This window comes from Bombyx mori, chromosome 7, assembly GCF_030269925.1.
Source record: "Bombyx mori chromosome 7, ASM3026992v2".
NCBI lineage: Eukaryota > Metazoa > Arthropoda > Insecta > Lepidoptera > Bombycidae > Bombyx > Bombyx mori.
Genome location: NC_085113.1, coordinates 9,546,621 through 9,664,062, shown reverse-complemented (window position 1 = coordinate 9,664,062; position 117,442 = coordinate 9,546,621). Strand labels below are relative to the sequence as shown.

The window sequence follows — 117,442 nt, the reverse complement described above, 5'->3', positions numbered from 1 at the left end:
CACAAATATAATATGATGCAACTTTACCAAAAATTACGAGTATAGTCTTTTATACATTGAACAGCTTATGGTATTTTCTGACATTACTGCGATAATATAGACATTTTAAATACTATAGACGAGTAGTTTAGTCTCCGATCTACCTTAACAATTTATCAGTTTATGATTACAGTTACTTACGCTAATACGTCAGTTGGTAGTATCAATTGAATTAGACTATTTCACCCTTTAAGCTGAATTGCAGTTAGGAAGGCGGTTCCTAACCGTGCAGCCTCACACACCTTACAGTGATTGCATAAAATCGTAAATTTGAAGACGTCGTGGCCTAAAGGATAAGGAAGGACGGTGCCTTTGTATCGAGCGATGCGATTGTGTTGGTGTTCGAATCCCGCAGGCCGGTACTTACCAATTTTTCTAATGAAATACATACATATCGAATATTCACGATTGGCTACCACGGTGAATGAAGGAACAACATCATGTAATAAAAATAAAACCCGCTTTTTTTTATAATTTGCGTAATTACTGGTGGTAGGGCGTCTTGTGAGGCCGCACGGGTACCACGACTCTGCCTATTTCTACTGGGAAGCAGTGAAGCGTTTCAGTTTGAAAGGCGGGGCAGTCGTTGTAGTATATACACTGAGACTTCGAATTCTTGTCTGAAGGTGGGTGGCGGCATTTACGTTGCAAACATCAACTAAGACTTGAGCAAGACCACCCAGCTAAAAACAAAATTTTATACGTACTTATTAGATTCGTTTTATTTCTCCTATCTGAACTGGTAACTTTAGAGGGTTATGCCAGCATCACCGAGCAAGTAGTTGAGCTCACGGTGCTCTAACCTGAGGACGTTGCTAACAGTAGCCCTAGCAAGAGCAGTGCTTCGCAGAATCTACCACTGGGTCGAAAACGCGACCCACTGAGAAGATCCGGCGAGAAACTCAGGGGATTGTGTCTGTGGGTTAATTTACTCGATACGATTTAAAGCATAAATTATTCTCTACTAGCGGACCCGGCAAACTTTGTTCCGCCACACGGTTTGTTTCAAACACATCAACCGGTCAACTTCAAAATTCTACTATAATTAACCATAGAATATATTACGTTTAGCTGTCAGTTGCGTTTTGTTATTCCATATCAGTTGCGTTTTGTTATACCACGTTTTATGACACGTCCCACGGGAATGTGATAAAAAGTATCATATGTCCTTCTCCTGGTTCTAAACTACCTCCTCACCAATTTTCAGTCAAATCAGCTCAGCCGTTCTTGAGTTATAAATATATATATATATATATATATTATTTAAACACACAAACATAAATACACATTAATTTCTGTGTACTATAACTATAGAGATAAATCCGAATCAAATATCTTATCGATTCGTTGTCAAGTGTAAACTAAATATAGTAACAAGTGACAGATAGCATTTTTATTCAATGTGGAAGTTTTGCATAATATAGATTAGATGATGCTCGTTGATACTGAACTCGCATACTAATTGAGTTCAGCAGCCATTATTATTATATATGAAGTTGATACGTCGAAGACACTAAGATAGGGTGCAACGTTCAGCCTTTCCTTTTTTTATGATTGAAGGATTACTGGTGGCCCAGAGGCCTTTCCAGTTTCACCAGGGCAGGTGGACGAGCAAAGTCTCAGCCAGGAGGGGTGTAACAGCTGTCCGAGCGCCTCCGAAGGAGACCTAACAACTCAAGAGCAACTGGTTCGCGAATAAATCTACTACCGGATCGGAATCGCGACCCGCTGAGAAGATCCGGCGAGAAACTCAGCGGACTGATGCGTGGGTTAGGTTGCACGTCGACCTGTTTTTCGAGTTCGACGAGTACGGTTACCAAAGTTCCTAAGCCTGCTCCTAGTGTTAGAGCTGAAGGCGTCTAATGCAAAGGTTATTGGATCTGATGGATCCGTAAGGAGTAAGGACTACCTGGCTATTGAATAAGGTTCCCGTCACGTTTGAAAAGAGCCTAAACGACAGTAAACTGTTCAGTTATGCACCTGGCATTACTGATCTTCATACGAAGATATGCTCCCCTAGATCCAAATATAATAAAGTACCTATTCAGTTTCAGCAACTTAGTTTTCGGTGTTCATCAATAGATGGCTGTTGATTTTGACAGATATAAAACTTGGCGAACGAAGCTGAGTCGTATCACCGGTCACTGGCCGGTTTCGACGAGTAAACTAACCCATAGACACAGCCCACTGAGTTTCTCGCCGGGTCTTCTCAGCGGGTCAAGTTTCTGATCCGGTGGTAGATTCTGCGAATTCTGAGATTCCGCTCCTACTAGGGCCAGTGTTAGCAACACCTCCAGGTTTGAGCCCCGAGAGCTCACCTACACGCTAGGGTAACGCTGATATAGCTATCAGCATAGGCTCAAGGCTATCAGCATAGGTAGGGCTAATTGCATTGGTCTTGAAAATCCTTCTTATTATTCCATCCAGGTGGGAGGCTATTATTGGTCAAGCATGAACAAAATAACGTGGTCCAATAACGTATCGACTATGGAAATTTATCGCGAGCAGTATTCAAGTATCAAAATACGTACATCCTTCTGAAAACGCATACATAATATTCAAAATACGCGATACATAATGCGTTAATATAAACCAATGCGAGCTTGTATTAAGTAGCTTAGAAAGTTATATATAAAAACGCGCTTAATTAACAAACCAAAGCAACAACTAATTTCATGTTTTTTTTTATCCTGTTGATACTGGTCAGAATATTAATGCGAAAATATAAAATTAATAATCTATATATAAAACAAAATCGGGTTTGTTCGAACGCTTGTAACTCGAGAACGGCTGGACCGATTTTCATAGTTTTTTTTTTTTTTTTTTTGTATTTGTCTCCGTCCCATTTAATTTCCCGTTTAAGAGCATTGAAAGTTTTACGAAAAAAATAAAATAAAATAAAAGGAAAAAAGGAATATTACTTGATTTTAAGCGTTTACATTTTTCCGTGTCACTGACCTAAATAAATAGCAAGACCAGTCGTTGGAAGTTTGCGGAATCAACTTGGAGTTTCCCTATTTCTCCGTTAGCGAGTCGATAAACCATCATCTTTATATATAAAATCTAAAATTATACTATATCAGTAAACTTTAAATTGCATTTAATAATGTAGATTAAAAAAAATTACATGTGTGCAATTCACACGTGGTAGAAGTGAAACCTTCCAAAATTAAAATACAATTATCCTAAACGTCTTAAGTATATGTAAAATTTTGTCATTAGTAAATAATTGTAAGGTAGCGCCCTCTGTGAATTGATATTTTAATTTCACGTATAATCCTAAATATATTTTATGGTGAACACTCATTTAAAGGATTTTCTACCGCAGACTCGAAATGATCGGTTCGTCACATTGAAGATCTTCCGTGCTACCCTGCACCATCCACCCTTCTTTCCGGCCCGCATCAACATAAACTCACTCCAGGTCATCCAATCTCGTTTCTAAATTCTACAGGATAATCGTCGGAGCAGCGTGGTACGTGAGGAATGTTGACGTTTACGAGGATCTAAATTTAGAACCGATACGTAAATATATTAAGGTAGTGTCAGAACACTACTTCCACAAAGCGGCGCGACACGATAATTGTGGCCGTTGCTAATTACCTAGCTGAGTTCGACTAGTGAACTAATCCAAAGACACAGCCCACTGAGTTTGTCGCCGAATCTTCTCAATGGGTCGCAATTCCAATCCGATGGTAGATTCTGCGAAGCATTGCTCTTGCTCTAGTGTTAGCAAATTCTCTCAGGTTGAGCACGTGAGCTCACTTACCCGTCTGGGCGTAGCTGCAATAGCCCCGCTACGCTACCAGCGATTACATAGGGGAAAACCACCACTCATAAACATCAGAAACAGCACTGGAGAACCCACCAGCCAAAGGACTCCTTACAAACTTATACCTGGATATGTCATAGCGCTCTGAGAACCACAATGGTCTATTCAGAGCCGACGAAAACGAGCTAATAGAACATGGATGTGTCATTGACGTATAAATAAATACTCCAACAGAAACTGTTGCTGATCAGATGTACGAATGTTACAAGCATGAAATCATACAGCTAACTAATTGTCTATGCGGATAGGACGCAAAATAAATTAATTCGTCAAGCTTATCGGTCAATAAAAAGTAGACACTTCATAATAATATAATCCCAATTATCAATCTCATAATAAAAATTATAAGCGCGTGCAAAACTTCATAACCGAAATGCCCATTTGAATGAAATATCCTATATTCTTAATTATGTTTTATCTAAAGTGGAAATGAGATACGTTTTCTGATGGGGCTTAATTAAATCATGCCGGCTCCCCACCTATATAAATAGTAGGAAGGATTCGATCGAGATCCATTCATTGAGTCAACATTCGCAATTGAACTAAATCAATCGTTCATAAAACGAAATGAAATATTTCATTGTCATTTTCTGTCTCGTCTCTTTGGTTTGTTCAAAGAGCTTTGGCCATCACCCCGCTACTTATGGTGAGTATAAAATTTTGATCGACTTTAGTACGTAGCGGCTTGGCTCTGCACTTGGTATTGACAGTGACCAAAAGCTGCGGCAACCATTTGCCAGGTGGGCCTCTACTCGTTTGATTATGAAAGCAATCTAAAATAAAAAGTTGGCCTAAGATTTTCAGTTTAAGGTCACATAACATCGAAGTTTATATACCATCGTATAGCAAGGATAAGACGTCCGGTGCATTCGTGTTGAGCGATGCACCGGCGTTCGAATCTCAGGCGGGTACCAATTTTTCTAATGAAATACGTACTCAAAAAATGTTCAGGATTGACTTCCACGGTGAAGGAATAACATCGTGTAATAAAAACCAACCCCACAAAATTATATATTTTCGTAATTACTGGTGGTAGGACCTCTTGTGAGTCCGCGCGGGTAGGTACCACCACCCTGCCTATTTCTGCCGTGAAGCAGTAATGCGTTTCGGTTTGAAGGGTGGGGCAGCCGTTGTAACTATACTTGAGAGCTTAAAACTTATATCTCAAGGTGGGTGGCGCATTTACGTTATAGATGTCTATGGGCTCCAGCAACCACTTAATACCAGGTGGTCTGTGAGCTAGTCCACCCATGTAAGCAATAAATAAAAATAGCACTTGTCCCATTTCTATTAACCGAAATACATTCCTGGGGCGAAATAAGTAAGACAGTGGTATCTGACTGCGGAGGCCCAAAATACACCCAGCCACTAGCCATGTTTAGCATATTAGCTACCAGATTGTATGTTTAGGGCATGCTGAGCCCACCTTACCTAGTCTAGTGAAATAGAACAGTGTGCTTAGTCCTAGTTTTGGAGAACGTTCTCCATAGCGTAAAAGTTAACTAAAAATTGTATGTAGTTGGCACAGCGCCCCTAGCGGTAAATATCGGCAAACATCGCACAAAAATTTGTGTGATATCTCAAATTTTAGTTTTGCCTAAACCCACTAATTGAACTTTTTTTTATTACCCTTGTAGGCAGACGAGCATACGACCCACCTGATGGTGAGTGGTTACCGTCGCCCATGGACCTCAGCAAGGCCAGGGGCAAAGCCACGCCGCTGCCTACCGCTTAATACTCTCCACAAAGCTAATCCTTTAATCCTCCTAAGAAAAAGTATTAATTTAATGTAATTTTTAAATTAAATTAAATGAATCCTTTTTCTTCTCTGTAACATTCCCTATCATAATTTTCCTTAAACAACAAAGACGCTACTACATATTTAAATCAGTTGCTTAGGTCATTTTACAAATGTCTGTCGGTAATATCGTACTAAGTTTATCCTGAACGACTGTAGGCATGTGTTCGTTACTATTTATTTATTACGTGGCTATGATTAGACTATCTATTTATGAAGTGGCTATGATGAGACTATCTATTTATTAAGTGGCTATGACGAGAATATCTATTTATTAAGTGGCTATGATAGACTATCTGTTTATTAAGTGGCTTTGATGAAAGACATTACAAGTTCCTGGGCTACAGAAAAGTTCAAGAAGAGCATGCCTTAATGCTCGAACACCGTGGAGAAGAGAGCCTTGACTGAAATGAACTATAAACGCAGCATTTTTTTTTAAAGAGATTTTATGACCTGATAACTAAGACCTTTAGGTCATGTCTTATTTTAATTTATATTCTTATTTTTATGAAAAATTATAATATGGAGTGAAATGAAATGAAGATGATCAATTTGAGACATTAATCAACTGGAATGAAAATAAATGAAATGAGATGAGATGATATGGTATGAAATATAATATAATATAATCACAGTAAAATTGTGGTCATTTACTGAGATTTTTTCAGTGGACTTTTTGGAGGATCCCGAGAAGTTACATCCAGCGGCTTTGTTTCATTTTGTCACATTTGTGCACTTTCACAGATATTAAACAGTTAATAAACCCCCGTTATTACACAGTTAAACCTGTAGAAACACTAAATAGATAAAATAAAACAAATCACACAACTTCACTCCTCGTGTTCCCCCGCCAAAAAGTCTGTAAACGCAGAGGTTCTAGGTAGTAGGGATGTACTCTGCTCTTATGATAAATTGCGAGCAGAAATGAATAAGATGACGGGAAGATCCCAATTAATTCTTAAATACACAAAAATTCTAATTGTAATTTTTAAATCAGGAGATCGCCGCTGTGTCAACATGTGGGATGAGGGCTGTATCAATGGACAGCTTCCAGGATCGGGTATGCTAATTCTATTAATACATATTATTATCGCTGTCAAAAAGGAAGGAAATATTTATCTAGTTTAAGACATTGAGTAGATGATATTGTTTTAAAGGATTTTCTTGAAAATATCGAATCAGCGCGATTCAGACTTGTGACTGATTTCGTCTATTCAGCTATAAAATTTACATATATGAAAATTTCTATATATTTTTGAAGTGAAACTTCTTTAGGCGCGTTGAGAGTAATATTTAACGCACGACAGATTCGTTACGGTAAGAGAGAAAAGATACAATTTAGGAAGAGCGAGACTGAGAAAATAGACATAGCGTCTCGCGAATCACTCGACTGTGAAGAGGGGGAAAGGAAAAAGCGAGCTAGGTCATTTCTCTTATACACAGAGAGATTCCCTATTACAAGAGAAATTAGAGTTAAAGATGAAAAATGAAGAAAACCACAATACCACACACTGCAAAAGAAGTTTCACTTCTTTCACGTGCACCAAGTTGCACGCGCACCATTCTTTTGTGGTCTAGTTGAGCAGACAAAGTCACGGCATAAATGAGTTGATTTGATTATTACGCATATACAAAAAAAATAATAATGCCACCCAACTTGAAACATGAGGTCGAAGCGTCCAATATAATTGTTTCTTAAAACCGTAGTAGCATCCTTCAAATTAGAAAACAACAGAGGTTCCATAAATAATTTAGGTTGAATATAAATTACAGCTCCGACGCTAAGGTTAACAACACTAAGGTTTAACGCTAAGGTTAACGCTGGCAGTGGATACAGACGAAGTTTTATTGAAGCTTTTATTACCTACATGCTCGTGTATAAACTGCCCCTTAAAATCGGAATAAGTATTACTGGAATAGAAAGCATTTAATCAAAAATACGCCAAGACAAAAAACCACTTGATTTTATTAAATTTTTATCTCGTTTTCAAATTATCTCGAACGTAATGTCTAACAAAATCAACGAATTTTGTGTCAATATCGAATCCAAGATTGAGTGCACGAGTTGTATCAAATCTGCTGGGGAACGAAGCTACCACTTGGCTTATTACGTCATCCTTTTCAAACCTAACCAGATCGGCCACTTTCTTTCCTGCCACAGTGTACAAAGCATCCACCATCTCCTTCACGGATACGCAAATTCCTGGCAAAGTAACGCATCTCCAAAGACCCAACAATGCTTTGGGCAATGTTGCCGCGTGCACAATATTCTTCACCACCACTCGAGGACTGGATAACCACAACTCTTGCTCGGGAGGCACAGGGCACACGGCCGGGACTCCATTTAGAGGCTCCCTGATGATGCCACTAGCAAATGATGTCATAGCTCTGTTCGGTGCACCAGGTCTCACGCTTATCGTCGGCACTCTGAGTATCCGACCATCAACGAAACCCCGTCTGGAATAATCATTGACCAGAAGCTCGCTCATGGCTTTGGCTGTTCCATATGTGTTTTGAGGCATGACGGCAGTTATGTCGTCAACGACTGGAGGTAGATCTCCGCCGAAAACAGCAACAGCGCTGGTGAAGACAAAACGGAGGCTTGGCACTCGATGTCTTGCTGCTTCTAGAAGGGCTTTCGTTGCTTCAAAGTTCACCTTAAGTCCATAGTCGAATTCGGCTTCGGCATGACCACTGACCACGGCCGCCATATGGAAGAACACATCAGTGTCGTGCTGCACGAGTCGATCTGCAGCATCTGGTGATGTTAAATCAACAGCTAAAAGCTTAACACGCGGGTCATCTCTTGGAGATGGTAACTGAGAGCCGGTGATGAGCAACTCTGTAACCTTGATGGGGGACTCTTCACTTAGGAGGTAATCTACTACGCGAGACCCTAAGAATCCTCTAGCACCAGTTACGACAACTTTCATGTTTATTTTTCCGTGCAATTGGCTAGGAAGACAACGATCGACTAGTTTCGATATATTTTTCTCACAGCCAAGCTTGGTACATTTTATGTAACAGAGCAAAGGTTTCGATGATAAGAATTAAAAACGAAACAAACAAGAGAAGGTCAAGAGGTTATCGGGATATTAATTTCACAAATATCAATTTTAATACGCTTTTATTAGCTTCAGACGTATTGTATGTTAGTATGTCACGGAATCATTGAACATGATTTTGACCCCCTACAAAACATCGAATTAACTCGAAATTTGGTATACTTATTAAGGACCGATGACAATTCAATATTTAAAAAAAAAATGAAAAAATTTAAATTCAACTAAAAAATGAAAAATAAATAATAGTTTAAAAAAACAAAAAAAATACGCTTTTATAGAAAAAGCGTGGGGTGAATGATATCAGTAGTTATAAATATTTTATGAACAGATATGAGTAGAAGGGTTATTTTAATAATATCCTGAAAAGCACCGCAAGCTTTTTTTACAATAAAATCATTTTTCTGACAGTATTTTTAATTCATTTTTTTTAAAATCTATTTACTATTTTTTAGTTGGATTTTCTATTAAAACGTATTCTTTTAGTTTTTTTAAACTATTATTTATTATATATGAAGCAAATATTAAGATATATTAAAAGATAGCTTTTAATTTAAAGGACATAGAGCTCACCGGAGTTCATGGTGATGAAAATTATTCCAACTTAAGGCTTGAGGTTCTCGATACAGGTAACAATAACATTATAACATATTAATAAAGTACCTAAATATTTATTCCAGGTTGGGATGACTATTATTTGAATGGTAACTTTAATCCCGGCAAGCGGTGCCTTAATATGTGGGATGACGGCTGTGCCAATGGACAACTACCCGGAGCAGGTACACAGATTTATCTCAGTCCAAAATAGGAGGCAGTTGTTAGTTTTCTAAACCGACCCGTAGACTTGTTAAAACTGCTACCCAACCTAAACATCAGCCCGCTGAGTTTTTCGCCGGAACTTCTCAGCGGGTCGGGATTCCGATCCGGTAGTAGATTTATTTTGGGCTATGTCGGTAACCATGGTAACCGACATAGCCCAAAGGATTGCGACGCTGAAGTGGCAGTGGGCACACATTGCTCGTAGAACGGATGGCCGTTGGGGTCAGAAAGTTCTTGAGTGGCGACCGCGTACCGGAAGACGTAGCGTGGGTAGGCCTCCCACAAGATGGACCGACGATCTATTGAGGTTCGCGAGGATTCGCTGGATGCAGGCAGCGCAGGGCCGGTCTTTGTGGACAGCAGTGGACGTCTGTGGGCTGATAAGAAATAGATTTATTCGCGAAACACTTGTCCTGGTGAAACTGGAAAGTACTAGTAATTGTTTCTTGATAATAAAAAAAAGTGTGATAACGAGAATCGTAATAAAACTGCAGGCAACGATGACTATTACCTCGGCGGTGGATTCAATCCAGGCAAGCGTTGTGTCAACATGTGGGACGAAGGCTGCATCAATGATCAAATCAATGGAGCCGGTATGTTCATTTGAATGATTTGTTGTTGCTGTCATAATACAATAAACATTATCTGTATCATTATAAAATTGTAACGTAATTGTTTACATAGGTATACATTATGATACGTATCTACAATGAAAGATAACAATATTATCTACTACTTATTACATTATCAAAATATCTCGATTACGGTTTAGTATGAAAAATGAAACTCTTCGAAAATACATAAATTGAATTTTTATAAATATGTTTATTTATTCGTGTTCAAAGCGCAAGTCTACTTTTCGATCGAACTTATGGTTTCTAACTATGATTGATTTAGGAAATATTTTACTTGTTTTTTTTTATTACGTCTTAGTCTATTGCCGCGAATAAATCATGCGTTATGGGTTAAAAGATGGGACAACCGTTATAAAATACAATTTAGACTTAGAACACGTGTCTCTGGGTAGATCGCGACATTCACGCAATGAAGCTTAGGCTTAGAATAACTACTAAAAGCCCTCCTATCGTGGCCGCCTCTAATTACATACTCGACCCAGACGACCGGGCAACACACAGTCACCCTAAACGCATCATTTTGGATCCTGCTGATAACTGGTGATAGGACCTCTTGTGAGTCCGCACAGGTAGGTACCAACACCCTGCCTATTTCTAGAGTGAAGCAGTAATGCGTTTCGGTTTGAAGGGCGTAGCAGTCTTGTAACTATACTGAGATCTTAGAACTCATCTCAAGGTGGGTGGCGGCATTTACGTTGTGGATGTCTATGGGCTCCGGAAACCCCTTAACATCAGTTAGGTCGTGATCTCGTCCACCCATCTAAGGAATAAAAAATAAAAATAAAAAACACGCTCGCTCTATTCGAAGGGTTCGATGTGTGAACCGCTCACAACCGAATGATTTTCTCATCGGATCTTCTCAGTCCGTCGCGATTCCGATCCAGTGGTAGATTCAATGAAGCACTGCTCCTAATCGGTATGGCAGATGTTAACAGTCTCTCAGGCTGGCCCAATGAGCTCGCCTTCCGGCCCGTCGAGTAGAACAACAAACTACTCAATACCAAGCGGACTGTGTGCTAGTCTGTCTATCGATAGCGATAAAACAGTTTTCAACAAGATCAAAAGTGGGTGTATTGTGTTATCCTTTTTTATTGCTTATACGGGTGAATGAGGCCACCGATGTATTAACTGATATCGGAGCTCATAGGCATCAAGAATAACCGACACACACTTTGAGATATTAGTTCTAAATCCCAGTTCTATATACGCCTGACCCACCCTTCAAGTTGCAACGTATTACTGGGTGCTAGTACCTGTGTGTGCTCCAAAACACCCTATCACCAATAAGATAATAACAACTATGTAATTTTATTGTATTTATCGTTATTTGCAGAGCTGAGCGTGTCTTGTACCAATTTAAATATAATTTATGTATCATTTTATTTGTTTATTAGCTAATGTGTAATCTCTACAACCTTGGCTTCTATGTCACGGCAGCATGCACTTCGAGATATTGGTTTAGATTTAATTACTTTTTTAACATTTGTGTTTATTAATTATGGCGACAAAATGCTTTCTGTCACTTCATTTGATTTGTTTTCTCGTTAAGCAAAAAACGTCTAATAAGCAAAATCGACAATTATAAACTTAACGTCGTTGTCAAACCAAAATCTGCTATGTGCACTTTTTGAGTTTTTTACTTTCTGACCTTTTCGTAGAGTTCACAGCCCTATCTACCGTATAAAAAAAAACTGTTGTGTCTATAGCTTTAATATTTATCTATAGCTTTAATTTTATATAGTTCTTAAAAATTCACCTTCATATAAAATTTTATACGAAAATGTTTTTACTCGTTAATTCAAAATAGAGTTTTTGCACGTAGCAGATTTTGGTTTGACAGCGACGATATAAGGAACATTGTAATAATTTCTCCAACAAATATTTTTTTCAGGTAACGATGACTATTATTTGAACAACGGCTTCAATCCAGGCAAACGTTCCGTGATTGAATTGTTCAAGAAACTGCATAAAACGAAACCTAAATTGTAAAAACTTTGTCGATTTAAAGAAAACATCCGTCCATTTAATTTTTTATCTACACTGTTTTTTGTGACTTTTATTAGCAATTTTAATGCATAATAAACATTTAAAATATTTACGTTCATTATTTTTTAATGATTAGATAATCTATCAGAATCTAAGTACTGTTATCTATATTGACATGACTCAAATTAATTGAGATGCGAGGTATAGATACAATATCACCCGTCCGGGCGTAGCTGGAATAGCCCCTTAGGCTGCCAGCAAATACTGAATAGATAGGGGCAGGGGGGAGGGGAGGGGGGGGGCAATATTATAACTATGTCACAGCAAACTGCAGGTTAACCGTCGGAGCATCATTGTTCCTGAGGAACGTGGATCTCCACGATGACCTGAAGCTCGACTCGCCAAAGCACGTCATTACGGATCCTCCTGATCCATTAACGGTGCTTCTAGGCACGACAAGCACCGGTCACCGTCTTCGTCGAACCCGTCGCTTGCGACGAAGGGCTCGACGAGCGAATTAACCCATGGACACAGCCCACTGAGTTTCTCGCCGGATCTTCTCAGTGGGTCGCGTTTCCGGTCCGGTAGTAGATTCTACGAAGCACTGCTCTTGCTTGGGTCAGTGTTAGCAACTCTCCGGTTTGAGCCCCGTGAGCTCACCTACAAACGGTAGGGTGAAGCTGAAATAGACCCTCAAGGCTATCAGCATAGGTAGAAAAAAAATATATGAGGCACTCGGTAGATCGCGTCTCTACTTCTTCTGCTAGGGTGTAGGGCTCGAATCAAATTTTTCCATTTGCATCGGTCTTGGGCAGTGTTATACCTCCTTCCACGTCATGCCCAAGACGCCAAGTTCCTGCTCTACTGAGCGACACCAAGTTGGTCTAGGACAACCTCTCTTCCTTTTGCCAAACACTTTCCAGGTCAGTGCTCTCTTGGATAGGTGGGTATTGGACTTTCTTAATGTGTGACCAATCCAATGCCACTTTCGGGTGAGGATCTCCTAACTGTTTATCATTTTGAAATTATTTGGCCCCCAGGTGTCCGGTTTTTCGGCCTCGAATCTTAAAAATGAAATCACAAACACTGAGTTTATAACAATTGGCGTTATAATCACTAATAAACCTATGATAGTATACGAATTTCTGTAAAACAACAAGGAAGCAGTAAAACTTTATTAGACTCGCATAAAAATTCCATTGGCTAATTGTACGTAAACATCATAAAAAATAATCACTTTTAAATACTAACATTAGAATCTAAAAATACACTCAAAGATATGCACATAGTTTTTTGAACAATATTTGTTGTACTAAAACTATTCTATACAAAATTCTCATTTAATTGGACGTACACATAAGGCGATTGGCTAATGTAATTTTAATTACAATTGCATTGCTTGGCAAGTTCATAAGTCTTTGCGGTTTCATTACAATTTATACCGGACAACGCATTCAATAAATCATTATAATAATATAATATGAATCACTATATTAATGTGACCTTAAGGCAAATTAATTAAAATAAGGCTTAATGCAGGGTGCAATGGAAACATTTACAAAACTTAGTATTGCCTGGTTCCTTACACGATAACGCCATCAATCGTTCGATAGAAACCATATTACTTTTTAACCGACTTCAAAAAAGGAGGAGGTTCTCAATTCGACTGTATTTTTTTATGTTTGTTACCTCATAAATCATAACTTTTGGCTGGGTGAATCGATTTCTATGATTCTTTTTTTATTAGAAAGCGGACGCTTCCCGTGTGGTCCCATTTCAATTTAGTCCAGTTCTGATAATGGTGTCCATGAGAAAACCATGTAAGTCTTATATTTGCATTAAGCACGTGCGTGACAAATAGATGAATAACTCAATATCACACCAACCGATTTTGATGATTTGTTTTGGAATATCTTTTTTTTTTTCTATTTGAAGTCGGTTTTTGTTAAAGCATTTCTATTTACAATTATGTTGATAGCTAACTTCTAGGTACGTAATATTTTTTGCAAATGGCGCATTTTTCAGTCAGCTGATTGGCAAGTTTGGCGGTTCTTCAACCAGCTGCGTTCGCCTGACATTGCAAATTCACAAAACATGTACTTACTAAAAGGACAAATATTTATATCTAATAAATGAATATTGTTTTAATATCGAGTAACATATTTTGTTATTGCTTTGGAAACGGTCCACTCGCACCCTACATAAACTAACTTATACAATATAAAACCATATATACTTTCTAAGAATTCAAATTATTGTGCACAAAAGAAAATAAGTCTTTTTCAGATAAGATACCTATAGAATACAGAATAGCTTTTTTTTCTTGATTTCATTAAAATAATGATGTGCATTTATCTTCTGTAAACATTAAGACATCTACAATATATTATTATTGTATTATTAAGTTATATACAAAAAAAATAGTAATAGGTGTAGAGAAAAATTTTTATAAGACATCTTTAAAATTCCAAATTCAGTCAGATTAAAATGAATATTATCACAGTGTAACTTTCAAAGCTATAGTAAAACATGTTAACGCTAAACGAAATGTAATGTTACATCGGGATGGGATCGAGAAGGCAATATTTTTTATCACAAATGCCAAGTCGGGTGAATAAATTCACTGTTGTGGCATAATAAAAACGGTGGGCAAAGCATTTTTGAACCTATTCTAATACAATAATTAATGGGCAATAAAGAAAAATACAAAACCAAATGAAAAACCTTACAAAAATAAGATCGAATCGAAATTTAGATAAAAGTCTACATACATACCAAAATATTGTTTATAATCTAATATCTATAATCTAAAATACTTATAAACAATTTGTTTGCACAATTATTTAAGGTATCCCATTTATAATTTACCAATTTAAAATGTTGGGTACCAACAAACTGTTTCAGAATAATATTATCACAGATCAATTAAAATCATGTTTAGTCTAAGACATCATAAAGGCATTTTATCAATAGAAATGTTATAATTAAATTTTAATATAACATATGACATGCAAATAAGTGTTTTATGTAAAAAAAAATTTTTTCTTGATTTTTACATGTGACCAAAAACTCAACATTTATGTAAATAATACATTACGTGAGTAAACAATGTTACACTGTTGAATTATTTATGTATAAATGCAATATAGCATTAAAATATGTACAAACAAAATGTATATTCAACTTTTAAAAATAGTTTTATGACAAAAGTTTATTTAGTACACAATCCCTAAACTTGTACCACTTAGAATGTCTACACATGCATAATTTCTCTGCAATCGTCTTGGCACAAAGAATTATTTATAATTAGAGATCAAAATGTATAAATATGTTAAGTACAAACTATGAGCTATTTATTTAATTCAATTGTTAAAGAAATTAAATTAGAGTTTATCAAAATTTTACCAATTCAAACTTTAATAAATAATTAAAATAACATATTAGTCTAGTGGACACTAAATCTCATTTGATAGCAAGGAAATTAAGATGCTAAATATATAAAAAAAAAGGTATTAATTTTTCAGTTCATTTGTCCATGCCAATGTTCAGGTACATATTGAACTGGTTTATTAGTCAAATTTACACTAGCACTTTGGGTCACTGTCTTCTGTGTATTCCCTTGTCTAAACTTAGTCGAATACTTATAAAAATCTGACATTTCAAACGGCTTAGTTTCTTCTCTGTACGGTATGACTTTTCCCTGTTCGATTATAGTCAAATTTTTCGGTGATTCCAAGGATATCCCACTTGGAGATAAAACTGGAGGACTTTGAGACACATGATTAGGACTTTGCATTGCTGAATGACGACCAGTCGAAATCATAACTTCATATGCTTGAGAATTCCCAATACTGGATGTTCTCTTCAAACTAGAACTCTTTTTAAGTAAAGGCGCTTCAGGCTTTGTGGGGGAATCTAATGATGTTTCGTACCACTGTTTTTCTTTCACTTTTAAATCAGACTGCGAAAGTGGAGAAAACTTATTCATGCTCACCGAATCAAAGTTTGAGTAGCCTGATTTTATGCTAACAGGACTCATGGCATCTGGGTATATCCTTCTATTATCTCTACCATAATCATCTGTAGACACTTGTAACTGGAGATGTAAAGGATTTCTAATGGCATTATGTTCTCTTAATGGTAATGTGTTGGGTACAGGAACTACTCTTCCAATTGGCACATGAGTTTCTTGTATATCAGGTTGTGAACGATGTTGGTATATAGGAAGCGGGGGTCTGTAATTATCTCCCATGTTTTCTAAATGTTGGTTGTAGTCACTATGTGATGTAAGATGATAAGTTTGGGTTCTCTGTAAAGTGTTGCGTCTCACTGTTTCTGGACGCCTTTTAGACTGTCCCTGCATTTGGTGGTGGTGCACACCTCCCAAGTGTTGGCTTTGAGCCTTTAACTGAGAAGCATACTGATATAATAACGGTGTGTTTTTGGAGCCATTTTGAACCTGGTGAGGTATAACATTTCCATGAGTATAATGAGTTGTTATGTCAGGATGACTTGAACTAAAATGTGTTTCCCGCAACCTTGACACATTATGAGCTTCAGGAGCACCGTTATAATAAATTTTATTCATGTATTCTGTTGTCAGTGTGTGATGGCGATAGAAAGCGCCGTCATTGTGAACATTCTCATTGATTGGTTCCTGTCGGTTGGATAAAGAAGGATACGTATGAGAAGGATGCATCGAGAATGTATCCGTGGTTCGTTCTTGGGGTGGAGAGGGAAAGAAGTTAGAACAACTTGTCTCCGGACGTCTAATGTGTCTAGGGTGACTTTTGGTCGACATACCAGATATAGAAGGTGTAGAGAGTCTGTGAGCATAATTTTTACGGTCAACATCTTGGAATCGCTCCGCAGAAGTAAGTCTCATACGTCTTGAGGAGTTATCAGACCCGTCGTGTACATCATTGCCGTCTGTAGAACGGTCGACGCTTTTCATGCTGCCGAGTCTCTCTCGCTGAGGTACTTCGGGGCTCAACGGTGCTTCCGGAGGCATAATCCCAGTCAACTGAACTTCCTGAACACATAATTTATACAATTCCTCATTTTTGGCAGCAAGCATCTGCTCTAGTTCCTTCTTCCGTGCTTGCAACTTCACTAATTTGTCCTGTTTATCGCCATGCAAATCACTACCCATTGTGCTGGTACCCATTATAAAATCAAATTGCCACAAAACCCAATAGAGATGATTTAATATTCCCGCAAATATAAATCAGCCCGTCATTAAAATTAACGAAGTAAACAAAGGTTAAAAATTCGTAAACGTTGATGACACATTTTAGACATTTTTAGAGTTCAATTAACTGACAGGTAAGGAGAAGACACGCAGCCATGTTAGTTCGTGTAAAATTTGTACACAGTGACATAGACCAAAGTATCTGATACAAAACGTACTTCATCATCATATTTAAAACAAGAAGTCAAATCTTTAGCATGACGTATAACTTTGTAATTCATATTTATTCGTTTAAGTAATTGACCTTCGATTCTACCAAATGATTTTTTCTACTAAAATTCTAAATAAAATTTAGAACTCTGCGTTTTAATTATGATTAATCGCTCCAACAGCGTGTTCGCGTGCAAACAAGTTTGAAGAATCTTTTGACCATTTAAAATTTAATACTGTACTGGATACTGGACTTTTTCCGGAAAGTGCGCAAATGTGGTTAAACGAAACAAAGCCTTATAAAGTCAAAATTTTCATAAAACTGAACGTTAATACAAAATATTAGGCTGCATGATGTTACCTTCGCTTTCCAGTTGGAAAAATGGAACACTATTACTATTGTTGACATTTATCATCACAAATACGGATATGTCTATGTCAACAAAATACAAATGTCACATCATGTGCTCCAAAAGTTATCAAATTTATCAACAATTCAAGGTCTTAGCACGGCCAATCTGAAAAGGTCATGTAATTGAACATTATTTAGCAAATCCCACCGATCCTTCCTTATCCAATTCCCCAGGTAGTGCAAAATTACACACTAAAATGTCCCGTATATACAGAGTTTTGGTCACATCAGCAGACAAATTTGTCCCATCGAAACTCCGCCCGCTATGGGAACACGAAGCTGGTATGTGCACATTATTTTGCGTGTTAGATTTAGAACATTATTTCTTCTCCCTTTTAATGTGTAAATCATATTTTTAGGACCTAAAACGATATTCTTTTGGGCTCCTGCTTTCAAATGGGTAAGTGCGATATGAATTCAAGGTCATAACAATATATTTAAACTTACACGAGCGCGAACGAACGTTATGCAAAATAGTACAATTGAATGTCGTAAGACCTTCATTATTATTATATATTTATAAATAATATGTATAGAGGAAAGTTACATTTTTATCAAAGATAGAGACCCGCCCTGACTAGAGACGCCCGGGTCTTTAACAAAAATTTCAGTGACGTTGTTTTATTTTTTAAAATAAACGAACACTTATTACGGCATAACTATAATAGTTAGACATATGCTGTCGTGACACTTTTTGTAAATAATAATGTGTTCTACAAAGTCATAGTACATTATTTTATTCTATCATCAATAGTTTTCGCAGGGCACGCGGTGTAAAGAATATTTTAGATAATTTTTTGACACCTTGGGTTACATTATTGGAGTTTTAGTATGAATTATTATAGCCTGTCACTCTGGAATAGTTTAGCTTCCAAACAGTGAAAGCATTTTTCAAATCGGTTCAGTAGTTTCAGAGCCTATTCAATACAAACAAACAAATCTTTCGTCTTTATAATATTAGTATAGATATAGATGGTCTCTATCCTATGAAGGAAATAAATGCTAATTTAGCTTCATGAGCACTTGAAGAGACCCAATTCTTGATTAATAGTGGATTAGAGGCCTGCTACCGGTGCTTGGGCACTTATGATATCAGATCAATTGCTAGGTACCTTACTGTACAATAGTAACAAATTAAATTCTGTAATGTTCATTTTACTCTTTCATCATCATTTGGTTGCTGGGATACTGTTGAGAACAAAAATAGATTTTTTTGGAGTTTAATCAATCAATATCTACTTATCTTGATTGATTAGACTTAATCAACATATCTGTCAAAGACAATAAAAATTGTGTTTAATGTAATTAATTATTCATTTTTGTTCACAACAAATCACATTAACTGTTTGTTTGAATGTTCATTCACACTTTCAGGGCTTGGTGATAGCAGGTTTGGGTGACTTGAATCGGCCTGTTGAGACCCTCTCTATACCTCAGTCCGCATCATTGGCTGCAACTGGCATTATCTGGTCTCGGTACTCTCTTGTCATTATACCGAAAAACTATAGTTTGTTTGCCGTTAATGTTTTTGTAGCTCTAACTAGTTTATACCAAATTGGCAGGGCTTTCAAATATCAACAAGCCCTTAAAAACAAAGAAGAGAAGAAATAACATTTTGATATAATCTTATTAGACAATTTACATATTTATTTTAGAAAAATACATTTATCAGAATCAACACAGCACAGCACAGTGAATCAGAACAGCACTAAAATAATAAGACAGTTAAATATTGCATTTAGAATCACAGAGGTGCAATAGCATTAACCTATTGAAAAACACAAATATTTAATAGTTAAAATTATCATTTATGTATATTGTATATAAACAGGAATAATAAATTGTTACGCACTGGGGTTGGGGATAAATAAAATTCTACCGAATTACAAGTTAAACACCTAAAACACTTCATAAGCACTTTAAAATTCTCAATCCACTTCCGGTTCGCTTCGGGTGATCCGTTCGCTGTTTCGCTTCGAGTAGTTCATATTACTAACTGACTGCGTGCCACCTCTGCAACGCTTTTATAGTCGAGACGAAATCCCTAGAATCGTCGAGAAAATTCCACACAAGTCGAGTAAATTCGATGTGTGTTTCCGCTATCAATAGATGGCGTTGTACTTCTCGAGCGTTCTACTAGATTCTTCGATATTCGTTCGGCTATTCGGCGATAGATGGCGTTACTGTTACCGCCGTAACAATATAATTACTCTGTTAACTTAAAGTTGCAATAAGTATGTTTAATTCAAAAATTCGTTTAAAAGGGAACGCTAATTTTCTATTTGAAATGGATAAAATGTTGATTTGTTGTCAACAACAGTAATTTAAACATCGCATTTCAAATTTAAATTGAGTCTTGGTGGTTTATAAGAAATACTGGATTTAGTTGCACAAAAATTATAAAAAAATATGCTAGAAAAAATTTAATGTAAGCGTTGTGCTGAATTTATTAGAATAAGAGAATATTTATATTAGCTTTTTAAATTAGAATTTTGGTGACGTTATCTACAATAAAATAATAGTTGAGTCAAAATTGTGTAAGTACGTAGTATAAGTATACGTAATTATTTCATTACCACGGTATTTGTGGCTAAAAATTTCTAAAATATTTGCTATTAGCTATTATTGTTTAAATATTAGCTAAATTAAAAACTGTTTGTGGTTGGCCAAAAGAATTTAAATTGTGTATTAAACAGATTGCCATTAGGCTAACACTATATACAATACTTCAGGTATAGATTTCATTGACTATAGATTTCAGTCAAATAAACCATCTTCTGTAAGTATAATGCAATAAAAAGGTTAATATTAGATTACACATACAGTATAATTCTTATAACTGTTAAATCCCAAATGATAAACAAAACTGCATTTTATTGCCCCTTCCACTTTTTCATAAACTTTATGGGTACCTTATGAAGCTGTGATAACTTGCAGCACACTGATTCGAAAGTGTCCCTAGAAATATAATATCATTCTGATAGTCAACAATATCTCGTAAACTTACCAAGAAATTATCATTAAGGCAATAACTTATATGATTCAAATTAGGTTAAATAACCATGAGGTTATTCTAAAATCGCACCCGAAAATTTTACAAACGTACGTAAATTGAAGGTTGTATTTAATATAAAAAAATATATATATATATATATTGAAATTGCCACAGTGACTTTCATAAATAATCGCTACTATTTTATACATTCAAAATGTAAAAACGGTTATATATAAATTAAATTAAATGTTATTTTATATAAAAATGTGTCTATTTTTGTAAAGCCTTCTATTTGAGAAATATATTTATTTATTTTAAATAAACTCTATTTATTTTCTACTTTTGCATGTGTGCATGTGTTGGGTTTTTCGGATTAATTTGATGAAGAAGCTTCTTCTAAGTGTACCCTTTCTACATCAAGACGGAATACTTCTTAACTGAGGCCACCTTCAAATCTACAGACTAGAGTGCTGCCTTGTAAATCAATAATAAATTAGGGGTGTGGTCCAGTGACAAATTAAATCATCCGCATGCTCTCAACGAATACTACTAACTAATTTGTGGGTGCCCTCTGACATTTTACCAGTTTAGGATATATTATTATAACACAAAAGAATCATGACTGACAACCATACAGAAAGAGTCCAGAGCATTAGAAAACAACATTGGTGTGATAAGATTATTTAGATAATATACTTATTACATTATTAACAAATTTAATATTACCAAATTTAATCGGTGGGTACAAGTTCATTTCAATAATATTAATGAAACAAGAAAATAATTCCAATTTTTTTTTATTGCTTAGATGGGTGGACGAGCTCACAACCCACCTGGTGTTAAGTGGTTACTGGAGCCTATAGACATCCACAACGTAAAATACCCACATACTTGGGTGTAACTTTTTTATTAGGTAACATGACTTTTTTAATGCATTTTTTTTTTTTAATTATATTCTTTTATAAACTTATTTTACTGAGCACCAGTTTTATGTGTGTGATTAACAAATACTAATATGATATTTCAGGCGTTAGTGATGGCATCCATTGACGACTTCCGACGCCCTTTAGATAAAGTGTCTACCACACAATCCGCTACGTTAGCGGCAACTGGCTTCGTTTGGACGCGATACTGCCTAGTTATCAGACCTATTAACTATGCGCTGTCGTTTTGCAATTTCACGCTGGGTGTAGCGAACGGTGTACAGTGCTACCGCGCTTACACTTATCAGAAGAGAATGGAAAAGATTCGATAGTTTGGAGAATTTTTTAATGTCCAGTCACAAGTTTTTTTTAATTTCCTTTTATTGCTTAGATAGATGGACGACCTCACAGCCCACCTGGTGTTAAGTGACATCTACAACGTAAATACCCCACCCACCTTGAGATATAAGTTCTAAGATCTCAGTATACAACGACTGCCCCACCCTTCATACCGAAACTGCTTCGCGGCAGAAATAGGCAGGGTGGTGGTACCTACCCGCGCGGACTCACAAGAGGTTCTACCACCAGTATAAGTATAAGTTTTAAATAAACAAATAATAATAATAATCTTTTGCAATAGATTGGTTAAGTTAATGTTAGGGGTTTGGTCGGTCAAAGCCGCGCCATGATGAGTAAATTTACAACTATAAGTCGTGCCGATTCGCGCAATGTTCTGACTGTCAATTTAGAAATTGTACTGAGGTAACTATACTGAGACTAGAACTTATATCTCAAGGGCATTTACGTTGTAGATGTCTATGGGCTCCGGTAACCACTTAACACCAGGTGGGCCGTGAGCTCATCCACCCACCTACGCAATAATAAAAAAAGAACGTAAAGTGAAAATTGAAATGTGACGGAAACTTTCGAATCAAGATTATCATTATTTAATTTAGGTGACGGGATGAGCCATTCTATAATTTCTATATGTGAACAAAAAAATCGATTAAGTTAAAATTTAGTAAATCGATTTAAATGTATGTAGAGATCCGTTTCGGAACTAGTCAATGTAAATCTTAATCTGGTCATGATACCCAAAAAATTCGAATACGTACAATAAATACATAAACACAAAAACAAAAAATACTTTTATAGCTTCACAAAATATATAAATTTATTTTTTACAACTGTCTTTCATTTCCTTGTTATTTTACGAAACTGTTTTTTCGCAAAACCTATATAACAATACGAAAAAAAAAAACAACAGTATTTGATCGGCTTGCAATTAAATCTTGTATTAAATCACCGATCGACAATGACAATAACTTGGGCCGTTCGCTTAAAACGTGCAAGGTAGGTCTTTCGATCAGAACTTCCGAGGAAACTGTGTGCTTAGTGCGAGTTTTTAACGTTCTCGATAGCGTTTAAGTAAATAGACATGCTTTAACAAAAACCGACTTCAAATAGAAAAAAAATAGATATTCCAAAACAAATTAATATACACTAAAAACAATAATCATCGAAATCGGTTGGCGTGATATTGAGTTATTCATCTATTTGTCGTCTCATGGATACCATTATCAGAACTGGACTAAATTGGATAAAAATGGGACCACAAGGTAAGCGTCAGCTTTCTAATAAAAAAAGAATCATCAAAATCGATTCACCCAGTCAAAAGTTATGAGGTAACAAACATAAAGAAAATACAGACGAATTGAGAACCTCCTCTTTTTTTGAAGTCGGCTAAAAAGTTAACTCAAATTTGTATGGAGTTGTAACAGCGCCCCTAGCGGCAAACGTAAGCAAACGTTCCGACTCCATACAAATTTGCGTTAACTTTTACGCTATCGAGAACGTTAAAAAACTCTCATTAAACACAGAAAAGTCTTGATATTGATAAATCGAAATAACTAATCCTCGACCAATTTGAGCAACTTATCGATGGCGATTGGCGCAAAATTCCTTCCGTTATCGTCGGAATACATTATCACGTTCCTTATAACGTAGCACTGTAGCGCACCTATTTTATATAGGGGGCGACCTTCCCTCGTTTTCCCTGCAATCGGTACAAAAGTTATACCGTTTTCAATGCACCTGGTCTCCAACAACTCGGAGAAACTCTTCTGTTGCGTTGCCGAAGCTAATACATCGACAATTCTAGGCGTTTCTTTGGTCTCCGTGATGACGGTGAACCTTGGCGGAGGAGGCGGATCTATGGTGTCGATATCGGCGCTACGGTTCATCATGTCGAGGGCTTTCCGGAAAGCGTCGCGGACCGCCGGCTCCTTGAGTATGTCTTCGGGAAACATTTTCTGTAAACGTTTTGGTTCATACAATGTCGAGAATGTAAAATAAATTTTAATAAATTTGAATTAAAAATAATGTAAGAAAAAATGATTTTATTGTAAAAAAGCGTGGGGTGCTTTTTTTTATTGCCTAGATGTGTGGACGAGTTCACAGCCCACCTGGTGTTAAGTGGTTACTGGAACCCATAGATATCTACAACGTAAATGCGCCACCCATCTTGAGATATAAGTTCTAAGGTCTCAGTATAGTTACAACGGCTGCCCCACCCTTCAAACCGAAACGCATTACTGCTTCACGGCAGAAACCCGCGCGGACAAGAGGTCCTGCCACCAGTAATTACGCAAATTATAATATTGCGGGTTTGATTTTTATTCCACGATGTTATTCCTTCGTCGTGGAAGTCAATCGTGAACATTTGTCGAGTACGTATTTCATTACAAAAATTGGTACCCGCCTGAGATTCGAACACCGATGCATCACTCAACACGAATGCACCGGACTTCTCATCCGTTAGACCACGACGACTTCAAAGACCGCATGATGTGTCCGAAAAAGCTCATAACACGTTCCCGGCAGATAGAAGAAAGCCTTTTTCGGACATTTAGCTGCCTTAGAATGGACTCGTTAGTTTTCATCGCAGTCCACGGTATTCGTAGCATCCTCCAGAAACAATTACCTACCTTGAATTCGGTGTAGGAGTTGATGACGGTCGCGTGCGGCGGGTTGGTGTTGAGCCAGGCCGCCAGCGCCGCCAGCCAGCGCGCCAGCAGCGTGCGCCCCGCCAGCGCGCCCAGCGCCGCCGCGCCCGCCACCTCGCGCCACTCCACGCACCACTGCCACGCCGCTGTAACGCCACAATACGAGCATTGGTACCGGTGGTAGGACCTCTTGTGAGTCCGCGCGGGTAGGTACCACCACTCTGCCTATTTCTGCCATGAAGCATTAATTCGGTTCGAAGGGATTGTAAATGTCTATGGGCTCCAATAACCACTTAACACCAGGTGGGCTGTGAGCTCGTCCACACATCTAAGCAATAAAAATAAATAAAATAAAAAACATTAAGTATCGTTGATGAGCAGCCCAAAAGACGTCATTTCGGATCCTGCCGATCCACTAACGGTGCTTTTAGGTACCTCAAGCACCGGTCACCAAACCGACCTCTTACCAAATATCCAAGTGTCGCCGCAAAAGACAATTACATTTGAACGTAAATTAATCAAATACACTACTAATATTAAATATAACTCGCCGGTTGTATTATTTACCTCCACACTCAAAACGCTCTATAATCCATTCCACTTGAGTTTACGACAATAACGCTCACAAACAAGTGAAACGGGAAAAATTGCGGTCGTGTTGTGAACGCTTAGTGGAACGCACCCATAAGAATCAAGCTAATAAAATCAAGTAAGACGGTAAGCACCCGCCATCTGGCGGCCACTACGCATTTCTACATTCGAAAATTGCAAAACAAAACCTTACACGTACTATTCTCTCCGCCGACAAGATCGAGCGGCGCGTGCATGAGACAGTGCTCCAGTTTCGGGAGCACGTGCCGATGCAACAGGGCGACCAGGGCTCCGCCCCAGGCCTCCTTCCACGGGCGCAGGACTCCGCGAGCCGAGCCGTCCGCGGGGTGCCACGCGGACAGCGCCGACGACAGACGAGACCGGATCAGGGGGTAGACCGCCTGCGATAGACTCTCACCTGCAGACAAACACATCATTCTTCTTCTATTCTTTATTGAAAGACGAGTTCATATTTCGTCTTCTCGGATTAAAACTGTATAATCTCAAAACTTACTAATTTTACAGGAGAGTGTTTTAAAAAGGTTTAGCATGTGGTATTTTTAATATTAATCATCTTTGCAAACATTTTATTTTTTACTAGCGACTAAGACTTGACCTAAAGGTCTCAGATACCAGGTCACAAAATCCCTTAAAAAAAAAAACATCATAACGCGACTTCCGAGCCTTCGCCGGAACGCGTGGGTGCCTTGTCCTGCCACCAGTCGAGGATAGTTACCGGCCAGTTCGTGCCACGGCAGCACCCACTGGTGCACGGGCTGGGTGTCCCTGGTGGGGTCCCACACCCTGACGGCAGCCAGCACGCGGGACACCACGTACCGGCTGGCGCAAGAGCTCAGCAGCCAGGCCGGGCACACGGCGCGCCACGACGTTAGAGCCTGGACCATTGGCTCCGGCGTGCGAGGATTCCATGACCTACAAATTGATATAAGATTTCAATGTATCATGTAGACCTCCATTTAGAGGCAGAGGGAGACAGTTTTGCCTTCAACTGAACCAGCGTAATATCTATATACGGTTTAAATACAACTTTTGGCAAGGCAATGAAAATAATCGAAAACTGATAAGATCATTGACCTTATAAAAATTAACACTGAAAATTTTATCGACAAAAATATTATTGTTTACGAGAAACGATCAAAATTGTGTTTTTGTTTTATTTTGGCGCTTTTAAAGCTCCGTTACTATCATAATAGCAACGATCGTGACTTACTTGAGCATGCTATCTCTGTCGCACTTTTGTTACATCACATCAGATGTAATCTGCGATCACAGGTCACAGATTACACCAAATTTAACTTAAACACACAAACTTGTTTACTGGTGGTAGGACTTCTTGTGAGTCCGCGCGGGAAGGTACCACCGCCCTGCCTATTTCTGCCGTGAAGCAGTAATGCGTTTCGGTTTGAAGGGTGGGGCAGCCGTTATAACTATACTTGAGATCTAAGAACTTATATCTCAAGGCGGGTGGCGCATTTACGTTGTAGATGTCTATGGGCTCCAGTAACCACTTAACACCAGGTGGACTGTGAGCTCGTCAACCCATCTAAGTAATAAAAAAATAATTAAAAAAAAACTAACTCAACGGCATTGCTGATGTGCGGCACGTAGTGTTGCCACAACAAACTGTTGAACGCCTCTTCGGTGAGGACCTGCTTCCACTTGACGAACACCGGCAAAGGCTCCTCGGGGTTCTCCAGAGGACTCCAGGTGGCCAAAAGCGCGCTCAGCAGAGGACTCACGATGTTGCCGGCTATCGTGCCGAGACCGAGCATCTCGTATTCCGCTGGGTACGTTTCCTGGTTACATCATGCAATCCAAAATGAGATTTTTTTATTGCTTAGATAGGTGGATGAGCTCACAGCCCACCTGGTGTTAAGTGGTTACTGGAGCCCATAGACATCTACAACGTAAATGCGCCACCCACCTCGAGATATAAGTTCTAAGATCTCAGTATAGTTACAACGGCTGCCCCACCTGTCAAACCGAAACGCATTACTGCTTCACGGCAGAAACAGGCAGGGCGGTGGTGCCCACCCGCGCGGACTCACAAGAGGTCCTAACACCAGTGAGAGTGAGATGATGCCATCATCACACACGTACGTACTAACATTCTTACAGATCTTCGTGGTTAACTTACTTTACCTTGTGACCTAGCACTGACTTTTATAACACAGGTTCTCCTAGCATAAAAGTCAGGGAATATTGTTATTGTGTACCTCATAAAAAAACATGTATTCTATTATAGTAGTGTTGTGAATTCTTGTACGTGTTTCTATTTTAACAAGCTCGAATAAATAATATAATGTATTATGGTTATTATTATTACCAACGCACCGCCCGCCACCGGAGTAGAATTCATCTATACTACCTGGAGCCACTGCGTTCATCCACAATGCGTTTCCAGAAGTCTTTTTTGCCACGTACCATCCGGCTTTAGAATGAGCTCCCCTCCACGGTGTTTCCCAAGCGCTATGGCATGTCCTTCTTCAAACGAGGCTTGTGGAGAGTACTTAATGGTACGCAGCGACTCGGTTCTGCCCCTTAAATTACTGAAGTCCATGGCGACGGTCACCACACACCATTAGGTGAGCCGTATGCTCGACTACCAGCAAGAGAAATAAATAAAAAATAATAATAACATGAGAAACAATTTTCTTTTAGACAAGTACTATTATAATTTGACTGGCTCGGTGGTACAGTAATTAGCAGCCCTGACTGTGGTGCTGGGGGTCGTGGGTTCGATCCCCACATCGGGCGAACATTCGTGTGACGAACAGTTTTGTTTGTTCTTTATTAACAAATATATATGTATACTTATTAAATACTTTTCAATAATCCAGTATAACAGTACGATATGAGACCATGTAATGTGGTCAAAAACCTGATTGGCTCGTTAGGTAAGGTGATCCATTAGGCATCACTAAAACTACACTTAAATGCCCCCATGAGGCGAAACCCTGCCTGCTATCCTTCGAACTGTAACAGATGACTGTTTCGCGGTGGAATAGGGCATGATTGTGGTAACCACCCAATGGGTTCGCTATACCTAACACCAGTAGATGGTGATCGTAGTGCGCTAATATCATATTTTAAGAACTCTGCTTTAGATAGAGACCTATTCGCTGGTAGCCCAAGGGCTTATTCTATCTACGCCCGGACGGGTAAGTGACGGGTAAGGCACGGGTTCAACCTGAGAGAATTTGCTAACACTAGCCCTAGCAAGAGCAGTGCTTCGCAAAATCTACCACCGGTTCGGAAACGTGACCCACTAAGAAGATCCGGCGAGAAACTCAGTGGGCAACACCGATGTTCGTTCTCTGTTGAATGCCCCGTAGTCTATATTAGGGGGGTACCAAAAATTTTGTATACAGAAAAATAATACTATTAAGAAACATTAGGACAGATGATATTATCGTCATTACAGAAATAATAACAGGCCGATGGATTTTCTTTCGGCAACCCTTTCCAGAATTGTAATGTATTTTGACAGTTACCAAAAATAATTATTCTCATGACGTTTATATTGAAATCTAGATATTAATACGTGAGGCAAAAACTTTGTACCCCTTTTTTACGAAAATTGCGTGGACGGAGGAGTATGAAATTTCCCACACTTATAGAGAATATAGAGAAGGAGTGCAGAATGCTAATATTTTTTAAAAAGAATTTATAAAAGATACATTAAATCAATAAAGAAAACATTACACACACTGCCATGTATTTGACACACACACACATGTTTCTATATACTCTTTGTTTATTGTCAAACATTAGTTTGTCAAAAACTGTGGAGAAATTGAAAATAGGTTAATATCGTTTATCTTTAATATTGTCTATAGTGTAGTCTTTGCGAAATCTGTGATTGTAGAAGTTTAACAGTCTGACAATATAACCATAATAATGTTCAAACTTATAATTTCAATTAAATAAAGTCGAATTTCGACTACTGCGGGACCACTAGTATAATAAAAAATCTATAGCTAACCTTCAAGCTGGCCAGCACCTGATGGGCCTTCTCGAGTGAGACGTCCGGCTTGTTGAGTTCCTCAACCTTCTCGAGGATCGCCTGGACCTTGCCTATCACCTCGTCGTGCTCCTTCAGCTGCTGGTCGCATTCGTCGATGTCCCTCTCGAGGACCACTATCTCGTCTTCAGCTTGTTGCAGTTCACGGGCGTTTTGGATGATATCCTGAAATTTTTAGGTAAGTACAGTGGATTTCATTAATACTGTACTAATTTTTACTGGTGGTAGGACCTCTTGTGAGTCCGCACGGGTAGGTACCACCGCACCGCCTATTTCTGCCATGAAGCAGTAATACATTTCGGTTTGAAAGGTCGGGTAGCCGTTGTAACTATACTGAGACCTTAGAACTTATATCTCAAGCTGTGTGGCGCATTTACGTTGTAGATGTCTATGGGCTCCACTAACCACTTAGCACCAGGTGGGCTGTGAGCTCGTCAACATATCTAAGCATAAAAAAAAATAACGACCTCGGTTATAAAGACTTTTTGGTTATAGCGACGTCAAACTTACGTCCCTTGAATTTAAAGCATACTTTCCTAAGAAATTCATTCGGTAATAGCGACTTTGGATATAACGTCGATTTCGGGTATAGCGACTTGTTTTTATAAACCATTTATGACAGATTCCCAGAAAAAACTTACGGATATTGCTATTGAGTCGGCAAAGGCACAAAGACTCATTCATAAAACTATTAAGCTTTCTTATCCTTTGTTTACATTCACGGATAATTAAACAAATGCTTTGTTTGTATGTAGGCACATACAAACAAAGCATTTGCTTGACCATCTGTGCTAAGTAGTCCTCTACTCAGCACGGGAAACTTATGTGAATATTGACGATCAAGTTATCACTACTGATAACTTGACTGATAATGAAATTATTGAGTCTGTGCTTCAAACACAAGAAAAGGAGGATGAAGAAGAGGAAGATTGCAATCTAAATGAAATTCCAACAACTAGAGATGCATTATGTGCTATAATAACGCTCAAACAGTACTGTTTATTTGGCGAAGGTCAAAATAATTTAGATGTAAAAGGAATTATGAAATATGAATCACAACACTACAAAATAAAATTCGTTCGTTGTCCTAACGTTTATACAAGGTTTTTCCGGTTAATTATTCACAAAACCTAAAATAAAATACCTTTTTTTGGTATAAAGTTTGCTTTTGTGATAGTTATAGTAATAATACTCATTTTTCATTTTTTTTATAAATTTTAATAAATTTTAATACTTTCAAAAAAACCGCGCTATGAGAGTGGGGTGTTTACGTTTCCACAGTGCCACTAGATAGCACTCGAGTCATAAACAACGATCAGGTGTTTTGTACAAGCCCAGAAAAACTTAAAATGTCATGAAAGTGTAGTGATCTAAAATATCTAAATTTTATGCTTTGCAATCAAAGTCAAATTTGGTGTTGACCCGTGTTATGTATTTAAAGTCTCATGTAATAGACAGATCAATTTACAGCTCGTTCCGAGTCTGCATTTATGGCTGACCCAGTCTACTATTCTCCAGATTCCTGGTACCTTTACTGGTAGTAGGTCGTCTCGTGAACCCGCATGGATTGGTACTACCACCCTGCCTATTTCTGCCGTGAAGCATGACTCAAGCATATCTCATGTCTCAAAGTGGGCGGCGGCGCTTACGTTGATGTCTATGGGGTCTGGTAGCCACTTAACACTATGTGGGCTGTGGGCTTCGAAGTCGTCGACGTCCGGTGCATACGTATCTAGCGATGCAACGGTGTTCAAATTCCGCAGGCGGGTACCGATTTTTCTAATGAAATACATACTTAACAAATGTTCACGATTGACTTCCACGGTGAAGGAATAACATCGTGTAATAAAAATCAAACCCGCAAAATTTGTAATTTTCGTAATTATTGGTGGTAGGACCTCTTGAAAGTCCGCACGGGTAGGTACCACTACTCTACCCATTTCTGCCGTGAAGCAGTAATGCGTTTCGGTTTGAAGGGCGGGACAGCCGTTGTAACTATACTGAGACTTATAACTTATGTCTCAAGGTGGGTGGTGCATTTACGTTGTTGATTTTTTTAAATTTTTATTGCCCTTGTAGGCAGACGAGCATACCACCTGATGGTGAGTAGTTACCGTCGCCTTCATGGACTTCAGCAATGCCAGGGGCAGAGCCAAGCCGCTGCCTACCGCTTATATATGATATCTATGTTTCCGGCGGCCACTTAACACCAGGTCGGCTGTGAATTCCACCACTTGTCTAAGCGATAAAGATGTATAAACCTGAGGGCTTGGACCTGTTCGCAGCACTCGACCATGACCTCGAGGTTGTGGACCAGCTGCGGCGCGGAGAAGTTCTGGCACTTCCTCCTGGGCTCGTGCTCGTAGCGCGGCGCCTGCGCCCGCAGCGCGTGGTAGCCGCTCAGCACGCGCTTCTCCTTGCCGGTCATGTCGATCACGGGCACGCGGGACAACTCGTTACTACAGACAACAACAATTTTTATGTATATATATACTAGCGGGCCCAACAGACTTTTTGTAGTTATACTTCTTTAGGCGCGTTATGAAAAATTGATGAGAGTGAAATTTTGCGATGCGCGCGCACCGTGACACAAAATTAACAGAATGAAGTTGCCCACTAAATCGCTCATTACAATACGACCGACGTAACTTGGCGAGTCTGAATATAGCCGCAGGTGAACTTTCGCGCATGTACACTCGTAAAAAAAAGTGTTATTAGCATGCATTTTTTAGTAATATAAATGACAAAAATATTATTTAATATAATTCATACTAAATATTATTAAATTATTAACGTTAAATATTTATTATTAAATATTTAATATTAAAAAAAATAAAAAATAAAAATAAAGTATAACTGCTTACGCGCGTACATAAGTACACGCACCGTTTTTTTTATTGCTTAGATGGGTGGACGAGCTCACAGCCCACCTGGTGTTAAGTGGTTACTGAAGCCCATAGACATCTACAACGTAAATGCGCCACCCACCTTGAGATATAAGTTCTAAGGTCTCAGTATAGTTACAACGGCTACCCCGCCCTTCAAACCGAAACGCATTACTGCTTCACGGCAGAAATAGGCAGGGTGGTGGTACCTATCCGCGCGGACTCACAAGAGGTTCTACCACCAGTTCAAGACGTTGCACTACTCAATCATAATCATAAAAGCAAATATTCATTTCTAATTACATAGTCCTACGAAACGTAACTAAGTGTCATTAATGATATTTTAAGCAAAGAAAAATAACAATTTCATCCGAATTTATCTTGGATTTGTGAACACTGTTGATTCGGAATGCTACAACAAAAGGCTACCCCAAATTTTCAGCTTTAACTCTATGGTTACACTATGAAAATGATTGATACTTGTCTGAAGCTTTATAGATACAGTACCAGGCAATAAATATTGCAAATCGATATTTAGAAAGAGACCGTCGTCTAATTTTGTTTTTGTTGTAGAGCGTTACCTGTGTTCGACGAAACACCAACTATCCCGTATCTATGAAGACTAAATGTCAATTAGGTAATGTGCGACAGATATAGCGCTCTATAAAGCAAATATTAACCGTCCCTTTCTCACGGCCTATGTGCAATATTTATCGCAGGGTACTGTAGATTTGTAGATGTGCGATTTTCAACTTTAAAGTCAATGAGAAAAAAAGACCCATTTCCAAAGACGCAATTAAACCGCGACTTTACAAGCGATGTATAAGATATTTTTTTTATTGCTTAGATGGGTGAACGAGCTCACAGCCCACCTGGTATTAAGTGGTTACTGGAGCCCATAGACATCTACAATGTAAATGCCGCCACCCATCGTGAGATATAAGTTCTAAGGTCTCAGTATAGTTACAACGGCTGCCCCACCCTTCAAACCGAAACGCATTACTGCTTCACGGTTGAAATAGACAGGGTGGTGGTACCTACCCGTGCGGACTCACAAAGGTCCTACCACCAGTAAAATATTCTCCAATCGTACTTCTATCATACCTTGCTATGGTATACGTTGTCGGTTTACCCTCCTGAATGACGTCAGCGGCATCTCTGTAAAAATAACGACCCTTGTGCGATTTCTTCCAGTTGTAATTCTTTTCGGTTTTATCTTTATCCTGATCTTCTTTATCTTTGATGCGACGTTCCTCTTCTTTTTTGGCTTTTATCTGTATTAAAGAAAAAGAGACATACGAATTGAGAAGTGAAGACTTTTTTTTTCCTACCTAAGCTGATGGATCTAGAGAGACCATGTTAGCTCACGGGACTCAAACCTGACGATGTTACTAACATGAACCCTAGCAAGAGCAGCGCTTTGCAGAATCTACCACCGGATCGGAAACGCGACCCACTGAGAAGATCCAGCGAGAAACTCAGCGGGCTGTCTGTGGGTTAATTTACTCGCTCAGCTCTTAGTCGCAAGCGACGGGTTCGACAAGGACGGTGACCGGTGCTTGTGGTACCTAAAAGCACCGTTAATGGGTTTTTTTTCTTCTATATGCTAAATACCAGTGATTAATAATTTTGGCACCGCCCTAATATAGACTACGGGGCAGTCAACGGATGCTCTCAGTGGATCGCGTTTCCGATCCGGTGGTAGATTCTGCGAAGCACTGGCACTGCTCTTGCTAGGCCCAGTGTTAGCAACACTCCGGTTTGAGCCCCGTGAGCTCATCTACACGTTAGGGTGAAGCTGAAATAGCCTCTCAAGCCTATCAGCATAGGTAGGAAAAAAAATTGCAAGTTTTAAGTTGCGATCCGTACAACTGCAAATACATTTTTTTTGTATTCATTAAACTCTAATGACGTGCATTGTGAAACTCACCGTTGCCTTTTCTGGTCCGTAAGCTCCGATCGCACCTCTGCCTTTGCGCAGCGTAGCCTCGACCGGCGCTGAGATACCTTGCAAATCTTTACCCAAACCTTTACCCGGTTGGTATCCCATCTGTAAGAAAGAAATTATATTAATCAAAACTCACGTATTTCCAAAAATGTGGAACGTTTATTAAATTAATGAATTATAAAAATTCGTAAGAGTGAGAAGGCTAGATGCAAATGAGGGCTAAGAACTAATTATATAAATTATCGGCCGCTTCCTGCTGGGCGTAGTTGAAATAGCCCCTTAGGCTGGGTTTACGGCATTGTTCTGCACGTTTATTTGCAGTATACGTCTTAACGAATGAATAGCGGCACATACGTTGTATATAGAACCATTCGAATGTCGTTTGTACTGCAAAAAATCGTATACCGCTTATGCGTTTTAACGAATACTCAACGGACTTGTCAAACAATACGAATGAACTTTAACGTTGCAGTGGCTTATAGCTCATTCATTCAGGATCAAAGAGCAATAGCTAATTAATTACCTGCAACAACAATTTTGCTCCGATTCCTTTAGTATGTTTTTCCCAATTTCCCACATTTCCACCTAATGATGGTGGACGCATTCCCTGTCCCTGTCTCCTGATTCCCGCCGTGTCACTCGCTACTGGAACCTCTGGTTCCTCATCAGAACTGTCTGAGTACTTAGGAGCAGAAGTAGACGCTTCAGCTGGTTTTATTTCTGTCAAATTATTAAAAATTACTTTTGTTGACATGAACTGATTCCACGACATGCATTTTTTTAGTATTGAAAATCACATAACATTAAAGAATGGTGGAGCCTTCAGTTTATGCTTCAATCATGAAGCAATGGAACAGCCAAGTCAAGTCGGAAGGTACCTTTTTGGCATTTTTTTTATTGCCCCTGTGGGCTAATGAGCATACGGCCCACCTGATGGTGAGTGGTTACCATCACCCATAGATTTCAGCAATGCCAAGGGCAGGACAAAACCGCTGCCTACTGTTAAGTACTCTCCAGAAGCCTTGTTTGAAGAAGGACATGTCATAGCGCTCAGGAAACAACGTGGAGGGTAGTCAGTATTGTACAACTGGAATAAAAATGTTGTCTCATATTTTTTGTATAGTTACAGTGTGGTCACTGATAACTTGGTTATAAAAGTGATTTTATTTATGTCTACGGTTCATGAAGACTGATAAAATACCATACTTAAATCACTTTAAATGACTTTATTAAGTTTTCAAATTGAAAAATTAAGTGAATATGTATTTGTTACCTTTAGTCTTGTCTTTTTTTTTGCCAGCCTGTTGAACTCCACCCGCCACGAAACCAATTGGTGCAGAAAAATCTTTAGGTTTACGTATTCTCTGTCTAACATTATCTTCATTTTCATCATCATCACTGTCTTTGGCCCATACACCTATAAGTTAATTATATTATTGCTTTTGTTACAATTAGCTATTCTCATTTAAAACAATGCATGAAAGCTTCATAGATTTTTAATTAATTTTTTTTCTAATTTTAATCAAGTCAATAAGATATTTGTGGTGTAAATGAACTCTCAGTCGTCATAATCCCAGAAACATTTAGACATTGGAACATATGAGTTTAAATGGTTAATTGAACACGTTATTAGATTTCATACTTATAAACAACTAACACATTTTCCCTCCCTGATCGCTGGTATCCTAAGGGGCTATTTTAGCTACGCTTTGATGGTTTTAAAATAAGAATGTTTACTGTTTTAAGTATGTTTTAGATGTGAGACTTAATTATGGAAGTGCTTATCAAACAAAAACTAGAAACTATATCATAAGTGATCTGCTTAGAATATTTTATAATGCTATCTTCTTTCAAGTGAGAGATCAAAACAGCTGCCTACTTGTTTCTTAAATTAGTTAAATTTTTTCATGCACAATATCAAATTTTTATTCAAACTCATGCACACATTCATGATAAAACAGTAATTTACTAGTTTATTATAATAAACTATAATGATCATGGTATATTTTGTTTATTATCATGGGCGGACAGAGCATGTTTCTTGAAATTACATACAAATCTAATGGGAATTATTTACGGAATTGAAAAAAATTTGGTACGTTGAAGCTCTACCATTTGATGCTTTATAAAATACGAAACTTATAATAACTCATTTTATAAACTTTAGAATTTTTATAATTATCATAGCTATCACACAACAATGTTTTGAATGTAGTGGCACCACCTAGAATATTCTGGAGTTTTAATTAGATTGTTTGTATTTAAACGTAACTTACCGTATATTTGTTGTTCCTTGTTAGCTTTTCTTCCACGGCCGGGGTTGAATTCATTATCCAAATCGTAGTCTGTGATCTCAAACTTTATAACCTCATCGTCTGACATTTTACTGTTACGTATAAATTAAGCTTAACCAAAATAACTCATCATTAATTACGCTGTTACAAATAAAAATCGTAACTGACTGATTTGCTGGTTATAAATATTGTTAATTATTTTGTTTGGTTATAAACAACTTTATGGTGACACTTGACAGTCTTGACACTAATGATTAGCTTAGCATTTTTAGAGATGTTGAATTAGAACTGTGGTTAATTTTCATAGCTTAGTCGATTTTATCGTACTGAATTTTTTTAAGCTTATTTCTTTTTGTTTAAACACCAACTATAAGTTCACAGGTGACTTTTAAGAGGAGTCACAACAAAAAGAAAGATCAATTAATCCCGAAAATCTTCAAAAATTTTTAATTACAGATGACATAGGATCCTTTAAACCGATCATCTTGGCTATTTCTACCGCAAATCAATGATATATTTTGAACAGACCATAGAGTAAGATTATATATAACCTAAGAACAGATACACTACATTTTGAAAGATACACAAGTCGGGTAGAATTACTGGTTGGTTCAACTCAAACCACCCCATCAGTAGTCAAACATCAACAACTAATGCTAACAAGGCGACCAAATCCAAGCGAAAGCAGGTAAATTGCGGTCTGGTACTTTATTATTCCAACTCTTAGAGCTTAAGCACACAGCGTATTTTTTATGAGCAGAGGACGCGCAGATGACTCGCGTATACGCACTTCGAGATTCGAACGCAACCTTGTAACCTAAGCACACGGGGCCATTGTGAAACGCGCTTCCACTGCACAAATACGCGCAACCATATAAACGTGCTATAGTCGCTCGTAGCTTCCGTGTGTTAATCAGAGATTCCCTGAATCCAGTTGAACAATGGAGTCGGTTGAGACATTGCCTACGTTGTATTTGGTAATACTTTTAAGAAAAAATAGGCGAATCTGGAAATGGAATTGGATTGGCTCCTCCTACTCCCTTTTGAACGTGCATTTGTATTGTGTCAAAGGCGCGTAAACGAGCTTCATACGTACGTTTGTACTATTAGTGCAAACGCAACAAACAGCATCTACGGCGCGGCGCCGAAAACGCGCGTTCTAAAGCGCGCATCGTCTGCGCCTTCAAAATACACTGTATGATTAGGGCCTTAAATAAAACAATGTTACCACTGTTGACAATAATTTATTTCCTAAATTTCCAATTCAGGTATAAAACGTTACAAATTACAATTGTGCTTCACAGTCCCATTTATTTAGAATAATTTTGTGCCTTTGCCAATTTTACTTATTTTAACAAAACTAAAATTCACGTTGTTTTAATTACATTAAAATTCATAACCATGATAGAAATTATCGAAGTCAATTTTTAGTTAGCCAATCGACATGTATAATGATGTCTTAATAATTTTCAATTACATTAAAGGACGAATAAGTTACAGGAGTTATTTACTTACGTATTATATATTAGGACGGAAAAGGACGTATCCATTTTCATTAGGACATGTGATAGCACTTCATAATAAGAGTTTCACCATTTGCAGTAAAATCTGTTAAAATATCCACCAGCATCAATGCTGGCCTATATGATATCTACACCTTAAAACGCCCTGAATGTGAAGTTTTGGAGGCGAATAATCCGCCAGCTTAGCACTAAATTTATTTAAAAATTTTGTTGTTATGTCGGGTAAACATCAATTATATATAATATACATTTTTATATAAATCATCTGCTATATAAAATTGCTGTGTTCATAAACTTATGCGAACTTAATGAATCAAATAAAATTTCCATAACTCAACGATTCATATATGTATCAATGAAAGTCCACAGACAAACCCATAGAACTAAATTTTAATATTTGAACAGGCTCTTGAACGCTTGGATATTTCTTACATTGACCAGGATTGTTTGTTCACGGCTACATTTTTACTTTCAAAAAACTACTTTTAAATCTACAAGGAACCTAACATTAATGCACAATAGTTACATGTCAAATTGATTTAACTAGTGATGTCTTAATATAGACTTACTAAAATAGTTAATATCGATCTTTTTGATCGACACTATTTTTATAAGACACTCGCCGAGCACCCACAAATAGGTACATACACGTACTAAGCTCATACGAGTGTATTCTCTAACAATTACATTATTCTTCTTTTATTCATTAGGTCGAAACATTTAGCTACCTATTCCTCGAATAGTGAATTTCATTTGGTATTTAAATGATCGATAACAGAAATAGGAAGATCTAATTTAAGGTTTACTAGGACTATTCTAAGGTTTCTATTCCTTTTGCACGGTTCTGTACATTAATTTCAATCGTAAATTTATTGACAAACCATCTTATAAGATACGTATTGCACTTGTAAAGTACTTAGAAACATCACGTAACTGTAATCTTGAGAAAATTATTTTAATAAACATATTCATTAAAATACTAACATTATGCAAAGCACCTTTCCATTCTAACGATTTCAGGATGAAATAATAACTAATAAATAATTGCGTTTATAAGATTTTAAAATGCGGCAAGGAGGCAAGTTCGACAAAGACATAAGAAGTCTGAGGATCAGAAGGTCATGAATTTCTAATTTCCCAGTCCCGTTTAATCATCGTTATTTTAAGTACTGGAAATTAAAAATAAAAGTAAATATTTATGAACTTATTCGTCATTTTCAGCTTAAATAAATTACGGTCGCTTTATGAGATGTTATCTACTTTAAAATATTATTATTTCTGATGAATCAATGGGAACAGAGCACTCACATACAGCTTGTAACAGTTTATAAACGTAATCTTCATACTATTTCTATACGGTAATTTATTTTAATTGAGAATCCTAGCATTTCGCTTTCATCCACAAAACATAACACAATTTATTTCATAAAAGTAAATGAAAACACAAAAAGCATTTTTATAAATATGTAAATAAAAAGTAAATACCTTAACACGTTATTTTAAGTAACTGATCATTTAATTGAAAATATAATTAATTCACAATCGATACAAGTCTTCGTTAAAATAAAAGCAAAAAAAAGCAAATCAACTAATCGTTTTACGAAAATAACAAACACCGATAAGTCACTCACTAAAACTACAAAAAATAAACATAATATAAAATTGCATAATATAACACAATACAAATTAATTACTTAAACAATGTTCTATAATAAAATAAAATAAATTCTATAAATATCAATCGAAACACAATACAAATCATAATATTAATCTTATATCCCTGGAATTTATTTTCGAAGTGAAAAACAATTTAAAAAAAAAAAGTTTTTTTTTTCTAATTCGACAATAAACTTTGAAAGAAAATATTTATTGTAGGTCGTGCAAGACACTATTAGAACTTAACAATAAAATTTCCAGTTATCATAATAAAATTTGTAAATTTAAATACATTTAAACATTTCGCGTCAATCTCTTCTAATACGTTGTTAGTAAATTTTATGATACGCATAAAACTCCAGTCACAAAAATAACACAAACCAAATTCAAAACCGACGTAAATAATATCTACCACTAAACATATACTATAGTGAAACATGAAATATTATACAACAATAATTTCAAATCGATATTCGAATTCGTATTAAAATAGATATAAATATTAATCGATAAATTGTATACGTATTAAAAAATGTTTTTTGAACATCACTAAATCACAGTTTCAATGTTACTTACATGGCATTCTGGCGTTATTAAATATATTACATAAAAAAAACGAATTGCGACGAATATTAAAAACTAAATTTATTAGGTACTTAGTATTAAGTATGTGATGCTTAATAAGTAAAATTCAGTACTATGATGTGTAGTAAGATCCGAGTGTCGATGCTTATCGTGACAATCCCACGACAATGGTTTCTCTAAATTATTGTTCTAACGTAGCAAACTAATTAATTAGTTTTATAAAAATCTGTCGCGGATCATCTCCCAATTAAATTAATCATAAGCAATGAATGAAATCTATTCAAATCTTAGCTGTATATTTTTTTTTTTTTTTGATGTTAATGCACTGTCGATTGCACCTATAATTGAGGTGACATCTGCCATGAACTTTTGTCAATTTGTCAATGTTTTGTATTGATGATCACTTTGTTGGTGCAACTTAATAAATAAATAAATAAATAAAGCCATTGCGGCTTCTATGAGCTGTACACAATTGGACACTCTTGAAACTTTTCTCTAAATTATTGTTCTAACGTAGCAAACTAATTAATTAGTTTTATAAAGCCATTGCGGCTTCTATGAGCTGTACACAATTGGACACTCTTGAAACTTATAAGCTATAGAGAATATAAAATTTGTCTATACACTATCTGTGACGTCTTATGTAAATGTCAGAAAATTTGTATGGAGTAGGGATAGTGCGGCCCCACTCATCGCTACACACGGCGCTTTGTCATACTGCAGTATGTAGTAGTAATGACTCAATTGATTCCTTTAAATAATTTTACAAGTTGTTTTTCCTATTGTTCATAATTTGATTTCATTCCTAAATAAATTTTCTTAAATGCGGATGGGAAAAATAGGTAACCCATAATCGAAAACGAACATTGATAGATATATGAAACACTTTCGATAGAAAAAATACGGTTTAATGTACAAAAGTACTTAAAAATATTAAATGTTTTATTCCATTACATCATTACCTGCGATTTTCTTGTTGCTGTAATAACTTTTTTAAACTTTTTCATAAGGGTTGTTGATATGTATTGTTTTATTTTTGTTTATTAGTTACGACGCTGATCGTCTTAAGATTTATATCATGGGGCTTTTTTTGAAATTTAAGCAATTGACCACGATTTATAATTTTAATTAACTAAGTTATATTTCGTTTGCTCATTCACTACACAAAATATCGCGCATTTGGGTAATAGTTGGTTGTTTAACAATACATTACTTTTTTTTTGTAATATTGAACTTCTATCCTACTGTATCTAATCTGATAATGTTATTAACAAATGTGTTAGTATCACAACAATCCGATTTATTATAAACACTGACAAATAATCTAAAGTTTTAAAACATCGATGTTAAAATCGATTGACACTTTATGTACTTACACAAGCGACCCACATATTCGCTACAAAACGAAAATAAACACATTTAATTAGGCTTAAAATAAATCGTTGTTCTATTAGTCATTGATTAAATCCGTCGAATATAAACTAAAAAATGTCACTACCGCGATACAAAAATCGACTAAACAAAAACTTCAATACAATCAAAGCGAAGTATCGACTAAACGTCCATGGACCGTTTGATCGTTTTTCTTGAAGCCGTTCGCGGCCCTGGCCCTCAGTCATAACGCCACCGCTCTGATATACGTGTCATCCTCGTAATTTTCAACGGACAATCTGAGAGCCTGTTCTTCGCATATAGCGGCTAATTCTTTCAGCCATTCATCTAATATGACAGAATTGAGTATCGAACGAAGCGTTATCGATTGATTCCAATATGATTCTTGCGTGAATATTGGCCTCCTTTGTGGACTAGGGATAGACTGTGGGCTGGAACTGTTTTGTGACGGCGACGAAGCTTCAAAAAAAAACATAACCATCAAGGACTACCTTACTTACATTACCTGATATTTTAGTGAGGCCCTTCAAATACGTGGCCGTCGTTGTGTCCTAAAGGATAAAATGTCCTGTGCATTCGTATCTAGCGATGCCACGGTGTTCGAATACCGCAGGCGGGTACCAATTTTTCTAATAAAATACGTACTTAACAAATATTCACGATGACTTTCACGGTGAAGAGGAATAACATCGTGTAATAAAAATAAAACCCGCAAAATTCTAATTTGCATAATTACTGATTGTAGGACCTCTTGTGAGTCCGCACGGATAGGTTCCCAACGTATTTCTGCCGTGAAGCAGTAATTCGATTCGAAGGGTAAGGCAGCCGTTGTAACTTTACTGAGACCTTAGAAGTTATGTCTCAAGGTGGGTATCGGCATTTACGTTGTAGATGTCTATGGGCTCCAGTAACCACTTAACACCAGGTGGGCTGTCGTCCACGCATCTAGGCAATACAAAAAACTACTTACATGATAATCTTCTTCCGAACATCGTGTAGATGCTGTTAGATATGCTACGCCTTTTCGACTCGACGCGGCGGAACGGTGAATCTTCTTGTTTGTGCGCTGACGTGTCTTGTAGATGTGCCTGACCTGATGACATCACAAGCGTTGAAACTCAGCCAATATTGTACAACTTAGGTTACTGCTCGATATTAAATTGAGCTATTGAAGTATTAAAAAACAAAGACTGTGGCACTCGGGGACTGCCGCGGTAAAGCTATTGCAAAGCATTTTTTATCAACTTATGCAATTACAATTAGACAATAGTAATTTAATATTAAAACAATAATAAAAATAAGACCACGCTATATTTATAAACATTAACAAAAGCAAAACATTAACTGTCCCCTTCACACTCATAAGCTAGACCGCGTGAGAGAGAGATGGGCAGACTTTACATGATGTTCATGCAGTGCGACGTCACGCCGCACAGTGGGTCGATACTGTGATTTTAGTGACTTAGGGACCAACTTTGTTTTTTAACAAATTTTTTTACGTAGATAGATAGAGCTCGTTAATCTCAATAATAATGGTTTTGGGCAAAAATTACAAAAACTTTATAGTTTGGTCAGAAAAATGTGTTTTGTGATTTTTTTGTATGGAGCGGGTCACATTAAATTAAATTCCTGCTAAATACCGCGAGGTCCCGCTTTGAAACTTTATTTTCCTTATACCTTGTCTAGTCTACTATCATTTGATGCTATGAACATGTGCATAAAGTTGCAACTCTGCCAAATAAATGGATCGAAAAAATTTAATAAATACATAGAATAAAAACCTTTATATATTTTTTCGTAAGTGCTTTTAAGTTAAATTTGATATGGATTAGTAAGTAAAAGCACGTAATGATACCCATAATCACATAATACCTAACAACAATACATTTAGTAGGTCTCTAATTAAGCAATCTCTCTAATTATTAGGATAGTTAACATTATTTAATGAGGATAATTAGTTAAGCAGCCATTACTGGGTAGTAGAAAATATAGTAAGCATTTGTTTATCTCTGGAAGTATAAAGTGACCATGCTTATTATATACTAACTAGTGTTCGTTTATTCGTACTACTACTAACATCTCGTGATTGTCGTTGTGATCTTGCTGTTTCCGTTATAATTGATAATTTTGTTAACAATTTAGGATTATTTATGATTTTAAGAGAGCAACTACAGTCGCTGTGTGATAATAAAAAAACTCTTTCAATTCCTACAAAATCAAATAAACGTGACCGAAGAGAAAAATGTTGAGCTCCAAAAATTCAGTACGCAATTTTGTTCAAATATAAGTGCAATATGGAAACGAAGTAGTCGCATGTTAGCACAGTTTATAAGAAAAAAATGTGATTGGTTAGAATGTGCAATAAACTGGCCCGAAGGAATGATACCTGAAGCTATCAACACTGCACATGAAAGGCTCGAGATTTCTAATACTGAAGATGTTGAAAATGTACCACCCTCAAATGTACTACAGAAGCCTCGACATTTATTTTTGCACCTCGAAAACCTTTTGAAGAATTGGGATCCAGGCAAAAACGAAGACGCATTGAACAAATTTATCAATCGCTTTCGTTATCCCCGGATGAAATGAAAGCTACTACAATTACTAGTTTGAGAAACACTAGAAATGAAGATGTAGGAGAAATAATGAACCACTTGTCAAATCACCCCGAAGATCTAGAAAAAGTTAATGAGTATTTAATTACAAGTAAAGTGAAAAGTAGTACATATTCTCCTGATAAGGCAATATTAGTTTCACTTAAATTAAGTGGCAGTATATAAACCTAAGAGAAGCAGCAAGTGAAAATGGGTCTGATTTATACCCTTCTTAATATAAAATTAAGCAAGAAAAGACCAAATGTTATCCAGGGAAAGACGAGGTAATTATTACAGAAGAAGGAGCTGCTATTAAAATGCAAGCATTACTAAACTTGGCGCTATATAGGCTTTTAGATGTGATTACTTCGGATTTGGACTCTGCAAGAGAGCTACTGCTTATAAGCAAATAGGCTTTGATAGAGCCCCAGGTCAAAGTAATTATAAACAAAAAACTGAAACAGAGTTTGATGATTCATCTATTTTCATGGTCAGTCTAGTTCCTATAAGGCTTCAGAAATTTGATGGAACAATTGTTTGGGAAAACGACCTCATCAACTTTTTATTGCCGTCCAATAATGTTTAAATTTACAAAAGAAACGCAGTCAACAGTGACAATTATAAAAGCTAGCATAACAGAAGAAATAGAAAGACTTCAGCCATCAAAAATCAAACAAGTTGAAGTTAAGCATCAATTGCACATGATGATGATAGACGGCAAAATAACCTCATATTTTTCAGAAACATTTTCTGCTGTCTGTGATATTTGCAAAGCAAAACCGTCTAAAGTTTTTTGGAGTGACTTGCTTATCAAAGAGAAAATAATGAAGAAATATTCCAGTATGGAATGCCATCTTTACATGCCTGGATAAGATGCATGGAGTGCTTACTTCATATCGGTAAATATAATTTTATTACTTCACAATTTTTTCATCGTATGTAGTTTCCTGTGTGATTATTTTTTATATGACACTTTTTTGTTTGCGTCTTATCGTTTGGACTTCAAGAAATGGGGTTGCAAGGGGGGATGACAAAGAAAAAATATCAATCAGAAAGAGCGCTATACAGCAAGCGTTTAAAAAGGAATGCGGTTTACTTATAGATGTTGTCAAGCAAGGAGTAGAAACAACCAATGATGGCAATACTGCCAGAAGATTTTTCAGGGATGCAGAAGAAACAGCCCGCATAACAGGAATACGTAAAGATTTAATAGAGAGGCTTCACGTGATTCTTCACTCTGTTGCATCTGGAGAGCGCGTTTCCAATTTTTCGGAATTTTTTAGATATACTGCAGAATTGTATGTTAATGTATATCCCTGGTATTATATATGCCTTCGAGTATCCATAAATTGTTGGCACATGGCAGTGATAAATAATAATGAAGAACTTTGGTGCCATTCGTATACGTAAACTCTCGGAAGAGGCAGCGGAAGCTCGCAATAAAGATTTTCGGAAATATACAGAGAGATGTTATTCAAGAATGAGAAGTAGAACGTCGACTAATGAGGATATTTTACACAATCTTCTTTCGTCTTCTGACCCAAAGATCGAAAGGTGAAACAAAATATATAATATTTAGAGAGATTGCATAATTAGAGACCTACTAAATGTATTGTTGTTAGGTATTATGTAATTATGGGTATCATTACGTGCTTTTACTTACTAATCCATATCAAATTTAACTTAAAAGCACTTACGAAAAAAAATATAAAGGTTTTTATTCTATGTATTTATTAATTTTTTTCGATCCATTTATTTGGCAGGGTTGCAACTTTATGCACATGTTCATAGCATCAGATGATAGTAGACTAGACAAGGTATAAGGAAAATAAAGTTTCAAAGCGGGACCTCGCGGTACTTAGCAGGAATTTAATTTAATGTGACCTGCTCCATACAAAAAAATCACAAAACACATTTTTCTGACCAAACTATAAAGTTTTTGTAATTTTTACCCAAAACAATTATTATTGAGATTAACGAGCTCTATCTATCTACATAAAAAAAATTATAAAAAAACAAAGTTGGTCCCTAAGTCACTAAAATCATAGAATCGACCCACTGTGCGCCGCGCGCTTGTTCACAAACACTACACCAGCGCAACGTGTGAATGTGTTGAACGCGAGCTACATGGTAGGCGTAGTGGGGGTGTCAAGTTATTTTCGTTACGGAATATCTTGATTCAGTCGCCGCGCTCAAGGCCCGCGATAGAAGCTATGCAATAGCTCAAAAACATTGCTACATGCACATCACGTGAAACAGAAAGATAAGTTTTGTGGCTTTTTCTAAATATTACTGGCCTAACAGTATAATAAAATATACAAATATATATGGGATATTCGCGAGTATTCAAATTCTAGTCACGCATTTTCATAGCTTTGGAAACGATCCCTTTTTCGCTAAGTCGAAATATGTCCGACAACGTCGGTCGAGTTTGGCCCCCGATGTTCATTGCCATAACAGTATCTATATCATAATAAAATATATATCTAGTTTCGAAACAACGGAGCGCCATAGATACGGTACCGCTCGAGCGCAAATGGAAAAAATATTGCCAGTTTGTTTCGATTTTACTTATTTGCAAGAACATCCTTTTTTTTCTATAGTAAAGTAGTCTGAAGTTAGTTAGAAAACAACTGAAGCGGTTATTGGATCTCATAGAAATTAACAACACGAACATTGCCAACATTCATTGAGATATAAAATCAAAGTATCAATTTGTTTTCAACCTGGCTGGCACTGTGGCACTCTTACAAAATCAAATTGTGACCTCAGAATCATGAGATCAGATCGAATTTTTGGCGTAAACATCATAAAAAATAGCTCCGTACATATGACACGTAAACAGGTCTGTACATTTACTACTTGATTGTTAGTTTAATAATCGACCTTGTGCCTTTAATAACTAGGAATAAATTCAGGGGAATAAATAGTACTGCCCATTGTACTTTTTTTTGTATTTAATGTTTTGCATTTTTATGTATTTTGTGTACAATAAAGCTCTCTTCTCTCTCTCTCCCTCTCCCTCTCTCTCTCTCTCTCTCTCTCTCTGTGTCTTTCGTAATATCTGCGTAAAATAAAATTGACTTACTATCATCGGCTGTCGGCCCCCGCGTTTTCATCAGCGCCAACTCTCTCTGTATGAGGAAGACTCGGGCTTTATCTATAAGCTCGCCCGTGTTCTCGATGCCGTCTGTCAGCTCGTCTATCTCCTCTTTGAGGGTGTGCAGTATCTGTAAAACGATAAACCAGACTATGGACTTTTTTATAGCTTAAATGGGTGGACGAGCTCACAGCCCACCTGGTGTTAAGTGGTTACTGGAGCTCATAGACATCTACAACGTAAATGCCGCCACTCGTCTTGAGATATGAGTTCTAAAGTCTCAGTATAGTTACAACGGCTGCCCCACCCTTCAAACCGAAACGCATTACTGCTGAAATAGACGGGTGGTGGTACCTACTTGTGCGGACTCACAAGAGGTCCTAGCACCAGTAATTACGCAAATTATATTTTTGCGGACCGTTTTATATTTAGCAACAAAAAGCTGTCGATAATTCCTCCCAACCTTATTTTCTGGTGTCAGGAGGCCAGCGCGGTTAGATAACTTTACCCTGGGACAGCCGATGTTACAATGCCATTGAGAGTTCAAGCTCAAAATAGGCAGAGGTATGGCATCCATAGGCACGTTGTACTGTCTATGAATTCTGTTGGCCACTTTCCACAAGTTGGGCCGTGTGGTCGTGCCCGGTGAGATTAAATATGATAATTTTGTAAAAACTAAATGAGGAAGTAAACAAAATAATAAAGCACAATACATATTGACATATTTATATAAGATAATTCACTCTTTGATGGATTCGCCTGAACTGTTAACACAGGTTTCACTAAACATAAAATTTAGTGCTCGTAGGGTCAACCAAAGCAATTTGTTTGCATTGCTAATTTACAAAAACAATATATCATACTATAATCCAATTATCCGAATGTGTCGCACCTATAACGAACTGGCAAGGTTGTCAACTGAGTTGGATATTTTTACTTTTAGGTTAGTTACCTTTATAAAAATGCTCAAGGGCATCCTCAACGTTAGTAATAGGTTAGTAGTGTAATTATTTAATTTTATATCGTGAATAAAATTATTTCCTTACATTATAAGTTAGATAAATTATAATTTGCGTAATTACTGGTGGTAGGACCTCTTGTGAGTCCGCACGGGTGGGTACCACCACCCCGCCTATTTCTGCCGTGAAGCAGTAATGCGTTTCGGTTTGAAGGGTGGGGCAGTCGTAACTATACTGAGACCTTAGAACTTATATCTCAAGGTGTGTGGCGCATTTACGCTGTAGATGTCTATGGGCTCCAGTAACCACTTAACACCAGGTGGGCTGTGAGCTCGTCCACACATCTAAGCAATAAAAAATAAATAAATAAAATAGATTAGTTTTCGTTGTCGTGTTGTTTTGTCGTATAATTGTTAGGAAAGTTGACAAATTCAGCACTATATCTTGTTTTGTCGTGCGCACATAACTTATGTTGCAAGTCAGATTTTGTTTCTTTTTACTTGTCTTTTATGTAAATAAATAAATAAAATCAGCCTTATTGCTATAGCCTTAAAGTGCTTACTTGAAACAACGAGGGCACATTGGGTGGTAGAACGAAGGCAGGACAGAGCAGCAGCGCCGTCAGTAGTGGAGTTGGAAACGAGGCTAACTTCGATATAACTCCTGTTACGAGACAGTTCGCCGTCAGGTCGGATTCGAGTAAAGTTGCTGACTTCTTTAATAAGCTGCTTAGGAGCGGTCCTGTGGGGAATAGGAAATCATTACTACACATAGCGGAAGTTTAGTAGACAAATACAGCGAGTGTGGTCACTGTTGAATCCGTTCAAAAAAAATTGGGCCTTTTTAAATTTGCATATATTTCGAACGGTAACCATAAATTTCACAAATTGATATGGCATTGGAAGACGTGGACAGTCCTTCCACGAGGTGGATCGTCGACATATTCAAGGTCGCAAGGGTCCATAGGAGCGGTCCTTGTTGCGAGCCTTAGAGGAGGCATATGTCCCGCGGCGATTGGCTGATAGTGTGAAATGATCTACTTAACAATTTTTTTTTTAATTCCATTGTATCTTATAAGACTTAAAAGAGCTTTGATATAATAAGCTTCATCTTAAAAATGTCATACTGTGCTCAAACGAAAGTTTCCATTGAGTAAAACTGACCTATAATCGACTCGACACTTGCCCTCCAATTCCTAACTAAAGGCACTTCATACAATCTATTATTTTGTACTTTCTGAAAACTCTTCCTGAACAAATCTTCAGCGAAATTATCACCGTCTTCCTCGCTTTTATATTTAAAGCTTTCGTAGTCACTGCTTTCACCTATCGATACGTTGTCGGCGTCTTTCACGTCACTAGCTTGGTTCATCGATAAATCATCTCGATCTTTCACGTCACTGCTGTCGATATGTTTTGTTTCGTCGCCGTTCAGAGTTGAGAGACACGCCGTCAGAGAGGTCAGACTGTGTTGTTCCTTTTCAGACGTTTCGCTGGTCTTCAACGTATCGTAATCGCTGGTGCAGATGGAAATAAGGCTGTCCTGCTCTTTCGCGTTGGCCTGTGCGTCTGTCTCTCTTGTTTCTTTGTTGTTGTTCGTTTCTCGTTTCGGTGACGTCACGGCCTCGTATCGCGAGCTCCAGTTGCTGCACGCGATCACCCGCGATATGATCGTGAATCGCGCATGACATAAGTACGCGTGGAAGTTACCGTATAGGGTCTCGTTGGGATTCTGAAACAAGCAAATTAGATTTGGCATCGGCAATTTGAAATCTTCAGTGATATTTAAAACCATCTTTACACTTTAATATCGCTTTTTCCACTGCCATTATATTATTTCAAACGTTTTCAATATTTTACAGGTTTTCGTGGCCACGCATATAAAGTCACGCGAAAACCGAAGAAAATAATAAAAAAACAGATGTATTTTTTGGTTAAAATCAAAAAAAATCGTATCTATACTTAATTAGAGGCTTTGAAGCGTCTCTGCCATGCGATAGCCATGGTCATCGGTAACTTAAAATCAGATGGTACGACTCACCTGCCTTTTAAAAGCAATTAAAAAAAATACGCCATAAAATACAGCCAAGTTATATAGAACATAATAATCTGTGTTTTGGTATGACTGCAACTCAGAATGCAGTGGAGACAAACCTACAAACTTTTTTTTTATTGCTTAGATGGGTGGACGAGCTCACAGCCCACCTGGTGTTAAGTGGTTACTGGAGCCCATAGACATCTACAACGTAAATGCGCCACCCACCTTGAGATATAAGTTCTAAGGTCTCTGTATAGTTACAACGGCTGCCCTACCCTTCCAACTGAAACGCATTACTGCTTCACGGCAGAAATAGGTACCTACCCGCGCGGACTCACAAGAGGTCCTACCACCAGTAATTACGATTATAATTTTGCGCGTTTGATTTTTATTGCACGATGTTATTCCTTCACCGTGGAAGTCAATCGTGAACATTTGTTGAGTACGTATTTCATTAGAAAAATTGGTACCCGCCTGAGATTCGAACACCGATGCATCGCTCAACACGAATGCACCGGACGTCTTATCCTTTAGGCCACGACGACTTCTATAATATATATTAATATGTTATGCTCACCCCATAATTGAAATTAACCTCGTTGACTAGATTCTTCATGACTATCTCATCGTGAACCCCGTTCACTGGCCTTTCCTCTTCTCTTCTGAAGTCTAACACTCTCCTTCCGCTCATGTCGAGCTCCCTCACCCACTGTCTCGTCTTCTCTACGGGTCTCGAACAGCATTTCGGCGACAGATCTAAGAAAGCCACCGCGGCCTCTCTGTATAACTCCGGGTCGGCTATATTGTGACGGTGCGGCGGTGACAGGTGGCTCCCGGTGAGGAGATGCTTGAAGATGAGTTCTATAGCCACGTCCTCAGAGTTCAAATCGATTAGGGTTTCCATAAGAGCGAGCGAGAGAAGCGACAACTAAAAAAAAAAGTTTAATTCGTAACCTATTTTTTTATTGGAGTCAATTGAACGATCTGGTTATACTATAAATACTTAAATGTATAATCTACAAACGATGACGTCACACATGAAACAACACATTCTCTTACATATGTATAGATAGCCATAACATATTATCAGAGACAAGACTTGATCTCTATTTCGCCATTCATAAATTATTACAGATTTTTATAGGCTTCCTAGTCATTATTAATATTAATCTAGTTAGGTGTACTAGTTCACGGCTCGCCTTAAGTTGAGTGTATGCTTATAGACATCACAATGCTAATGGAACTTTTTTAGACGAAAGTCGAAGTTTCGATTATATGGTAGGCAGCAACTTGGCTGTGCCCCTGGCATTGCTGACGTCCATGACGGTAAACACTTACCATAAGATGGGCCGTATGCTGGTCTGCCTACAAAGAAAAGAAAAGCAAAGAATAGAAAAAAGGCTAAGGCTTTACGGCACGGCTCCACCAATTGAACTCTTTGATCGTGCAATACCTTTTACTTCACTTTTTTTTCCCTACCTGCATAGCATTAACTAGTAGGTGAGCTCACGGGGCGCAAACCTGACGACGTTGCTAACACGAACCGTAGCAAGAGCCGTGCTTCGCAGAATCCACCACCGGATCGGAAACGCGACCCACTGAGAAGATCCGGCGAGAAACTCAGTGGGCTGTGTCTGAGAGTTAATTTACTCGTCGAGCCCTTCGTCGCAAGCGACGGGTTCCACGAGAACGATGACCGGTGCTTGAGCTACCTAAAAGCACCGTTAGTTAATCGGGAGGATCCGAGATGACGTGTTTTGGGGCGACGTCGACTGCTTTCCATTCTGTCCGCAGGATCGGGAATGACTTCACATACCTGAGAGGTCCCCTCCAGTCGTCTCAGGAGAACATCAACGATCTTGACCTCATCATATTCGTACATGAAGAGGAAATGCAGCACCGCCCTCAGCAGACCGTCTTCGGTGACGCACCGCAGTATGAGCTCCAGGTAGACCATGGCAGTCACTTGCTCGTTGGCGCCACTCTGCAAGTGCCCCGGTTTCGTCTACCGATTGATTGACGTTAGTAGGCTTCGTGTAGGGGGGGAGGTGGCGGCTGAGTGACAGTCGGAGGGGGGATAGGAGCTTTTTACGTGCGAGGAGCAATTAGATACACGAATAAATCAATTTGTTACTACTCAAAAGCAAAACAAAGAAAAATTCGAAATTTAGTTTCGCATGAATATTAGTCTCATAATATTATACCTACATCTTTTTAGTGGAAAATATTGCTTGTATAAGTCTCCCCTGAATTTGGCCCTGTTTTAAATATTCGTGAAAATCACTTGGTTGTATCAAGTTCAAGATCGAACTGCGTCGGGCGTAAGAATACTGGTCTTAACAGCGCCAAAACAGTTGAGTGGCTTCGGTAACACAATAGGGTCGTTTTCAATTTTGCGGCCAAATATATTATATTTTTCATTTTACGCATTTCATAACGCCAACACGGATGACAATTTAAATAGGAACTTTTTAAAAAAGCTTAGAAATCGTACTTCTTTTGTTTTTAATAATGTACAAATATCCAATTTTCCTTTAATATTGTATTATATACTGATTAAATAAAATTGCCGAATTTCAACACGCATTACTAGAAAAATAGCAAACAAGTTAGAATTTGAATTTCGAACCAGTGATACGAATGAGATTTGGGGTAGTTTTTAATGTGTCACTCCTAATTTAACAGTGTTTACGAATATATATATTTACAGGACCACGTGCCTGTTATCATTACAACAAATTTACTGTACTTATAATTACGTTAACATTAAGGTTATGAGAATTAAATCAAATAATTCGCTTTTGGCCCCCAATTTGAAAACGACCCGATAACGTCATGATCATTGATAGTGATATCAGCTTAAGGTCTATGGCCTCACGTGACGCTGGGAAGGTTTTGGGACTGCTACATATTGGGGGGGCTCGAAAGCCTCCAAAAAGGATAAGTATCCGTACGTGGTTTAACAAATTCCACTTTCAGATCAGGGCATGGATTAATTACATTGCACCCGATTGCACTGAATGAGACTTTCGTTTTTATTCTTTCAGCGAGGCATTTCCAGCAACGATATCAAAACAAAATAAAAACACAGAAATGCAAACACAAGCAATAATAGAAGCGATCAAATCGATTACGAAAAACTTTAATGGGAAATGACAAAAAGCGAACGCACAATGATAATATTTTAAACAGGATTACTTACACGAAAACTCTCAATAAACATTAGTTTCTTTTGAACACAGGCAATGTTTTAACTTTAGAATACGTCATTGAAATTGTGGGCAAAGACAATTTTTATAATTTTTTTTTGAAGTGAAACTTCTTTAGGAGGTTTGAGAGTTAAATTTATACTTATATTCGTTACGGCTAGAGAGAAAAGATACAATTTAGGAAGAGCGAGAGTGAGAAAATAGATAGAGCGTCTCGCAAACCACTGGACCGTGGAGAAAGGGACATTACAAGCTAGGACGTTTCTCTTATACACAGCATTCTCTATTAGAGAAAGAAGAGAAATTTAATTTAAGGATGAAAAATGAAGAAAACATCACAAAAGAAGTTTCACTTCTTTTACGTGGACCTAGTTACACACGCACCATTTTTTATTGAGAATTTTCATGTATTGATTCATAAATGGGAGTATATATATGTACTGTCACTTAACCGCGTACATATTATGTTCAATTGCATGGCCCATACCAGATGTTCTTGTCCAAATCCCGTGCGTGCAAAAAGCCCACTGACGTCACTTACGTCAATCAATGTTTATTTACGAATAAATATTTTAAATGAGTCGTCTATTATCAAAGGTGGCAATCTGTGCATTTGGACAAAAAAAAATTATTGATATGTCAATACAGATTGATTTGAATATAATCGTCTCCTTCAAAGAATACGGTTCAAAACCTGCATTAAATAAAGGTTAATACTTAACCTGTTATTTATCTAAGATGTCGTTCAGAAGAGTTTTGTGACTGCCAACGGAATACAAAGTCAATAATTTGTTTTTCTGATTTACCAATAATTGTCCAAAAGTCACATTGCCGGCTTTGATAATAGTCGACTCAAATATGACAACATTTTATATAAAATACACTTTATAAATTTAGCATTCCGTTACATATTCGTGTCTATATAAATGATATCGAGCGGTGCAAGGCTATATTTGGTTTCAGAAATACTTCGCTTAATACGCGACATTTATCTTTGTAATTAATAATAATTGTAAATAGACATGCTCTGACAAAAACCGACTTCAAATAGAAAAAAAAAAGATATTCCAAACCAAATTAATATACACTAAAAACAATCATAACCGAATAATCATCGAAATCGGTTGGCGTGATATTGAGTTATTATTCATCTATATGTCGCGCACGTACTTAATGCAAATTTAAGACTTATTTTTAGACTTATATGGTTTTCTCATGGATACCATTATCAGAACTGGACTAAATTGAAATGGGACCACACGGGAAGCGTCAGTTTTCTAATAAAAAAAGAATCATGATAATCGATTCACCCAGTCAAAAGCTATGAGGTAACAGACATAAAAAAAACATACAGTCGAATTGAGAACCACCTCCTTTTTTGAAGTCGGTTAAAAATATGTTTCATTTGGTATTAGCATCAACAGTTCAAAGTTTTTGATTGAACGTCAAATAAGTTCACTCTATTCAAATAGTTGAAGAATTTTTTTGTTATAGTTTTTTTATTGCTTTGATGGGTGGACGAGCTCACGGCCAGTCTGGCGTTAAGTGGTTACTGGAGCCCATAGACATCTACAACGCAAATGCCGCCACCTATCTTGAGCAAGAGTTCTAAGGTCACAGATTAAACAGTACAACGGCTACCCCACCCTTTAAACCTAAACGCATTACTGCTTCACAAGCACAGACTCACAAGACGTCCTACCACCAGTATTATTTCCAGATTTCAAACATTAAATAGCTCTCCTTTATATAGTCTTTCACCCCTCGATATACATTTTAGATGCACATTATGTATATATGCTTCGTATTAAAAAAGTTAATTTCATTATAATTCATAGTAAAAATATAATATAATATAAGTAATGAAATCTCGCCTCCCAAAACTGAAACAAACACTCGTACGATTAGATTATACATAAATACATATAAATCATTGAACACGGATGATTAACTAGTTATTTCAAATGTGCAAAAAGATCTTCGGTGTAATTCATTTAGAATATAATAATATCGACGCTTGAAAGGCAAACGTGAATGATAGGCAATAACCATATTCGATGCGCAAAAAAAATATATTTCTAGGTCTATTAAAATCATTTCAATCCTACAGCTAGATTCGATAAAATAGAATTTTTTTCAGGTTTTTCAACTTTATATTAGTTTACTGTAAAGTTCACGCATTGTCGCTTAGTCACGTTTGCCTTTCAAGCGTCGATATAGTAATTCATACGCCATTCCAACATGTAGGTATTAAGTATCTCTTTACTAATAATTATCGTAAGTTTCTTGACATATTTGTAAAAATTCTTGACAAGTCTTCTTGGAATAAAATAAAATATTACTAATTTTATATGTATGTATGTCCTATGAAAATTCAGCTGGGTATAGTGACTTTCAAATTTATAGATTTCTGTCCAGACGCTGTTTGATTACAAAAAATGTAATGAAAAGTTGATATATGATTTTAAAACTTATACATAGTGTCGTATTTCAAAACTAATGATAACAAACTGTTAAAACTATATCAACTCTATTAATAGAACTAGTGGTCCCGTAGTACTTTGAGCATTTTTATGGTTCTATTGTCAAAGACTTATTATACTTCTATAATCACAGATTTCGCCAAGAGTACACTATAGACAAATAATATTAAAGACAAACAATGTTAATCTATTCTCAATTTGAGTCAAATACATGGTAGTGTGTGTGATGTGTTTTTTTAATTGATTTAATGTATTTTAATACATAATTATTGTGTGAGAAATTTCATACTTCTCAGTCCGCGCAATTTTCTTAAAAAAAGGGATCCAAACATTTTTGCTTCACGTATTAATTTATAGATATCGCGTTTCATGACGTCACTACGATTGCGTTATCAGTAAAGAGAGCTCAATCGTTATTAATATTGCAACACAAGGTCCCGCCAGCCCCCAGTAGCCGCTGACACATACCTGCAGTAGAGCCGGACCCAGTACTGGCACCAGGAATCCTTGGTACAGCAAGTCCAGAAGATGCTTCTTTATCGATGCGTGGGCTACCTAAAATATTAGAACACTCTATTTACAGGTAGTGTTCGTTGAACGATCGAAATTCGACCGTACTAACTGATATCATAAGGTTTAAATTAATTTTATGCATGACATTTCCTCTTTTGTTTTTGGTTACTTCGTAGGTACCTATGATAAATAAACCGGTTTATTCCAAATCAGTTTTGACTTTTTGACTGATTACACTTAAATTTCATCTACGGATACAAAACCAATTTAAAAAAATTATACCCAATTTCTAGTTTTATATTTTTTAAGTCCTAGGTGCGGGTAGGTACGTCCGGCTAAGTTTGCTAAAAGCGGTATTTTTAACGACGGAGCCTAGCTGTTACGCCAATGAGGAAAGCACATTATAATCTACTACCCACCTGCAGCTTTACTTGCATTTTAAATAGTGAACTCCCCGCCCCCTTCACATACCCCCCAGTTCAACACAGTTATTTCAAGTATTCCCATGAGGAATTTCATCAAAATCGGTACTAATTAAGCTAACTAAGCTTCATATTTGTATATTTACAAATATATTTATATGTTATTTGTGTATGTATATATGTATATATCAAAGCGACAGGTACACCGCGTGCAATTCGTTTCCAAATGGTTTTTGTCCATGTTGTCTGAAAGAGACCGCTCTTAGCGACAACACCGCCAATTGTACTTTTTTGTATTTAATATTCGTATAGTTTATTTATTTTGTATACAAAAAAGAATTCTCTCTCCCCCCTCCCCCCTCTCTCCATCTCTCTCTCTCTTTCTCTAACGAAGAAACAACAATACCTGTGCAACAGCGTTACAGAACTCGAGGGAGTCGATGAAGAGCGTCAGTTTGTGCACGTGGTTGACGTCATCAGAAGTCAGCCGGTAGACGCCCTCGTCCAGAGTCCGGGGCAGCAGCGAGTACAGCCCGCTCAGACCTGCAACGTTGCAAAACCACCATAGATAATACACATTTGTATTTTGAAGTCGTCGTGGCCTAAAGGATAAGACGTCCGGTGCATTCGTGTTGAGCGATGCACCGGTGTTCGAATCCCGCAGGCGGGTACCAATTTTTCTAATGAAATACGTACTCAACAAATGTTCGATTGATTTCCACGGTGAAGGAATAACATCGTGTAATAAAAATGAAACCCGCAAAATTATAATTTGCGTAATTACTAGTGGTAGGACCTCTTGAGAGTCCGCGCAGGTGGGTACCATCACCCCGCCTATTTCTGCCGTGAAGCAGTAATGCGTTTCGGTTTGAAGGGTGGGGCAGCCGTTGTAACTATACTTGAGACCTTAGAACTTATATCTCAAGGTGGGTGGCGCATTTACGTTGTAGATGTCTATGGGCTCCAGTAACCACTTAACACCAGGTGGGCTGTGAGCTCGTCCACCCGTGTAAGCAATAAAATAAAATAAAGCATTTCCAACGTAAATGCGCCACCCACCATGAGATATAAGTTCTAAGGTCTCAAGTATAGTTACAAGTATATATACGACTAGAGGAACATGTATTTGTAACCTCACGATTATTATTTCATTTTAAATAGGCCATGACGATTTCAAGTGACTACGATCAAATCAAATAGTCAATAATCCGTTTAGTAACGATGTCATAAACGATCGAAACGAGCATACCGGTGGCCAGGACGGGGCAGGTGTTGCCAGCCAACATGTAGTCCGCGAGCTGGTCACACCGGGCCGACATTTTCGCGCAGAGCAGTAACGCGTCGCGCGCTGCCGAGCCCGTCCTGCCCTCCCGGTGGACGGAGGACAGCAGCAGACGCACTAATATAAACCTGCAACGTAAACATACTGATAAAGACAAACGTGTCATAGACATTTACGAAGTTTGGGAGAGGCGTATGGTCAGGCGAAGTCTGTGGGCTATTAAAAAGAAAAAAACACGAGTAAGGTCTGTGCTATAAAATATCCAATGCCATGAACTTATCAATATTGCAATTCGAATGAAGAGCATCTTATAACAAACAAAATCATAAGTACGCATCTGAAAGGGGAATGCCCATTTCAGGCCCAAAGCGGACAATAGATTAGAGAAAAAATACTTAGTGCATTAATTTTGTCATAAATAAATATGCATTTACTTTCTTCCAAATAAGCGCCACTACAGTTTACAATAAGTAGTTTAAAAAAGTAACTCTATAGAATAAACAAGGTTTTTTATTTTTGCGGGAAAAATATTGCCAGCATCAAAACATTTTACGTATTAAGTAAACATTTTAAGTATATAAATAAAACATTTAAGTACTATCATTAATCAATCGACTTTAATAGATTATAAGCACATAAAATAACATCAAAGACCCATTACCCATACCCATTGGACTTTAACTTGTAACTATACTTGAGACCTTAGAACTTATATCTCAAGGTGGGTGGCGCATTTACGTTGTAGATGTCTGTGGGCTCCAGTAACCACTTAACACCAGGGTGGCTGTGAGCTCGTCCACCCATCTAAGCAATAAAAAAAACTTTACTAGTATTGTTATTTAAATATGTACAAATAAAACAAAAACATAAAAAATGAAAAATAATGTGTACTCGTAAAAAAAAAGGTTAAGAAATAAATCAATTAGGTATCGGTTATTTAAAAAAATAATCGATATATGAATTTCATGTAATTATTTTTCTTTATACTGACAACACTGAATTTAATCTGACCGACTGACACATCACAGTTCGCTTGCTGCTTGTTCTTGCGTTCAAAATGGATCTGTTTTGTTTTTTCTTCGATTTATTTTACTTTTATCAATAACGTTTCATACTACGACTGAAAAACATTGTGTGAATTGTGGTTTTAACCTGACCGGGATTTAAAACCGTGTATATGCTCTCCTGTGAAGTCTTGTGCTATTTTTAGATGATTTACTAATTGTGTATGAAGATGAAAAAAATATAGATATTTAAAAAAGTATGTGTGTTTTTTATACCCTAATAACTACAATTGGATAAAAATACATTAGGAACATCTTAAACATTAAGAAAAGAAAAGTTCTTGAAATCCGACATTTATTTATATAGAAAATTAACCTCAAAACGAATTTTTATTTTTATTATATTTTTTATAATAGTGGCGTCAATTTTAATATATTTTTAGCAACGGCTTAATAATTTAAAAAAATAAAAAAAATACAAAAGTGGGTAGGAACGATCGACACAGAATATTAAATCTAAGACAAGTGAACGCTGCGCGCGCTTCCAGCAAAAGTGATCCGAGGTGGCGTGATGTCCCCGCTGGTCGGTCGGTTGCCCCTCCAGATGACGAGTTGCCCCTCCAGATGACGTCACGAGTCCACGTGAGTGCTCGTCGTCAATGGCTCCGCCCATAGACTTTGACTTAAGAGGGAGTCGCCTCTAATACGGCCTCTCCTGACTGGTGGACGTCCACGTTCACCTCGATGTCATGACCGTCTTCAATCTCTGACGATGCAGGACTCACTGTGTGCACAGCGTTGCTATCGGGGTGTTCTATGATATCGTCATAGAAATAGATTGTTTGCATTACAATCATGATTTTGGTACCATGAACCATTAGTAAAAGTTAGTAGTTTTTGTGAGCATTTTACATCACATTTCAGTGTGTTCATGTATAGTAGGCTCTTGTTGAGTTACGTTAGATGTACTGACGACACGGCACTGTTACCATATCGGGTGTATAATATACTGTGAGAGTAAAGTCTGTTTGACATGGCCAAGTTAACATGTCAAGCTAATACACTCGTAACGTGAACTGCGTTACCACGTCACACCTTTACGTGAACTGTGTTACCACGTCACACCTTTACGTGAACTTTGTTACCACGTCATAACATATACGTGAACTATGTTACCACGGTACAACATCTACGTGAACTATGTTACCACGTAAATCTCTGCGTGAACTATGTTACCACGTTACAACATCTACGTGAACTATGTTACCACGTAAATCTCTGCGTGAACTATGTTACCACGGTACAACATCTACGTGAACTATGTTACCACGTAAATCTCTGGAAGCATGCAGTCAACCCCAAGAATGTTTGACATTACGCGTCACTGGTGACTCAACTAGTGCCTGAACCCTACGAGGACTCGGCCTAACCTGACCTCCACCAAAAATTAAATCAAATCGTGAATCTGTAGACTAGCGTTCGCGAGTCAACCAGAGGGCCCATTATGCCCCGTATCATTATTAAAGTTCCGAGTTTGTCAGTCAGACCTCTGACCATCTTAATACAGAGCAACGATCTCCTGGCGCGCTCGACGTATGAGGCAAAGCAATCTGATGCTAATTGCATAGCATTATAAAGAATATTGGCATACTCTAACTTTCGCAGACACAACGGCTTAAAGTCTTTTACGAAGTTACCCCACGTCCGGTCACTAGACAATCACACATGTAACCAAGTACGCTCATCACTCTTAAGACAGCCCAAAACTCGTGACAAATACTCAGTGCCTTCCCAGTTAAGGATCTAGCCCATTCTACTTCCTTACATAATGTGTCTATGTATTGCACGGCAGGGTAAAACTTAGAAATAAAGTAACCATGAGTTCGATCTGAATTTACGAATCTAATGGATTCGGTTAACATCCGTGCTGATGTGGTAGTTGCCTTTTTATTGTCACAACGCGTGGTGGAACTATTTTACATCTATTCTCAAACGCGGGTACAATCGACACGGCGATGGAACAACACGGCGTCCCGTTTGCATGATCACCGACCTGGACAGTCGGACTGTTGTCTAATTGACGTATTGATGGAGTGTGCCGACTAGTAACATTTTGAACCCTTCGAATGTTATTTCCACCCATCGAAACTGAGCATTCAGTCTCGAGCATGTTCTATCGCGTCAATAAAAATAGACCGTAAGGTCGGTTGTGATAAAGTCGTTGAGCTAGTTACTTGGTGATTTATTACATTTCATAAGAGGGTATCCGACAAAAAAAATCTACTTCGCACCAAGAATCGATATCATTAACGCTGGGGTCAAAATTAGAAATATAAAAATGGTTCGACCTTACTTTGGACAGTGCACTTAATGCTCCGATGATCCTGTCTGTAGCGTCGTACGCGCGGGACTCTGACGGCGGCGGTGATGTGATTCCCAACGCCACCACGGGTCCGGCGCCACCACCGTCCGCGGTCGAGGGACGTGCGTCTTCTATCTGCGACCCTAGCGGGCTCGACTCACGCGCAACGTTCACATTTGAGTTTTAAGCAATTAAACGCGCCAATATTATTCTCCAATATTGGTCTCGAACATTCGGCGAATGCGAGTGTCCTCCTACCCTGCTTCCAGTTACACGTATATCGGTCATTACGTTGTTAATTTAATGCAAATTTTAAAAATAAACTGTACGCCAGGATAACCCAAAAGCGGATAGGGCACAAGCCCTATCCCACTTCTGATTTTAGCAACGGCTTAATAATTTAAATAAATAAAAAAAATACAAAAGTGGGTAGGAACGATCGACACAGAATATTAAATCTAAGACAAGTGAACGCTGCGCGCGCTTCCAGCAAAAGTGATCCGAGGTGGCGTGATGTCCCCGCTGGTCGGTCGGTTGCCCCTCCAGATGACGAGTTGCCCCTCCAGATGACGTCACGAGTCCACGTGAGTGCTCGTCGTCAATGGCTCCGCCCATAGACTTTGACTTAAGAGGGAGTCGCCTCTAATAATATATTTTTTAGATATCCAATACATGTAAGAATTTGAATCAGTCCATTTTTATAGTAATATTTGATGTCCATCTTGGGCCCAGCGCACTATGGAGAGTGGGCATTCCCCGTTAAAGCGACAATAAAATCTAAAGTACATGGTAGATGCAACGTACTCACATCGTATAATGCTTGTTTTTTTTTTTAATAGATTTTCCTGAAACGGACGGTTAGCGTGGTATAGACATGTGATGCGTAGATAAGAGATGCATGTGACTGGGAGATGTATGGAAATGGTAGTGCAAGATAGAGGTCGACCGAAGAAGACATGGATGGAGTGTGTGAATGACGATATGAGAGAGAGAAGTGAGTGTTGAGATGACGGCTGATAGAAGAGAATGGAATAGAAAAATTCGCTGGGCCGACCCCACCTAATGGAATAAAGTGGAGAGAATTGATTTTGCTGAACATTTCAATGTCGGCATCGTATCCTACAATAAAAGAACACAACTTACTCAGATTGAGAACGCTCGTGTGTGTGAGTCGTCAGGAAGAAGAGATCGATGAACCTCATATTCTGCATTAAGGCGACGCAGATCTGATTCAACACTTTCACTAGTTGACCTGGAAATTAAATACACGCATTAATATCGTTGCCTCTGAAATGACTCCAAATAAATAAGGGAGGGCTATCATGAATCCGCTCAATATATTTCTTAAAAATACGAGGTTTTAATTTTAATTAAACACCCGCTGTACTACTGCGTTTGGAATTTCGAATTTTTCGGTCAAATTCCGAGGAAAATAGGTGACCATCTTGAAAGACTACCATCACCAGTAGAATGGAAGAAAAGAGGCCTATGGGGCGTAGTCCCATGCGCAGGTCCGATCACATTAAGACGACATTGGACTCCAGCATCAATGTCCCTATCCACTGCGCAGAGCACAGGAAGGAATGGAAGAGCACTCCGTAAAGGTCACGACCCTCAGCATTGAGGAACTCGACGCAAGGAGGATTATTAATGTCCATGTTAATAAAAAAAATAACCGAGGAAAAGTCACACACGATCATCCGGCCCGCAACTATTGGTGATAGGACCTCTTGTGAGTCCGCACGGGTAGGTACCACCGCCCTGCCTATTTCTGCCGTGAAGCAGTAATACGTTTCGGTTTGAAGGGTAGGGCAGCCGTTGTAACTATACTTGAGATCTTAGAACTTATATCTCAAGGTGGGTGGCGCATTTACGTTGTAGATGTCTATGGGCTCCAGTAACCACTTAACACCAGGTGGGCTGTGAGCTCGTCCAACCATCTAGCAACAAAAAATAAAAAAATCTAGGATTCCCTGTTCTGTGGAAACTAATAACTCGATGTACCTATATAGGTTTTAATATACATATCGATAGGTGAAAGGCTATATTTTGGTTTTGTAACTTTACAGGAGAGCCAAATTAAGTTTATTTAAACTTAATTAGGCTCTTTCCTCCTTGATGAATTTTATTTGTTATAGATACAAATAAAATTCTTCAGATATTCGAATGGGGTAAACTTGATTGAAGTTCAATTAAAAACATCGAACCGTTGATGCTAATACCAATTAGCTTTTCACCCTTAGATATTTAAATACTTAGACGAAAACAAACAGACATGTCACACAAACGTTTGTCTGGTATGGGGATCAAAGCTACTAACTACCCACGCCGGTAAATAATCATTAGACAAATTCTTCAACGCTGCGGGTTTGATGTTTTTCATCACACCGTCATATTGTTCCAAGGTTTGACATACTACGGGAGTTCGTCTATGGTCGGTGACCCTCTGTTGAGGAGGAGCTTCGAATCAATACTCACTTTCTAAATTAGGAGGCGGCAATTCATTTCTAAAACCACTGAGCAGTTTCAATAATGGCCTGAGAAAGGGTTCGGCTCCGATTACCTGAAATGATTTTTTTTAAACAAAAAAAAATATCAAAATTAAAACATTATGGACTTTAATTGCAATTGAGTGGATACTGCTATATTATGTGTAAGAATAGTAAAAATACAAACAGAATATGCGAGCTAAAAATTAAAATCATATTTTTTATCCAAGTCAGGATTATTATCCTTCTCTTGGTTGCTGTAGATACTGCCTTGAATTTTGACATAACTACTATTGATCTGACTGGTAGTGATGCAGAGACCTCAGAGCGCTCCCAGTTAGTTTTAAGTAAAAATAAAGTAAGGAAATATGTTAAAATTAATAAATTAATATATAAGACTCAACGTAAATTGAGAAATTACAAGTCTCAGGATTACATCAAGCTCATTTGCAAGCAGAGAACTTCACTTTCACACCAGGTTGCTGTATTGACTGAACAGAGTCAACAAATTCATCACAAACACTTGAAAGAAATAGAATGTTTATCTACACAAATAAACAATTTAAAGTCAAGTTTAGAGAACATTACATTAAACTATGAACTAGCACAGAGGGACATTAGTGAGCATGTGTTGGCAATGGACAATTTAATTGATACTTGTAATTATAATCAACAGCGTTTTGACTCTTTGACAATGCAGTACGCTGAATGTAAATGCTCTGCATCGGGTTGTCAGGAGCTACCACATGTTGAAATTCAAAAACATAATGTGTCTACTCTTTCAGTACTAGAGTCTCAAAGCAATGATATTATGAAGGCAGCACCTATCTGTATACCTACTACTGCATCTTCACAAGTTTCTAGAGAAGACAAAATTAAAATTAAAATTTTTAGTGATGAGCTGGGGAAACAGATGGGTGTGGCATTACATGACCTTTGTTTTGGACAACATGTGATTAATTACTGTATGCCAGGTACTAATCCAGCACAAATATTTGATAAGATTTTAAATACCACACATTGTCTAAACACTGTTATAATAATTATGTTAGGGAGGAGAGAAAACGTTAACCAAAAACAAATTTTGCATTATGTTGAACAAGTTAATATGTTAAATATTAAAAAACTTATTATGTTCACTTTTCCTTACTTGCAAGACTTACCGACAGAAAACAAAATTAGATTTAATATTAATAATGCAATTTATAATGCTTTTGATAATAATAACTGCACCTTGACATCCAAAAAATATGCATTTAAATTAATAGACATAAATAATATAATAAATTTTAGAAATTTATGGACATCAAAAAATTACTTATTTAAATTAAGTAATAAAAATTTTAGACAAGTAGCAACATCGCTACAGTATTTTATACACAATTTCCTAGCTATAAATTTAGCTAAAAAAATACCTGCTTCTATTGAGCAGGAAAAAAATATGACATGTTTTAAGACTTTGGAATCTGCTTCCAATTTAAATTAATTAATAAGACAAAAGAGTCACACTCTTGCAATTACAAATCAATTAATACAACTAGATTATACCCATCAAAAGACGTTAACGTTTCAATTATTAACATATTCAATTTGGTGCATCAAAATTTACAAGGGATGATGGGTAAAGAGCTAGAAATTGAAATGTTTTTAAATATGCATAATATTAATATATTCTGTGTTACTGAGCACTGGTTTAGAAATTATGAATTATTGTTTAATTTTAATGATCACCAGTTGTCAAGTTCCTTCTGCAGAGAGAACGCTATTCGCGGTGGCTCACTGATTCTCGTTAGTAAATGTTTGAAATGTAAGGAACGAAAGGATGTAGTGGCCCTCTCTGTTGAGAGAACTATTGAAATTTCCTGTGTTGAGCTTGAGCACCTCATTGTTGTCTGCGTCTACAGACCTCCTGATGCGTTATATGATTCTTTTGAAAATATTTTGGAAAATGTATTGCTGAAACTTTCTGTTTCTAATAAACAAATTTTTGTATGTGGTGATTTTAATATTAATCTTTTAGAAAACACAAATACCACTATTAGATTCAGAACACTGTTAAAGTCATATAACCTCCCAAACTTATTTTTAGAGCCTACTAGGACAACGACCACATCGGCAACATGTTTAGATAACATATTTACAAATGTAACACCGATTAACAAAAAAATTATTAATCAGTTAACATCAGATCATAGTGGACAATTTGTGTCTTTTGAATCTAATATCAATTCTATAGATAAAAATACTCTTGTGATTGTTCCTATTAATAAAAAACGAATTGAGAAGTTTAGAAATAATATTAAGCAAGAACATTCAGAAATTATTTATAACCATAACCCAAATTTGTCATACCAGAATATGTTTGAGAGAATTAATTTGGTCTTTGCTGATGTATTTATTCCTAAAACTGTAACATTAAAAAACAAAACAGTGTTCAGCGAGTGGGCCACCACCGGAGTGTACAAAAGTAGAAAAAAGTTATATGATCTGTACTCTGAAAAAGCCTATAATAATGATGAAACATTTCATCAATATGTCAGGAACTATTCAAAAGTATTTAGAAAAGTTTGTTTAGCGGCAAAATCTTTACATTTAAGTGATTTAATAAAAAATGCCCCTGACAAGATAAAGATGACTTGGAACATCATTGGTAGAGAAAGTGGAAAAGTCAAAAATAGCCACCAAGAATTCTCATTAAAAATAGATGATAAATTGGTAACTAGTCATAAAGATGTGGCTAATGCTTTTGAAAAGTTTTTCTCTGACATTCCAGTTTCAACTACCACTTCTCTAAATTCATCCCCCACAGCAGCTGAAATATTATTGCATAAACATGTCAACAAATGTAATGAAATTTTTAAATTTAAGGAAATTAATTCAAGCAATATAATAAAAAGTTTTAATAGCCTTAATGTAAAAAATACAGCTGACTTGTGGGGTATATCAGTAAAGGTTTTGAAGTCTGTAATAGACATTATTGCTCCTCATCTTGCTAGTATTTTTAATGATTGTATTAGGTGTGGTGTATTTCCTGACTTAATGAAACATAGTAAAGTGATTCCTCTTTTTAAATCTGGTAGTACTGATGACCCCTCTAACTATAGACCTATTTCAGTACTCCCTACGTTGAGTAAAATCTTTGAAAAAATAATTTTGACACAACTTTTAGAACATTTTAATTCAAATAACCTGCTTCATAATAAACAATTCGGGTTTACCAGGGGTCGCTCTACAACTGATGCAGGTGCTTATCTAGTCAAAAATATTTTTAAATCTTGGGAGGAATCACATGATTGTCTTGGAATTTTCTGTGACTTATCCAAAGCATTTGACTGTGTTGAACATGAAACATTGGTGAGGAAACTACATCACTATGGTATTAGGGATGGTGCATTGGAACTTATTACTTCCTATTTATCAGGACGGATACAAACAGTAGATGTGAAAGGTAATAGATCTTCAGGTACCTTGTTGAAAATGGGTGTACCTCAGGGTTCCATTTTGGGTCCTTTTTTATTTCTAATATATATAAACGATTTACCTAGTTTTATTGAATCCCGACACGGGGTCGTATTATTCGCAGATGATACATCTTTATTATTTAAAATTAAACGACAATTACATGTCTATGACGAAGTGAATGATGCGATTTCGTGTGTGGTTCATTGGTTCCGTATCAATAACCTATTATTGAATAGTAAGAAAACTAAATGTATTAAATTTACTTTAAAATGTATTAAACCATCTTTAAATGTGAGACAAGTGGATAGTGATGTAATTGTTTCTGAGGAATCATTGGAGCTTGTTGAGTCAACCGTATTTCTTGGTATAACAGTGGACTCCAAACTGCAATGGGGACCTCATATTCATAAATTGGCGAGTAAGCTCAGTTCTGCAGCATACGCAGTAAAAAAAATTAGAATGTTAACAATCGCGGACACGGCTCGTTTAGTTTACTTTAGTTACTTCCACAGTGTCATGTCCTATGGCAGTTTGCTATGGGGCAATGCGGCCGATGTAGAAACGATATTTATTCTGCAGAAAAGAGCTATACGCGCTATTTATAACATGCACTCAAGGGAATCCCTGAGGGAGAAATTTAAAGAAATTAAAGTTCTCACTATGCCATCCCAGTACATTTTTGAAAATTTGATGTATGTTCGTAAACATATTGAGGAGTTTCCTAAAAAGTCGGACATACATAATAGAAATACTAGGAACAAACACAAGCTTGTTGTGCCGATGAGTAGGTTACATAAGATACGAAATTCATTCGGGTGTTTGTCTGTGCGCCTGTACAACAAAATCCCACAAGATGTTCAGAACCTACATATACATAGGTTTAAGAAAACTGTTAAAGAACATCTGTGCAATAAAGCTTACTATAAAGTCAATGATTATCTAGAAGATTGCATAACAGCCTGGCCACGGGACATTCGCCGATGCGAATATTCGCGCGGTGCGAACGGCGAAGCGTCTAGCGACTAAAACAAGCGCATAGAAATGTACCTAACAAGCCACGCGCACCGGCGACCGGCGAAGCGACCGGCGAAATGTACCGAGCGAATCGCGCGATGCGGCGGGCGAGCAAAACAAATGCATGAATACGGACGGCGCGAGCCACGGAATCGAGCGGTAGTCGCGGCGAATAGTGCAGTGATTAAATGAGTTTAGTTGTTTTCGCCGCGAAAAATTAACGCCGAAATTTTTAAATTTTTTATTTATTTTTTATTTTATATTTTTAAAGTCGTCGTGGCCTAACGGACGTCCGGTGCAATCGTGTTGAGCGATGCACCGGTGTTCGAATATCAGGCGGGTACCAATTTTTGTAATGAAATACGTACTCAACAACACTCAACGTTCACGATTGATTTCCACGGTGAAGGAATAACATCGTGTGATAAAAATGAAATCTTCAAAATAATAATTTGCGTAATTACTGGTGGTAGGACCTCTTGTGAGTCTACACGGGTGGGTACTACCACCCTGCCTATTTCTGCCGTGAAGTAGTAATGCGTTTCGGTTTGAAGGGTGAGGCAGCCATTATAACTATACTTGAGACCTTAGAACTTATATCTCAAGGTGGGTGGCGTATTTACGTTGTGGATGTCTATGGGCTCCAGTAACCACTTAACACAAGGTGGGCTGTGAGCTCGTCCACCCATCTAAGCAATAAAAAAATAAAATAGCTGAAATACTAGCTAGACCAGCTATTTGGAAGTCTAGCCACCCAAAGTATTTCTCGTACTTCTTGTGGAATTCTCCATCTATAGGTATACTCCGATTCTTATTCAAATCATGTACTTCACAATATTTTCCAAATAATAGGTCCTGAACCAAAAAACTATTAATTTGTAAGCAATATCGAGATAATTTCGATATAGACATTTCGCTGTCGGACTTCCTTACTAGTCGCGGCGGCGAACGTGAGTACCCGTGGCCTGCAAACGGTGCTGCGCGAATGGTCGCCTCGCCCACCGCTTCGCTGTTCGCACCGCCGATCCCCGTGGCCAGGCCGTAAAGTGGGAATGAGTTGCTCGCTCCGGGCATTTCAATATTGTAGTAATTGTTACGTTATAATACTCATTGTAAAAAACTCATATTTAAAAAAAATAATGTAATATTAAAAAAAAAAAAAAACAATTTATTAAAAAAAAAAAAAAAACATGCCCGCTGAGTTTCTTGCCAATTCTTCTCAGGACGGAGGCTAGTTCTTGTGAATTGGCGGTAGTTCTTTTGACGTTCAACAAGTATGTACTTTCATTTATGTTGAATAAAAATTTTTTGATTTGATTTGATTTGATTTGACTTGTCTTGATGTTGTTGAAAATCAAGTTAACTTCGAAGGCTTCGTTACATGGATATAAAGATACGGGTCAAACTAATCGAAGTGTTTTAATCATTGGCGAACATGTCCGAAATATTATTCCAATGATTTAAAAAATTCGTGATAATATGATAATCTGTTTATATTTATCGATACAGGTTTGGGATTTACCAAAAGCTATCGCCGCTTTAACATTTGGCCGTAAGACCTGTTGAACTACAGCTGTACAATAGCAATGGGATCAAAGTAAAACTACTATACTACTGTTGGTATAATAAGTATCTATACTAATATATAAATCTAGTGGTTTTTACGGATGTTCCGTTATAACTACTGAACCGTGCATCCGATTGACTTGAAACTTGGTCCATGAAGAAAATACATGTACTTAATGGATAGGCTAATATTTATATGAGCGTTGGACTTCCTACACCAGTTGCGGGGGCGTTAATGATGAGAATCTTTGTGGGGATGAGAAATACTAATGTTAATTTTAAATGCCCGGCGAAGCGGACAGGTACAGCTAGTTAATTATAAGAACATACGGATCCGTAACACTGAATGGTTTAATTAATGCCATCTGAGTCTCCTAAAATTCCTAAGACTAGACTCCTAAAATTATGGGTAGCTAATTAATAAATATCATTTTTACATTTCTGGTCTATCTGATGTTAAGTGGTCACCTGAACATCAGTGCAACAACGGATAGCAATACACTACGTTAACAGCAAGTTATAGTTTGGAAGACTCACCGAAATAGCGCTAGTGTAGGAAATTCAAATGATAAGTTTGGCAGTTTTAAACAGAGTGATGTGTGCTGGGTTGAAAACTTTAATAATTTTCAGAGTTTGTGTACTTAAAAAATATGCAGTACATATTTGTAATCTCAACTGTTTCTTTTCATTACTATTTACGTAGGAACGCACGCACGCACGCACGCACTCACACACGCACACGCACTCACACACACACACACACACACACACACACACACACACACACACACACACACACACACACACACACACACACACACACACACACACACACACACACACACACACACACACACACACACACACACGCGCGCGCGCGCATATCCCAAGTTGCACGGAAACGTTAGCGCGTATTTGCGCCAACCAGTGTGCTTAGTTCGAGTCTCGATAGCGTAAAAGTAACTCAGATTTGTATACAGTTAAAACGTTTGCCTAAGTTTGCCGCTAGGGGCGCTGTTCCAACTGCATACAAATTAGAGTTAACTTTTACGATATCGAGAGCGTTAAAAAACTCGCACTAAGCACATAGTATCCGGGTCAAACCACCAAGCAATTACCTCCTAATAAGTAACATCAAATACGTACCTGCGTGCTGTAATAGCTGACCAGACTCCCGAACATTTTGAGCTGCTCCAGACGTAGTGCATTTTCGTATCTGAAAAAACACGGTATTAATTAAAAATCTACTACTGTATTGGAGTGATGTAGGCAAAATAAAAGAGAACTGTTCAAGTCGACAATTACTGTAATCTGACGAAGCATGTTGCGGATAATAACATGTACTTTTAGGTTAGGAATATTATGTTCTTTTTTTTATAATAAATTCTAATAATTGTAAAAAAGATTTAAAAAAAATATAATTAGTGTAATACTGTCATAATTTAGTGTGTGCAGTTACAAACATAAGGTTAGACGAGCTGCACACTATATCTCCCTCTTTTTAAAAAATAAATTATTCGTGAAACAAAATATATTTAAAACGCGTATTCTATTTGTGGCAACTCTTACAGAATCGTCTAGGGCAGTGGTCGGCAACCCGTAACTCTTTGACTTCTCGGCAACGGTTCTCCCACGAAATGTTTAGTTCATGCACGGATTATTACTTACATATTATTATAATCTTGCCTTCCTTGTAAGTGACGGTTAAACATTTTTGAAACGCACGACTAAAAAATATTTATTTAAAAAAAAAAACTTTCATTCAGTTTCAATTGTCTATTTTTATTACTATTATTTTTTGCTTAGATGGTTGGACAAGCTCACAGCCCACCTGGTGTTAAGTAGTTACTGGAGCCAATAGATATCTACAATGCAAATGCCACCACCCACCATGAGATATGAGTTATAGGGTCTCAGAATAGTTAGAACGGTTGCCCCGCAATTCAAACCGAAACCCAATGACTGCTTCACAGCAGAAATAGGGTGGTGGTACCTACCTGTGTACTCACAAAACGTCCTAACACCAGTAGATTTAGCAGCCTTTTCAAGTCAGCTTCATTAATGTTTAACGGCCGTCTGGTGTAGTGGCAAGTGACGTGGTCACTACACAAGGGCGTCGCGGGTTCGAATCCCGCCAAGGGGAGATATTTGCATGATAAATATAAATGTCTTTTCCAAGGTTATGGATGTATATTAAATATATGTATCTGTATAATAAAAAATCTTACATTTATGTTATCTGGTACCTGTAACTCAAGTTCTTTACGAACTTATCACGGGACCAGTTAACGTGGCGTGATTGTTAGTAAATATTTATTTATTTATGTAGATATTATTAAAATGGTTAGTTTTAGGCCACTTTTTAGTACTTTTGACATCCAGATGCACCTTCTGTTAAGTAGATACTGAAGCCTAAAGTTAACCCAATGGGAATGCATCGACCGACCCTTTTACACTAGTTCTAAGTTGTATACTTAATTTTATCCTGCAGAAAATCTTTCATGAATTCAGTTCAGGCACAACCAGATAATAATTCATTCATTTTATTTGGTTGTATGAATAATTCAACTCTCAGACACAGCCCACTGAGTTTCTCGCCGGATCTTCTCAGTGGGTTGCGTTTTCGATCCGGTGGTAGATTCTGCGAAGCACGGCTCTTGCTAGGGTTCGTGTTAGCAACGTCATCAGATTTGAGCCCCGTGAGCTCACCTACAAACGTTAGGGTTACGCTGAAATAGCCTCTCAAGGCTCTTAGCTTAGGTAGGTACAACAAAAAAAAAAAAAAAAAACCTTGTAAATACAAACTTGTAAATCTTTGATAATTTTACTTTAAGTTTCCAAAATAAATAAACACATTCAATTAATGCGTATGATTCACTGAGTTTCAGTTTATCAAGAGAATGTGCACATAACTATGCAAGTACCTACCATATCATAAATATTGAATACAAACACAGCGTGGTGTCGATAATACAATATAATACTAATTGTTAATTACATTATTAATTAATATGTTAATTAACATTATTAAACTAAAATCTATTTGTTTGACCTAACGCCAAAAAATTGTCATTGCTAATTATAATTGCTAATTGCATCATAATTTAATATTATTATTACTGTAAAATTGAGACCTTAGAACTCTTGTCTAAAGGCGGGTTTTACATTGTAGGCTCTACGCTCCGGTAACCACTTAACACCATATGGACCGACAGCTCGTCCGCCCAACTAAGCAATAAAAAAAAATTACAAATGAAAACATTGTTTTTATATGTACAAAGCTAATTGAACGTATGAGACTTGAATACAAAACGATTTATCATCCCTTTGTTTGGAAGTTCGACTAAGTTGGAAACGCGATAAGAATTATAATGAACGAAGTACTGAATGAAACACAAGTAGCAATATAGATAGCGATGATAACATTATATTGTGATATTGTGACAAAATTGAAATTTGTATTAGTCAAGTGGGCACTATGAAGTGCAATATAAAAGTACTTATTTCCATGAATTTGTTGATCCATAGTGGGTTTCAATGCATAAATACACTACACGCACTGGATTGAACGGTATGTCTTTCCAGAGGTATGACATATCCTTCTTCAAATGAAGTTTGAGTGTCCTCAGAGGTAGACAGAGGTTTGGCTGTGTTCCTGTGACTACATCAAGAAAACCACTATGAGGGAAGCTGTAACCCCAACTATCATCAATCACTGAAACTAGCTGAGTTCTCATGTGGGGTTGTCATCTATAGACAAGATAAAGTAACTTTGCACCATCCATATTGAGATATATGATCCAAGTTTCAATGGCACAACGATGTTACTCGCCAAATCGCAAATTAAAAATTTCCTCCCACCAGTAATCACTCACAAGTTTATTTCTGATAGCCACAACAGATAACCGATAAGCTTGCGTGAATCTAAAATAGGAACAACATTACTCACTTTCCGGTACAAATGGCCCATTCGTAGAGCTTATCGAGAAGGTTCTCGCCCAGCAAATGCTCAAGGCAAGATACTTCAGCCATTGTAGCGTTGATCTCCCGCGCTCTCGCCTCTAGTTCCAAAAGCGTCGTCATCTGCTCCAAGTGGTTCACAACGCCGAGGACATCGTCGTGGAGGTGTTGGGGCTGAAATAAGTTTTACTTACAGCATCGACCTAACAACTTTAGTCCGCTGTTTAATAAGGGAATGAAGTCGCAGTAGTTCTTCGTATGTATATTGTATGCTATCTATATATCAACCCACAGACGTCCACTGCTGGACATAGACATTAGACATAGACAGTTATATACCCGCGTTTTTTTTTATTGCTTAGATTGGTGGAAGAGCTTACAGGCCACCTGGTGTTAAGTGGTTACTGGAGCCCATAAACATCTACAACGTAAATGCGCCACTCACCTTGAGATATAAGTTCTAAGGTCTCCCCTAACCTTTCAAATCGAAACGCATTTCTGCTTCACGGCCGAAATACGCAGGGTGGTGTTACCTACCGGTGCGGACTCACAAGAGGTCCTACCACCAGAAAATAGTTGAAAATACCATATTGAAAATAGTTGCATTTCCCACCATTGTAGCCAAAGAAGTGAAAAACCATCGAACAGTACACAGTGGATCGTGGAACAACATATACATACATGTCGCTGAAGGCAAAATGGATGATACATCAAGTCCTTTCTATTCTCTGTCATGCTTTCGCGTATCTAGGTCGTTTTATTAATTGCAAGGCTATGTGCAGCCCGCTTCAGAATAAGGCATATATCAAACATAATGTGAAAAGTTTATTGTACTACTTAACAAAGCACCTTTTCACTGTGTTAGATATGAGTGTATATATGATAAACTGATATAATAAATGCTTATTTAATTTTACAGTATTATTTTATACCAAGAATATGACCTGAGTTTTACTTATAAGTCATGGATAAACCATGCCATTGATAATCTGAATGCATAGTTAGCAGACCATTAAAATTTAACACTGGTGAGCACATGGAATGTACAGTATGAGACAGAAAAAACCGGATTAAAAATTGGTGGTCTATGCAGAACCTGCACATTCATGACTTCACTTGACACAAACTTTTTATGGTATTTTCAGTGAAATGGGTATTTACTTTATAATTCATTACTTCATAATATAAAAACTCATTAAGTATATTATTATAGTTAAAATAAATAGATTTTAACATTATCTGCTCGTTTATAGCACAAAGCAATCCATTTTAATAGTCATTATATGATACATACAATGCATACCTTAAACTCATGTCTCCAGAGGTGAGTTCGTGCTGTGACATATATAGACCATGGTGACAACTAACACCAACTATCAACTAATTCCCATTTATTCATATAAAAAAGAGAAACATACCTGTGACTTTACGATAATGCCGTAAGCTTGCTGCCAATGCTTCCAGAAAGATTTGAAGCAAGCATGGGGTTCATAGTCAATCCGAGGATCAAGATCCTTGGATAGCCTGTTCCCCAACGACAATGAGCTTAATAGCCAACTCATTTTGTATCACATTTGTAGTTACTGCAACAATTTCAATGTACTTTTAGTTTACTTATATTTATTTAAATACCAACATAATAATTAAATGATTTCTAATACTAAATAAATATAGTGCATGAACAAAAGAACTTAACAATAAGTACAAATTTATTACATGATTTTTCTATCAGAATAATTTATCATTATTTGTGGTTAAAATGACAATAACTACATCAAATCATTCAAATGATTCAACATCAGTACATCACATGATTCAAATCATCATAAGTACATCAATTTTTTGAAATTAAAGTATCTCTCCATGGTTAAAAAATTTGGGTATGTTTTCATATAGAAAGGCATTTTGTGAACCCTCAAAGTTTGGCACATTTCTCTTACCACCATAATCAGTAGTGGCAGGGGATTGAAATCATATGTATGGATTTAAAGGGGAGGACAACTGTTATTTCAATGAAACTGAGTTCAATGTTTTATATCAAAATAAGTAATGACTTTTGATTTATGATCTCTGTGTACTCTGGTAGCTGTTTAATATTGGATAAACTGGAGCACAGCTGCTCACCTAAACTAAAAAAAAGGACATTCACAACAGCAGAGTTCAGTAGAAAAGTAGTAGTCAAATAAAATAAGAATACTGGTATGGATGGTTGTTGATATCAGCAAAGGCGATATGTTTATTTCATTCACAAATGATGATAGAATAAAGGCTACAGCATACCAATGACCTGTCAGTAATAGGTCATTCCATACATTTAAATGTCCTGACAAGTGTAAACCTGTTTGTGATATGGTTAACTTTCATTTTGATCAATAACAAAAAGTTCAATGGTTCACACATGCTTACTTTTACTACTGAAAATTTACTTATCAATAAAAAATTATTTTATTTGATTTTTTAGATACGATTGTAAACCTTGTACTGTGTTTTTTGAATGGGCCTACATACCTACAACTGAAATTTGCTTTAGGAGTTGTTTCATTATTACTCATTCAAGCTTAGTGGGGCGTACAGTCAATAAGATAACGATCCAGCAAACTCAGACTACCAAAAGAACCAAAGTAACTTGGCTCACTTGAAACTAAAAATGAAATATAAATATATATGTACTTTTTGACAAAGCATGTTGCTGATAACTCTATTTCTGTAATCTGACAAAACGTGTTGCGGATAATAAACATATACTTTTAGGTTATTTAGGAATATTTTGTTCTTTTTTTATAATATATATGCGTGACTTATAACAATTATATATTGTATTTGTAAACATTACAAATGATTCTACTTTCACTTTTGCGAATGAACAAACTACCAAAGATGGTATTGTGAGAATTCTTTAACAATACATTTGAGATCTTGAGAAACTGTATTAATTATCATATTTTATAATGTATTTAATTAATTCTCATGCTATATGTTTGCTTCAAACATTAGCACTATTTACATTATTGATGAGATGCTATTGATGTCTTTTAGAAAAAAAAGGTTAATATTTGTAAATAAACAAGAATATTTAAACAGCGGCACTGATATCTGGGAGTAAATTATTTGATCGAGTTGACTACTTTTGTAGGAATGTGAATCTAAGAAGAATTTATTGTATAGATTGTTCAATTGTGGAAATCATTTAAGAAATTTTCTCTTGTAAATATTAATCAGCATATTTTATAATTTTTATCATTGTGAGGCTATCCACATAAAACTCTTTAATTTTAATTCATTTTCATTCTTAATAGACATTCTTGTAGTTTAGATAACATGACATTAAAACAATTATGCAATTTTGATTCTACTATTATTAATATTCAAATACATTATATAAGGATATTACAAGAATTTATTGAAGATTGAAATACAATATAATAAAAAGTTTAGATTAACTTAATAAAAGATGATTCAATTAAGGAAAACGTAGACAGCAACAGAACACAAGAGAAATATTTAATTAGCTTTTGATTGTCAATATGTATCTATCTTAATTTATCAAAGATTCACTATAATTTCCTTTTCCCAATTTGAAAATACTTTTTATTTATAAAATTTTTAAACATTAGTTCCGAAAAATCATTTAGGTATTTGCATGTATGTTTCTTACTATCATCTGTTTACACAGTACCTACTGTAGTGTATAGGTCATGAAAAACCTTGACATTATCTCATAATGACTCGTAATTTGAATACCTATTTTTGTACAGCTTATTCTAATCCACAGCACTAACTCAAGAGCTTAAATTTGGAGAAATTTCACTGAAAGTTTTTCTGAATTGCCAAAATACGTACGTGAATCCAGTAAACTAGATGCAGTATGTAACAGAATATAAACTACGGGTTACATGATACGCAATAGTTGCCACTCGCCACTTTGATTAGGCCTTTCACATCACTGTATCGGTGAAAAAAAATCAATGTCTAACACTTTATATGTTTTCACTGCTTGTTTATCTCAAGCTTTAGGGTGTCTATAAAAAAACCTTCGAATCGCAAAGAATGTAAAACAACCAGCCAAGCATGAATGACAAATTCACACAACCACACACTATAGTATAGGAAATAAGTTTTTTTAAGGGATTTTATGACCTGGTGACTAAGACCTTTAAGTCATGTCTTATTTTAATTTATATTCATATTTTTATGAAAAATGATATTATTATGGAGTGAAATGAAATGAAGATGATTAATTTGAGACATTAAACAACTGGGATGAAATTAAATGAAATGAAATGAGATGATATGGGATGAAATATAATCTCAGTAAAATAGTGGTCATTTACTGAGATTTTTTCAGTGGACTTTTTGGAGGATCCCGAGAAGTTACGTCCAGCGGCTTTGTTTCATTTTCCCACATTTGTGCACTTTCACAGATATTAAGCAGTTAATAAACCACCATTATTACACATTTAAACCTGAAGAAACACTAATTAGACAGACAATATGCTCTGCGTAAACCCTGTCCCGCCGTCTCAATAGCTCCGACTGGGTTCCCGCCCGGTCCGGGGTAGGGCGCCGGCTGTGAGCGGCAGGAGTTTTTAGTGAGGTTCGACTCCCACATACCCCACCTGCCGTGCGGATGGGAATCCGGGGATTTTCTCCTGTGAAAAAAAAAATTTACAAAATAAAACAAATCACACAACTTCACTACTCGCGTTCCCGCCAAAAAGTCAAAATATTAAGTATATAATCTATGCACCATAGATCATACACTTAGCCATAGACTGCATAGAGGTATCACAAATATCTTCTGTACCTAATTGTATCTCCTAGGGATACAATCAGAGGCGATAAATCGAAATCGAATTATAGCAGACAAATTATTTTTAATAGTTAAAAATAACTACGGTAGAAAGTCGAAACATTTTTTTTTTATTTCGGAGAGAAGACAAACAAGCAACTAAGAATTATTTTATTCTCTATTCTCTATGAAATAGTAATTCAGTAGATTATTACGATTTTCTTCGTCGTATGAGGGGTTATAATTTATGATGATACTACATAATCTATGATTCAGACAAAAACAGATTTTAGTTGTACCTATATGTACATATGTATTTAGTGTATTAAACAATTTAAATTTATTCATCAGTCGTCATTAGCTACCATAAAAAATACACATTACTCCGAGGATGTGAACAGAAATAGAGATACGCTTAAGTAATAAATACATTTCAAGAGATACGTGACAAAAATGAGAGAAAAGGAGAGTGGGAAATGTAAAAATCGTTGAATAAAATTGAGGAAGTTCGTATAGAGTCCCTCCTTTATTTCGCGGTAAAGTCGTGTTTTATATAATTAACACCACAGTTGAAACAATATAAATTTTATTGTTGTAGCGGCATAAACAATTCTAAGTAATTATATTACATTAGTTATTAAACACATTATAAATTATTTTTACGTTTTAAATATTTGGCGGTAAAAAGGTCTCCTGTCACAGACTATATTCTTTTTCCACATCTCATGCGTTCCGGCATACGCATCATAAAAATGTGCTTTCATAAACGCTACAACACCCCCCTACGGAGAAGGAGAATCCGCAGAAAAAGAGAAAAATGATCATAGGTCGAAAGGTTTGGAGAAGTGGACTCTGCGACCTGACCGGGTGGTATATTGAGGTGTATGTGTAGGAGTAGCAGTTAGAGGTGCCGAAGGCACGATTGGACATGAAGGGACATTAGTAGCATCCGGTTGCGCTGGTTGAGGCACAGAAACCCGCGGTGCTGGTGCTGGAACGAGATCTACTAAAGAATTTTTGGCTTACGCATCATAAAAATGTGCTTTCATAAACGCCACAAAATAAAATAAAAACTGTGACCACAAATTACTAGTCATATTATTATGAGAATATTACCTAATTTAATAGGTTAAAGATACTAACTAAATAAAGTAAATAAGAACTCTGTCAATTTGTAATCCTTTTTTTAAATTAGAGTGCTTATGTAAGTAACCGAATTCTAAATTTAATCAATGGATATGTTTGACATAGCATCATGACATGGATGTAATATCGTACCTTCATAATATAATTTTGTTTACTTAATCTTTTTTTAAAGCTATTTATTTTGTAAAGTACTTAAGCACTATTTGCTTTGTATTCTTATTTTATTTTTACAAAATGAAAACAGTCAAAACGCAATCGATGCGGTCGGTACGTTCGGCAAAGTCTCTAAAATCGATCAAATCTGCTCATGATGACTCTGTTGACCCTAAAGTGATGGAGTTCAAAGATTACATAGAAATGGCGACAAAACAATTTCTTTGTCCTTGCCCTGTTGTAGTAAGAAAAAGTTTTCAAAATGGTAGGTAAGTCCGTAAATAAGATTTGATAATTATGTTTTATATAGTTTAATCATTTTACATCATATACCTAGTATGTATAAAAATATGACTCCTCCTAAGATAGCCAATAGAAGAAGGAAAAAACAGAGTGTATATTATTTAAAAACAAAATCCAAGATTAAAAAGGGTTTTTTACGCGTAGAACGGCGCATTACCTGGTGTTAGCATACATAAATCTAGTTAAGGACATTCAAAAGTTTTGAATGAGTATTTTTTTTCCTACTTAAGCTAGTAATCTCAAGTAATATAACATTAGCTTCATCGGACGTGCAGGCGAGCTCACGGGGCTCAACTTGGCGACTTTGCGAACACTGGCCCTAGCAAGGGCAGTACTTCGCTGAATCAAGTATGAAATAACGATTTTATGCTAGGCAGCGGCTTGGCTCTGCCCCTGGCATTGCTGAAGTCCATGGGCGACGGTAACCACTCATGCTCGTCTACCTACAAGAGCAATAAAAAATCCCTACATTAACTAATTAGCTAATATTTTTTCCTTTTTTTTCAAAGCCAATTAAGTAAATGAGCGACGTCATAGAATAAAACTTGAACTAAAGCATTTAACCTCATTCGTTGGTTTCTATTTGACAGATTACTTTTATAAATCCTCGAAAGGAAACGACTCTAAGAGAAAGAACAACGCAACATTACCAAAAGAAGATGCACAAAATTTGGACATGAATGCATTGAGTTGTTGCACAGATGCAACATCGCAAGCATCCATAGAATATAAAGACACGATAGTCATAGAATCTATATACGATAACATGAATAATCTAGTTGAAATTGTCATTAATAAAGTCAGTAACGTTCCTCGAATTTTGATGCAATTAATAGGACTAATGGTACCGTATTTTCGAAAACTCAATAGAATCAATATCAGAAATTGCAAAACAAACGTTTACACAATTCATGAATTGAGAAAAATGATACCATTTTCCACGATAACCGATGTTTGTCTGAATGGATCTACACTTTCAGAAATCAATTATGCAACGCTTTTAGATTCGCCGATTAGATTAAACCATCTCTCGTTAAGCAAATGCTTAATAAGTGATGATGTCTGTGTGCAAATAGCTTCAAAACTTCAGCTCTTTGGGCCAGCCGAGGCGAATCTACTAACCCTTGATCTCTCCATCAACGAGATAACCGATGTGGGTGCAACAAGCTTAGCAGAGGCTTTAAAAACAAACCGAAACTTAAGGTACTTAAATTTGGCTGGTAATCGCATCACCGATGATGGAGCCTGTAGTTTATTTAATTATCTAATAGATTTTCCACTGTCTTGCGATGAAATTGTAGAAAAGCGTCGCAGGCGCATTGGCTATTTGAGAGCGAAACGAGACCTTATAATGAAATATATAGGAGAATGCGATTCGAAATCTTTTGATGAATACAGCCAGATCAGCAAAAAGTCCACCGTTAAGAAGAGAAAGACTTCAGCAACTTCAGTTAAAGGTAAAGGCTATTCACGAAAAGAAAAACTAAAACGCAGCAGTTTAACTGACGACGATTTAAATTGCAAAGCCGAGATGCTGGCTAACGAAATGCTAGGACCCTATATGGACCCTTTCGGCCCAGGTTCTACAAAAATTAAGGACGGTGAATTTTTTTGCATTGGCAATCTTGTGTTATGCTATCTGAACTTGGCTTACAACAATTTAACATACACAAGCATCACAAAATTGCATCAAGTTTTGATTCAACAAGCTCAGCACAAAAAACACGGCCAACCAGGCTTAATTAAAATCGTCTTAGACGGTAATGAGCTGCCAATCGCCTGTACTGAACTGACTCAAATTTATGAAATACTTAATAAGAATATTTCTTGTTTTGGAAGTCACACATATTCGGAGGGGATGAGGAGAAAAAGTCGGACCGCTAGAGTTTCATTATATGAACACGATGAAAAGTAATTACGTATTTTTTGCTCATGCAAGTTTATTTGTTAAAAAATGCGTATATATACAAATACAGATACATTATATTCTTAATAATATAACTAAGCAAAATCAAAATAAATCAAACAAATACACTAAAAAAAACTATTGGTAACATCGGTTCCCGAATCACATGTTTTTTCTTTATTATTTTAAACATTTTTGAAAATATATTTATTTTGAAAATATACAGCCTATTCTTAATTCTATTTTTTTTTTCTTCATAATAGCACCAACATTTTCGTCTGTTTACGTTACAGCTTACATACTGGCTGCATGCTCTGTCTTAATCGTCTCTAATTGTATTTAAATATCCTTAAAACGTGTGTGACACCATTATTTTAAATTAAATACGTACTAGCTAGTTTCTAGGTGGAAGATATTGTCGGTTCGGTTGTTGTGGTCTACCTCCGTTTCCGGTTGGGAAAAATGAGCCGGTTGGTTTGTCTGAGGGGTATCCTTGGTTTCCATCATAGTTATTAGATCCTGGTCCAGAAGACGACCCTCCTGGCCCTGATCCCGGGTAGCGCTGTCCTGATGTATCTGGGTATGTTGAAGACGGTCCCCGAGTGCCTGATGTAGCAGGGTATACTGTTGTGGGACCTTGAGGCCCGGAATTGCCTGAGTAAGAACCTGAGTTTGGGTATCCTCCAGTAGATCCACTGCCTGGATAGGCAGTAGATGGTCTAGAATTTGAAGTGAATGGGTAAGTCGATGAAGGTCCCTGAGCGCCGTTTGTACCAGGATAACCAGTAGAAGGATTCTGAGACCCAAAACCATTAGGGTAGCTTTGAGAAGTACCGGGGTAGTTGCTCGTGGTACCTTGTGTTCCTGAGCTACCAGGATATCTTACTGGACTCTGAGGACGTCCGCTCCCAGAGAATCCAGAACTACCGGGGAAATTAGCTTGAGGCCCTTGCGGTCCCAAACTACTTGGGAAACCAGATGGTCCTTGAGCTCCTGATTGTCCAGGGTAATTACCCGAAGGTCTTAATGGTCCACGTCCTGGAAATGTCTGTCCACGCTGTCCTCCGGGATAATTATTGAGTCCTGAACTTGGGAATCCACCCTGAGAACCAGTTATAGAGTAGTCGTAAAGATTTGCATTTAGGCTGAAGAGGCTGGGAGCTGAGCTACAATCAAATTGGTTCCACCAGACGCAAACAAAAACTTCTTGCGAGAAGACAGTTCCGTTAGGACAAAGAAAGTCATAAGTCTTGTTGTTCGCGCAGACGTGGAACACTTGACAACGGGTCTCAACATCAGCGTAATAACCAGGGTATTGTTGGGAGTTACAGCTAAATGAGGTTTGCGGAATGTCGGACAATATAGGATAATCTATATCGGGTTGACCGGGTATAGCAGAGTAGTCCCCACCTTCGTAGGCACCAGTGCCGTCTGTACCGAATGCTGGTGAAAAAGAACCGGGATTGAAGCTAGGAGAACCGGGTCGACCGGGGAATCTAGACCCAGGGAATGAACTTGATGGCCCTCTGGTATCCTGACCGGGATAATTTCCAGATGATTCTTGACCAGGATAGATTCCGGATTGTCCTGGGTAAGATGATCCTGGCGGGCCTGGGTATGCAGGAATACTTGGATACGATGTATCTTGTCCAGGGTATCTACTAGGGTCATTTAACCCTTGACTCCCCGGTTCTCCTAAATTAGGATACGATGTTCCTTGTCCAGGGTATCCGGTTTGTGGTCGTTGACTAGTCCCTGAGTATCCCGGGCTTGATGGGTAGCCCGAAGTTCCAGTTTGATATCCGGGCGTAGAGCTGGAGTAGCCATCAGTCTGAGGTCGAACGGAGAAGGGCGTAGTTGTAGGATAATTTGAAAGTCCTGAGGGATAACCAGGTCGCGTAGATGAAGAGCCCGTCCCAAATGGTCGGCCAGGACGATTATACTCATAACCATTTTGAGCAACAGCTGCAGCCACAAGCACTGGAAAGTTAATTATTTATATTAACTCAGATGAATCTCATGTCGTTAGCTGGTGGTAGGACCTCTTGTGAGTCCGCGCGGGTGGGTATCACCACCCTGCCTATTTCTGCCGTAAAGCAGTAATGCGTTTCGGTTTGGAGGGTGGGGCGGCCGTTGTAACTAGACCTTAGAACGTTGTAACTAGACCTTAGAACTTGTATATCAAGGTGGGTGGCACATTTACGTTGCGGATGTCTATGGGCTCCAGTAACCACTTAACACCAGGTGGGCTGTGAGCTCGTCCAACCATCTAAGCAATAAAAAAAAATAAAAAAATATTCATACGATAATCTAAAGAAAACACTCTTAATTAACATTGAGCCGCAGGTCCCATTATACGCACACATCAAACAACAAACCGACTATAGCTTCAAATTCAAATACGCCTCTTAAGTTACGGCTCAAAATTTCTACTGAGTGGTGAGTACACTTTTGCGAAGTGGTCGCTAAGTACTCGTAACTGACATAATAGGCCTCCTAGCTACAGATGACATCGCGTGGGATTATCTATTTCGAAACTCTAGAACAAGCAACTTTTCGTAACATCTAACGATACACCATTATATACGTGGAGGTTTTGACAAGCCGTCGGAGACATTTAGTTACCGTTTTTTTTTTTATTGTATTGTACCGAGTTTGCAGTTTGGTCATAAATGGACACTCAAACTCATATCAATGCCGCCACCTTGAGATATTAGCTTGAAATCTCAGCTGTGTTACATATAATGTGAACATACGTCCCGATTTGGGCGGGACAGTCCCGCTTTCGGGCATTCTGTCCCGCTGTCCCCAGTGAGGTCGACATAGTTCCGCTTTTACAAACAGACCATACGATAAATTCAATGCAACATAGAGCTAGAAGAGTTTAAATGGGCTAATTTAACAAAAGAGGTACATACCATTACAGAGTACTAACTATTTTGTGTTTAGTGCTTTGATTATTTTGTGTTATTCTATCTTCTATAAGAAAATCCTTGTAAAGCACTAAATACTTTTAATATTATATAATTGAGCAGACGTCCTGCTTTTACAAAAAAAAAAAAATTGTCATGTTAGTTATATAGCAACTGGTTCACCCTTAAAACCGGAATGAATGATTGCGCCTCGACAAAAATGCGCAGTTTGGCGATGCATATCATAAGGGGCTATTCACGGGCACCTGAGAGAATTTGCGAATACTAGCCCTAGCAAGAACAACTACCACAAATAGAATTAGTTTTTGTCTGCTTTATAAATTACGAGCTATCATTAGTTGATTTGTAACGTGTTGAGATCGCATCATCATTAGATCCGAGCGTCCTCAAGATGTAGATATGTGGACTACGTAAATAGGTATATAACTAGTCAGGTCATAAGTATTGTCACACAGTAAAAACTTTTCTTTTAGAATGCTGGCCACAAAAAAGTTTATTGAATTCGAATTTTGAATTGTTCATGAAAATAAAAATGTATACTTTTAGAATTTTACTCATTTTTAAATAATGGAGTGGACGCTTAAAGAAGACCGTGTTGCAGTTATTGCGTTGCATCGTTGCGGTTACGCGCCAATTCAAATTTTTAACATACTGAAAAATTTTAATATAACCAAAAGATTCGTTTATCGTACCATCAAACGATACAATGAAGACTCTAGTGTAGATGACAGGTCAAGAAGTGGTCGCCCTCGGTCTGTTAGGACTCCAGCAGTGATAAAAGCTGTGAAGGTGCGAATTCAAAGAAATCCCAAACGTAAGCAGAAACTGTTAGCCCTTCAGATGGGGTTAAGCAGAACCACGGTGAAAAGGGTGTTAAATGAAGACTTAGGGCTTCGGGCATATCGAAGAAAAACAGGACATCGTTTGGATGCTCCTCTAATGGACCTGAGACTGAAGAGATGCCGCGCTTTGTTGAAGCGGTACGCGGGAAAAAAATATCGGGAAATTCTTTTTACGGATGAAAAAATTTTTACCGTAGAAGAGAGCTACAACAAACAAAATGATAAGGTGTACGCACACAGTAGTGAAGAAGTGAGCAACCGTATTCCGCGTGTCCAACGAGGTCATTTTCCATCCTCGCTCATGGTATGGTTGGGAGTTTCTTATTGGGGCTTCACAGAGGTACATTTTTGTGAGAAAGGTGTAAAAACGAATGCAGTTGTGTATCAAAATACAGTCCTGACGAACCTTGTGGAACCTGTTTCTCATACCATGTTCAATAACAGGCACTGGGTATTCCAACAAGATTCGGCGCCAGCTCATAGAACAAAGAGCACACAAGACTGGCTGGCGGCGCGTGAAATCGACTTCATCCGGCACGAAGACTGGCCCTCCTCCAGTCCAGATTTGAATCCGTTAGATTACAAGATAGGGCAACACTCGGAGGAAAAGGCGTGCTCAAAGTCTCATCCCAATTTGGAGTCACTCAAGACATCCTTGATTAAGGCAGCCGCCGATATTGACATGGACCTCGTTCGTGCTGCAATAGACGACTGGCCGCGCAGATTGAAGGCCTGTATTCAAAATCACGGAGGTCATTTTGAATAAACTTTAGTGTCATAAGATTCTATGTTTTGTTAAGTTCATTTTGGTATATGAATGGTAACATAATGAATAAACTTGTTTCAATTATTTTACATTAAACATGTGACAGAATTTATGACCTGACTAGGTATAGGAAAAGTAAGTACCACAGAAGAAAGTAAGTTTTGTGAGTCCGCACGGGTAGGTACCACCACCCTGCTTATTTTTGCCGTGAAGCAGTAATGCGTTTCGGTTTGAAGGGTGGGGCAGCTGTTGTACTGTAAAAGCTGAGATCTTAGAACTCATGCCTCAAGGTAGGTGGCGGCATTTACTTTGTAGATGTCTATGGGCTCCGGTAATCACTTAAAATCAGATGGGCTGTGAGCTCGTCCACCGGCATAAGCAATAAAAAAGTACTTTAATCAAAAAAATTGTCAAAATTTAAATTGGCATTTTAAAAAACGGGTTGCATCTAAACCGCAGGGTTCTGACCGCGATACGGAAGCTTGCGGGCTAGGTAGTCACGCTCACGACAGAAATGGAGCAATCGGACTTAGGAACATTGTTTCAAAAGCAAAAGTGAGTTTCAGAATTAGCTACCGAGTCAGAAAATACTGCGGTTATGGACCCATAGATTAGTGGCACAGAACTCAACAATCAGAACATTCTATAAATCGATAATTCGCAATTTAAAAGAAAAATAACACTAAAAGAATACTTTTGAAAGTTTTGAACAAGTATCATATAAATTTATTAGCACTATACAAAATATTTTACGTATCGACGGGTGAAAGGTCTAAATGACATTTTTACAACTTAACAGGAGTTAAAGTTTAAAATTAAAAAAAATATCATTACAAAAAACTTCTTCAGCTATTTGAATGGGTTAAACTTAATTAAAGTTCAATTAAAAACAATGAATTGGAACATACTAATACCTAACAAATAAAACGAACCTTTAATTACAAAGATAAATGTTGCGTATTATTTAAGACTAGCTGGCCCGGCAAACGTTGTTTTGCCATATAAATTATTTCTAGTAACCTAGATACCGACTGCAGCGCAATCTGCCGGGCTGATTTGTAAATCTAAACCATTCTCGAATCCACCTAAAGGTACACAGAAAATTCATTAAAATCGGTCCAGCCGTTTAAGACGAGATCAGTGATAAACACACGCAAGAAGAAATATACATATAAAGATAGAAAACCGTTTGGAATACTAATTGTACCAATTTTAACGATAAAACACAATTATGAACATGTAAATAGAAATTTTGTGCGAAGGTGTTGTTAGTTCCTTCGATGTTACAATTCTCAGTTGCAATGGTTTCTATGTAAACAAGGGTATCCGAACACATCTAGTTAATAGGAAGGCTATTGTTCTGCATTGTGGGTCATAGACTAATGAGGTCTTCCGGTATTCACCATGATTATATTAAAATACTAGTTGACCCGGCAGACTTCGTAGTGGCTCAATCGATAAATAAAAGACCTAAACTTTTGTATAAAATAAACTTAACAAAAGGAATCCGTCCGACGGGGGACACATCAAAGAGAAAACAAAATTGTTTTTTTATTTAATTCCGAGCATTTTCATATTTATCTACCTTTTAAACCTTCCCTGGACTTCCACGAATAATTCAAGACCAAAATCGTTCCAGCCGTTCTCGAGTTTTAGCGAGACTAACGAACAGCAATTCATTTTTATACATAAAGATGTTTCAAGATCTACAGTTTTGGTATAGCTAATTTCTAGAAATCACTAAAAGCTGTTACGCAAATTCTTTGAACAGTACAAGCTATTTACGTTAAACGTCCAAATTAATATTTAAAAATAAGCACCAAAAAACTAGGACATACAAGGCCTAATTCAAAACAACAAACTTAAATTATTTATCCGAAGCAAAACCACACTTCATCGAGTTCCGATATATAAACTTGAATAGCTATCGGGAAAATTATGCGAACAATTGACAAATTACGCGATTGAATTCGAAATAACATTAGCTCTATTGTTTTAGATAAAATTAGATACCTACGGATTAAATCGTGAGAATATTGAATTTGCAAATTTGCTGAGACGTAGGTAAGCAGACTGTGAATTATTTCATTTGGTTTATCCAGAGCAGATTCTAATTTGGAAAATTCAGTCTAGACGAGATCTTTTTATTTATTGTTTAGATGGGTGGACGATCTCATAGCCCACCTGGTGTTAAGTGGTTACTGGAGCTCGTAGACATCTACAACGTAAACGCCACCCACCTTGAGATATAAGTTCTAAGGTCTCAAGTATAGTTATATAGATCTTGGTGAATAATGTTCATAACTATAACACCTTAGTCGACCGCGACCATAGAAACTATAAAGTATTACAAACGTCTGTAATATTAAAACTCCAATCAAAAATTCGAGATTAAGCCGTCAGAGTAGTTTTAACACGTTAACAGTCCCCATACAAGCGTTCCGAAACACGCCATATGTCCAAGTGTGATTATATATTTTTTGGCCATTATTAGATGTCCACCTATCGGCTGATGCATTAAAAGTAACAAAATATGGTCGTTGACCCCGGATATACCCGTGTACAGCGGGCGGTACACGGACTTATGAATTAAATTACCGGGTACCTTTAACGTGTACCACAGGCTCATGAGTGTTCCAGTAGACGTATGTATGGTTAGTTTATTACCATATCGATGGTACACTTCCGCGGCAGACTACTTTTCCGCCAATACATACCCTCAAACACATAAATATAACATGAAGATCTATAAACTATGGTCTGCAGAACACTTAGGGATACCAAATTTACAATGGTCAAAATGTGCAAGTTTTTGGTTTGGATACCTCCGGAAGTATGGTAGTAACATTGGCAGAAGGTTTACTTGATGAAGGTCGCTGCATGATAACTGACAACTACTACACGAGCGACCCTTTGACAGAATTTATGCTTTCTCGCAATACAGACCTCTGTGGCACAGTCAATAAAAAGAGAAAAGGTTTACCGAAAGAGAGAAGGAGAGAAAAGCATTCTAGCAGCACATGAAACGTTCAAGTTCAAGTTACGCCGCTGAGAAAAACACATTTTTTTGAGTTTTTGGGTAAGAAAGAATCTCGATTCATCCGAAGACGATGCGTGAGATGCTGCCAAAACCTTCTTGATGAAGGTTGATTTGCTCCATATGCACAGGCCAAAGCCAAAAGGATCTCAACGCAATGTAAAATTTGCAAAAAAGCATATTGCGTTGTTTGTTTTTCTAAACTTTTAGTTCACCAATTAAAATTTGTATTTTTTTTCTAAGTTTTTTTTTATGTCGTGTTGCTATACTAAGAATTTTAAAAAAATATGACATGTTTTCGACTTTCTCCATTTATTAGATCCTTGACCACAAGTCCACAAAGAAAACACTAACTAATTTGACAAGTCCGTGGATCTAGGCCCCGTAGAGAAACACATCGGCTCGTGTACCTCATAGGGTACACGAACTCGGCGGAACCGCTCACCGTGTACCACATACGTAACACCGGACTGTTAACGTGTTAATGTTGTCTACGTTTTATGAAAGATGAAAAAAATATTATTGAGTTAAAAATTGTATTTTCTCACATTTGGTACACGATGTTTACTGGTGGTAGGAATTTTTTTGTTTTTTTTTGCTTAGATGGGTGGACGAGCTCACAGCCCACCTGGTGCTAAGTGGTTACTGGAGCCCATAGACATCCACAACGTAAATGCGCCACTCATCTCGAGATATAAGTTCTAAGGTCTCAAGTACCTATAGTTACAACGGCTGCCCCACCCTTCAAACCGAAACGCATTACTGTTTCACGGCAGAAATAGGCAGGGTGGTGGTACCCACCCGCGCGGACTCACAACAGCTCCTACCACCAGTGAACCATGTTGTGAGTCCGCGCGGGTAGGCACCATTACCCTGCCTATTTCTGCCGTGAAGTAATTATGCGTTTTGGTTAGAACGGTGGAACAGCCATTGGACTGAATAAAACTTAAAAATCGTATCTCAAGGTGGCTGGCGATATTTAAGTTGTAGATGTCTATGGGATCCGGTAACTGGACCGAAAGCTCGTACACTCATCTAAGCAATTAAAACGGTATTCCTTATAATTTTACGTCGATGCTAGCTACTCCAAAACAATTATTACAATTAAAAACAAAAATATACTTATACTAATAAATATGAATACTACAGTCACTTAAATAAAGACATGTAGGTATTGATTACGGAAGCGCATAGGTAGTCGTTTTAGAAGATATTAAATTAAATGTGAAATCAAATTAAGATGGTGAATGTACGACATCTCAGGTATATTTGCGTTTCTCTTCAACGAATAGGTACTTGACAATTTTTACAGATGTACTCTAAGAACATCTAAATTGACTATAAACCTTTGTACTTAACTCAATCGTGCTTACATTGTTGTTCTCAACTCCGATCGGATATCCAGATTTATATAATAGAATTAATAAAATAGATTATCCAGTTGGTATTTTTATTGAACAAGACACTTAAAAAGAAAACGTGGAATTAATCCTATGTTTCCTCGACACAGTCACCGCGCACATTGTAAGAAAAAATTCAGATAATCTTCAAACCATAAAGTATACTAGATTTATTATGATTGTATAGTATACTAGGTTTTGTAGAAATTGACAGAACGGAGGGCATAAACTCCGGTAATCACTAGGACCTATGGGCTGAGACTTGTCTGCCCTATTATAAATATAAAATTGTGTCGAGACATTTGTACACTTACAGCAAAACGTGAACAAACGCAGCATCGTGTTGGTGCTATCTGACGGTTCTTAAACTAAATCTGAAACAAAAACAATTAATTTAAAAACATTTGACGGACCGCGTAGTGTAGATCCGTAGTAATAAGGGTAATCGATTTTATCATATATTAAGTGTATAATCTATGGATTTTATAGCTCGGTTATGACAGATGTTTGATAGACAAACAAGGTCTTGGACTGCCTCTTTTCGGAACCGTCCTACACTAGAGATATCGCATTTTGAATATAGCCGTGGCTTGACCTAAAGGTCTTATTTACCAGGTCACCAGGTCATAAAATCACTTTAAAAAATATAGCCATACAATTTTTGGCGGGAACGCGAAGATCAAAGTTGTGCCAATTATTTCTAAATTTGTATCTGTTTAGTATGAAACGTGTTATTCGGGTCATTAATAGTTTAGCATCAGTCTATATAGCATTATAGCAATTACATCCCAATAGATTACGTTTTCAATTAAAACAACTTAATTTCATATCGCTTAATTTTTCATCAATATCATTTAATTAATAATTAGAGATTTTTATAAACTTGACATTGACAATAATGACATTGCAAGAAGACTATTACCATACTGAAAAATGAAGAATAACCAAACCAGCCCCTTTAGAACTGTTGAAGTTTAAAATGTATTGTACAAATAACAGTGGTTTGATATCTACTATACGCCTATACTGGTATTATATGAACCACTAGGTATCTCGCGTGTGAATTTAAAGTATTCATCTCTAAACACTGCTATGAGTTTTGTAATTATTAGGAAGAATGTAGACACCTCTCGAGCCGCTTATTGAATGCATTTACGTCCTTTTCATATTTTTATTGTATTGCTGGATGCACTTTAAATAACAGATGCATAGTTTATCGATGCTGCGTCGATACGCAAACGAATCATTTACTGAGCAGCCAATATCAGCTACAACACGTTTAACAATGTAACGTCTCTAATGATTGTTGCAAAACAGCCCCCCGATCACACGCAAGTCACGCCACTATCATTAAGGGTCGGTTACATGCTAACCCCGGGCGGTACGCCGATTTATTTATAATGATTTTGCGCTACGCAGATGTAAGGAATGCACAGTGCATTTGATGGCTCTTTAGTGATTGTAATGAGCTTTTTGTTTTTCACTACCTAATCTTTTTATTTTTTATTGCTTAAATGTGTGGACGAGCTCACAGCCCACCTGGTGTTAAGTGGTTACTGGAGCCCATAGACATCTACAACGTAAATGCGCCACACACCTTGAGATATAGTTAATTATAGTTCTAAGGTCTCAGTATAGTCACAACGGCTGCCCCACCCTTCAAACCGAAACGCATTACTGCTTCACGGCAGAAATAGGCGGGGCGGTGGTACCTACCCGTGCGGACTCACATGAGGTCCTACCACCAGTAATCGCTGGTAGTTTACGGAGTTATTCCAACTACGCTTGGACGGGTAAGTGAGCTCACGGGCTCAATATGTGAGAATTAGCCGTGCTTAGTAGAATCTAGCAACGGATCGGAATCGCGACCCGCTGAGAAGATCCGGCGAGAAACTCAGCGGGTTATTCTTTTTACAAACTTCAAATCATATCGTTTATTGAATTCGAGACTTACTTAAGGTTCCGTAGGTAAATCTTATTGTACGTCTGTTTATACGCATGACTCTCAAATGGTTGTTGAGGCGAGTGGTATTAAACCCGTACGGGTGGCTAATACCATCCGGCATATTCTCTGCTGCGACCGGCAATGCGTTTTATTTGCATTGAAAGTTAGGAACAACTACTAGGTTGGGAATGCGCTGGAAAAACATTTCGTTTTCCCTTCTAATATTCCGAAAACAGACCTGTTTCTAACAAAAATGATTTCAACTCTAAATAAAGCCCGTGAATAGTTAAAAAGAAACAATACAAAAGGTTGGAAAACAGAGAAAAGAATAGTATGTAATAGTACGGAGTCTTTGTTTAGATAAATGTAGACAGTTAAACTTAAATCATATTAATTTAATATTTAATATGTATTTCAAATTAAAATTTCGCCGAAAAATAAATTAGAAAACATCCACAAAAATTATCGATTTAAAATAATTGATGTTACATTAAAGAATTTGGTATGTATGAATTATGTATTTGACATACAAATACATAGGTACAAATAAATACACATAATTTGGTGGTAAAGGGTATTGTGAACCGACACGGGTAGGTACCACCAGCCTGCCTATTTCTGACGTTTGGCATTCTGGCATTTAAGCAATAAAAAAACATATTATTTTGTGCCCTCTATGATTTTATGAATTTTACAACGAGGATATAAATGTTCACAAACCTTTCGCTCACATATTTTATGATTAATAATTAGTCTGGCCATAAATACTGTTACATAAAAACTTTTCTTTTTTTCATTTAATTTCAATTATATGCATATCTACAAAGTTTACATTTGATATAATGGTCTTTAACAAACGTTATCAACGTTTTTTTTTATATTAATAATATATACGTGTACAGTTGTGGGAATCGTGAGATGGGCTATAAACCTGCCCGGGTAGGTTCCACCATTTACCTATTTCGGCTGCAAAGCAATCCTACGTTCCGTTGTGAAGGGTGAGGCAGTAGTTTTTTTTATACATTTGTCGCTTCAGCCCTATGTCCCAAGATAGGTGGCGTCATTCAGGTTTTGATGTCTATAGCTTATAGTAACTACTTCAAACAGTATGGGCGGTGTGCACACGTTACGAAATCCAAAAAAAAGCGAGTAGCGTCTACCATATTTGCTTTACATTGCGCGTTTACGAAATTTATTGAGATTAATAAATGATATTTTTTTTTCCATTGAAGTTGGGTAGAAGCGATCGTTTCGTCTTCCAAGCAATCTCTAAGGCACTCTATCTATATATTTACGACTCTTCGTTTTCCATAAATCTAATTCTATCTCAGTAGTCTATCGTTAAAATTTATTACTAACAATGTTTTCCGTTGGTAGATAGTATAAGATCGTTTCATTTTCCAAACGATCCATAAACACCCTGTATACGTATTTACGATGTTTCGTTTTCCACTGTGGCAGGTAGCCATCATATAACACAAGATATTTGACAGATGCCTGAATCTCGCTTACGACATTTTCAAGATAAGCTAGCATATAACAAGTTCCGAACGACAACATTCGGATCGTCAGTCTACCGAGCAATTACACCCGCTCGGCGGAAGATTTTCCTTCCGACATTATACATCACAAACCATAAATCTAATTCTGTCTCAGCAGTCTGTCTCTACAAGTATTTCCGTGTCGATTACCGATTTTCTGCACAATACGCACACACCTAGTCTTGTCTGAACACGTTCAAACGGAAACTACGACATTCCCAAACTACAATTAAAATGAAAAAGAAATAATTCACGCGTACGTTCGGCGCAAATCGCTACAATTGTTATTACCGTACGCAAAAAGCTTGCATTGTCAAAGATTAGTCCGGGAAAAATGCTGTAGGTAATGTGAAAAGTATGTAACCTTTTATTGTATGAGAAAATTAACTGGTAATTGCTGTTGTGGTTTATTTTAAAAAAAAATTACGTATGTACGTATGTTTTGTATGAATACTATAGTAATGTCATTATTAACATCGAAATATGTAGTTAAGATTGTGTGATTTGGAATTTGCAGTGAGCTCAGGTATTTGTTCACTTGGCCAGATAAACGTTAAGTGCGTAACAAAGTCTGATATGCCTCGTACGTATGTATCTCCCTTGCGATGGGCTAAGAAAGACTTAGACGACTCTGTCATGCGGAGGGCGTAGTTTGATTTTTAAAGACGATTGATTGAAGACTTAATTTTGATTGGCTGCTATAAAAAAAAAACATTTTTTCAAAATAATTCACGACCCATAAATTATTGAGCGTCTTTTTTCCTGAATTTTAAAATGCGACCTTATTTAAAACGACTAAACCTTCCATAAATGGTATTAATTGTAAAAAAAAAAATTAATAAAGCAAAGACACTGAAATCACAACACTGTAAGCCTTATTTCGAATGCAACGTCCACTTTTTACGTTGATAGTGTGTTACGGTACTGAAAACTCACCGTGCGTACGCAGCGCTAACGTTTAGGCGCGAACTGTGCGGTATTGCCATAGCACTCGCTTTTATTGTCTACCACGGCTCGAAGGGATGCGCGAAACATCCTACGCCGTGTAGGTCACTCGCCTGCGGTCGAGAGCTTCCAACGAAGGCTGCGAATACCGAAAACTTAATTGTTTGTGACTGAAACGAAGTCGTAAAGTAAATATATGTAACTCGTGCTGTTTTCCTTTGGAATTTACTTGAAGTTAATTGTTCAGTCACGTTTCAATTTTGCCTTTAAATTAAAATTTAAAATACTATTACTTCAAACAATTTCATAATCTCACATTTAATATGTAGGGTAAATTTTCATTTGATTAGGATACCTATATTGTGTGTGCTATTTATTTCCCAATTATATAAAATAGATGTGCGATCGGCAAACCTCTTTTTCTGGTGGTAGGACGTATCATGTACCTAGAGTTTACTGCCTTTTTATTTATTTATTCCCCAGGCTGTTCTCACTGGTGGTAAGACGTCTTGTGAGCCCGCATGCGGAGGTACCAGCACCCTGCCTATTTTTGTCGTGAAGCAGTAATACGTTTCGGTTTGAAGAATGGGGCAGCCGTGGTAACTATACTGAGACCTTAGAACTAATATCTCAAGGTGGTTGGCGGCATTTACGTTGTAGATGTCTATGGGCCCGAGAACTCGAGACATCGGTTCTAAGTCTCAGTGTTTACAGTATAATGTCTGTACCATCCATCAAACCGAAACTCATTACTGCGTCACGGTAGAAATGGGCAGAGTGGTGGTACCTACCCGTGCGAACTCACAAGACATCCTACCACCAGTAATTCCGCAAATTATAATTTGGTCGGTTTCATTTTTATTACACGATGCTATTCCTTCACCGTGGAAGTCAATCGTGAACATTTGTTAAGTACGTATTTCATTAGAAATATTGTTACCCGCCTGCGGGATTCGAACACCGGTGCATCGTTTGATACGAATGTACCGGGCATCTTATCTTTTAGGCCACGACGTCTTCATTTTAATGTTCATTATTTGGAAAATGTATATTAACAAGAACTGCTTTATTTAAAATGTTGTTTCTCATTTGGCGCCATTCCAATGTAACTGTATGACCTTTTATTATTAAGTTACAATTGTAAGGACTGATGATCGTGATTGCATATTAATATGTAACGAACGATCGACGTGAGATTTTATATCTGGATATAAATTAAAATACATCTATTGTTTGGGAAATATTACAATAAATTAAAGCTATAGGTACATATTATTACAGCTATTTAAACTCAATCAGCATAAGTAGACGTATTTACGTTTATCTCGATATACAGCTCATAAATCGATATTGCTTATAGCGATATCATAGATTCGGAACCCCTAACCTAAGCATCAGCCCGCTGAGTTTCTCGCCGGATCTTCTCAACGGGTCGCAATTCAGATCCGGTAGTAGGTTCATTCGCGAAGCAGCTGCTCTTGAGTTGTTAGGTCTCATTTGGAGGCACTCGGATAGCTGTTAGCAAATCCCACCCCTCCTGTCTGAGTCTCTGCTCGCCCACCTGTCCTGGTGAAACTGGAAAGGCCACCGGGCCACCAGTACTAGCGCATACATAAAAAAAAGATTCGAAACCGCAATTATGATTTCCTATTGTTGATATCCGATTTGCGCCAATCCTTTCGTGTCTCCTTTGCTTACAATATCTCTCCCAGTCCTCAGACTGGCTATCAATTTGAAAAACGTTGAAATATTTTTAAATTGTCATTCGATTCAATCATTCACATATTTCGACTATCCTATTGTTTTAAAAAATATTGTGAATTGTAAATTTAAATATAATTTTAGAACAGTAAGTAGATTTTTATTTCTTCTACATATTTTTTATTAGATTATTTTCAATCAAGTAAAATCATTGATCGTCTTCACGGCAATGGCAACGTATCAGATCAGCTTTTTTGAAATCAGCATGACAATGAAATACAGCGCATCACTAAATTAGATTGGCATCCAATAATTCTTATCTATGCGAAAGGTGAGACGTGAAAAATGAAATGAAATTTGCACCTTAAAAAGCTGGTCTTAGGTCGAAATTCATTTGTAAGCTCTATTTTTAAAGTCTAATCAACAATGGTTGAGTTTGTATGCAATAATTTTTGCTTCAAAAGATGCCTACAAGATAGCCTGATTGCAGACGAGCTTCGCTTTCTAACTGAAGTATTTGATAATACGATATTAATCGCATAGCAGATCATTAGATTGTCATATCCTATTACTAGATTAAAGTAAATTTTGAAATAGTGCTTGTTTAATATAATGAGAATTCCCTGAATGTAGGTTTACAAAATATTAATTTGCTAAGCTAAAAACGGACAACCGATTTTAGTGGTGGTAGGACCTCTTGTGAGTCCGCACGGGTAGGTACCACCACCTCGTCTATTTCTGCCGTGAAGCAGTAATGCGTTTCGGTTTGAAGGGCGGGGCAGCCGTTGTAACTGAGGCCTTAGAACTAATATCTCAAATTGGGTGGCGCATTTACGAGCTCACAGCCTACCTGGTGTTAAGTGGTTACTGGAGCCCATAGAAAACTACAACGTAAATTCGCTACCCACCTTGAGATATAAGTTCTAAGCTATATTCAAGTATAGTTGCAACGGCTGCCCCACCCTACAAACCGAAACGTATTACTGCTTCACGGCACAAATAGGCAGGGTGGTGGTACTTACCCGTGCGGACTCACAATAGGTCCTACCACCAGTATTTATGTTTCCTATCGATTCCGAAACTAAAGGACTGATTTCGATTATTTTTCAAGAAATCTTCAAATTGGCCCAGAGTCTGATGCTGAGATGTTTGGTAGCGATAACATTAAATAAAAAATCGTCTGGCAAAGCGAGTCCAATGTAATAAGCTAGTTCATATTTCGCTGTCACGAAATCTAAAGAGGCGATAGTTAGCGGACGCTCTCCGCGTGTTGGACGGTTCTATTTGAAGGGACTGGACTCTGGACGTAAGGGGCTATTTTAAAAACACTGCTTCATGGTTTAAATCATCGATCGTAGATCGTAAATATTGCAAACACTTTGTACACTATTACATACACATTTATAAAACCCTAAGTTGTAGCACTGTCCGTGTCTAGATGAGAAGTAAGGTCATCACTGAAGTTCTCTTTCAACATCATCTATTTTAAACATTTAAATAAGCATTCCAATATTCGAAAACTGTTACTTCAAATGTGACAAATGTTGCTTGCCATTATTTACACATACAAACTCCAACACCGCGTCCCACGAAACCTTAAATTCCCTGCATGATTTGTTATTTAGTTTATTTGTTAATGAACACAGATTGATTATTGTCTAACTCAGTGACGCAGTGACTAGCGCTCTTGAATACTAGACCGAGTGTTGTGAGTTCGATTCTCATAGGTCAGAGAGATCAGTGACGTATAGATCGGTTTGTTCTTTGTGCACGTTTTAATTCTTTACATGAACGCATAAATGTATTTATATCATTATCTGGTGCTCATAGTGCGGGGAATCGTAAATTAGATCTAGATGGTCGAATTTCCTCCGCCCCCGTCTAACATGGACGAGGGGTGGAATGTGGTGGCCCGACGGGGTGCCAAGAGGGCCGTACCGACAGCTCCCCAAGTGGGTGGAGCACCGGCCACCGCGGCGTCTCAGGCTGCTCCCCAACAGGGTCGAGCGCCTGTGGCCGCCAAGAAAAAGAAGACGAAGAAGAAGTCGTCGCGCGCGCCGCGGTCGGCGGCAGTGGTCTTAACGTGGCTGCCGGCCGCCGAGGCCAAGGGCATGTCATACGGAGATGTAGTCTCCCGGGCGCGCGCGGCTATTGATCTGGACGAGATCGGGGCGGGGGAGGGCCTCCGTTGTAGGCTGACGGCCAATGGGGCCAAGCTACTAGAGTGTCCCGGTGCCGATAGTTCCGGCATCGCGGAGCGTCTGGCGGCGAAGCTCCGTACGGTTCTGCCTGAGGAGGAAGTTCGAGTGCACAGGCCGGTCAAAATGGCTGAATTGAGAGTGACCGGCCTGGACGACTGCACCACTAAGGATGAGGTGGCGGCGGCTATTGCCGCCCGGGGCAACTGCGCCCTGGAGAATATAACTGTAGGCGAGCTGCGCCTCGGTTATACCGGGGCTGGCTCTGTTTGGGTGCGTTGCCCGGTAGAGGCGGCCACCTCCTTGGCTGCTCCTCCGCTCGGGAGACCGTCAGGGGAACCGGGCAGGTTGCGCGTGGGCTGGATAGCGGCCCGCGTGCGCCTTCTTGAACCACGCGCCTGGTGGTGCCTCAGATGCTCCAGCACTGGGCACTGCCTCGCTAAATGCGTGAGTGCGGTTGACCGCAGCGGATTGTGCTTTCGCTGTGGTCAGCCTGGACACAAGGCGGCCGTGTGCTCGGCTGCGCCGCATTGCTTATTATGTGCGGCGGCCGGGCGCGAGGCTGACCACCGGGCCGGGGGCAAGGCCTGCCCTCCGGCCAGCAAGAACGCAGAACGAAATCGGCGCCGCCAAGCTAAGCGGCGTCAAAAGAAGCGGTTGGCCGGAGGAGCACCGGCCGGCACTTTGTCCCCCGCTGAGGCGTTCGCGCCCGATAGCGGGGGCAATGGAGTAGGGGAGGGAGCGATGGATGTGGTCCAGCCTTAATGGATCACACCTATCGCTTCCTCCAAGGAAACTTGAACCACTCCGCTGGGGCTCAGGACATGTTGCTCCAGACCATGGCGGAGTGGTCAATTGACGTGGCTGTGGTCGCCGAGCCATACTTCGTTCCCCCAGCGGATGACTGTTGGTTTGGGGACGTTGATGGCGTGGCGGCCATACATATCAGAAGATCCGCGATGGTCCCCCCCCCCCTGGCGATGGTGACCAGGGGCCCCGGGATCGTCGCGGTACAGTTAGAAAATATCGTCGGGATCGGGGTGTACTTTTCTCCGAATCGGCCTACCATCGGGTTCGGGCGGTTCCTGGACGGGCTAGAGGTGATCGCTCGTCACCTCGCTCCCTGTTCAGTGATACTGGCGGGGGACTTCAATGCGAAGTGTGTCGCTTGGGGTTCCCCATTCACGGACGCTCGTGGTAGGCTGCTGGAGGAGTGGGCGGTCACGGTCGGTCTCTGTATCGTTAACAGGGGCTCGACCGCGACCTGCGTGCGGTGGACGGGCGAGTCTATCGTGGACTTGACGTTCGCGAGCTCGCCCGTCGCACGGCGCATCCTCGGCTGGAGAGTGGTGGTGGGGGCGGAATCGTTGTTCGATCACCGGTATATCCGGTACGATCTTTCTGCCCCCGCGCCGACGCGGGCTGCAGGTGCCCGCGGGGTTGACCCCCCGCAGAGTGCATCCCGGTCATTCCCTAAGTGGGCACTGAAGCTCCTGAACAGGGAGCTCCTGGTGGAGGCCTCTATGGTGGCGGCATGGGTGCCCACGCGCCCACAACCTTTCGATGTGGAAACCGAGGCCGAATGGTTCCGGGGCGCAATGCACCGCATATGTGATGCTTCGATGCCCCGGGTCGGCCCTCGGCATTCTGGACGGCGACAGTCGCCCTGGTGGTCGCCCGAAATTGCAAGACTGCGTGCGGTATCCATTCGAGCGAGCCGCCAGTGCACTAGACACCGCCGTCGCCGCCGCCTGCGGCGCGACGAGCCCGTCGCGTTCGCGGAGGAGGAAACTCGGCTGCACCGCGAATATCGCGCTGTGAAGGACGCCCTGCGGCTGGCCATCAGGCGGGCCAAGGAGCAGAACATGGAGAGACTCTTGGAGGCGCTCGAAGTGGATCCGTGGGGGAGCCCATACAAATTGGTACGCGGCAAGTTACGCCCGTGGGCCTCCTCTATGACTGAGCGTCTCCAGCCTCAGCAGCTGCGGGACATCGTTTCGGCGTTGTTCCCGCAGGAGCGGGCGGGTTTTGTCCCTCCCGCTATGGGCGGGCCGTCTGACACCGTCGACGGCCAAGCTCCTGCTGAGGTGCCCCGTATTACCGAGGCAGAGCTCCGGGTGGCCGTTGTCAAGATGACTGCAAAAGACACGGCCCCCGGCCCGGACGGAGTCCACGGCCGGGTATTGGCCTTGGCCCTCGGTGCCCTGGGGGACCGGCTCCTTGAGCTATATAATGGCTGCTTGGAGTCGGGACGGTTTCCGTCGCTCTGGCGGACGGGTAGACTTGTGTTGTTGAGGAAGGAGGGGCGCCCGGTGGATACAGCCGCCTGTCCTATCGTACTACTGGACGAGGCGGGAAAATTGCTGGAACGTATTCTGGCTGCCCGCATCGTTCGGCACCTGGTCGGGGTGGGGCCTGACCTGTCGGCGGAGCAGTACGGCTTCCGGCCGTTCGACCGTGGATGCAATTCTTCGCGTGCGGTCCCTCTCGGACGAGGCCGTTCCTCGGGGTGGGGTGGCGCTGGCGGTGTCTCTTGACATCGCCAACGCATTTAACACTCTGCCCTGGACCGTGATAGGGGGGGCACTGGAGAGGCATGGAGTGCCCCTCTACCTGGTTGGGTCCTATTTGGGGGCCAGGTCGGTCGTATGTACCGGGTACGGTGGGACCCTTCATCGTTTTCCGGTCGTGCGTGGTGTTCCGCAAGGGTCGGTTCTCGGCCCCCTCTTGTGGAATATCGGGTACGACTGGGTGCTCAGGGGCGCCCTCCTCCCGGGCCTCCGCATTATTTGTTACGCGGACGACACGTTGGTCGTGGCCCGGGGGGATGATTATAGAGAGTCTGCCCGTCTCGCCACAGCGGGGGTGACCCTCGTCGTCGGAAGGATAAAGAGGCTGGGTCTCGACGAGGCGCTCAGTAAATCCGAGGCTCTGTGGTTTCACGGGCCGCGGAGGGCGCCACCCGTTGACGCCCACATCGTGGTTGGAGGCGTCCGGATAGGGGTCGGGGTGCAGTTGAAGTACCTCGGCCTCGTGTTAGACAGCCGGTGGGCTTTTCGTGCTCACAAAATTTAGATCTTTTGAGACTAGCCAAGCGGCAACATGTTTCACACCAAAGAGACAGAAACTTCGGCGGCGATCGCATCAAACTTGAATGAGGATTTTCAGTCACTATTGCCTTCACTTTTGCTATGTTAATTTCAGTTTTAGACGTTGGTGCCCTTCCAAAGTAAAGGCAAATCTTCCATCAAATCTCGGCCGCTTAATTAGGTTGTACGCGTGTACTCATCCACTCGTCCGCGAGAAGCTGATATATCCCCCTAGGATACCAGCGAATAGGTGGAAAATCTCGCCTGTTTTTGAACGCTTGTACAAACTTATACACTTATACCTACCGCTGAGCACGATATTCTATTGGCGATGCAAAACTTAAGACAAAATCTTTGTTCGATCTTTTTGTTTATGAAATTCGGAATACACAATAAATATGATATAACTAAAAACAACACTATATTTAATCTCGTCGTTAGTAGATTAGTTGTAGTTTTAGTGTAGTCAGTACACCATAGGCGCAGTAGGGATGCGACACCATTAGTTGGCAGTTAGATTGTAGTTATCGGTAAGTTAGAAAACAAATAAGGCAGGCGAAGACGATAGACGACCTGTTCACGAAAGAACGAATTTAAAAAATTCTTGTTGTTTCAATTTTTGCAAATATATTTTTAAATTAATCACAGAAAAATCTGCAAACTTCGAAGCGCATATACGGGCCGTTTTCCAATTACAGCACAAGAGCGCATTATGCGGCATAATGCTCAACTAAGCTTCAGCATTATTCGGCATTGTGCGTCACTAGTCGCATTATGCTCTGTAATTGGAAAACTACCATTAAGTAATGGTTAATTACACAGCATAATGCGACTCAGTGACGCACAATGCCGAATTATGCTGAAGCTTAGTTGAGCATTATGCCGCATAATGCCCTCCTGTGCTATAATTGGAAAACGGCAATAATTATCGCAAACTCTTCTGTTACGGCAAGCTACGTTCCATCCTTTGATTATATACACGTCTCCATCGCAATCTTCTTCTCGTAGACATGACTAGACTTGTTTCAAATAATATAATAATTAGGTCGGCCATTTGAATACTCCGTAATATGAAATGTGTAAATAAAAGTATTTCTAAACTGCACATATTAACAAATCTCATATTCCAATACATGTATTGCTTTAATATAGAGTAACAATGGACTGGTAACTTAACTCTTCAAGGTTTTTTGTTTCAATTTAAATATTAGTTACTTATTACATAACGTATAGTTTTATTTGACGAAATGTCACTTCATTCTCTCAATGTTCCAATGTTCGTTCTTGACGTATGATTTTCAATGTAAATAATATGCATTATTACAGATAAATAAGTATATTTCAGTGAAATTACGTTGATTCATATGATTCGTACTGTGTTAATAGAGTGAGTGACAAGTAAAGATCTAGGATGCACGTTAAAAATTATTTACTTCAAAATAATACACGTTGTAGTCGTCGTGGCCTAAAGGATAAGACGTCCGGTGCATTCGTATGTAGCGATGCACCGGTGTTCGAATCCCGCAGGCGGGTACCAATTTTTCTAGTGAAATACGTACTCAACAAATGTTCACGATTGACTTCCACGGTGAAGGAATAACATCATGTAATAAAAATCAAACCCGCAAAATTATAATTTGCGTAATTACTGGTGGTAGGACCTCTTGGGAGTCCGCACGGGTAGGCACCACCACCCCGCCTATTTCCGCCGTGAAGCAGTAACGCGTTTCGGTTCGAAGGGTGGGGTAGCCGTTGTAACTATACTGAGACCTTAGAACTTGTATCTCGAGGTGGGTGGCGCATTTACGTTGTAGATGTCTATGGGCTTCAGTAACCACTTAACACCAGGTGGGCTGTGAGCTCGTCCAACCAGATAAGGAATAAAAAAAAAAAAAACTTTGCTTACAGAAATCAACACTCACTCATTCACTCAGAAGGTTGTTGGAAATTGGTGCGAAAATTTAATGTCCTACTTTAAAACTAAGTCTGGCATTTTGAATATTAAATCATAGGTCAAAATGAGATCACAGCTTAAACCAAAACTATGTTTAATTTTGCCCTTCAAAATGAATAAATTAGTTTAAGCGCAATTAGATATACCTATAGTAAGATTTTATGCTGAACAATTTCGCTATGGGATTTATTCCCTTGGGCAATATTTTTGAAATGCATTTTATTGTATCTGAAAACAGAGGAGCATAGTCGTACCTGGGACACAGCGAAGTCTTGCTTACATTCTTCTTCTTAACACTTCTTCAAAGAAATTACTTTTTTTTCTACCTATGCTGATAGCCTTGAGAGGCTATTTCAGCTTCGCCCTAACATGTAGGTGAGCTCACGGGACACAAACCGGAGTGTTGCTAACACTGGACCTAGCAAGAGCAGTGCTTCGCAGAATCTACCACCGGATTTGAAACGCGACCCACTGAGAAGATCCGGCGTAAAACTCAGTGGGCTGTGTTTACGGGTTGAAAAATGACTAAGCCACTGACTAAGCTATCGATTTTTTTAGTTATCATATACACGTTATCTCCAATCCGGTCTCAGCATAGCTATATATAGCCCCTTAGGCTACTAGCTAATAGGTAAGGAAAAAATTTCCAATATTGTTCAAAATCCTAAATCATAAATATAGTTCTCATGTCGTTGACAGCATAAAGCAACTACGAACATCTCAATAACTGTGGAATACTGTGGAACAGCGATAATTTTATGTGTCAAATCATCTTCAAATTCAAATCTTAATGTTCTCAATAGAAACGAAAATGCAATAATCATGTTATCGGGTAATTCGTTGGGCTTTGGTCATAAAAACGTGGAATGTGATTTTATCATTGTCAGTGTTTCCGATTCAAAATTGAGCAATAAAAGTTTTTACTGGCTGTTAGGCGTTTTGTCAGTCGTCCTGGGTTGTTTTTCTTGTGTGAAGCAATAGTAATAGGGCAAGGATGCAGGCTATGCCGGACCGGTCATTGTGGCGAGTCTTGGGAGAAAGAATACTACGTCCAACATTGGATATGGTATGTAGGTTCAAAAAAGTTTAAATTGCTTTCACTTTTTTTTTATGTTAGGTTATTGTGTTATGGTCATTCTTGCAGAAGAGACATGTCGAGGTCAGACTACTAAATGATGTTATCAATTACATTACCTACTTGACGAAAGGTAAAAAAATAATGGTTAAGTAACTATAGTGTATTTAGAACGCTACTTAATTATAAAGTCGTCGTGGCCTAAAGGATAAGACGTCCGGTGCATTTGTATCTTGCGATGCAACGGTGTACGAACTCCGCAGGCGGGTACCAATTTTTCTAATGAAATACGTACTTAACAAATGGTCACGATTGACGTCCACGGTGAAGGTATAGCATCGTGTAATAAAAATCAAACCCGCAAAATTATAATTTACGTAATTTCTGGTGGTAGGACCTATTGTGAGTCCGCACGGGTAGGTACCACCACCCTGCCTATTTCTGCCGTGAAGCAGTAATGCGTTTCGGCTTGAAGGACGGGGCAGCCGTTGTAACTATACTTGAGACCTTAGAACTTATGTCTCAAGGTGGGTAGCGCATTTACGTTGTAGATTTCTATGGGCTCCAGTAACACCAGGTGGGTTGTGAGCTCGTCCACCCGTCTAAGCAATAAAAAAAATACTAGACGACGAAAACTTATTCTTATTCAATGCAGACGACAGTTTCCGTCGAAGATCCTGCACGGATACGTCTAGACCGCCTCGCTTCGTCCCTAATGATGTGTTCGCTCTTCACTAAGCGAGCGCGATAAAATGATCACGTTTTGTGATGCATCAGAAATACGGCATCATTACACGCGGTGTGTAACGGATCGTGAGGTCTGAAGGATCGGGTCGTTTCGGAAATACAAATATGTGAAGACCTCGGAGGTCAGTTTTGGGTAACAACGTGTAACACTTAAGCGTGCACTTTTTTTATTGTAGTATTATCTTTCACTTGTTCTTATTTTCGATTTCAAGATGTTCTAAGCTATGGTAGTGTCGTTTGTAATTGAGATGACTTTTTTTATTTTTTTATTGCTTAGATGATTTGATGAATTCACAGCCCACCTGGTGTTACGTGGTTACTGGAGCCCATAGACATATACAGGGTGGGCCATAAAGTTGAGCGGATTATAAAAAATCATATAAAAAAACTACAAAGCTTAGGAAAGAAAAAATATAATTATAATAAAGATTACAAATGGGAATTTTATTTTTCAAAAATAACATCGCTGAGATGTGTGCCATCTACACGTACACACTCTTCCAATATAGCCCTCAAATTCGTGAAAACTCGCTGGCACATCGCTCGTGGGATATCGGACATTTCCTTGCGAATATTGTCTTTGAGCTGGGCAAATTGTCGTCGGTTTATTGGCGTAAACGCGACTCTTGAGGTACCCCCACAGAAAAAAATCCAGTGGCGTGAGATCTGGGCTCCGGGGAGCCCATGGAATGTCCCCTCGACGCGATATCAGTTTTCCATTAAACATTTCGTTAACAACTGCCTTTTTTTTTTTTTTTTTTTTTCCTACCTAAGCTGATAGCCCTAGCGGCTATGTCAGCGTAACCCTAACTTTAGTAGGTGAGCTCACGGGGCTCAAACCTGACGATGTTGCTAACACGAACCCTAGCAAGAGCCGTGCTTCGCAGAATCTACCACCGGATCGGAAACGCGACCCACTGAGAAGATCCGGCGAGAAACTCAGTGGGCTGTGTCTGAGAGTTAATTTACTCGTCGAGCCCTTCGTCGCAAGCGACGGGTTCGACGAGAACGGTGACCGGTGCTTGAAGTACCTAAAAGCACCGTTAATGGATCAGGAGGATCCGAGATGACGTGTTTTGGGCGACGTCGACTGCTTTCCATTCTGTCCGCAGGATCGGGAATGACAACTGCCAAAGACTCATTGGATGTATGGGATGTCGCGCCATCTTGTTGAAACCAGGTCCTGCTGTTATAGGCTTCAAAATTATGCAGTTGTGGAAAGAAAAAGTTACGTAACATTGCTGTGTAGCGATCAGAATTTACTGTTATTGCCTGGCCTCGCTCATTTTCGAAGAAATGGCGTCAATGAAGAAGAAATTGTGTCAGGATCAAAATCGGTCCAGCCGTTCCAGAGATTAGCCGGAACAACAGACAGACAAAAAATGTTATTTTGGTGTATGTGCCATATATATATATCCATAAAGCGGTTATTTCAATAACAGACACTTCAATTTTATTTATATAATTGTTGCGATTACATGTAATCTGTGCTTACGTGTCGCGTGTATGAATGTAGTAGGTACCCTTAGATTGCAAACTAACAACAGTTATCATTGATGTTTTTAATACTGATAAATGAAAATCGTGACCACGACCCGGTTGTTTGATAAAACACACATTGGTAGATGTCAAGGTGTAATCGAATTAAATTGATTGGCGCTTTTCGTCTAAGAATGTGCAAATCAAAATAGTTTCGGAACTCTACAGATGCCGTGTATAAAAATATCGCTCAAAGTTATTACCGAAGATATTTCAAAGTGGATACCGCCTTGAATAATTTTTTTGTTTATGCATAAGGATAAAATATCTTCCTATTAATGGAATAAGAGCCAATATCGAAGTTTCTAGTTGTAAAACAACCAACTAAAAATTTGCAGTGTCCTTTCTTTTTATTGTATTGAATCGTTTCTTGATTCAGATCACCTTGAAATATCATTTCGAGGATACGCCGAGGCCCAGAGTGCTTAGTGCGAGCTTTTTAACGTTCTCGATAGCGTAAAAGTTAACCCAATTTTGTATGCAGTTGGAACAGAGCCCCTAGCGGCAGATGTAGGCGAACGATCCCATTCCATACAAATATGAGCTAACTTTTACGCTATCGATAACGTTAAAAAACTCGCACTAAGCACACAGAGCTCTGCTTCTACACCCATAATCGCTACTAATGAAGAAACTCGCAATATTTGAACTAATAGTAATATTTGCACCAAAGTGTCTGATATCAGCAGAATTATGATTATTGGTAGCCTCATATTCCAGCTAAATACACTTCAACATAAAAATGCCAGTCCACGTTTTTAAAGGAATAGAAACTATCATTGTTTTGCGGGACATAATACGTGTCAAGAATCACGAAAAAGCAAGACGGGGTTTTGAATAAATTCATGAAACAGCTCTGTGTTAGTGCTCGGTGATTTAAAATAAATAAATTCTGCTGTTTCTAATTTAACGATTTAATCTAGTATTTGTTAAATTCATATGATTATATCCGTAATTTGGAATACTACTAAGAATACAATAATACTCCACAGTTTTCGTGGTCACGGACAAGTAAGGTATTTTACTGTTAATCAACATTTTATTGGTGTGCGAAGTTTCCTTTTTAAAAAAATACAAAACAGATCGTTAATGTTTTTTTTTTTTATAAAAAGACCGTAGCATCAAGAACTTCTCAATCTATACGTACGATAATTAATACGTGAAGCAAAAACTTTGTATCCCTTTTTACGAAAGTTTCGCGGACGGAGGAGTATGAAATTTTCCACACTTATAGAGAATATAGAGAAGAAGTGCACAATGCTAATATTTTTTTTTAAATAATGCATAAAAGATACATTAAATCAATAAAGAAAACATTACACACACTACATACCATGTATTTGTCGCACACACGCATGCATACTATATATTGTCAAACTTTTGTTCTTGACGTCTGTTGTCAAATTGAGATTAAATATTGTTCGTCTTTGTTAATATTATTTATAGTGTAGTCTTGGCGAAATTTGTGATTATAGAAGTATAAAATACAATCATAATAGTGTACAAACTTACAATTCCAATTAATTATAGTCGAATTTCGACTACTACGGGACCTCTAGTTAGAATAAACCTTTCCTAAAAGCTATAACAATTGTCAATATCCTCTATGTTTAATATGAAATGTCAAATTCAACTTCAATTTGTGTCATTGGCACTGATAATTTATATGTAATTTATTTAGTCACTGGACAGCAAAAATGCGTAAAAGTAAAAAAATAAACCAATTAGGTACGTACTAGAATAGAAAGTATTTAAATTTTGCAAAATTAAACTTGCTAATTAAAACATTAAATTAAAATTAAACTTGCAAAATAAATTAACATTTAGAAATTTATTTTCGATAGGTTTAATCTTTTATGGACGTCAAAATAGAATCTGTTTTTTCACGGCATTAAAACAGTGTGCGGACTCCTACAGTAATATCATTAAAATGAACAAAAATCATGTTTTGACGGATCTTAGACAACGCGTTTTTGCGTAATGTAATCACTCAATGTGTAATTTAATATGTCAAATGTTTCATAATACCTAGTAGTGTATTTGCAATGGCTCGCGAAAATTATGGTAATTAATTTTTAGGATGGAAAGATATCTGGTGGGTCAAAGGCTTCTCCAGCTTCGCCAGGACGGTTGATCGCCGGTTCCCAACGCGGCGCACAGAAGTATTTATGTCGATTCGTATTACTAAGGCGCCGGAATATCTAGTAAGCTCTGGGAAATACGAATCCCAAAATACTGAGAATGAATCTATTTCTCAAGGCACCATAGAAAATACTAAAACACAATATATTAAAGACAAACTCTTTGAGCTTAGTTAACTCATATAATTGTAAAATAGCATGTGATTTATTTGAGGTTCACAAAGATTTAAGATTTATTCCGCTTAAGCAAATCCAAAATTAAAGTAAAATATGTATTCAGTATCTTAATTTTGTTCAGATCAGTAACATCAATGTCGTTAGATCCTCAACAGTAAAACTGTCTGGAAAACATTCACCGAAATCCGAAAGAATAATTATGTACATACAAACATCTATTTGTCTTTATAAAAAATGCCTAGCCATTGCTCCGTAAATAACTATTACCTACACATACATACTATCGCACCTGTAATATTATTGTTAAATTACTATATAAAATAATATTAAAACACCACAATTATGTAACACAGTGGTAATTTTCACGTCAAGTTTATTTAACACCAGATGTTACAGTCAATGTAAATGGTTTGAACTTTGAACCTCTGACCTCAATTCATTCTTCCTCTGAATCTCTAAATTTTGGCATTCTTGTTATACCGGTCACTCACATTCGCACGAATACGCAAACTCACAAGTGTAGGACGACATTTGCAAATGATTATGCAAAGTTTTCGCTGCATTCGCGGTTTTCCAAGCTGTGTCGGTTTTTTAACGGACATCAAAGCGCGCGAACCGCGATCCTTCGCGTAGTCTTCCACACATTCGTGTGACCAGTTGCGCCCACGATTGTTAAGGTAACGGACGTTTCGCCATTTTGATAGTTCGTGACGTCTACTATGTAGCGTACCTTCATAATGGATTGGAACAACACCAAGGTGATGGAGTTCATTGAACTCCTGTAAAATGAGTCGACCATATGGGACCCTCAAAAGAAATCCCATAAAAACAGAATGGCCGTTAATGACGCCTGGGAAAGAATTAAAAACTCTTTTTCTCTTCAATGCTCTATTGACGAATTAAAAAAGTAGAGAAATTCGTGAGACATTCGTAAACAAGTGTAGCAGGAAGCGCAAACGGGTTCGCAAATTGAATACCGAACCCATTTGCACAGCCGTAGCCGCTAACTTTGCGAATGAATGTCTGACAGCCCTTCACATGCGCGCGAACATTCCTACAATGTACGAATATTCGCGCGCATGTGAGTGGCCGGCATTAGGCGCGTACATTCCTGTTAACCGTAATACCGTAATTCAATATTTCGATTTCGAGCAATTAATTGTAAAAACACATAGAAGATCGAATAGAATAGACACATAGAAGATAGATGTATATATCATATGTAGGTAGTACATATTTGACTTCTCGTAAAGTTGTTTCTTTTACGTTACGTACGTATAAATAAATAGATCAGTCGTCCGAAAACTCTGTAGTATTCGTAACTGCAGAAGCTATACATAACAATATAATGATTAAAAGATTAAGTCATTTATAATTAAGATTATTCACTATTTCTCTACGACTCGTGAAAACCGCATAAAATATTATCAGATTGGTCAGTATCACGACAGCATCACGACTGGTGGTAGGACCTCTTGTGAGTCCGCACGGGTAGGTACCACCGCCCCGCCTATTTCTGCCGTGAAGCAGTAATGCGTTTCGGTTTGAAGGGTGGGGCAGCCGTTGTAACTATACTGAGACCCTTAGAACTTATATCTCAAGGTGTGTGGCGCATTTACGTTGCAGATGTCTATGGGTTCCAGTAACCACTTAACACCAGGTGGGCTGTGAGCTCGTCCACACATCTAATCAATAAAAAAAAAAAAGATTGAATAGAAAAACACAAACAAGGCGAAACCCCAAACCTCCGGGGGCATTCGACGAATTCCATCTAAATTATCTAAAATTTGTAAAGAAGTGCTATGTATGCTAAGAATATAAATTTTTGATCTACGAAATGATCTATTTAATTACACTAGAGGTCCCGCAGTAGTCGAAATTCGACTATAAATAATTGGAAGTGGAAGTTTGTACACTATTATGATTGTATTTTCAACGCCAAGACTACACTATAGAAAAATATTAATAAAGACAAACAATATTTAATCCATTCTCAATTTAACCACAGACGTCAAGAACAAAAGTTTGACAATAAATAAATAGTATGCATGCGTGTGTTTGTCAAATACATGATAGTGTGTGTAATGTTTTCTTTATTAATTTAATGTATCTTTTATGCATTATTTTAAAAAAAATATTAGCATTGTGCACTTCTTCTCTATATTCTCTATAAATGTGGAAAATTTCATTCTCCTCCGTCCGCGCAATTTTCGTAAAAAGGGATACAAAGTTTTTGCTTCACGTTTGGATTAATGGCAAGTAGTGATTAATCAAAATCACTTTCACCGAAACTATACGGCTATGTACCTACTCGTGGCTCAGAAACTAACTCGATACGTTAACACTGTTGACTCCCAAATATCAAAATTAGTTAGGTTGGTGACCGCTTAAGGCGATTCACGTTGATTTTAAGCGTTACCTGATCAACAGTGAAAGTTGAATTTACAAAAGAAATTAACTGTTGTAACTCAGAGGTGCACTCGGTACAGACGGTATTATACCTAAAACCAAACAAATATTGTACGAATTCCTACAGCTGTTTTTCCTACCTAAGCTGATGGTCTAGAGATACCATATCAGCGTAACCTTAACTAATAGGTGAGCTCACGGGGCTCAAACCTGACGATGTTGCTAACACGAACCCTAGCAAGAGCCGTGCTTCGCAGTATCTACCACCGGATCGGAAACGCAACCCACTGAGAAGTGGGCTGTGTCTGTGGGTTAATTTACTCGCCGAGCCCTTCGTCGCCAGCGACGGATTCGACGAGAACGATGACCGGTGCTTGGGGTACCTAAAAGCACCGTTAGTGGATCGGGTGGATCCGAAATGACGTGGTAACCAGTGCAACATAACAAAGGATGTAGAGTTTTTTTATCCTGATTGATTAAAAGTTAAACTTTGAGTTGAGTTAATGACTTGTCATCGTCATTAAACTAAATTCCAATCATGTACCTAAGTGTTTCAAAATTCCCAACCTTGAAAGGTTAACGTACTATGGCCGTTGATAACTTTACATTTTATGTATGTTTTATGTTACGTGGTCGATACAACACAAAACACATAAATCTTATCAATTTCAATTGAAAACTCAATTAAAGTGTGGTGTAATTAATCGTATTACGTAAAAGACTTGATCTCAGTCCGTCCCTGTCTTAAACTGTACACTATGACCCGGTCTATTTTCATTAACAGTATAGTTATTATCATTTAAACATTAAGACTGACATTTAGATCCGTGAACCAGTTTCTGAGTCAATAATTAGACTTTTTTTTTTGAGTTTAAGAAATGTTCATTATATAAACTCAATTTGAGAAAGCGCATAGTAAGCTATTGTATTGTAAAAAATCATATTCATATTCATATTCATATTCATCAAATATCATACTAATAAAAATTGCTAATACAAATGCTCTTCCTTTTTTATATTTTCATTGTTTTAAGCTATTTGATAAATTGTATTTTGCTTGGCTTCGATTTAGAGATAGGGCTGTGTAAGAAGTTGGGTTTAGATGAACAGTTTTTGTATAATTTCTTATATTTCTTCTATTATGATTATGTTATATTATAATTGAAACTATTTTTACGGTTTAATCTCGCCTTTTTTATTATCCTATTGTATCCCAAGCTACGAATACTTTACAGTTTCCATGGTCACGGACGACAAAAGTGTTATTATTCATCGAAATTTTAATATTGCGCTAACTACCGCCTATTTTTCTAAAAAAAATCTCGAATTTTACGTTTCATTTCACGCAGGTAAGGGTTAGTTTGGCAGTGTATTCAACGGGAGATCAAACCAGTTTTAATTATTTCCATGAGTCGCGAAATTCGAAGAAAATACAATATTATCTATATGTTATCTGTATTGTATCTATTATCTGTATATTGTATCTATATTCTTATAGCATATTTTTGAGACTTTTTGGCGGGAACGCGAGGAGTGAAGTTGTGTGATCTGTTTTATTTTGTCTATTTAGTGTTTCTTTAAGTTTAAATTTGTGATGACGGTGGTTTATTAACTGTTTAATATTTGTGAAAGTGTACAAATATTGGAAATTGAAATAAAGCCGCTGGACGTAGCTTCTCGGGATCCCCCAAAAAACCCCCTGAAAAAGTCTCACTAGTAAATAACCACCATTTTACTGAGATTACATTTCATCTCATCTCATTTCATTTAATTTCATCTCAATTGATTAATGTCTCAAATTAATCATCTTTTCATTTCATTTCACTCCATATTATCATTTTTCATAAAATTAAGAATATAAATTAAAGACTTGACCTAAAGGTTTTAGTTGCCAGGTCATAAAATCCCTTAAAAAAGCGTATTTTTGCTAGTATTTCGTTGTGAAGGGTCGAAAAGCCTATAAACAATTAGTAATGATGTCTTTATGCTCTGACGGCCACTTTGCAGCATACGGGCCGTTCGTTCACCCATCAACGCAACAAAATTCATTCCCGATCCTGCGGACAGAATGAAAAGCAGTCGACGTCGTCCAAAACACGTCATTTCGGATCCTCCCGATCCACTAACGATGCTTTTAGGTACCTCAAGCATCAGTCACTGTCCTCGCTGAACCCGTCGCTTGCGACGAAGGGTTCGACGAGTAAATTAACCCACAGACACAGCGCACTGAGTTTCTCGCCGGATCTTCTCAATGGGTCGCGTTTCCGGTCCGGTAGTAGATTCTGCGAAGCACGGCTCTTGCTAGGGTTCGTGTTAGCAACGTCGTCAGGTTTGAGCCCCGCGAGCTCACCTACTAGTTAGGTTTACGCTGAAATAGCCTCTCAAGTCTACCAGCTTAGGTAGGAAAAAAAGTTATATATTAATAATAATGTTGCCTACATCTAAATCAATGTTGGCAACGAATTACGAAATTGCTCAGAGTTCAGAGCATCTTGAGAGAGGTCGTAAATCTTGATTATTGCCTTGCAATTCAATCAAAACTCGAAAGATGACGGGTCCTTAATCAATCTATGCTCAAGTCCTTAGCGTTTCGCAAGCGGACGGTATTCTTTTGTTTATTATTCTCGATGCGCAGCGCGTCCAGTTATTAAATGAATAAGGGTTTGATTTTTTTAAGACTTACGAACGCAGAAACAGCAATAGCATATCAAGGGGTCGAAAGACTATTTGGTTTAAACGACATTCCGCTTAATACGCGACATTTATCTTTGTAATTAAAGGTGCGTTTTATTTGGTATAAGCATCAACAGTCCGATTTTTTTAATTGAAATTAAGTTTACCCCATTCAAATAGCTGAAGAAGGTTTTTTTTGTAACGATATTTTTTTCCAAACTGGCTTTAACTCTACTAACTTTAAATAGCTCTTATGTGAAGTTGCAAAAATGTCGCTTAAACTAAATAGCCTTTCGATTGTCGATATTGTATATTTATACGGGAACTATTCTAAGACATATCATCTTTTTCGCAAAGTGTACTGTACAATTTCCAAAAAATATTCGGAATTGAGTTAATATGCGTAATCATTTGGTATCACCTGATTTCTCATAAATACTGTCAAAAAAGCGTACTTTAGATTTTTTTTTAGTTTACCTATGTTTTGACTACTATTAACAAAATTAATACATAATTTCATCTTACTTTAAAAGACAGATAATGCAACTGGTAAAAAATAAAAAATAAATGTTGCAAATAAGATTAATATTAAAAATATTACATGTTAAACCCTTAAAACATTCTCTTGTAAAATTAGTAAGTTTTGAGATTATACAGTTTTAATGCGAGAAGACGAATATATTCATTTCACAACAGATCAGGCATCTTTATTCTCACGGTCCGCCTGGTGTTAAGTGATTACTGGAACCCCAGAAACACATAGAAATTGAATACCTTCATCCACCTCGAGATATGAGATTAAAATTCCAATTATATTATATACTAGCTATCTTTTTAAACATAAGTTTTTGTTTCGCCAAAGAAACAGGCAAGATTAAGATACTTATCCGTACGGGCTTATGGCACGCCCTGACACTAACAAACAACTGTTTTTGATTCCAATTAATAATTAGACAACCTATTTAAGTTAATAAGATCTAACTCTAATAGGCCAACAAGTGGAAGATACTACTAAACTTTTTGAACAAAGCTCAAATCGTCCACGCTGGTATTAGCAATATTGGTACGAAACCTGGAAGATTTCTAACCTACACCGACGAAATCAAATACTAATATAAATTTATTTACAGAACGTGAAATTATGAGTTATATAATTGTATTGCATTATTAAGTCATTGAACAGAGAGTTGATTTGTTCAACGACTTAATTGAATCATTATTTTACTTAACTTATTACAATAGCAACATACGCGAATCAAATTAATGATGTTAGAGAATAAAAATCAATGTTGTAAGTACAAGTTTCATTAAAATATCATTGACAGCTTTAAAGCTTAGATGTCTTATGAGCTTAGATAGTATGCTCTAAGAAGTAAGTAAGAAGCATACTCTTATGAGTATAGATAGTTACGACAGTCCCACCCATTACTGCCTCAAAGCAGTCATGGGAATCTGAAAGAACAGTCAATGAATAATACTCAATTATATTCCTGGGCGTTTACGTAGTGAGATCTATGTATCCATGTGCTCCGCCCGCAGGTTTTTCGTGAAATTGTCGACTACCCGCCCACCCTAATTAAAAAAATTAGTGTTGACATATCCTGAGGCCTTAGAACTTATATCTCAAGGTGGATGTCGGCAATTACGTTGTAGACGTCTGTGGGCTCCATTAACCACTTAATACCAGGTGGGCTGTGAGCTCGTCCATCCATCTAAACAATTTAAAAAAAATGTATCAGCCTACAAATATC

General features: G+C 37.9%; 8 protein-coding genes and 1 long non-coding RNA gene across 18 annotated transcripts; 4 read left to right on the top strand and 5 right to left on the bottom strand.

The window, feature by feature from the left end:
- Positions 1-4,311: 4,311 nt before the first annotated feature.
- LOC101739144 (uncharacterized) lies at positions 4,312-12,283 on the top strand. Of its 2 annotated transcripts, XM_004931327.5 has the most exons (5): positions 4,312-4,517; positions 6,667-6,729; positions 9,412-9,510; positions 10,045-10,143; positions 12,077-12,283. In XM_004931327.5, exons 1-5 carry the CDS (start codon positions 4,439-4,441, stop codon positions 12,172-12,174), a joined length of 438 nt encoding a protein of 145 aa, XP_004931384.1. In that variant the 5' UTR covers positions 4,312-4,438; the 3' UTR covers positions 12,175-12,283. The 2 variants fall into 2 exon arrangements, with proteins under 2 accessions (XP_004931384.1, XP_037868000.1); XM_038012072.2 differs by lacking the exon at positions 6,667-6,729 and having other exon boundaries at positions 4,366-4,517.
- Positions 7,616-8,686, bottom strand: LOC101738995 (D-erythronate dehydrogenase). Its single transcript, XM_004931326.5, has one exon. The coding sequence runs from the start codon at positions 8,600-8,602 to the stop codon at positions 7,646-7,648; it is 957 nt and encodes a 318-aa protein (XP_004931383.1). The 5' UTR covers positions 8,603-8,686; the 3' UTR covers positions 7,616-7,645.
- A 1,048-nt stretch (positions 12,284-13,331) lies between the features above and the next one.
- LOC101746539 (uncharacterized) lies at positions 13,332-17,962 on the bottom strand. The gene has a single exon (XM_004931376.5). The coding sequence runs from the start codon at positions 17,336-17,338 to the stop codon at positions 15,692-15,694; it is 1,647 nt and encodes a 548-aa protein (XP_004931433.1). The 5' UTR covers positions 17,339-17,962; the 3' UTR covers positions 13,332-15,691.
- Positions 17,963-17,991: 29 nt separating this feature from the next.
- On the top strand, positions 17,992-23,086 carry LOC693092 (light-induced protein-like brain protein 44). 4 transcript variants are annotated; one of them, XM_012694797.4, is made up of 4 exons: positions 17,992-18,266; positions 18,344-18,384; positions 19,359-19,459; positions 22,007-23,086. In XM_012694797.4, exons 1-4 carry the CDS (start codon positions 18,182-18,184, stop codon positions 22,011-22,013), a joined length of 234 nt encoding a protein of 77 aa, XP_012550251.1. In that variant the 5' UTR covers positions 17,992-18,181; the 3' UTR covers positions 22,014-23,086.
- On the bottom strand, positions 23,050-36,929 carry STIP (septin and tuftelin interacting protein). 3 transcript variants are annotated; one of them, XM_012694774.4, is made up of 12 exons: positions 36,653-36,929; positions 35,650-35,793; positions 34,900-35,096; positions 34,359-34,478; positions 33,533-33,702; positions 31,819-32,002; positions 29,505-29,708; positions 27,098-27,315; positions 26,235-26,431; positions 25,692-25,916; positions 24,890-25,053; positions 23,050-24,214 (listed from the first exon to the last, which is right to left on the bottom strand). In XM_012694774.4, exons 1-12 carry the CDS (start codon positions 36,756-36,758, stop codon positions 23,813-23,815), a joined length of 2,331 nt encoding a protein of 776 aa, XP_012550228.2. In that variant the 5' UTR covers positions 36,759-36,929; the 3' UTR covers positions 23,050-23,812. The 3 variants fall into 3 exon arrangements, with proteins under 3 accessions (XP_012550228.2, XP_012550229.2, NP_001091840.1); XM_012694775.4 differs by having other exon boundaries at positions 25,698-25,916; NM_001098370.1 differs by lacking the exon at positions 25,692-25,916 and adding an exon at positions 28,765-28,855 and having other exon boundaries at positions 23,633-24,214; positions 24,890-25,132; positions 26,170-26,431; ... (1 more) ...; positions 34,900-35,117; positions 36,653-36,810.
- Positions 36,930-37,894: 965 nt separating this feature from the next.
- On the bottom strand, positions 37,895-78,390 carry LOC101744116 (FHIP family protein GF15501). 2 transcript variants are annotated; one of them, XM_038012091.2, is made up of 16 exons: positions 78,123-78,390; positions 75,701-75,865; positions 74,272-74,456; positions 71,469-71,538; positions 64,270-64,354; positions 62,935-63,043; positions 58,393-58,553; positions 57,550-57,686; positions 56,677-56,763; positions 52,333-52,521; positions 51,094-51,444; positions 49,643-50,210; positions 49,042-49,220; positions 47,509-47,650; positions 42,797-42,919; positions 37,895-42,285 (listed from the first exon to the last, which is right to left on the bottom strand). In XM_038012091.2, exons 2-16 carry the CDS (start codon positions 75,842-75,844, stop codon positions 42,050-42,052), a joined length of 2,766 nt encoding a protein of 921 aa, XP_037868019.1. In that variant the 5' UTR covers positions 75,845-75,865; positions 78,123-78,390; the 3' UTR covers positions 37,895-42,049. The 2 variants fall into 2 exon arrangements, with proteins under 2 accessions (XP_037868019.1, XP_037868020.1); XM_038012092.2 differs by having other exon boundaries at positions 52,333-52,500.
- Positions 78,391-80,303: 1,913 nt separating this feature from the next.
- On the top strand, positions 80,304-82,800 carry LOC101738863 (uncharacterized). Of its 2 annotated transcripts, none has more exons than XM_004931325.4 (2): positions 80,304-80,639; positions 81,264-82,800. In XM_004931325.4, exons 1-2 carry the CDS (start codon positions 80,633-80,635, stop codon positions 82,586-82,588), a joined length of 1,332 nt encoding a protein of 443 aa, XP_004931382.1. In that variant the 5' UTR covers positions 80,304-80,632; the 3' UTR covers positions 82,589-82,800. The 2 variants fall into 2 exon arrangements, with proteins under 2 accessions (XP_004931382.1, XP_021207117.1); XM_021351442.2 differs by having other exon boundaries at positions 80,305-80,635.
- LOC101746263 (calcium-binding protein P) lies at positions 82,594-105,457 on the bottom strand. 2 transcript variants are annotated; one of them, XM_012694842.4, is made up of 4 exons: positions 105,185-105,457; positions 95,980-96,127; positions 91,872-91,931; positions 82,594-84,559 (listed from the first exon to the last, which is right to left on the bottom strand). In XM_012694842.4, the coding sequence occupies exons 3-4, from the start codon at positions 91,894-91,896 to the stop codon at positions 82,974-82,976; spliced, it is 1,611 nt and encodes a 536-aa protein (XP_012550296.2). In that variant the 5' UTR covers positions 91,897-91,931; positions 95,980-96,127; positions 105,185-105,457; the 3' UTR covers positions 82,594-82,973. The 2 variants fall into 2 exon arrangements, with proteins under 2 accessions (XP_012550296.2, XP_062525423.1); XM_062669439.1 differs by lacking the exon at positions 95,980-96,127.
- A 4,442-nt stretch (positions 105,458-109,899) lies between these two features.
- On the top strand, positions 109,900-116,980 carry LOC101738721 (uncharacterized). The gene is made up of 3 exons (XR_209995.5): positions 109,900-110,019; positions 110,371-110,495; positions 116,682-116,980. It is a non-coding gene; the product is annotated as an uncharacterized LOC101738721 (long non-coding RNA).
- Positions 116,981-117,442: the final 462 nt, after the last annotated feature.

Bases quoted from the DNA above. Each gene is read 5' to 3' on its own strand.
- LOC101739144 (XM_004931327.5), top strand. From the start codon at position 4,439: ATGAAATATTTCATTGTCATTTTCTGTCTCGTCTCTTTGGTTTGTTCA. The intron at 6,730-9,411 runs GTATGCTAATTC...TATTTATTCCAG, and splicing joins TGGACAGCTTCCAGGATCGG to GTTGGGATGACTATTATTTG. The intron at 10,144-12,076 runs GTATGTTCATTT...TATTTTTTTCAG, and splicing joins TGATCAAATCAATGGAGCCG to GTAACGATGACTATTATTTG.
- LOC101746263 (XM_012694842.4), bottom strand. From the start codon at position 91,896: ATGCTGCGTTTGTTCACGTTTTGCT. The intron at 84,560-91,871 runs GTAAGTGTACAA...TTAACTTTCCAG, and splicing joins GCGTTTGTTCACGTTTTGCT to TGCTTGTGGCTGCAGCTGTT.
- STIP (NM_001098370.1), bottom strand. From the start codon at position 36,758: ATGTCAGACGATGAGGTTATAAAGTTTGAGATCACAGACTACGATTTG. The intron at 34,479-34,899 runs GTAATTAATTAG...TCTTTCTTACAG, and splicing joins GAGCAAAATTGTTGTTGCAG to ATGGGATACCAACCGGGTAA. The intron at 32,003-33,532 runs GTATGATAGAAG...TGTTGTCTGTAG, and splicing joins ACAACGTATACCATAGCAAG to TAACGAGTTGTCCCGCGTGC.
- LOC101746539 (XM_004931376.5), bottom strand. From the start codon at position 17,338: ATGGGTACCAGCACAATGGGTAGTGATTTGCATGGCGATAAACAGGAC.
- LOC101738995 (XM_004931326.5), bottom strand. From the start codon at position 8,602: ATGAAAGTTGTCGTAACTGGTGCTAGAGGATTCTTAGGGTCTCGCGTA.
- LOC101738863 (XM_021351442.2), top strand. From the start codon at position 80,452: ATGAAAACAGTCAAAACGCAATCGATGCGGTCGGTACGTTCGGCAAAG. The intron at 80,636-81,263 runs GTAGGTAAGTCC...TCTATTTGACAG, and splicing joins AAGAAAAAGTTTTCAAAATG to ATTACTTTTATAAATCCTCG.
- LOC101744116 (XM_038012091.2), bottom strand. From the start codon at position 75,844: ATGAGTTGGCTATTAAGCTCATTGTCGTTGGGGAACAGGCTATCCAAG. The intron at 58,554-62,934 runs GTAAGTTGTGTT...TTTACGTTGCAG, and splicing joins CACGAGCGTTCTCAATCTGA to GTTTATATTAGTGCGTCTGC. The intron at 57,687-58,392 runs GTATGCTCGTTT...GCAACGTTGCAG, and splicing joins CTGCCCCGTCCTGGCCACCG to GTCTGAGCGGGCTGTACTCG.
- LOC693092 (XM_012694796.4), top strand. From the start codon at position 18,182: ATGTCCCGTATATACAGAGTTTTGGTCACATCAGCAGACAAATTTGTC. The intron at 18,267-18,343 runs GTATGTGCACAT...TCATATTTTTAG, and splicing joins GCTATGGGAACACGAAGCTG to GACCTAAAACGATATTCTTT. The intron at 18,385-22,006 runs GTAAGTGCGATA...ATGATATTTCAG, and splicing joins GGGCTCCTGCTTTCAAATGG to GCGTTAGTGATGGCATCCAT.